This window comes from Lethenteron reissneri, chromosome 51 (genome assembly GCF_015708825.2).
Source record: "Lethenteron reissneri isolate LAM-NWPU_2019-01 chromosome 51, ASM1570882v1, whole genome shotgun sequence".
NCBI lineage: Eukaryota > Metazoa > Chordata > Hyperoartia > Petromyzontiformes > Petromyzontidae > Lethenteron > Lethenteron reissneri.
In genome coordinates, this window is record NC_083829.1 from 6,052,567 (window position 1) to 6,177,196 (window position 124,630).

Genomic DNA, 124,630 nt, shown 5'->3' on the forward strand with positions numbered 1-124,630 from the left:
GGCGCTAGCGACGTGTCCAATAACGTTCAACGTTGTCCAGTCGCCCGCGTGGCGCGAGTTGCCTCCACGCGTCGCGTGAGTGAGCGAGCGTCTTCGCTCGTTCAGCACGTGCGGCACGGGACACGGCTTCTGCAGCGACGGGGAAAAGCACAGCCTGGCACATCCTGAGCTGCGAGTTTGATACAAATCTCACATCGCTCCACTCGATACGTATTACAATATATATCGACTCCATAGTGTTGATCACTTTTGTAGGGGTTTTTTTCTCTTCAGGTAAACAACTTGTGTATGTTTTGGTTTTGTGTTAAAGTTAAACTCTTGTTTGCATGATGCTTGGGTTGGGGAGGGCCTTAAGTTGTGTTGCCCCCCCCCCCGCCGCTCACACCACCACCCCTTCCCCAGGATTCATTTGTTTGACCGTCGTCTGACTGACAGCTGATGTGTTTGGTGGTGTTGCTACGGTGAAGATGAACGCTGGGTCCGCGTTTTGAAACATTCTGCAACACGGCCCGGGCGAGCGGGGGTAACTTAAACACTCACTTAGGGGGGTGAACGTGAGAGTCGATAGACAAATTTTTTTTATATTCTAACAACTTTATCGCTCTTCCTTTGAACGAATAAATACATGTATGCACACCCCTATAGGTTTTGTTTGTCACATGTATGCAGCTTGTACACACGCGTATGCAACTCGTGTTTATACTTAAGCGGTTGTGCTTTGGCTACGTTGTCCCCACCTGAAGAAGGACGCTTGTGTTGCGCCTGAAACGTGATTTTATTTCGTTATTTAATTTTTTTACCTTCGTGACTTTACCGAAAAAAAACCCCAAAAAGTATGAATCCTTGCAGTCACGAAAACTTCAAATCTAGACCTTGTGTTTAGATTGTTGTCCCCCCCACCCACCCGATCTCGTCAAGGATCATAAACCATCATCACGTGATCTCCGGTCATCCTCCCAGCAGCAGCAGCAACAACAGCAGCAGCATCAACAGCAGCAGCAACAGCAGCAGCAGCAACAGCAGCAGCAGCAGCAACAGCAGCAGCAGCAGCAACAGCAGCAGCAACAGTAACAGCAGCGGATTTTCGCTCAGCCGTCGAACAAAGACGTCGGTCGCCGCCTCGCCCGGCGCTTTCAGAAACGCTTCTGCGGCCGTCTGGAACGCTTCTTCCCTTCCGACATTAGGAAGCCGCTTGCTTCACGGTGACCTGCACCCCAAACGGTATTAACCGGGGCGGACGCCGGGGCTCAACATGACGCGTCAACGGCATCTCGTGTCCCGTCCCCCCCCCCCCCGGTGTTGTGAGATCTACATCTCTATTTGTTGTTTATGTTAACCAGGTAAGGCGCCCGCTGAACTAAACACCGCTTTTTCAGAACGAGCCTAGCCGCAAATGAGAGCTCAACGAAGTGGCTTATCGCGCGGACATTGATCGCAGCCAATTACTCTAAACGCGTGACGTTCATGCTGAATTTCGGAAGGAAAAATCCCAGAGGAGGGCCCGGAGAAAAATCCACGCGGCCACGGGGAGAACGACGCGCAAACTCCGAACATACAGCAGCAGGCGTCGGGATCGGGATCGGATCCACGCCGTCTTGTATACCAGGCGAGGTAGTTAACATCTGGGAGCATGACTGGCTGCGAGCAGACTTGGCCTCCGCCATAGTAACGTGGGACGTCATTTATTTGGCTGGATGCCACCCACGTATCGGGACTGACTGCGCGGCCCGCCCAGGGCGTCGTGATGATGAGGGTTCTGCGTGGAGCCAGACGTGCGTCGCCTTGCCCGTTCACCACGATTGGCGTCCGTGAGCCGACACAACCGGCCAGTCAACATCGCTGTGGTTCGCTAACCCCGCTCCCACCACAGGCTGGTGAAGGCACTGGCTGGGACGGACAAAGGCGTATGATTGATTTGCAACGGGCTTCAGGAAAGTGCATTTCTCCTGTCTTGAGAGTTGGTGAATTGGCCAGCCACCCAGGAGGTCACACACCTACTTAGGCACCCAGACAGCCACCTAGCCACCCATTCACCCAGCCAGCCACCCACCCAGTCACCCAGTCAGCCACCCACCCAGTCACCCAGCCAGCCACCCATTCACCCAGCCAGCCACCCACCCAGTCACCCAGCCAGCCACCCACCCAGTCACCCAGCCAGCCACCCACCCATTCACCCAGCCAGCCACCCACCCGGTCACCCACTCAGCCACCCACCCAGCCACCCACCCAATCAGTCACCCACCCAGCCACCCAGCTGTAAAAGTGGTACAGCGAGTGTGGACTGCTGCTGCTGGGTGGAGTGGTGTGATGGTGCTGGTGGTTGGCTTCCAATCCAGAGGTGATGGTAATGATGGCGATGGTTGGTAGTGGTGAGGATGGTGCTGCTGATAATGATGACAGTGATGATGGTTAGGATGATGATGGCGATGTTGAGGGTGATGATGGTCATGATGATGATCATGATGTTGGTGGTGAGGATGGTGATGATGGAGGTGATAATCATAGCGATGTTGATGATAGTGGTGAGGATGGTGATGATAACCATTGAAACCACGATGTTGATCATCACCACCACCATCATCACCATCATCATCCACCATCATCATCACCACCATCATCATCATCACCACCATCATCATCGCCGAAGTATAATTTCTGTCGGTGATGCCACGTGACGTTCGCGTTGGACAGATTCATAGCCCACAACAAAGACAAAGATCCCCCCTATAGCCTGAACAGACTGTAGGGGCAAGTGCTGTTAGCAAGCACCTGTGAAGGCCGAAACAGTACACGAGGGGGTGGGTGGCCAGCACCACGCCCGACCGCCTTTGTCTCCCCAGTGCAGATGTTTACACACCGCACCAGGCACTCATTTGAGGCTGAGTCGACCTAGGGGAGGCCCAGGACCGGTTTAGATAATCGTCACCGGTGTTGGCCGTGAGCGGGAATCGAACTCGGGTCGCCGGGTTCATAGCGCAGCGTAGCGCTAACCGCTGCACCACCGCTCCCCACACACACACTACACACACACGTTCACACACGCACACTAAACGACTCACATGCACGCCCTGTATACTTGCCGATTTGTGTGATCAGGGGGCGAATGTAAACCTCGCCTTGCCGTGGAGCGCAGCTGTGGGATGATGGCCTCTCTAAGGAATTCCACCCACACTCAGCGTGATGGGTCTCTATGGGTCTCTATAGGTCTCTATGGGTCTCTATAGGTCTCTATGGGTCTCTATGTATCTCTATGGGTCTCTATGGGTCTCTACGTATCTCTACAGGTATCTGGGTCTCTCTGTATCTCTATGGGTCTCTATGGGTCTCTGTGTATCTCTATGGGTCTCTATGGGTCTCTCTGTATCTCTATGGGTCTCTGTATAACTCTATAGGTCTCAATGGGTCTCTGTATCTCTATAGGTCTCTATGGGTCTCTATAGGTCTCTATGGGTCTCTATGGGTCTCTCTGTATCTCTATGGGTCTCTATGGGTCTCTGTATAACTCTATAGGTCTCAATGGGTCTCTGTATCTCTATAGGTCTCTATGGGTCTCTATAGGTCTCTATGGGTCTCTATGGGTCTCTCTGTATCTCTATGGGTCTCAATGGGTCTCTGTGTTATCTTATAGGTCTCTATGGGTCTCTCTGTATCTCTATGGGTCTCTGTGTATCTCTATAGGTCTCTATGGGTCTCTATAGGTCTCTATGGGTCTCTGTGTATCTCTATAGGTCTCTATGGGTCTCTGTGTATCTCTATAGGTCTCTATGGGTCTCTATTGGTCTCTCTGTATCTATATGGGTCTCTGTGTATCTCTATAGGTCTCTGTGTGTCTCTTATAGGTCTCTATAGGTCTCTATGGGTCTCTGTGTATCTCTATAGGTCTCTATGGGTCTCTGTATAACTCTATGGGTCTCTATGAATCTCTATAGGTCTCTATGGGTCTCTGTATAACTCTACAGATCTCTCTGGGTCTCTATGTATCTCTATAGGTCTCTATGGATCTCTATGGATCTCTATGAATCTCTATGGGTCCCTATGGATCTCTATAGGTCTCTGTGTATCTCTACAGGTCTCTATGGGTCTCTATGTATCTCTATAGGTCTCTGTATATCTATAGGTCTCTATGGGTCTCTATCTATATAGGTCTATATAGGTCTCTATGGGTCTCTATGTATCTCTATAGGTCTCTATGGGTCTCTGTATCTATATAGGTCTCTATGGGTCTCTATGTATCTCTATGGGTCTCTGTATATCTATAGGTCTCTATGGGTCTCTATCTATATAGGTCTCTATGTATCTCTATGGGTCTCTGTATATTTACAGGTCTCTATGGGTCTCTGTATCTCTATAGTTCACCAATGAACACAAACATAATCGATCTGCTCGTTTAATCCCGACAGCCCGAAGCGATTTATTTGAGGCTGAGTCAACCTACGGGTGGGCCACGCCACGCACGGCACGGCGTGGGGTTACCCGCTGGTGTCTCACACACAAAGACAAAGATCCCCCGTATAGCCTCGACAGAGTGCTGGGGCAAGTGCTGTCAGCGAGCAGCTGATGGGAGCGCGACGTCCCCCCGCCCCCCCCCCCCGCGCTAGCGCCCTCTGAGGGCCACGGCTAAGGGGCCGTCCATAAATGACGTCACGCACCTAGGGGGGGGGGGTCAGACATTTGTGACGATGTGTGACGAGGGGGCGGGGGGGTTGAGAAATATGACGTCACATGAAAATGCGCAACTTTAAATAAATATCGACAACACGTTCTACTTAATTATATATACTTTTTAATAAAAGTTTTCTCCTACAACATCATAGTGCAGCAGCGCCACATTAAATACGCACTACAATGACAATAGTTTAAAGCGATTTGAAGCATGTTTTATATTTGGGGGGGGGGGGGCAGAGCTTTGTGACGTCATATTTGAGGGAGGGGGGGGGTCTGGCTTTTTGTGACGCCACGTGACGAAGGGGGGAGGGGTGGGGGGGTCAAAAATCGTACAAAATCGCGTGACGTCATTTATGGACGGCCCCAAAACTGCCGTCTCACCGCCGCACGGAGTTTGCCCGCAACTCTCAGCCCGTGTCCACCACGCAGAGACAACCCTCACGGAGGGCCACGGCCGGTGATCTCCCAGCACACGTGTGTGTGTGTGCACGTGTGTGTGTGCATGTGCACGTGTGTGTGTGCATGTGCACGTGTGTGTATGCATGTGCAATACGTGCGCACGTGTGTGTGTGTACGTGTGTGTGTGCACGCGTGTGTGTGTGTGCACGTGTGTGTGTGCATGTCCACGTGTGTGCACACGCGCGTGTGTGTGTGCACGTGTGTGTGTGCATGTGCACGTGTGTGCACGTGTGTGTATGTGTGTGTGTGCACACGCGTGTGTGTGTGCACATGTGTGTGTGTGTGTGCACGTGTGTGTGTGTATGTGTGTGTGTGCACACGCGTGTGTGTGTGCACATGTGTGTGTGTGTGTGCACGTGTGTGTGTGCATGTGCACGTGTGTGCACGTGTGTGCACGTGTGTGCACACGTGTGTATGTGCATGTGTGTGTGTGTGCACACGCGTGTGTGTGTGCACATGTGTGTGTGTGTGTGTGCACGTGTGTGTGTGCATGTGCACGTGTGTGCACGTGTGTGCACACGTGTGTATGTGTGTGTGTGTGCACACGCGTGTGTGTGTGCACATGTGTGTGTGTGTGCACATGTGTGTGTGTGTGTGCACGTGCACGTGTGTGCACGTGTGTGCACACGTGTGTATGTGCATGTGTGTGTGTGCACACGCGTGTGTGTGCATGTGTGTGTGCACACGCGTGTGTGTGCATGTGCACGTGTGTGCACGTGTGTGCACACGTGTGTATGTGTGTGTGTGTGCACACGCGTGTGTGTGTGCACATGTGTGTGTGTGTGTGTGCACGTGTGTGTGTGCATGTGCACGTGTGTGTGTGCATGTGCAACACACACGTACACACGCGTCTCTCCCCCCCACGCGTCCCGCTCCACACGCACGAATCGCAGCCGTCACACCGACGATGCTCCACGCTGACTTCTGCATGGCGCGCCGAGGCGCCAATGCACACACACACATCATCATCATCCGACTGCCGCCTCAGCGTGCCCAGTCAGCTCACACGTCCTGTGCCTCGTGCCTCCAAGCTGCACTCGGAGTCGGAGCGAGCACGACGAGAGGAAACTTCACTTGTCGCTGCCTCGTAGCGGCGCTCGGTGGCATCGCAGCGATGTTCACGACGCACGCCGCACCACAAGGTCACTCATTTTGAGGCTGAGTCGACCTAGGGGAGGCCCAGGACCGGTTCAGATATTCGCCACCTTTGTTGATCTGTGAGCGCGCACACACACACGCACACACACACACGCGCACACACACGCGCACACACGCACACACGCACACGCGCACACACACACGCGCACACACACACGCGCACACACACGCACACACACGCACCCATCCCGAGAGAATGAGTCTTGCCAATTGTTTATTAATTCAAGCGAAGCCTTTATTATTATTATATTATTTACTAGAAGATTATTTATTGTTTCAAGGTTCACGAGAAAGACTCCGCGGAGACGTAGGAAGCGCGGGCTGCCGAGAGAGATTACATCGTCACTGCGATCCCACTCCAGTCCTGATCCCACTCCAATCCCAATCCCACTCCAATCCCAATCCCACTCCAATCTCACTCCACTCCTGATCCCACTCCAATCCTGATCCCACTCCAGTCCCACTCCAATCCTGATCCCACTCCAATCCTGATCCCACTCCAATCTCACTCCACTCCTGATCCCACTCCAATCTCACTCCACTCCTGATCCCACTCCAGTCCCAATCCCACTCCAATCCTGATCCCACTCCAGTCCCAATCCCACTCCAATCCTGATCCCACTCCAATCTCACTCCACTCCTGATCCCACTCCAATCCTGATCCCACTCCAGTCCCAATCCCACTCCAATCCTGATCCCACTCCAATCTCACTCCACTCCTGATCCCACTCCAATCCTGATCCCACTCCAATCCTGATCCCACTCCAGTCCCACTCCAATCCTGATCCCACTCCAATCCCCACTCCAGTCCCAATCCCACTCCAGTCCCAATCCAACTCCAATCTCGATCCCACTCCATCCCCGATCCCACTAAAGTCCCGATCCCACTCCAGCCCCGACCCCACTCGAGTCTGAGTAAATCCCACTCCAGTCCCGATCCCACTCCAGTCCCGATCTCACCCCAGCCCCGATCCCACTAAAGTCCCGATCCCACTCGAGTCTGAGTCTGAATCCCATTCCAGCCCGTTGTGAACCCCACACATCGATGGACCCTCACGTTTGCGGGGTTCTAGAATTCTCTTTCTCAGATTTTATTTCTTGGTGAATTTTTTTGTAACTTCCTCCGATTTTTTTATTTTCTCTCTCTCCGCACGTCCACGGAGACAAAATCAAAACATTCCCACGGGGTGTGAAGAGAGAGTTGGAGAGAGAGTGGGGGGAGAGAGCGAGTGGGTGGGGTGAGTGGCTGAGTAGGTGGCGGAGCAAGCGAGTGGGGTGAGTGAGTGGGTGAGCGGGTCAGTGGGTGAGCGAGCGAGCGAGACAGAAGAATAAAGGGTGAGTGAGTGGGGGGGAGGATTGGGAGAGTGTAAGAGGGTGAATGAGAGGGTGAGTGGGCGAGCGAGTGGGTTTATGAATTGGGGGAGTGAATGGGTGGGTGGGCGAGCGAGTGAGTGAGCGAGACAGCGAGTGGGTAGGTGAGTGAGTGATTCAGAGGGCGAGTGAGCGTGCGAGTGCGTGAGTGAGTAAGACAGGGGGTGAGTGAGTGAGCGAATGAGTGAGAGAGTTGGTGGATGGGTGAGTGGATGGATGTGTGAGTGGATGGGTGAGTGGATGGGTGAGTGGGTGGATGGGTGATTGAACGAGCGAGTGAGTAGATGGGTGAGTGAGTGGATGAGCGAGTGAGCGAATGAGTGGATGGGTGAGTGAGTGGATGGGTGAGTGAGTGGATGGGTGAGTGAGTGGATGGGTGAGTGAGTGGATGAGTGAGTGGATGGGTGAGTGAGTGGATGGGTGAGTGGATGGGTGAGTGAGTGGATGGGTGAGTGAGTGGATGGGTGAGTAGATGGGTGAGTGAGTGAGTGAGTGGATGGGTGAGTGGATGGGTGAGTGAGTGGATGGGTGAGTGGATGGGTGAGTGAGTGGATGGGTGAGTGATCAAGTGAGTGGATGGGTGAGTCAGTGGATGGGTGAGTGAGCGAGCGAGTGGATGAGTGAGTGAGTGGATGGGTGAGTGATCAAGTGAGTGGATGGGTAAGTGGATGGGTGAGTGAGTGGATGGGTGAGTGAGTGGATGGGTGAGTGATCAAGTGAGTGGATGGGTGAGTCAGTGGATGGGTGAGTGAGCGAGCGAGTGAGTCATTGTCGATGAGTGGTGTATTTGTGTATCGCGGGCAGAGAGACGCGAGTCGCTCCGAGTCTCACGCACGGCCCGGGACTGGGGGGGGGGGGGGGGCTGCGGTGGGGGGGGGCGACACCGCGGGCTTGCCCGGCTTACCTGCTGGAAACTCTGAATCATTGCACACACGCACAGACACACACACACAGACACACACACACACAGGCACACACACAGACACACACAGACACACACACACAGACACACAGACACACACAGACACAAAGATAAAAAGATCCCCCGTATAGCCTGAACAGACTGTAGGGGCAAGTGCTGTCAGCGAGCACCTATGAAGGCCGGAACGGTACACGAGGGGGGTGGGTGGCCAGCACCACGCCCGACCGCCTTTGTCTCCCTAGCGGCGATGTTTACACACCGCACCAGGTACTCATTTAAGGCTGAGTCGACCTAGGGGAGGGCCCATGACCGGTTCAGATAATCGTCACTGGTGTTAGCCGTGAGCGGGAATCGAACCCGGGTCGCCAGGTTCATAGCGCAGCGCGCTAACCGCTACACCACCGCTCCCCATACAGACACACACACAGACACACACACACACTGCCACACACACAGACACACACACAGCCACACACACAGACACACACAGACACACAGGCACACAGACACACACACAGACACACACACAGGCACACAGACACACACACACAGGCATGCACACAGACACACACACAAGCTCACACGCACACAGACACACACACAGGCACACACAGACACACACACAGGCGCACACACAGACTCACACACAGACACACACACACACACAGCCACTCACAGACACACACACACAGGCACACAGACACACACACACAGGCATGCACACACACACAGACACACACACAAGCTCACACGCACACACAGCCGCACACACACAGACACACACACACAGGCATGCACACACACAGACACACACAGGCGCACACACAGACGCACACACAGACACACACACACAGGCACACAGACACACACACAGGCACACAGACACACACACAGGCGCGCACACACACAGACACACACACAGGCACACACACAGCCACACACACACAGACGCACACACACAGGCACAGACACACAACAACAACCGCCATTCGCCACTAAGTGTCGGTGACGTCACCACGACGCTTGTGCCAGGCCATGTGCACCTTGAGGCCACGTGAAGTGTCGAACGCCCGCTGGCAGGAGGTCACAGGGCAGACCCAGGTGCCACGGGTCGACTGACTGAGATGACCGAGATGACTGGCTGACAAACACACATAGTAGTACACACACACACACAGTAGTACACACAATCTGTTTTCATTTTGAGGGAGTTAGACATAGTTCAGCTCCTAGCCAACGGGTTCCAGGGATTGCATCACCACCACCATCAGCCCCAACGAGACAGATGGACAGGCGGGAAACGAGAGACAGACAGACAGAGAGACAGACAGATAGACAGGCAGACACAGGCGGACAGAGAGACATTGAGACAGCAGACTTATAGACAGACATACAAACATACAGACAGACAGAGAGACAGAGAGAGACAGACAGACACAGAGACACAGCCATCGACAGGCAGACACAGACAGCCGGACGGTCTGAGGACCGACAAAACAAAGATAAAGACACAGATTCCCCCTATAGCCTTGATAGGATGTTGGGGCAAGTGCTGTTAGCGAACGCCAGCACGGCGGACGAGGGGGTGGGTGGCCAGCACCACGCCCGACCGCCTTTGTCTCTCTAGTGGCGATGTTTACACACCGCACCGGGTACTCATTTGCGGCTGAGTCGACCTAGGGGAGGCCCAGGACCGGTTCAGACAAATCGTTACTGATGATGGCCGTGAACGGGAATTTAACCCGGCTCGCCGGGTTCATAGCGCAGCGCGCTAACCGCTGCACCACCGCTCCCCACACACACAGACACACACACACAGACACACACACAGACACACACAGACACACAAATCCCTCACCTCCCTCCTCCTCCCATCCTCCCCTCTCTCCTGTCCCCTCTGTCTCCCCTTCACAAACAAAGGCCGCTCTGTGCAGCCGCGGCTGTCTGGCCAGTGGGCGTGTGGGGGTCTGCACGACACACACACACACAAAGACAAAGATCCCCCGTGTAGCCTTCACACACTTTCGGGGCAAGTGCTGTTCGTGAGTAGCAGCACCTATGAAGGCGGTGGGCTTGCCGGCACCACGCCCGGCCGCCTTTGTCTCCCCAGCGTCGATGTTGTTTGCGCATCACACCAGCTACTCATTTGAGGCTGAGCCGACCTAGGGGAGGCGCAGGACCGGTTCAAATGATCGTCACCGGTGGTCGTGTTGGCCGTGAGCGGGAATCGAACTCCGTGCCACAGCCGGGTTGGTAGCGCAGCGTAGCGTTAACCGCTGCGCCACCGCTCCCCACGCAGACACCGAGACGGCACGCTGCATGGTGACTGCAGCGGCTCTGTGACCCCCCCCCCCCCACTTATCTCCCCGAGGCCGTGACACAACGCAGGTACCTGCCGCTCGCCACTGCAGCGCTTGTCTGCATCATCGCACACATCACGTCACTGTGTGTCTCTCTCTCTCTCTCTGTGTCTATCTGTCTGTGTCGCTGTGTCTCTCTGTGTGTGTGTCGCTGTGTCTCTCTGTGTGTGTGTCGCTGTGTCTCTCTCTCTGTGTCTGTGTCGCTGTGTCTCTGTGTGTGTTTGTGTCTCTCTCTGTGTGTCTGTGTCGCTGTGTCTCTCTCTGTGTGTCTGTGCCTCTCTCTGTGTGTCTGTTTCGCTGTCTCTCTCTGTGTCTGTGTCGATGTGTCTCTCTCTCTGTGTCTGTGTCGCTGTGTCTGTCTCTGTGTCTTTGCACGTGTTGTGGTGGTGGTGGTTTGGGAGTGATTGGAAGGCATGGGTCAGATCAGCTCAATAACAACGGCAGGAGGCTGCTAAAGTTTTGTGCAGCCCATCGGCTTGTAATGACCAACACGCTGTTCCGGCATCGGCGCTTCCACACAACATCATGGATGCATGCCGGGTACAAGCAAGAACATCTGCTGGACTACGTAGTGACGGACCTGCGGATGCGAGCCCATGTCCTTGACACCAGGACCTACCGTGGAGCTGATCTGCCCACTGACCATCGACTTGTCATCTGTAAGATGCGCCTGCCATTCTTCCACTCCGGTGGTGGGTGTACACCCAGGACCCCATTCAACCCCATAGTGGCCTGGTCTCAGTTAGCTGATGAAAGTTGCAAGCGAGAATTTAATCATCGCTTGCAGCTGGGTTGGCATCGTCCCCCACTCCTCCTGATGTCGAGGGTAAATGGGCGAGGTTTAAGACTGTGACTCATGCAGCTGCAATGGCTGTTTTGGGTACTCGGTCCAGACCTCCCCAGAGACCTTGGCTGACAGAGGAGGTGTTCAGGCTGGCTGAGAAAAAGCGACAGGCCCACTCTCATCGCCTACAGCATCCCACGTCAGAGAATGAGGAGGCTTACCGCAGCCTTCGCTCGGAGGTTCGGAGAACCGTGAGGCGCTGCAAGGATGGGTGGTGGTCGCGGGTTGCTGAGGAGATGGAGTATGCCTCAATGTCTCTTTAACTCCATCAAAAAAGTAACCTGCAGCGCCACACCTATTACCATCATTAGGGGAAAGAGCAGTGATTCAATCTCCGACCCCCAGGAACAAGTTTGCAGCTTTGCTGAGCATTTCTGTGAAGTCCTGGGGGAGGGGAAATCCTTCAGCCTGGAAAACACCGTGGGACAAAGTGGGGATGACCCTGCTGAGGCTGCGGTGCCTCAAATATCGGAAGAAGAACTCACCCCCTTTGAGTGGCTGTCTGAGGTGCCATCTGTTGAGGAAGTACTGAAGCGATCCGGAGTCTGAGACCAGGAAAGGCACCGGGCAGAGATGATCTCCCAAGCAAAATGCTGAGGGAGGGTGGCGTTTGTGCACAGACTACTCTACAAGACATAATTACAACAATCTGGACCACTGGACGGGTTCCGCAAGATTGGAAGGATGCCCTGGTGGTCCCCCTCTTTAAGAAAGGGGACCGCACAGATTGTAACAACTACAGGGGCATCTCACTCAGTGTGCCAGGAAAGGTCCTGGCAAGGATGCTGAGGAGAGGCTTGCGGAGCCCCAATGCGGTTTCAGGAAAGGGCGGTCATGCACAGATGCCATATTTTCTGTCCGTCTGCTACAGCATAGGTGTAGGGAATTCCAACAAGACCTACATCTCTGCTTTATTGACCTGGTCAATATGATACCATCAGTAGGCCTGGGCTCTGGGTTGTTTTTCGTGCTTTCAGAGTCCCTGACCCTCTGCTCAAGATCATTAAGGACCTTCATGATGGTGAGCGGGCCCGGGTAAAAATACGTGGCCGAGAGTAGGAGCCATTCCCTGTTCACCTTGGGGTGCGACAGGGATGTCCTCTGGCTCCCACATTATTAAACATCTATTTCGCTCACGTAGTTCGTGAAGCCTTCAGCATCTGTACCGAAGGAATGTCCATCTGGTATAGATACAATGAGAGGCTGATCGATGCCCGAGTGCGGTCAAGGGATGTCTCCCTATTGCTCAACCATGTTACGTATGCCGATGATCTAGTGATTGCTGCTCACTCAGAAGAGGAATTGGGGGCGCTGCTGCTGAACCTGGAGCTTGCCACTATACCATCAGCCCCACCAAAACTAAGCACCTGCCTGGGTATTTTGTACCATCGGACACTCCACCCCCACAACTCCCAATTGGTAATGGGGCAGTTGTGGAAAGAGTAGAGAGTTTCCCATACCTGGGCAGTGTGCTCATGACCAGCTCCGGTTTAACAGCAGATGTCTCACTCCGAATCAGTCGAGCGGCAATATCTTTTCATCGGTTGCGTAACGCTGTGTTGAAGCTACCTGGTCTGTCGCTCTGCACGAAGCTTCAGATCTTCTCGGTCACAGTCAATCCATCCCTGCTCTATGATTGCGAAACGTGGACCCCCCCTAATGGAACATCTTCGCCGGTGAGAAACATTTAGGCTGGCCTGCCTACGATCCATCCTGGTTTTAACGAGGCTGGATTGTGTGAGCTCACAAATCCTCGAAATATCTGGACAAAGTCCCATCGGTGAGCTCCTCCGGCAGGCAAGGCTGCGTTGGCTGGGTCATGTAGCCCGCATGCCCAGCCACCGCATGCCTAAACAGCTTTTGTTCGGCCGGATTAAGGGGGCAAAACGGGCGCGGCACGGGCTAGAGAAGAGATGGAGTGATGTTGTACAGGAGGACGTGGAGCTGAGTGGACTTGCCGATGACTGGTACCAGCGGTGTCAAGATCGGCCTCAGTGGAGGAGGTTCGTGAAGGACGCTACTGGGCAGTTGGTGGCAGTCGCCCTCCAACAACGGAGGGCGGAGGCGCGACGCTCACAACAACAATCGAAGTGCCGGGTGGTTAAAGCACAGCAAGTTGGCACAGTCAAAGGCACAGGTGGTGCATCAGCCAGTCGTCTCAGTCATCTCAGTCAGGCGGCCCGTGGCACCTGGGTCTGCCCCGTGACCTCCTGCCAGCGGGCGTTCGACACTTCACGTGGCCTCAAGGTGCACTTAGCCTGGCACAAGCGCCGTGGTGACGTCACCGCCCCCCACACACACACACAGACACCCCCCCCCCACACACACAGACAGACACCCCCCCCCACACACACAGACACCCCCCCACACACACAGACACCCCCCACACACACACACAGACACCCCACACAGACAGACACCCCCCACATACACACAGCCGCACACACACAGACACACACACACAGACACACACACAGGCGCACACACACACACAGACACCTCCACACACACACAGACACACACACAGACACCCCCCCCCACACACACACAGACATACACACAGACACCCCACACACACACAAGACACCCCCCCACACACACACACACAGACACCCCACACACACACACCCCCACACACACACAGACACCCCCCCACACACACACACACAGACACCCCCCACACACACACAGACACCCCCCCCACACACACACAGACACCCCCCCCACGCACACACACAGACACCCCACACACACAGACAGACACCCCCCCCCCACACACACACAGACGCACACACACACACAGACACCTCCACACACACAGACACCCCCCACACAGACACACCCCCCCCCCCCCCACACACAGACACCCCCCCCACACACACAGACACACACACAGATAAACGCACGCGAGTTGGTGATGTCTACTCCAGACATTTATCACCACCGAACTGACGGGGCGAGTTTGGCGCCGTGGATGGATGGATGGGGGGGTGGCGGGGGGGGTAACAGCTCAGACGTGTTCCCTCCCGAGAGCCGAATGGCCACTCCAAATAAATCAACAACAACAACAAACAAACAAACATCAATCAGCCACCTTCTTCTCGACCAGCAAACCCGTGACGTCGATCCGATACGAACGGAAACTTTCGCCCGTCGCGTTTGCCGCGGTTCCCAATCGTAAGAATATTCATCCTGGAGAAACCCGATGAGCCGTGAAGCACTTTGTCACAGATGTCCAGTATCGCAGATCGATTGGGACAGACATCGATCCCTCCAGGGGCTGATGTCCACACTCGTGCGAGGAGAGAACACCGCAATCAGAGCAATCACCTCGCCGCGATGTCTAGGAGATGTTAACTACCTCGCCTGGTATACAGGAGGTCGTGGGTTCGATCCCGACCCTGACGCCTGCTGCTGCTGTATATTTGGAGTTTGCGTGTCTCTCTCTCATCATAATCACGGTGGCTAGGAGATGTTAACTACCTCGCCTGGTGTACAGGAGGTCGTGGGTTCGATCCCGACACTGACGCCTGCTGCTGCTGTATATTTGGAGTTTGCGTGTCTCTCTCATCATCACCACGGTGGCTAGGAGATGTTAACTACCTCGCCTGGTATACAGGAGGTCGTGGGTTCGATCCCGACCCTGACGCCTGCTGCTGTATATTTGGAGTTTGCGTGTCTCTCTCATCATCACCACGGTGGCTAGGAGATGTTAACTACCTCGCCTGGTGAACAGGAGGTCGTGGGTTCGATCCCGACCCCTGACGCCTTCTGTATATTTGGAGTTTGCGTTGCCTTTCTCTCCCCGTGGTCGCGTGGATTTGCCTCTGGGTCCTTCGGTTTTTTTCTCCCTCCACATGTAGAATGAATGTCACGCGCGTTCAGCGTGTTTCGCTGTTACTATAAATTTCCACACGACGACAAGGATGATGAGCCACTTCGTTGAGCGATGATTCGTGGTGACCAGGTCGCTTCTGAATGAACAGCTACATAGCTCAGTGGGCCTTACCTCGTCAAACAAACACATTGTCCTGCGGAGGGAGCTGGTAGGAACGTTGGGTTGCTCGGTCGATGGTCAGGGTCAACGGCGGCGTGGTGTATTCCGCAAATATGCCCGACTGTGAGGGCGGGCACAAGCCGGCGTGAGTAGGTTAAACGTTGCGTTTTATAAGGGCACCACGGGGTGACCAGCCCCTCCCCACCCAGCCCCACCCCTCCCACCCCCCACCCAGCCCCACCCTCCCCACCCAGCCCCTCCCCACCAGCCCCTCCCCACCCAGCCCCTCCCCACCAGCCCCTCCCCACCCAGCCCCTCCCTCCCCACCCAGCCCCTCCCTGCACGACGGACACAATCCCCTGTGGGCTGGTGTAACCAGGAGGTTCCCACCAGTAAAACACCGATTTGTTTTAGTCGTAATAGTTGAACTTAATCTCGTCGCCGAGAACGTGCAACTCGCTGTCAGTAGTCCACACTTCCCAACTTTTTCTCTCCTAACCCTCCCGCGTCCAGTTTAATATTGTTTTCGTGTAACAACAACAACAATAACAACAACAACAACAGATGATAATGATGACGATGATGAAAAAACTTTGTTTAAAAAAACTACAAAGCGGAGAGAAAATGAGCGAGTGCCGAGATCAGATCTCAAGCGACCCGCGAGGGCTGCGCGGTGGCGACAACAACAACAACAGCGATGGTTGTTGTTGACGATGTTGTTGTTGTTGTTCAGGAGGGCTTCAGCACAGAGAGAGCCCGCGGCGTGACGCTCGCTGCTGCCCCTCCTGCTGCTGCTGCTGCGGTGAAGGAGTGTTTGCCATACGGCCTCTGTGGGTCTCTATGGGTCTCTATGTATCTTTATGGGTCTCTATGTATCTCTATGGGTTTCTACAGGTCTCTATGTATTTCTATGGGTCTGTGTATCTCTATGTATCTCTATGGGTCTCTATAGGTCTATGTGTGTCTCTATGGGTCTCTATGTATCTCTATGGGTCTCTATGGGTCTCTGTGTGTCTCTATGGGTCTCTATGTATCTCTATGGTTCTCTATGGGTCTCTGTGTGTCTATATGGGTCTCTATGTATCTCTATGTATCTTTATGGGTCTCTATGGGTCTCTATGTATCTCTATGGGTCTCTATGTATCTCTATGGGTATGTGTATCTCTATGTATCTCTATGGGTCTCTATAGGTCTATGTGTGTCTCTATGGGTCTCTATGTATCTCTATGGGTCTCTATGGGTCTCTATGTATCTCTATGTATCTCTATGGTTCTCTATGGGTCTCTGTGTGTCTCTATGGGTCTCTATGTATCTCTATGTATCTTTATGCGGCACTATGGGTCTCTATGTATCTCTATGGGTCTGTGTATCTCTATGTATCTCTATGGGTCTCTATAGGTCTATGTGTGTCTCTATGGGTCTCTATGTATCTCTATGGGTCTCTATAGGTCTCTGTGTGTCTCTATGGGTCTCTATGTATCTCTATGTATCTTTATGGGCCTCTATGGGTCTCTATGTATGTCTATGGGTCTCTGTGTATCTCTACGTATCTCTATGTGTATCTATGGGTTTACGACAGGGTGTATTTATCGTTGCATCGCCACGATCACACTCCTGTGGTTGTTGGTCTTTGATTGAAGTGGTGGTGACGCCAGCACAGCGCTTGTCGTGCCAGGCTAGGTGCACTTTGTGGGAGGCACGCGGCTGCTGGCAGGAGGTGACGAGACAGACCCAGGGCTTGACTCACTGAGGTGGCCGGCAGACGACAACTCATCCACACATAGCGCCACCACCAGCACCACCACCATCACCACCACCATAACCATAACCACATCCACCACCACCGCCACCACCACCGCCACCACCACCACCGCCACCACCACTATCACCACCACCATAACCATAACCACATCCACCACCACCGCCACCACCACCGCCACCACCACCACCACCACCATAACCATAACCACATCCACCGCCACCACCACAACCACAACCATAACCGCAACCACCACCGCCACGACCACATCCACCACCATAACCACCACCACCACCACCACCATAACCTCAACCATAACCACCACCACCGCTACCACCACCAGAACCACCGCCACCACCACCGCCACCACCACCGCCACCACCACCGCCACCACCACCACCACCGCCACCACCGCCACCACCACCGCCACCACCGCCACCACAACCACCACCGCCACCACCACCGCCACCACCACCGCCACCACCGCCACCACCACCACCGCCACCACCACCACTACAGCCACCACCACCGCCACCACCGCCACCACCGCCACCACCGCCACCATCGCCACCACCGCCACCACCACCACAACCGCCATCACCACCACAACCGCCACCACCGCCACCACCGCCACCACCACCACCACCACCGCCACCACCACCACCGCCACCACCACCACCGCCACCGCCACCACCACCGCCGCCACCACCACCACCGCCACCACAACCACCACCACCGCCACCACCACCACCACCGCCACCACCACCACCACCACCGCCACCACCGCCACCACAACCACCAGCACCGCCACCACCACCGCCACCACCACCACCACCACCGCCACCACCGCCACCACAACCACCAGCACCGCCACCACCACCGCCACCACCACCACCACCACCGCCACCACCGCCACCACAACCACCACCACCGCCACCACCGCCACCACCGCCACCACCGCCACCACAACCGCCACCACCGCCACCACCGCCACCACCGCCACCACAACCACCACCACCGCCACCACCGCCACCACAACCACCACCACCGCCACCACCACCACCGCCACCACCGCCACCACCGCCACCACAACCACCACCACCGCCACCACCACCACCGCCACCACCGCCACCACCGCCACCACAACCACCACCACCGCCACCACCGCCACCACCGCCACCACAACCACCACCACCGCCACCACCACCACCACCGCCACCACAACCACCACCACCACCACCGCCACCACCGCCACCACCGCCACCACAACCACCACCACCGCCACCACCACCACCACCGCCACCACGCCACCACAACCGCCACCACCGCCACCACCACCACCACCACCGCCACCACCGCCACCACAACCACCACCACCGCCACACCACCACCACCACCGCCACCACCACCACCACCGCCCACCACCACCACCACCCACCGCCACCACAAACCACCAGCACCGCCACCACCACCGCCACCACCACCACCACCACGCCACCACCGCCACCACAACACCACCACCGCCACCACCGCCACACCGCCACCACAACCACCACCACCGCCACCACCACACCACCGCCACCACCGCCACCACCGCCACACAACCACCACCACCGCCACCACCACCACCACCGCCACACCGCACCCCCGCCACCACAACCACACCACCACCGCCACCACCACCACCACCGCCACCACAACCACCACAACCACCACCACCGCCACCACCGCCACCACAACCACCACCACCGCCACCACCGCCACCACCGCCACCACAACCACCACCACCGCCACCACCACCACCACCGCCACCACCACCGCCACCACCGCCACCACCGCCACCACAACCACCACCACCGCCACCACCGCCACCACCGCCACCACAACCACCACCACCGCCACCACCACCACCACCGCCACCACCGCCACCACCACCACCACCACGGCCACCACCGCACAGCGTGTGTTGATCTCTCGCGGTTGCCCAGCCGCTGTGGCTCCCTCCCGCGCGTCTCTTCCTCGCCGGAGGGTTGTTGTCCGACGTTTCGCCCCACGCGCCGGGGAGCTTGTTCAGGAAGTGAATCGAGCGGCTAAACTCTCCTCGCCTAGAGGTTATCGAGAGCGGTGGCGCAGCGGTTAGCGCCACGCTGCGCTACGAACCCGGCGACCCGAGTTCGATTCCCACTCACGGCCACCAACACCCAGTGACGATTATCTGAACCGGTCCTGGGCCTCCTCCCCTAGGTCGACTCAGCCTCAAATGAGTTCCTGGCGCGATGTGTAAACGTCGCCACTGGGGGAGACAAAGGCGGCCGGGCGTGGTGCTGGCTACACCACCCCTTGGTGTGCCACAGTGCCAGCCTGCATAGGTACTACTCGCTAGAGCACAAACACAAAGACAGACACACAACTACAGACACACACAACGACAAACACACAACGGCAAACACTTGAAGCAAGGCACCGATGGGCAATGGAGCGTTGTCTAGGAGGACAGGCAGACACTGCGTCGCTATGGAGACAGCCAGATGTCTCCGTTGCTATGGAGACAGCCATATGTCCTCGTTGCTATGGAGACAGCCAGATGTCCTCGTCGCTATGGAGACAGCCAGATGTCCTCGTCGCTATAGGGACCAGCAGATATCCTCGTTGCTATGGAGACAGGCAGATGTCCTCGTTGCTATGGAGACAGGCAGATGTCCTCGTTGCTATGGAGACAGGCAGATGTCCTCGTTGCTATGGAGACAGCCAGATGTCCTCGTTGCTATGGAGACCGGCAGATGTCCTCGTCGCTATGGAGACAGCCAGATGTCCTCGTCGCTATGGAGACAGTCAGATGTCCTCGTTGCTATGGAGACAGCCAGGTGCCATTGTCGCTATGGAGACAGCCAGATGTCCTCGTTGCTATGTAGACAGCCAGATGTCCTCATCACTATGGAGACAGCCAGATGTCCTCGTTGCTATGGAGACAGCCAGATGTCCTCGTCGCTATGGAGACCGTCTAGGAGGCGAGGCAGATGCCGCAGCACTCGAAGCAGATCTCGAGGCAGTCGGACGAGTCGCAGCAGCCCTCGAGCAGCCCGCAGTCACAGTCGCACTCCTCCCCGCCACACTCCTCTCCTCCCCCCCCTCCCCCCACTCCCCCTCCTGCTGCTGCTGCTGCCCCCCCTGCTGCCGCTGCTGCAGCCGTGCAGCAGCAGCAGCAGCAGGCGGCACTGGCTCCACCACCACCGGCTCCGCCGCCACCACCACCACCACCGCCGCCGCCGCCACCGCCACCGCCACCACCGCCACCGCCGCCACCACCGCACTCGCAGACGAGTCGGCAGAGAGTGAGGAACTCGCAGAAGAGGCAGGCGAGGATGCAGCGAGCGCAGCAGTCTGTGTGCGCGGAGGGGGGAGGGGGGGAGAACGGCGGAGGGGTTAGCGGGGTCAGTGGGTCAACAGGCTGGGTCGGTGAGTGGGGCAGTGAGTGGTGGGTCGGTGAGTGGGGCAGTGAGTGGTGGGTCGGTGAGTGGGGCAGTGAGTGGTGGGTCGGTGAGTGGGGCAGTGAGTGGGTGGGGGTCAGTGTCTCTGGGTAAGTGGTGGGTCGGTGAGTGGAGCAGTGAGTGGGTGGGTCGGTGAGTGAGGCAGTGAGTGGTGGGTCAGTGAGCGAGGCAGTGAGTGGTGGGTCAGTGAGCGGGGCCAGCAGTTCAAGTCGGTGGAGCAGTCGGTCAGTGAGTGGATGAGTCGGTGGACGAGTCAGCCGGCGGGTCAGTGAATGGGTGAGTCAGTGAATGGGTGAGTCAGTGGATGGGTGAGGCAGTGGATGGGTGAGGCAGTGGATGGGTGAGGCAGTGGATGGGTGAGTCAGTGGATGGGTGAGGCAGTGGATGGGTGAGGCAGTGGATGGGTGAGGCAGTGGATGGGTGAGGCAGTGGATGGGTGAGGCAGTGAATGGGTGAGTCAGTGGATGGGTGAGTGAGAGGATGGGTGAGTGAGTGGATGGGTGAGTGAGTGGATGGGTGAGGCAGTGGATGGGTGAGCGAGTGGATGGGTGAGGCAGTGGATGGGTGAGGCAGTGGATGGGTGAGTGAGTGGATGGGCGAGTGAGTGGATGGGTGAGTGAGTGGATGGGTGAGGCAGTGGATGGGTGAGGCAGTGGATGGGTGAGCGAGTGGATGGGTGAGCGAGTGGATGGGTGAGTGAGTGGATGGGTGAGTGAGTGGATGGGTGAGTGAGTGGATGGGCGAGTGAGTGGATGGGTGAGGCAGTGGATGGGTGAGTGAGTGGATGGGTGAGGCAGTGGATGGGTGAGGCAGTGGATGGGTGAGCGAGTGGATGGGTGAGCGAGTGGATGGGTGAGTGAGTAGATGGGTGAGTGAGTGGATGGGTGAGTCAGTGGATGGGTGAGTCAGTGAATGGGTGAGCCAGTGGATGGGTGAGTCAGTGGATGGGTGAGGCAGTGGATGGGTGAGTCAGTGAATGGGTGAGTGAGTGGATGGGTGAGTCAGTGGATGGGTGAGCGAGTGGATGGGTGAGCGAGTGGATGGGTGAGTGAGTGGATGGGTGAGTGAGTGGATGGGTGAGTGAGTGGATGGGTGAGTGAGTGGATGGGTGAGTGAGTGGATGGGTGAGTCAGTGGATGGGTGAGGCAGTGGATGGGTGAGTCAGTGGATGAGTGAGTGAGTGGATGGGTGAGTCAGTGAATGGGTGAGGCAGTGGATGGGTGAGTCAGTGGATGGGTGAGTGAGTGGATGGGTGAGTCAGTGAATGGGTGAGGCAGTGGATTGGTGAGGCAGTGGATGGGTGAGGCAGTGGATTGGTGAGGCAGTGGATGGGTGAGTCAGTGGATGGGTGAGTGAGTGGATGAGTGAGTCAGTGGATGGGTGAGTCAGTGGATGGGTGAGGCAGTGGATGGGTGAGTGAGTGGATGGGTGAGGCAGTGGATGGGTGAGTGAGTGGATGGGTGAGCGAGTGGGCCACTGGGACCAACGGATTGTTCAGTGGCTGAGTGGCTGAGTGAGTGAATTGGTGGTGGGTCGCTGGGTGGTGAGTGGGTGGGTGGGTGGGTCAATGGGTCAGTGGGTGAGTGGGTGAGTGGCTGAGTGAGTGAATTGGTGGTGGGTCGCTTGGTGATGAGTGGGTGGGTGGATCAGTGGGTCAGTGGCTGAGTGGCTGAGTGAGTGAATTGGTGGTGGGTCGCTGGGTGGTGAGTGGGTGGGTGGGTCAGTGGGTGAGTGGGTGAGTGGCTGAGTGAGTGAATTGGTGGTGGGTCGCTGGGTGATGAGTGGGTGGGTGGATCAGTGGGTCAGTGGCTGAGTGGCTGAGTGAGTGAATTGGTGGTGGGTCGCTGGGTGGTGAGTGGGTGGGTGGGTCAGTGGGTGAGTGGCTGAGTGGCTGAGTGAGTGAATTGGTGGTGGGTCGCTGGGTGGTGAGTGGGTGGGTGGGTCAGTGGGTGAGTGGGTGAGTGGCTGAGTGAGTGAATTGGTGGTGGGGTCGCTGGGTGATGAGTGGGTGGGTGGATCAGTGGGTCAGTGGCTGAGTGGCTGAGTGAGTGAATTGGTGGTGGGTCGCTGGGTGGTGAGTGGGTGGGTGGGTCAGTGGGTGAGTGGCTGAGTGGCTGAGTGAGTGAATTGGTGGTGGGTCGCTGGGTGATGAGTGGGTGGGTGGATCAGTGGGTCAGTGGCTGAGTGGCTGAGTGAGTGAATTGGTGGTGGGTCGCTGGGTGGTGAGTGGGTGGGTGGGTCAGTGGGTGAGTGGCTGAGTGGCTGAGTGAGTGAATTGGTGGTGGGTCGCTGGGTGGTGAGTGGGTGGGTGGGTCAGTGGGTGAGTGGGTGAGTGGCTGAGTGAGTGAATTGGTGGTGGGTCGCTGGGTGATGAGTGGGTGGGTGGATCAGTGGGTCAGTGGCTGAGTGGCTGAGTGAGTGAATTGGTGGTGGGTCGCTGGGTGGTGAGTGGGTGGGTGGGTCAGTGGGTGAGTGGCTGAGTGGCTGAGTGAGTGAATTGGTGGTGGGTCGCTGGGTGATGAGTGGGTGGGTGGATCAGTGGGTCAGTGGCTGAGTGGCTGAGTGAGTGAATTGGTGGTGGGTCGCTGGGTGGTGAGTGGGTGGGTGGGTCAGTGGCTGAGTGGCTGAGTGAGTGAATTGGTGGTGGGTCGCTGGGTGGTGAGTGGGTGGGTGGGTCAGTGGGTGAGTGGGTGAGTGGCTGAGTGAGTGAATTGGTGGTGGGTCGCTGGGTGATGAGTGGGTGGGTGGATCAGTGGGTCAGTGGCTGAGTGGCTGAGTGAGTGAATTGGTGGTGGGTCGCTGGGTGGTGAGTGGGTGGGTGGGTCAGTGGGTGAGTGGCTGAGTGGCTGAGTGAGTGAATTGGTGGTGGGTCGCTGGGTGATGAGTGGGTGGGTGGATCAGTGGGTCAGTGGCTGAGTGGCTGAGTGAGTGAATTGGTGGTGGGTCGCTGGGTGGTGAGTGGGTGGGTGGGTCAGTGGGTGAGTGGCTGAGTGGCTGAGTGAGTGAATTGGTGGTGGGTCGCTGGGTGGTGAGTGGGTGGGTGGGTCAGTGGGTGAGTGGGTGAGTGGCTGAGTGAGTGAATTGGTGGTGGGTCGCTGGGTGATGAGTGGGTGGGTGGATCAGTGGGTCAGTGGCTGAGTGGCTGAGTGAGTGAATTGGTGGTGGGTCGCTGGGTGGTGAGTGGGTGGGTGGGTCAGTGGGTGAGTGGCTGAGTGGCTGAGTGAGTGAATTGGTGGTGGGTCGCTGGGTGATGAGTGGGTGGGTGGATCAGTGGGTCAGTGGCTGAGTGGCTGAGTGAGTGAATTGGTGGTGGGTCGCTGGGTGGTGAGTGGGTGGGTGGGTCAGTGGGTGAGTGGCTGAGTGGCTGAGTGAGTGAATTGGTGGTGGGTCGCTGGGTGATGAGTGGGTGGGTGGATCAGTGGGTCAGTGGCTGAGTGGCTGAGTGAGTGAATTGGTGGTGGGTCGCTGGGTGGTGAGTGGGTGGGTGGGTCAGTGGGTGAGTGGCTGAGTGGCTGAGTGAGTGAATTGGTGGTGGGTCGCTGGGTGGTGAGTGGGTGGGTGGGTCAGTGGGTGAGTGGGTGAGTGGCTGAGTGAGTGAATTGGTGGTGGGTCGCTGGGTGATGAGTGGGTGGGTGGATCAGTGGGTCAGTGGCTGAGTGGCTGAGTGAGTGAATTGGTGGTGGGTCGCTGGGTGGTGAGTGGGTGGGTGGGTCAGTGGGTGAGTGGCTGAGTGGCTGAGTGAGTGAATTGGTGGTGGGTCGCTGGGTGATGAGTGGGTGGGTGGATCAGTGGGTCAGTGGCTGAGTGGCTGAGTGAGTGAATTGGTGGTGGGTCGCTGGGTGGTGAGTGGGTGGGTGGGTCAGTGGGTGAGTGGCTGAGTGGCTGAGTGAGTGAATTGGTGGTGGGGTCGCTGGGTGATGAGTGGGTGGGTGGATCAGTGGGTCAGTGGCTGAGTGGCTGAGTGAGTGAATTGGTGGTGGGTCGCTGGGTGGTGAGTGGGTGGGTGGGGTCAGTGGTGAGTGGCTGAGTGGCTGAGTGAGTGAATTGGTGGTGGGGTCGCTGGTGGTGAGTGGGGTGGGTGGGTCAGTGGGTGAGTGGGGTGAGTGGCTGAGTGAGTGAATTGGTGGTGGTCGCTGGGTGATGAGTGGGTGGGTGGATCAGTGGGTCAGTGGCTGAGTGGCTGAGTGGAGTGAATTGGTGGTGGGTCGCTGGGTGGTGAGTGGGTGGGTGGCTCAGTGGGTGAGTGGCTGAGTGGCTGAGTGAGTGATTGGTGGTGGGTCGCTGGGTGGTGAGTGGGTGGGTGGCTCAGTGGGTGAGTGGCTGAGTGGCTGAGTGAGTGAATTGGTGTGGGTCGCTGGGGTGGTGAGTGGGTGGGTGGCTCAGTGGGTCAGTGGGGTGGGTGGCTGAGTGAGTGAATTGGTGGTGGGGGTCCGCTGGGTGGTGAGTGGGTGGGTGGATCAGTGGGTCAGTGGCTGAGTGGCTGAGTGAGTGAATTGGTGGTGGGTCGCTGGGTGGTGAGTGGGTGGGTGGTTCAGTGGGGTGAGTGGGCTGAGTGGCTGAGTGAGTGAATTGGTGGTGGGTCGCTGGGTGATGATGGGTGGGTGGATCAGTGGGTCAGTGGCTGAGTGGCTGATGAGTGATTGGTGGTGGGTCGCTGGGTGGTGAGTGGGTGGGTGGCTCAGTGGGTGAGTGGCTGAGTGGCTTAGTGAGTTGATTGGTGGGTGGGTCGCTGGGTGGTGAGTGGGTGGGGTGGCTCAGTGAGTGAGTGGCTGAGTGGCTGAGTGAGTGAATTGGTGGTGGGGTCGCTGGGTGGTGAGTGGGGGGGTGGTCTCAGTGGGTCAGTGGGTGAGGTGGCTGAGTTGAGTGGAATTGGTGGTGGGTCGCTGGGTGGTGAGTGGGGTGGGTGGGTCAGATGGTTCAGTGGGCTGAGTGTCTTGAGTGAGTGAAGTGGGTGGTGGGGTCGCTGGTGGTGAGTGGGGTGGGTGGGTCAGTGGGTGAGTGGCTGAGTGGCTGAGTGAGTGAAATTGGTGGTGGGTCGCTGGGTGGTGAGTGGGTGGGTGGCTCAGTGGGTCAGTGGCTGAGTGGGTGGGCTGTCATTTGGTGAGTCAGCTGATCATCTGACACATCACTTTGGCCGGTGGGTCACAGAGAGAGGGAGGGGGGGAGGGGGGGTGAAGGGAGCCGTGTTTGGTGTCGAGTCAGTGAAGCTCTCTTCACGAATGCTGGCCACAATCCCAGCTCCAACTCGCAGCAAAAACAAACACGGGCGCATGTGGCTACATGTGGTGGCGGCATGGGAACGCAGACACGCACACACAAAAGACAAAGATCCCCAGTATAGCCTTAACAGACTGTAGGGGCAAGTGCTGTTAGCAAACACCTATGAAGGCCGGAACGGTACACGAGAGGGAGGTGGTGTGGCCACTACCACCACCAACACCACCAACCCCACCACCACCACCAACCCCACCACCACCAACCCCACCACCACCACCAACCCCACCACCACCAACACCACCAACCCCACCACCACCACCACCAACCCCACCACCAACACCACCAACCCCACCACCACCACCACCAACCCCACCACCACCACCAACCCCACCACCACCACCACCACCAACACCACCAACACCACCACAACCACCAACACCACCACCACAACCACCAACACCACCACCAACACCACCACCACATCATCACCAACACCACACCACCACCACCAACACCACCAACACCACCACCACAACCACCAACACCACCACCACAACCACCAACACCACCAGCACAACCACCACCACCAACACCACCAACACCACTACCAACACCACACCCACCACCAACACCACCAACACCACCAACCCCACCAACCACCACCAACCCCACTACCACCAACACCAACCACCACCAACCCCACTACACTCACCACCAACTTCACCACCAACCCCACCAACCACCACCACACCCACCACCAACACCACCAACACCACCACCACAACCACCAACACCACCACCACTACCACCAACACCACCAACACCAACCCCCACTAACCCCACCACCAACCCCACCAACCCCACCACCACCACACTCACCACCAACTTCACTACCAACCCCACCAACCACCACCACCACATCCGCCCCCCCCCCCCCACGACCCCCCCCCCCCACCTTCTCCGTCTTTCTGTTGTTTGTTGGGGGGCGCCCCCCCAACTCGCCCATCGCCCCTCGACCTCCGCCTTCTCTGGTGCCGTCCGGCGGTGGTGGTGGCGGTGGTGGTGGCGGTGGTGGCGGCGGTGGCGGTGGCGGTGGTGGCGGTGGTGGCGGTGGTGGCGGTGGTGGTGGCGGCGGTGGTGGCGGTGGTGGCGGCGGTGGCGGCGGCGGTGGTGGCGGTGGTGGTGGTGGCGGTGGTGGCGGTGGTGGTGGTGGCGGCAGCGGTGGTGGCGGCGGTGGTGGCGGTGGTGGCGGCGGTGACCCCGCGTTGACCCACGCCGCCGCTCCCCGTGGCCGCAGGCGGCACCAGCACCACGGCCGTGGCGGTGACCGTCGCTGCGCTGGCGGCGGCGGCCGTGGCCGATGTTGTGGTGGTTGTTGTTGTCGGGGTGGTGGTGGTGTTTGAGCGGGAGCCCCGTTCGTGGTTGGCCCTGGCCACGTCCCCGTTGCTCTGCGGAGGGGTGCCGTCCGGAACGTCGTACCTCGTGGTGCCCCAGGAGGTTCCCAGATGCGGACAGGAGACGTGGCCTGCACGGAAGATGGCATCAGCATCGTCGTCATCATCATCAGCATCGTCGTCATCATCATCAGCATCGTCGTCATCATCATCAGCATCGTAGTCATCATCATCAGCATCGTCGTCATCATCATCAGCATCGTCGTCATCATCATCAGCATCGTGGTCATCATCATCAGCATCGTCGTCATCATCAGCATCAGCATCGTCGTCATCATCAACAGCATCGTCGTCATCATCATCAGCATCGTCGTCATCATCATCAGCATCGTCGTTATCATCAGCAGCATCGTCGTCATCATCAGCATCAGCATCGTCGTCATCATCATCAGCATCGTCGTCATCATCATCAGCATCGTCGTCATCATCAGCATCAGCATCGTCGTCATCATCATCAGCATCGTCGTCATCATCAGCATCAGCATCGTCGTCATCATCATCAGCATCGTCGTTATCATCATCAGCATCGTCGTCATCATCATCAGCATCGTCGTCATCATCATCAGCATCGTCGTCATCATCATCATCAGCATCGTCGTCATCATCAGCAGCGTCATCACTGTGATCAGCATCATCATTGTGATCATCAACATCATTATTAGCATCTTCATCATTGGCATCAGTGTCATCATCATCAGTGTCGTCATCATCATCATTGTCATTGCCATTGTCAACTTCATCATCATCAGTGTCATCATCAGAGTCGTCATCACCCTCAGTGTCATCATCACCATCATTAGTTCATCATCATCATCATCAGTGTCAAATCATCATCATTGTCATCATCACCATCAGTGTCATCATCACAATCAGTGTCGTCATCATCATCATTGTCATCATCATCAGTGTCATCATCACCATCAGTGTCATCATCAGCATCATTGTCATCATCATCAGTGTCATCATCACCATCAGTGTCATCATCAGTATCATCATCAGTGTCATCATCACCATCAGTGTCATCATCACCATCATTGTCGTCATCACCATCAGTGTCATCATCACCATCAGTGTCATCATCATCAGTATCATCATCAGTGTCATCATCACCATCAGTGTCGTCATCATCATCAGTGTCATCATCATCATCAGTGTCAAATCATCATCAGTGTGTGAAACTACACACACACGCCCATACACACACTCTCACACACACACTCTCCCACACACACTCACACACACACACTCTCACGCACTCGCACACACACTCTCACACACACACTCACACACACTCACTCACACACTCACACACACACTATCACACACACACTCACTCAACAACAACAACCGCCATTCGCCACTAAGTGGCGGTGACGTCACCACGACACTTGTGCCAGGCCATGTGCACCTTGAGGCCACGTGAAGTGTCGAACGCCCGCTGGCAGGAGGTCATGGGGCAGACCCAGGTGCAACGGGTCGACTGATTGAGATGACCGAGATGACTGGCTGATGCACCACCTGTGCCCCCTACTGTACCAACTTGCTGTGCTTTAGCCATCTGGCGCTCCGCTCGTTGTTGTGAGCGTCGCTCCTCCGCCCTCCGTTGTTGTTGGAGGGCGACTGCCTCCAACTGCCCAGTAGCGTCCTTCACGAGCCTCCTCCACAGAGGCCGATCTTGACACCGCTGGTACCAGTCATCGGCAAGTCCACTCAGCTCCACGTCCTCCTGTACCACATCACTCCATCTCTTCTCTAGCCCGTGCCGCGCCCGTTTAGCCCTCTCGATCCGGCCGAACAAAAGCTGTTTAGGCATGCGGTGGCTGGGCATGCGGGCTACATGACCCAGCCAACGCAGCCTTGCCTACCGGAGGAGCTCACCGATGGGACTTTGCCCAGATCTTTCAAGGATTTGTGAGCTCCTCACACAATCCAGCCTGGTTAAACCCAGGATGGATCGTAGGCAGGCCAGCCTCAATGTTTCCAATCTGCGAAGATGCTCCATTAGGGGGGTCCACGTTTCGCAAGCGTAGATAAGGGATGGAATGACCGTGGCCGAGAAGACTTGAAGCTTCATGTGGAGCGACAGACGAGGTAGCTTCCACACAGCATTACGCAACCGATAAAATATAATACCGCTCGACTGATTCTGAGTGAGACCTCTGCTGTCAAACCTGTAGCCGGTCATGAGCACACTGCCCAGGTATGGGAAACTTTCCACTCTCTCCACAACCGCCCCATCACTGATTGCGAGTTGTGGGGGTGGAGTGTCCGATGGTACAAAATACCCAGGCAGGTGCTTCGTTTTGGTGGGGCTGATGGTAAGGCCCCACCTCTTAGTGGCAAGCTCCAGGTTCAGCAACAGCGCCTCCAACTCCTCCTCTGAGTGAGCAGCAATTACCAGATCATCGGCATACATAACGTGGTTGAGCAATAGGTAGCCATCCCTTGACCGCACCCGGGCATCGATCAGCCTCCCATCGTATCTGTACCAGATGGAAATTCCTCCGGTGCAGCTATTGAAGGCTTCACAGTCCACACGCACGCACACATATAATTACGGTGTATCTTGCGTCACGTTCTCCGACCCGTGTGGTTACTGTCAGCTGGCTCCCGGTGGTGAAATCCGAAGAATGTGCGGCGAGTTTATTTAATAATTTCATTGCTTTCTCAATCCTCCCGCGGATGGAGCGAGCGACTTTAATTGGTGCTCGAGATGGGCGAGCGACGTTGTTACCGCGGGCAGAGAAGGCAGCAGGCTGCCGCCCGCGCGCGCCACGATTACCGCATTCACCCGATGACAAAGATACAGACAAAGGTCCCCCGTGTAGCCTGTAACAGACTGTTTGAGGGCAAGCGCTGTTAGGGAACGGCAGCACCGATGAAGGCCGGCACGGCGCACGAAGAGTGTGTCTGGCCAGCACCACGCCCGGCCGCCTTTGTCTCACCCAGTGGCACCGCTGCCAGGTACTCATTTGAGGCTGAGTCGACCTAGGGGAGGCCGTGAGCGGGAATCGAACTCGGCTGTACGCCCGGGTCGCAGCGTAGCAGGCTGACTGCTACAACGACCTCTAACCCCAACGCCCTCTGCTCTCTGTATTTAAAAAAGCCAAATTTGATGGGTTTGCATTTTATAATTCGGTGTGCGTGTGTGTGTGTGTACGTGGCCTTCATAGGTGCTCGCTAACAGCACTTGCCCCAACAGTCTGTGAGAGGCTATACGGGGGATCTTTGTCTTTGGACGTGGGGAGCGGTAGTGCAGCGGTTAGCGCTACGAACCCGGCAACCCGAGTTCGATTCCCGCTCGCGGCCACAAACACCCAGTGACGATTATCTGAACCGGTCCTGGGCCTCCCCTAGGTCGACTCGGCCTCAAATGAGTACCTGGTGCGGTGTGTACACATACAACAATGGGGGAGACAAAGGCGGTCGGGCGTGGTGCTGGCCACCCACCCCCTCGTGTACCGTTCCGGCCTTCATCGGTGCTGCTCGCTAACAGCACTTGCCCCTACAGTATGTTGAGGCTACACGGGGCACCTTTGTCTTTGTGTGCGAGCAGGTCTGTTTAACTTTATTGACATCGGGGCACAAGTTCTCGGTGTGCCTCTTACAATAAGAGACGTAAAAACTAAATTGAGTATCGGCCACGAATTTCCCTTCTTAGGAGCCGTCCATAATTTACGTCACGCGATTTTGGACGATTTTTGACCCTCCCCCCCTCGTCACACGGCGTCACAAAAAGTCTGACCCCCCCCCCTCAAATATGACGTCACAAAGCTCTGCCCCCCCCCCCCAAAATAAAACATGCTTCAAATCGCTTTAAACTATTGTCATTGTAGTGCGTATTTAATGTGGCGCTGCACTCTGATGTTGTAGGAGAAAACAATTATTAAAAAGTCTATTTAATTAAGTAGAACAGTATTATGACTGCAGGTATTGTGGTCTATGCAAACATGACTCCTCGTAAAAAAGGTGTCAGTTTTGTTGCCAGATAAAAGGGTAAAAAACAATTATCATAAGTAGAACGTGTTGTCTATATATATTTAAAGTTGCGCATTTTAAAGTATGACGTCACATTTCTCCCCCCCCTCTCTCGTCACACATCGTCACAACTGTCTGACCCCCCCCCCCCCCAGGTGCGTGACGTCATTTATGGACGGCCCCTTAGGTGAGGCCCTTCAATTTGCCTTGGTGTCGGAGGACGACCCACAACCCCGCGCGAGGTACAAACAACGCCCACCCCCCCACAGACGGCTTCAAGAATCCCCATCGCCACGTGCACTGAGAAGTCGCGTACCGTTGCCACGGCGATGCTCCGTCTCCATGGCAACGCCGGCGGTCCTCCTGTGGGGGGCGGGTCCCAGCAGGGGCCGCCGCTGCGTCACCGCGCGCGCGAGTTGCCACGCGCCATCCTCAGCGGCGCAGAGAGACGGGGGGCTCCGAGAAGCTACTGCGGGGGGGGGCGGGGGGGGGGTAACCGGTGGGGGGGGGGGGGGGGTAACCGTGGGGGGGGGGGGGGAAGGTGAGGTATGGGGACACGGGGACAGGGAGATACAGGGACACGTGGACACGGGGACATGGGGAATATGGGGACATGGGGGACGCGGGGAAGACGGGGAAAGGGAGATACATGGACACGTGGACACGGGCACACGGGGACACGGGGACATGGGGAAAGGGAGATACATGGACACGGGAACACGGGGACATGAGGACACGTGGACACGGGGACAGGGGGACACGGGGACAGGGGGACACGGGGACACGGGGACACGGGGACACGGGGACAGGGGGACAGGGGGACACGGGGACAGGGGGACATGAGGACACGTGGACACGGGGACACGGGGACAGGGGGACACGGGGACAGGGGGACACGGGGACACGGGGACAGGGGGACAGGGGGACACGGGGACAGGGGGACACGGGGACACGGGGACACGGGGACACGGGGACATGGGGGATATGGGGACATGGGGACAAGGGGAAGACGGGGAAAGGGATATACAGGGACACGTGGACATGGGGACACGTGGACACGGGGGATATGGGGACACGGGGAAGACGGGGAAAGGGGGACACGTGGACGCGGGGCCGCGCCAGCGTGTCAATGTGCAGTCACGGGGGACACGGAGACATCTGCGGAGCCTCTTAGGCGCATGGGAAAAAATCTTTGAAATGTCTGAAATTATCTCGCGGAACTTTGAATTTAATTTACGTCCCTTGGCAAAGTCGGGGCTACAAATACCCTTCTCATCACCCAGCCCGCAGCCCTTCCTCGTCAGAGGGTGGGGGCCGTGGTATCCAGACAGCGCCGCGCCTCGCTATCAGACCTTGTGTTTGTGCTGGAGAAATCCGAAGAGCTTTGAAGCTCCTCTTCGCGGATGTCCTGTAGTTCGCGTGTGGCGTCGCGATCCCCGTGTCCCTCGGTGCCCTTACCCCGCTGTGTGCCCCTCTCTCCCCCCCTATTCTCGTAACACCGTGGGCCCCCACGTGTCCCCCCTGTATCTCCCCCCCTGTGCCCCCCTGTGCTCCCCCCCCTGTGCCCCCCCCCTGTGCTCCCCCCCCCCTGTGCCCCCCCCTGTGTCCCCCCCCCTGTGCCCCCCCTGTGCTCCCCCCCCCTCTGCCCCCCCCTGTGTCCTCCCCTGTGCCCCCCACCTCGCGTGCCCTCCCCCCCTGTGCCCCCCCCTGTGCCCCCCGTGTCCCCCCCCCGCGTGCCCCCCCCCCTGTGCCCTCCCTGTGCTCCCCCCCCCTGTGCCCCCCTCCCTGTGCCCCCCCCGTGCCCTCCCCTGTGCCCCCCCTGTGCCCCTCCCTTGTGTCCCCCTCCCTGTGTCCCCCCCCTGTGCCCCCCCCCCTGTGCTCCCCCCCCCTGTGCCCCCCCTTGTGCTCCCCCCCCCTGTGCCCCCCCTGTGTCCCCCCCCTGTGCCCCCCCTCTGTGCTCCCCCCCCTGTGCTCCCCCCCCCTGTGCCCCCCCCTGTGTCCCCCCCCTGTGCCCCCCCCCTGTGTCCCCCCCCCTGTGCCCCCCCTGTGCCCCCCCCCCCTGTGCTCCCCCCTGTGTCCCCCCCCTGTGCCCCCCCCCCTGTGCTCCCCCCCCCTGTGCCCCCCTGTGCTCCCCCCCCTGTGCTCCCCCCCCCTGTGCCCCCCCCTGTGCTCCCCCCCCTGTGCCCCCCCCTGTGTCCCCCCCCCCTGTGCCCCCCCCCTGTGTCCCCTCCCCTGTGCCCCCCCCTGTGTCCCCTCCCCTGTGCCCCCCCCTGTGTCCCCCCCCTGTGCCCCCCCCCCTGTGCTCCCCCCCCCTGTGCCCCCCCCTGTGCTCCCCCCCCTGTGCTCCCCCCCCCTGTGCCCCCCCCTGTGCTCCCCCCCTGTGCCCCCCCCTGTGTCCCCCCCCCCTGTGCCCCCCCCCTGTGTCCCCTCCCCTGTGCCCCCCCCTGTGTCCCTTCCCCTGTGCCCCCCCCCTGTGTCCCCCCTCTGTGCCCCCCCCCCGTGCCCCCCACCTCGCGACTGTTGGAGGCTGCCAGGCTGCGCGCCGCTCTCTGCCGGGCTGCTCATGGAGTCCTCGCGACGGGCGGGGGGGGGGCGCCTCGGCAGGTAGAGAGGTCACGGGGGGGGTGGGAGGTGAAAGGTCACGGGGGGGGGAGGTCGCGGGGGGGTGGGCGAGAGGTCACAGGGGGGCCCCACTCCACCCGGCAACGGTCCCGGGGTAGAACCTCAACCCCCCCCCCCACCACCCCCAGCGGACGTGGGGTCACGACCTCGTGACCTCGCGACCTCGTGACCTCGTGACCTTGGGGCTGTCGGTGACCGCGCGCACGCAGGACCCTCCGACTCCCTGGAACAAAGACAAAGATCCCCCCTGTAGCCTCAACAGACTGTTGGGGCAAGTGCTGTTAGCGAGCACTTATGAAGGCCGGCACGGCACACGAGGGGGTGGGTGGCCAACACCACGCCCGGCCGCCTTTGTCTCCCCTGTGGCGATATTTACTACACACCGCACCGGGTACCAATTTGAGGCCGAGTCGACCTAGGGGAGGCACAGGAACGGTTAAAATGATCGTCACTGGGTGTTGGCCGTGAGCAGGAATCGAACCCGGGTCGCCAAGTTCGTAGCGCTGCGTAGCGCTAACCACTGCGCCACCGCTCCCTTGAACACACACACACACACGCGCAGACCCTTCGACTCACTTGAACACCTTCTCGGTTCTTTCGGTAAAGTCACGTAGAAGGGAAATAATAAAATAATAAAAATAAACATAACCAGGTCTGTCGGGGAGACAGACAGGTTCTCCACCTGAGGACGGCTGCTTGCGTTGTGGCCGAAACGTCGTGATAATTATTTTATTATGTTTTATTTTTATTATTTTATTATTTCCCTTCTACGTGACTTTACCGAAAGAACCAAGAAGATGAATCCCTGCAGTCACGAAAGAAGCTTTACATCGAAATCACTTGAACACACACGAACACAAGCTCAAGGTCAATAGGTCATCACGGCCAAATACTTTTCACACCTCCCCATCGCTCGCTTCCTTTCAGGCGGACAGAGCCGCTCGGCGCTTGTGACCCCCCGTGACCCCGTGTCCCGTACCCCCCAATCGGCCCCCTTGCGCCCACGTGGCCTCCTCGTGTTGCCCCTGATCCTGGTCAGCCCGGCTCTGTTATCCTTCTCGCCGCACCTTCGATTAGCACGGCTGGCTACGTGAGTCGCCTACAGCAGTTCGACAAACGCAGGTCGTGGCGTAAAGCGCTTGCGATCTTCGTCGGCAAAAGCAAAACAACAACAACAACAAACACCATTGGAACACGTCATTTGCCAGTAGCAAAATATGATAATTGGGTTTTTACCCTTTTATCTGGCAACAAAACTGACACCTTTTTTTTTACAAGGAGTCATGTTTGCATTGACCACAATACCTGCGGTCGGAATGAAAACAAAAAACACAACTCTGATAATGTATGCACTGTCCTTGAAGTTGATTGGTCCACACCCGAGACAGCTTTCCTTAGAGCCTAGTCTCACATGGTGTTGGACCAGATGACGCCAAAAGGCGCACAACTCAAAGACAATGCACCATTGCCAATTATGGACTCAGATTATTGTCCTATCATCTCATAGAGTCCCTGGCACGTAATAATATGCTACACAGTGGCAGTGGGGGTCGCAAAATACCGATGTATTACTAATAAACCACGTGTAGTAGCTACTACAGCTACTACACGTGTAGTAGTAGCTACTACACGTGTAGTAGTAGCTACATATGTAGTAGCTACGGGCCCCGCACTTTCAAGGGCCCCGCGCTTAATGCTTTCAAGCTATCAATTCCGGTTCAGTGATTCTGCACTTGCTCTATCACTATAGTACTATACCGCCTTCAACTTTTATGAACGACTGGGTGTTTAAGTTGAGCGATTTGTCGTAGTATCTGGCTGTGTAGCAAATACAAAAAATACAATTACTGTACTGTGCAAGTAAAAAATGTGTGTTTTAGTATGTATGTGTTTTAATATTTACCCGTTTAAAAAAATAAGATATGCTACAGGCCCCGCACTAGCTTAACCCGGCACTGTCTATTACTATAGTACTATACTGCCTTAAACTTTGTATTAACGACTGGGTGTTTAAGTTGAGCGAATTTGTGGTATTATCCGGCTGTGTAGCAAATAAAAAAAATACAATTACTTTACTTTGCAAGTTAAAAATGTCTTTAATATTAATTTTTTTTAAATTAGGACCCCTTTATAACAACATATCCTACGGGATATGTCAAATCCAGAATATCCTACGGGCCCCGCACTCAGTCCCTGCTGACACAGCGCAAACCTCTCCACCCATCCGCACCACCGTGCAGAATGTGAAGACGGAGTGATGCTGCTGATGATGATGTTGTTGCTGCTGCTGCTGCTGATGATGCTGTTGTTGCTGCTGTTGTTGTTGTGTTTGCCGTGAGCGCGTGACGGACTCTGCGTTTTGCGTCGACGCTGAGCGCGGTGGTTCGCGCGCTGTCCTGCGCCTCCCCTAGGTCGACTCAGCCGCAAATGAGTCACACGATGCGGTGTGTAAACGATCGCTACTGGGGGAGACAAAGGCGGCCGGGTGTGGTGCTGGCCACCCACCCCATCCGCGTGCCGTGCCCAGCCATCATAGGTGCTACTCGCTAACAGCACTTGCCCCGACTGTCCGTTCAGGCTACACGGGTGATCTTTATCTTTGTTTGTACGTGGGGAGCGGTGGCGCAGTGGTTTGCGCACTGCGTTCGGAATCCGCCGAACCAGAGTTCGATTCCAGCTCAGGACCAATAACAGTGGCGATCATTTGACGAAGTTGGTGCGTGTGTGTGTATCAGTTTAATCCGTATTCGCTAACAACACTTGCCCCAACAACCTACAGAGCCTACACGGGTGATCTTTGCCTGTGTGCTCTTCACGCGTGTCTAATCCGTGTTCGCTCACAGCACTTGCCCCAACAACCTACGGAGCCTACACGGGTGATCTTTGCCTGTGTGGTCTTCACGCGTGTCTAATCCGTGTTCGCTCACAGCACTTGCCCCAACCATTCTACGGAGGCTACACGGGTGATCTTTGCCTGTGTGGTCTTCACGCGTGTCTAATCCGTGTTCGCTCACAGCACTTGCCCCAACCATTCTACGGAGGCTACACGGGTGACCTTTGCCTGTGTGGTCTTCACGCGTGTCTAATCCGTGTTCGCTCACAGCACTTGCCCCAACAACCTACGGAGCCTACACGGGTGATCTTTGCCTGTGTGGTCTTCACGCGTGTCTAATCCGTGTTCGCTCACAGCACTTGCCCCAACCATTCTACGGAGGCTACACGGGTGATCTTTGCCTGTGTGGTCTTCACGCGTGTCTAATCCGTGTTCGCTCACAGCACTTGCCCCAACCATTCTACGGAGGCTACACGGGTGACCTTTGCCTGTGTGGTCTTCACGCGTGTCTAATCCGTGTTCGCTCACAGCACTTGCCCCAACAACCTACGGAGCCTACACGGGTGATCTTTGCCTGTGTGCTCTTCACGCGTGTCTAATCCGTGTTCGCTCACAGCACTTGCCCCAACAACCTACGGAGCCTACACGGGTGACCTTTGCCTGTGTGGTCTTCACGCGTGTCTAATCCGTGTTCGCTCACAGCACTTGCCCCAACAACCTACGGAGGCTACACGGGTGACCTTTGCCTCTGCAAGTGAGTCACCGTCACACGTGGTACGAGTTAACTCTTAAACACAGCTGACGCGCCTGATGCGTATCCGCCCGGCTAGCTCAGTCGGTAGAGCATGAGACTCTTAATCTCAGGGTCGTGGGTTCGAGCCCCACGTTGGGCGAGAGATTATTTTTATTTAGTGTTTATATATTTTTTTGTATCAACTCTTAATCTCAGGGTCGTAGGTTCGAGCCCCACGTTGGGCGAGAGATTATTTTTATTTAGTGTTTATATATTTTTTTGTATCAACTCTTAATCTCAGGGGTCGCGGGTTCGAACCCCACGTTAGGGCTGAGATATATTTTTTTAATTGTTATTTATTATTGATTATTTTTTTAAACTCTTAATCTCAGGGCCGTGGGTTCGAACCCTACGTTAGGGGAGATATATATATATATATTTTTTAATTGTTATTTATTATTGCTTATTTTTTAAACGCTTAATCTTAGGGCCGTGGGTTCGAACCCCACGTTAGGGCTGAGGTATATTTTTTTAATTGTTATTTATTATTGCTTATGTTTTAAACGCTTAATCTTAGTGCCGTGGGTTCGAGCTCCACGTTTGGCGAGAGATATAAATGTTTTAATTGTTATTTATTATAGCTTTTAGTTTTTTATTAATCAACTCTTAATCTGAGGGCCGTGGTTTCAAGCCCCACGTTGGAGATTGATTGTTTTTTATTTGTTATCTATTATTGATTTTATTTATCAACTCTTAATCTCAGGGGCCGTGGGTTCGAGTACCATATTGGGCGAGAGATAATTTGTTATTTACAACTAGCTGTACTACCCGGCTTTGCCCGAGACTTGGATTCACCACACCCGGCCGCCTTTGTCTCCCCAGTGGCGATGTTCACACACCACACCAGTTACTCGTTTGAGGCTGAGTCGACCTAGGGGAGGCCCAGGACCTGTTCAAATAATCGTCACCGGTGGTTTGTTAATATTGATTATTTTTGAATCCTTTATATTAAGTTCACTTGCTTGCTTGCACGCTTACAACCGTGCAAATCTTTCGGTCGTTTTTAAACCCACTTCCCGTGATCCAATCGAGCTGACATTTTGCACACAGACTCGTTGTGCGTGACAATTTATTTTCGTGAAAATTTTTTTCAAAAATTTGACACTTTTTAGGATTTTTTTTTATATTTAATTACCAATTGCTTAATGGTGGCAGGCAATCATGTGACCCATAGGTGGCAGCCATCTCAAGCCAGAGGACGAGAGGACTCTAGCCGCCACGCATATAAAGGATTTATAGTGAAAAACTTTTGTTTTTACGGGTTAATTTTTTATGAATCTCAATCTGGAACACTCTTCCTTCACATATTAGAAAGCCGCGGGCGCTCTGCACTTTTAAATCATCTAGATAGAAAACGAATTAGTTTAAAACTCCTTTTTGTGTTTAGTTCGTTGTCCTTCCAACCGGCACCTACGATTTGCACGGTTGGCTACGTACGGCGCGAAAGAAGTTCAACATACAGCACATGCGTACCCTTCCTGGCAATGAAAAAAGTTTCAAATCTAATGAAAACAACAAGTGTTCAGATTTAGATTTAAAGCTTTCGTGACTGCGGGGATTCATATTCTTGGTTCTTTCGGTAAAGTCACGTAGAAGGGAAACAATACAAAGTTGAACAATATTTATTTTATTATTTCCCTTCTACGTGACTTTACCGAAAGAACCAAGAATAAGTGTTCAGATGTTCAAACGCCAAATCGATGCCTTCTGCACGGCTTCGAGTCTGCATTAGCCGCACGATCTCTTTGATGTCTGGACATCTTGACGCGTGTTTTATATTGCCAGAAAGGCTAAAACCTCGTCTCGTTGTTTTAGTTTGTTTTTAATAAATTTTATACTGCCAACAAAAAGTTCCCATAGAATCTTCATCTGCAAATCATCTTCATAACAAGCAATGCAGTATGGGAGTGATAGTGATGATACTACCGCTTTGTCAATCCACTGCTGGATGAACGCATCCACCCCAAGTCGATGTCGTCTGTCGCGAACCATCCCCGCCAGGCAATCAATCCGCCCAGCACCCGTGCCCACACGGAGCCGATCGAACCATCGCTCCATCTCCCCTCCGTGGACGTTCCTCACTCGGGCGCGTTCCATCCCTCGGCTGCCAACTCCGTGATGAGTCTCGGCCACGGTCATCGGGCCCCTTCTAGCCGTGACGGGTCCCTGCCCAAACCCGACCCCTGACGCCTGCTGCTGCTGTATATTTGGAGTTTGCGTGTCTCTCTCTCATCATCATCACGGTGGCTAGGACATGTTAACTACCTCGCCTGGTATACAGGAGGTCGTGGGTTCGATCCCGATCCCGACCCCTGACGCCTGCTGCTGCTGTATATTTGGAATTTGCGTGTCTCTCTCTCATCATCATCACGGTGGCTAGGACATGTTAACTACCTCGCCTGGTATACAGGAGGTCGTGGGTTCGATCCCGATCCCGACCCCTGACGCCTGCTGCTGCTGTATATTTGGAGTTTGCGTGTCTCTCTCTCATCATCATCACGGTGGCTAGGACATGTTAACTACCTCGCCTGGTATACAGGAGGTCGTGGGTTCGATCCCGATCCCGACCCCTGACGCCTGCTGCTGCTGTATATTTGGAATTTGCGTGTCTCTCTCTCATCATCATCACGGTGGCTAGGACATGTTAACTACCTCGCCTGGTATACAGGAGGTCGTGGGTTCGATCCCGATCCCGACCCCTGACGCCTGCTGCTGCTGATATTTGGAGTTTGCGTGTCTCTCTCTCTCATCATCATCACGGTGGCTAGGAGATGTTAACTACCTCGCCTGCTATACAGGAGGTTGTGGGTTCGATCCCGACCCTGACGCCTGCTGCTGTATATTTGGAGTTTGCGTGTCTCTCTCATCATCATCATCACGGTGGCTAGGAGATGTTAACTACCACGCCTGGTATACAGGAGGTCGTGGGTTCGATCCCAACCCTGACGCCTGCTGCTGCTGTATATTTGGAGTTTGCGTGTCTCTCATCATCATCACGGTGGCTAGGAGATGTTAACTACCACGCCTGGTGTACAGGAGGTCGTGGGTTTGACCCCAACCCTGCCGCCTGTTGTATATTCGAAGTTTGCGTTTCTCTCTCCCCGTGGTCGCGTGGATTTTTCTCTTGGTCCTATTGTTCCCTCCACATTTAGAATCAACATGCATTAAGATTAGTTACATGATTTTGGTGCTATACATGTCAAAAAAATGGACCGCTTTGTTGAGCTATAATTTTTTCCCCAGGTCGCTTCTGAAAAATAATTTTATAACCTCAACGGGCTTTGCCTGGAATGGTGGGGATGGTTTAGTTTTATTTGTATGTATTATAATGAATACGCGTTTCACGTATTTGGCCGCAATGTATTTCCACATTCCACGTGATATGTCGATTCTTTGAGCTATCATTTGTGACTAGATAGCTTCTGAAGACAGTAGCTACATCGTTCAAGTGGACCTTATCTGATACGAAACAAACAGTTTAGTTCATCGTTTTATCATCAATGAGTCACGAGCGGGAGACGAACTTATACCAGCATTGGCAACTTGTACTACTTACGCAAGCACTGTATTAGACAAAGACAAAGATCCCTCCCCACCCCGTATAGCTTCAACGGACTTTCGGGGCAAGTGCTGTTCGCGAGCACCTATGAAGGCCGGCACGGCACACGCGGGAGTGGACTTGCCAGCACCACGCCCGGCCGCCTTTGTCTCTCTAACCGCTACGCTACCGCTCCCCCCACTTTATTAGATACACACACACACACATACCAGTGTGCGTGCGTGCATACCTGGAATACCCTAGGTATGTCGCAGCGGTTAAACGCGCGCGTGTGTGCGTGCGTGTGCGTGTGTGCGTGTGCGTGCGTGTGCGCGTGTGTGTGTACGTGTGTGTGTACGTGCGTGTGCGCGTGTGTGTGTGTGTACGTGTGTGTGCATGTGTGTGCGTGTGTGCGTGTGTACGTGTGTGTACGTGCGTGTGCGCGTGTGTGTGCGTGTGTGTGTGCGTGTGTGTGCGCGTGTGTGTGCGTGTGTGTGCGTGTGTATGTATGTACGTGTGTGTGTGCGTGTGTATGTGCGTGTGTGTGTGCGTGTGTGTATGTACATGTGTGTGTGCATGTGTGTGCGTGTGTGTGTGTGTACGCTTTCCGAACCTTCCAGTTTGGGGGTTGCGTTCACATTGTTGTCAACGACCGATGTTTCCGACACAAGATGTGATCACGGCAGAGGGTGACGGTGTCACTCTGAGCACAGAGGAGTGCGTGGAGTTCTAGCAGCACTCCCCAATCTTACTGGCACCAGGAACCGCTTTCGTGGAAGACAATTCTTTCACGGACCGGGGGTGGGGGGGGGGGGTCAGGGTCATCATTGGGTCTTTCCCTCTTTTCAAAGAAGCTCTCCAGCGAAGTTTGTTTGTTACTCATTTTGGCTACTCGGGGCTAGCAGCTCGTGGGCTTAACCAAAACCCCGTGACTGAGACCGGCACCGGTCTGCGGCCCGGGGGTTAATGGGGACCTCTGGGCAGAGGTCGCAAACGGGTTTTGATTCCTTACCCGTATCCGTACCCGGCCGCACCAGGGTCGCAAACGGGTACCCGATACCCGTACCCTACCCGATACCCGGCCGGGTACGGGTAGCCGGGTATCGGGTAGGGTACGGATATCGGGTACCCGATTGCGACCTCTGGGATGAAGCCACGTTGCAGGCGCGGGTGGGTTGATTTTAGGAACTCGAATTGTGAGAAGAGACAAGACGTTGGGAAATGAGTGACAAACGTTGACTCACCAGTGACTCACGGTCTACCCGTACCCGGCCGCACCAGGGTCGCAAACGGCTACCCGTAACCGTACCCGGCCGGGTACGGGTAGCCGTGTATCGGGTAGCGTACGGGTATCGGGTACCCGGTTGCGACATCTGCCCCTGGGTTAGAGGACACGCGCGCAAGTCTGAGACGTCCGTCACGATGAGATTCGTGCATCGGCAGAGGAGAGAGCGCGATGGAGATGATGCGAGATGCGTGCTTGGAGATGATGCTTTGAGAGACGGAGGAGGAGGGGGGGGACACGTGGACGAGAGAGCGAGAGAGAGAAGTTAAATTGTCAAGGTCGACGTAATTATCGGCTCGTTACAGGACGCGTCACAGCCAGACGAAGATGATTATGGTTCGCGGTCGAGGCGATTCAAGGAGCGAGCGGCAGCCGAGGGGGTGGGACGTCCACGGTGGAGATGGAGCGACGGAATCGACGGGCGCGTTGCGTACGGGGGGCGCGTTGCTGGGTCGCAGGATCGCGCGCGAATTTGCCGGTGGATTTCTGATGTTTTCATTCAGCAGTGGATCAACCATGGCTGCTACTGCTGATGATGATGTTGATGATGATGCTGATGTTGTTGTGTGCGCTTTGTCCGCTATCTGTTGGATTTATTGTCACACTCCGCTGGAGGCGAATTACTCGGTCCGCCGGTTTTTGCCTGGTCATGCATCATACACACATCACACACGCATGATGCACGCATGATGCACGCTTCGTACACGCACGGAGTCTTCAGCAACCCGCGTTGACCAGCGTGGTGAAGTATGGCCAATTAACCCTCAGCCTGCAGTGGATTCGCAAACGGGCCGCAAAACAAAGACAAAGATCCCCCGTGTAGCCTTCACAGACTGTAGGGGCAAGTGCTGTTAGCGAGCACCTATGAAGGCCGGCACGGTACACGAGGGGGTGGGTGGCCAGCACCACGCCCGACCGCCTTTGTCTCCCCAGTGGCGATGCTTACACACCGCACCAGGTACTCGTTTGAGGCTGAGTCGACCTAGGGGAGGCCCAGGACCGGTTTAGATAATCTTCACTGGTGTGTTGGCCGTGAGCGGGAATCGAACCCGGGTCGCCCGGGTTCATATCGCAGCGTAGCGCGCTAACCGCTGCACCACCGCTCCCCACGCCATAGCTAATGTCACGACGGCGCTTGTGCCAGGCTAGGTTCACGCAAAGACAAATATCGCCCGTGTCGCCTTTGACGGACTGCTGGGGAAATGCTGAGGCACAGGAGCAAGCGAGCGGGGTGGCCACCAGCGACCACGCCCGGACGTCTTTGTCTCTCTCCCCTCTCCCCCAGACCCGGTATTGATTTGAGGCTGAGTCGACCTCGGAGAGGACCGGCACGACTGGCTACGTACGATCAGGGCCGGATTAAGGCGTGGGGGGCTTTAGGGGGGCCTCGTCAGCTGGAGTGCCTCCACAGATGAAGTGAGAAGTTATTTTATTTGTGAATGCTAAACTTTTATTTTTCTTTAACTTTGTTCTTCTTTTGAAAGTATTACTGGGGGGTGGTGGGGTGGGGGGGCTCACATACCCTGTAGCCCCCAGGAGCCTACACAATCTTAATCCGACCCTGCGTACGGTGCGAAAGAAATTCAACGCTCACCGCTGCCCCCCCGCTACACACAAAGAACAAAGATCCCCCATATAGCCTTAACAGACTGTAGGGGCAAGTGCTGTTAGCGAGCACCTATGAAGGCCGGAACGGCACACGAGGAGGTGGGTGGCCAGCACCACGCCCGACCGCCTTTGTCTCCCTAGTGGCGATGTTTACACACCGCACCAGTTACTCATTTGAGGCTGAGTCGACCTAGGGGAGGCCCGGGGCCTGTTCAGATAAGCGTCACTGGTGTTTGCCGTGAGCGGGAATCGAACTCGTATCACTGGGTTCATAGCGCAGCGCGCTAACCACTACACTATCGCTCCCCCGCTACACACACACACAAAGACAAAGGTCTCCCGTATAGCCTTCAACAGACAGTTGGGGCAAGTGCTGTTTAGCGAGTAGCAGCACCTATGAAGGCCGGCACGGCACACGAGGGGGTGGGTGGCCAGCAACCCACGCCCGACCGCCTTTGTCTCCCCTGTGGCGATGCTTACACACCGCACCGGGTACTCATTTGAGGCCGAGTCAACCTAGGTGCGGCCCAGGACCGGTCCGGATAATCGTCACCGCGCGGTGGTGGCCGTGAGCGGCAATCGAACTCCGTGTCACAGCCGGGTTGGTAGCGCAGCGTAGCGCTAACCGCTGCGCCACCGCTCCCCACGCAGACACCGAGACGGCACGCTGCAGGGTAGACTGCAGCGGCTCTGTGACCCCCCCCGCCCCCCACTTATCTCCCCGAGGCCGTGACACAACGCCGGTCCCTGCCACTCGCCCCTGACCCCCGGACGCCTCGGGGCAGGCAGACAGCGATTGTCTGCATCATCGCAGACCTCACGTCGCTGTGTGTGTGTCTGTGTCTGTGTCGCTGTGTGTCTCTCTGTGTCTGTGTTGCTGTGTCTCTCTCTGTCTGTCTGTGTCGCCGTGTGTCTCTCTCTGTGTCGCTGTGTCTCTCTCTCTGTGTGTCTGTGTCGCTGTGTCTGTCTGTGTCGCTGTGTGTCTCTCTCTGTGTCTGTGTCGCTGTGTCTCTCTCTGTGTCTGTCTGTGTCGCTGTGTCTCTCTCTCTGTGTCTGTCTGTGTCGCTGTGTCTCTCTCTGTGTCTGTCTGTGTCGCTGTGTGTCTCTCTCTGTGTCTGTCTGTGTCGCTGTGTGTCTCTCTCTGTGTCTGTGTCGCTGTGTGTCTCTCTCTCTGTGTCTGTGTCGCTGTGTCTCTCTGTGTCTGTGTCGCTGTGTGTCTCTCTCTGTGTCTGTGTCGCTGTGTGTCTCTCTCTGTGTCTGTGTCGCTGTGTGTCTCTCTCTGTGTCTGTGTCGCTGTGTGTCTCTCTCTCTGTGTCTGTGTCGCTGTGTCTCTCTGTGTCTGTGTCGCTGTGTCTCTCTCTCTCTGTGTCTGTGTCGCTGTGTTTCTCTCTGTGTCTGTCTGTGTCGCTGTGTGTCTCTCTCTTTCTGTGTCTGTGTCGCTGTGTCACTCTCTCTGTGTCTGTGCGCGTGTTGTGGTAGTGGTTTGGGAGCGGTAGTGTAGCAGTTAGCGCTACGCTGCGCTAACCGCACAGACAGACAGACACACACACAACAACAACAACAACAACCGCCATTCGCCACTAAGTGGCGGTGACGTCACCACGATGCTTGTGCCAGGCCAAGTGCACCTTGAGGCCACGTGAAGTGTCGAAAGCCCGCTGGCAGGAGGTCACGGGGCAGACCCAGGTGCCACTGGTCGACTGACCGAGATGACCGAGATGACTGGCTGATGCACCACCTGTGCCCCCTACTGTGCCAACTTGCTGTGCTTTAGCCACCCGGCGCTCCGCTCGTTGTTGTGAGCGTCGCTCCTCCGCCCTCCGTTGTTGTTGGAGGGCGACTGCCTCCAACTGCCCAGTAGCGTCCTTCACGAGCCTCCTCCACTGAGGCCGATCTTGACACCGCTGGTACCAGTCATCGGCAAGTCCACTCAGCTCCACGTCCTCCTGTACCACATCACTCCATCTCTTCTCCAGCCCGTGCCGCGCCCGTCTAGCCCCCTCGATCCGGCCGAACAAAAGCTGTTTAGGCATGCGGTGGCTGGGCATGCGGGCTACATGACCCAGCCAACGCAGCCTTGCCTGCCGGAGGAGCTCACTGATGGGACTTTGCCCAGATCTTTCAAGGATTTGTGAGCTCCTCACACAATCCAGCCTGGTTAAACCCAGGATGGATCGTAGGCAGGCCAGCCTAAATGTTTCCAACCGGCGAAGATGCTCCACCAGGGGGGTCCACGTCTCGCAAGCGTAGAGAAGGGAGGGAATGACCGTGGCCGAGAAGACCTGAAGCTTCGTGCGGAGCGACAGACCAGGTAGCTTCCACACAGCGTTACGCAACCGATGAAAAGATATTGCCGCTCGACTGATTCGGAGTGAGACCTCTGCTGATAGACTGGAGCCGGTCATAAGCATACTGCCCAGGTATGGGAAACTCTTTCCACAACTGCCCCATCACCGATCGGGAGTTGTGTGGGTGGAGTGTCCGATGGTACAAAATACCCAGACAGGTGCTTAGTTTTGGTGGGGCTGATGGTAAGGCCCCACCTCTTAGTGGCACGCTCCAGTCTCAGCAGCAGCGTCTCCAAATCCTCCTCTGAATGAGCAGCTATTACCAAATCATCGGCATACTTAACGTGGCGCTGCTGCTGAGACACACACACACAGACACACACACAGACACACACACAGACACACACACACAGACACACACAGACACACACACACAGACACACACAGACACACAGACACACACACACACAGACACATACCTTCACTCTTCTCGTCACCGCTGCCGTCGTAGTTTCATCTCCTCTTCACCTCCCTGCCCTTCTCTCTGTCTCTCTCTCCCTGCCCTTCTCTCCCTGCCCTTCTCTCCCTGCCCTTCTCTCTACCCTCTCCCTACCAGTCCCCTCTCTACACCCAACTCTCCGTATTTGTTTTTGGGAGTTTTACTCCTTCACCCAGACTTTGAAACCTTCGGCGCGCGCGCACGCCACGAGTTTTGTTTGAGGTGTCGACTAAAAGTTCAGCGTCGAGGGCTTGAAGCTCACGGCAGCAGGAGCAGCAGCAGCAGGAGGAGCAGCAGCAGCAGCAGGAGGAGCAGCAGCAGCAGGAGGAGCAGCAGGAGGGGGGAGAGCCACGGCTGGGCGGAGTTGTGGCTGACATCACCCCTCGTCAGTCAACCTCCTCAAACTCTCTCTCTCTCTTGTTTTTTTACGATCACAGGAAACAAGAAGATGTTCGGTGTAGTCGGCACTTTGCTTCGTTCATCATTTCGGTTTTTTGTGTGTGTTTTTCCCCAATGCTTTGCTTTATGTGCCCCCCCCCCTCCCCTGTTTAAATGAAATATTTCACGAAAAATGTCACGCTCTGCTCTCCTCCTTCTTACCCCCCCCCCCTTGTCTTGTGGTTGTTGTTGTTGTTTGACTTGCATCCCACTGGGATTTTTGCACACAGCGTTGGTGTACGGTGCTTTTTTCTGCAACAGTTTGCTGTCTTTTCTTGGATTTTCTGTTTGCACCCAGTCACATATTCACTTTAAGATGTTTTTTTGTTAATGTTTTTTGTTTGTTGCGGTTGCACCCTATCAAGAGCCGAATGGCTCACAGGGCTCTATACCTAATACATGAACTTGAACTTGAACTCCCTCTTCCTTCGGATTTGTTCCTGAGACGCAGTTCGATTTGTCTCGTTCACGGCCGCGTGGTGTCGGCGATCGTGCCGTGCCCGTTCGTGCGTTTATTGTCGCGGTGAACAAACTCTCGAGGCACGAGGCACATGGCTGGAAACGTCGAGCGGTCAGCGACAAACCGAACTCGCATCCAGGTTCTTAAAAGGATAGAGAGAGAGGGAGAGATGAACCACGGGTACTCGCAGCCGAACGAGGATATTTGATGTGGCCGCTTGCGGGATGAGAAACGGCGATGATGAGGGAGGGAGGGACGGACGGACATTCCAAAGGGGAGCAGTTGGGAGGGATGCGGCAGAAAAGTGCCGTGACTTGCGGTTGTGGTGAGCGGGTGGGTGAGTGTGTGGGTGAGTATGTAGGTGGGTGTGTGGGTGTGTGGGTGTGTGTGTGGGTGTGTGTGGGTGAGTGTGTAGGTGAGTGTGTAGATGTGTGAACGTGCGTGTGGGTGTGGATGTGTGTGTGAGTGTGTGTGAGTGTGTGAGTGGGTGTGGATGTGTGGGTGTGTGGGTGTTGATGTGTGAGTGTGTGGGTGTGTGAGTGTGTGGGTGTGTGAACGTGCGTGTGGGTGTGTGAGTGAGTGTGTGAGTGGGTGTGTGGGTGTGGATGTGTGAATGTGTAGGTGTGTGGGTGTGTGAGTGAGTGTGTGGGTGTGTGAACGTGCGTGTGTGTGAGTGAGTGTATGAGTGGGTGTGTGGGTGTGTGGATGTGTGTGAGTGTGTAGGTGTGTGGGTGTGTGAGTGGGTGTGTGGGGGTGGATGTGTGGGTGTGTGGGTGTGTGCGTGTGGGGAGCGGTGGCGCAGTGGTTAGCGCTACGCTGCGATATGAACCCGGCGATCCGGGTTCGATTCCCGCTCAGGGCCAACACCCAGTGACGATTATCTGAACCGGTCCTGGGCCTCCCCTAGGTCGACTCGGCCTCAAATGAGTACCCGGTGCGGTGTGTAAACATCGCCACTGGGGAGACAAAGGCGGCCGGGCGTGGTGCTGGCCACCCACCCCCTCGTGTGCCGTTCCGGCCTTCATACGTGCTCGCTAACAGCACTTGCCCCTACAGTCTGTTAAGGCTACACGGGGGATCTTTGTCTTTGTGTGTGTGTGTGAGAGTGAGTCAGTAAGTTGTTGTGACCTGTAGTGGTGGTGGTTGAGCACAATGTGGTGGTGGTTGAACAGAGTTTGGTGGTGGTGGTAGTGGTGGTGGTTGAACACATTGTGATGGTGGTGGTGGTGGTTGAACACAGTGTGGTGGTGGTGGTGGTTGAACACAGTGTGGTGGTGGTGGTAGTGGTGGTGGTGGTTGAACACATTGTGGTGGTGGTGGTGGTTGAACACAGTGTGGTGGTGGTGGTAGTGGTGGTGGTTGAACACATTGTGGTGGTGGTGGTAGTGGTGGTGGTTGAACACATTGTGGTGGTGGTGGTTGAACACAGTGTGGTGGTGGTGGTAGTGGTGGTGGTTGAACACATTGTGGTGGTGGTGGTTGAACACAGTGTGGTGGTCGTGGTAGTGGTGGTGGTTGAACACATTGTGGTGGTGGTGGTTGAACACATTGTGGTGGTGGTGGTTGAACACATTGTGGTGGTGGTGGTAGTGGTGGTGGTTGAACACATTGTGGTGGTGGTGGTAGTGGTGGTGGTTGAACACATTGTGGTGGTGGTGGTGGTTGAACACAGTGTGGTGGTGGTGGTAGTGGTGGTGGTTGAACACAGTGTGGTGGTGGTGGTAGTGGTGGTGGTTGAACACATTGTGGTGGTGGTGATGGTAGTCGTAGTGGCTGAGTGAGTGGTCGTGTAGTGGGTAGCGCACTGCGCTACGAACCCAGCGGGTGTCCAAGTCTCGATTTCTTCTCACGGCCACCAACCTCAAGTGACGATTATCAGAACAGGTCCTGGGCCTCCCCTAGGTCGACTCAGCCTCAAATTAGCACCTGGTGCCGGTGCTGTTCGCGAGGAACAGCACTTGCCCCTACAGTCCGGTAAGGCTACACGGGGGATCTTTGCCTTTTGTTGTTGTGTGTGTGTGTGTGGTAGTCGAACACGAGTGGGCGCGCGGACGAGAGAACCGAGTCCTCTCTGAATGGGGGAGGGGGGGGGGCAAAATGAAGCACCACCACCATCATCACCACCATCGCCATCATCATCACCACCACCACCACCATCATCACCACCATCATCACCACCACCACCATCATCACCACCACCATCACCATCATCACCACCATCGTCATCATCACCACCACCATCATCACCACCACCACCATCATCACCACCACCATCATCATCATCACCACCACCACCATCATCATCACCACCACCACCACCATCATCACCACCATTATCACCACCATCGTCATCATCACCACCACCACGATCATCACCACCACCACGATCATCACCACCATCATCATCACCACCACCATCATCACCACCACCACCATCACCACCATCATCACCACCACCATCACCACCATCACTACCATCATCATCACCACCACCATCATCACCACCACCACCATCATCACCATCACCACCACCATCATCATCACCACCACCACCATCACCACCACCATCACCACCATCACTACCATCACCACCACCACCATCACTACCATCATCACCACCACCACCATCACCACCATCACTACCACAAGGCCCGGGCAGCTCACTCCGTCACCCGTAATCCCGAGCGCACCGGTTCGATTCCATGTCCCGGATTCGATCATTCCCCCCTCGCCCACTCTCCTCCACGCAAGTGAAGTCGATCTGCAGGTCGATATAAGGTGGGGTGAAGTGTGGGCAACTCCCACCTCTTATCGATTCATGTCAAAGCCAGCGTGGAAGACCCATGTGTAGGGGTTCTCTCCCTCTCTCCGGAGCTCCCTCTAGCGGAGACCCTTCCGCCAGCAGTGTGTGGTGAGCGAGCAGTTGCGAGGCTGCGCCTTTATCTGTCTATGACTGCCGTATTATGATTATGATGACGGTATTAGAGTCGCAACAAGACACGGCTTGAAAAGGGGGTGCGGGGGGACGACGCGTGGATTAGAGAAAAATGACCGCAGATGACGATGAGATTCATTTAAACTGTTCAGCTTCGAAGTGAAGTTGGGGGCTGGGAGGGGTTGATGGGCATCATGGGCAGTGCCGGGCGAAGCGAAGTCCGAGGCCTGTAGTATATGTTGTGATAAAGAAGCGCTAAATTAAAAAAGTAAAACACGTCAATGTTAAAATACATTTAGTTTTACTTGCATAGTAAAGTTATTGTATTTTTTTGTATTTGCTACACAGCCAGATAATACGAAAAATCGCTAACCTTAAACACCCAGTCGTTCATAAAAGTTGAAGGCGGTATAGTACTATAGTAATAGAGCAAGTGCAGAATCACCGACGCGGAATTGATAGCTTGAAAGCATTTAGCGCGTGGCCCCTTGAAAGTTCGGGGCCTGTAGCTACTACACATGTAGTAGCTACTACATGTGTAGCTACTACTACATATGCAGTAGCTACACGTGTAGTACATATGTAGTAGTAGTAGCTACTACTACTACTACACATGTAGTAGTAGCTACTACATATGTAGCTACTACTACATATGTAGTAGTAGCTACTACATGTGTAGCTACTACTACATATGCAGTAGCTACACGTGTAGTACATATGTAGTAGTAGTAGCTACTACTACTACTACATATGTACTACACCTCTATTTAACCAGGCATAAAAAACATATGTAGCTACTACTACACATGTGTAGTAGCTACTAGTAGTAGCACTACTACACGTGTAGTACAACTACATATGTAGTGCCTACGGGCTCCGCACTTTCAAGCGCCCCGCGCTAAACGCTTTCAAGCTATCAATCTTTATTCAGTTATTCTGCACTTGCTCTATTACTTTAGTACTATACCGCCTTCGACTTTTAGGAACGACTGGGTGTTTAAGGTTAGCGATTTTTCGTATTATCTGGCTGTGTAGCAAATGAAAAAATACAATTACTTTACTATGCAAGTAAAACATTTATTTTTGTTTTAATTACTTAGGGACCCTATACAGCAGCGGTCGGGAACCTATGGCTCGCGAGCCATATATGGCTCTTCCGGTGACGGCATATGGCTCCCAGACAATTTTGAGTTGAAAAAAAAAATCGGTTTGGAACTGATTTTAAAATACTTGTGATATTGCTTAATAATACTGTGTCATTTTAAAGTAAACAGAAATTAGTTTTGAAGATAAATTTAACGGGTCACGGGTCCCGTGACCAGAAGTCGCATTAAAAGTAAGACATTTAATTTATTATACGTTAAAAATACTATATGGCTCTCAATGAAATATATTTAGAAATATTTGGCTTTTATGGCTCTCCCAGTCAAAAAGGTTCCCGACGCCTGCTTTATAACAATATATGCTACAGGTCCCGCACTAGCTTAATCCGGCACTGCTGCCAGCGTGGGTAGGAAGCCTACATTTAGCCGTGGATTGAAACAGTTACATTGTATTGTATAGCACTGACTACTTTCAAAAGCTCTGACAGAGGGAAAATGTCATTACCCATTGTAATTCTTTATTCATGTTTTGTATTGTACTATTTCCTAGTGTGTGTGTGTGGTGATTTATTTTGCTGACTTGTTGTCAGGCCCCCCCCCCTCCACCCTCGCAAAAGAGGTTTTTAACCCCAATGTTTTTTTTATGCCTGGTTAAATAGAGGTGAAATAAATCAAATCTCGATTTAAACCTTTCGTGACTGCACGGATTAATCTTCTTGGTTCTTTCGGTAAAGTCACGTAGAATGGAAATAATAAAATAATAAAAATAAAACATAATAAAATAATTATCACGACGTTTCGGCCACAACGCAAGCAGCCGTGACTCTAAGACCTGTTCTTCACCTGAGGACGGCTGCTTGCGTTGTGGCCGAAACGTCGTGAGAATTATTTTATTATGTTTTATTTTTTATAATTTTATTATTTCCATTCTACGTGACTTTACCGAAAGAACCAAGAAGATAAATCAAATCAATTAAAAAAAATGTGCACGGTACTGCGTTCGTTTTAAACAGTCACGTGGTGGTGGGGTAAAGTGTGGGTAGCTGCCTCCTATTTTACCCGAGACGTCTCTGATCAAACAAACAATTGCCTTGTTTGTTTGACCAGCTCCCTCTAACGGAGGCCTCCTTCCTCCAGCAGGCGGCTTTAGCGAGACATTGCCCGGACTGCACCTTTGCCTCCACGCCATTGTGATAATGCAGGTAGGAACAACAGTTCCACACTGCCCGCCAGGGATTATTTGTCTGTCGTGCATAGCCCCGCCCCACCAGAGCCCTCCCATTGGCTCGAGGGCGCCGACCAATGGGAGCGGTGGGTTGGGGTTGGTAAAGGGGGGGGGGGGTAAGTGGTGGGGGGGGGGGCACCGCCGCGATTCGGGCCAATGAGGAGACGGGCGAGGTTTCATTCACAAAATGGAACTGGGGGAGGGTGGCTCCATTCATAAAATGGAAGCCTTGAAAAGAAAAAAGCAGATCTTTTTGCCTCGTGTTTCTTTCGACATTCCCAGCCTTAAGGTGATTCAGTTGGTGGGAGGGGTGGGGCTGGGTGGAGAGGGGAGGGGCTGGGTGGGGAGGGGAGGGTGGGGCTGGGTCGGGAGGGGAGGATGGGGAGGGTGGGGAGGGGCTGGGTTGGGAGGGGCTGGTCACCCCGTGGTGCCCTTATAAAACTCAACGTTTAACCTACACACTACACTATACTGTACACGACACGATACACTACACTTATACAGGTAGGAACAACAGATTCCACACTGCCCACCAGGGATTATTTGTCTGTCTGTCGTGCACGAATGCGCTGTCCAACCAAGTTCCTACTTGCCCACTCCGAAGAAACGTGTTTCTACTTACAACCAAAAGTATAAGGGAACAGCCGATTTCTGAATAATTAAAACTTAAATATTATTTTCCTTTTCAACTAATAAAATCCACGGTATCACAAAGCCTCGCGTAAATGATCGCACTCTTAACTTTATTTGCACTTTAACAGGACACCACTTCGAAGTCACGTGTTGTATACCGATGACGTCCCCAAGCAACAGCCATCACCTCCCGTCCAGCGGCACACGCGGGAAGAGGCACGGACAATGTTAACATATCTCCTCATCCAATTAATAGAATAATTGACTATCGGTTTGATTAAAATATTAAAATATTTAAATATTTTAGTACAATTTTTATTGTATTATATAAGCAAATGTAATGTTTTTTAGCGGATGTGTTGATTTTAGAATTTGAATGACCCCATGGCGTTGAGGTAGGGCCGCGTGACTTAAGAGGGAACGGGCCGGCCTCAACAAAACAGCTTTGCGCAGTGGCAGTATCGTAGCCAATGAGGTTTATCCGAGGCGCGATTATTGCTAATTGAAAACTTTTCCCAATACCCCGCCACGCTGACTTGAAACACAGTCGGCGTCGGCAATTTTTGCAAGCTCTTTCGAGAGCTTTGGCTTGTTTAATGAAGTGTAGAATTTGCTTGAGATATTAAGGTAGCAGAGCCAAAACCTGCCATGGTTGTAATAATGTTGAAAGCCAGAGGTCGCAGTCCCAATTTCTCAAACTGCTTTGCACCCAAACACGTTCCGTCGGAGTGGGCAGGTAGGAACATGGTTGGACAGCGCATCCGTGCGATCCGTGTCACGTGGCGCAAGCTGCGTGGTGCGGCGCGTCACGTGGTGCTGAGCCCGCCCGAAGCGCTCTATGACATACAAATCTAGGGCGTGGCTATGCAGGACAGACAGACAAATAATCCCTGGTGGGCAGTGTGGAACTGTTGTTCCTTCCTGTATAACAGATTTATTATATGGTAGGAACCTCCTGGTTACACCAGCCCACAGGGGATTATTGTGTCCGTCGTGCAGGGAGGGGCTGGGTGGGGAGGGAGGGGCTGGGTGGGGAGGGTGGGGAGGGGCTGAATGGGGAGGGGCTGGGTGGGGAGGGGCTGGTCACCCCGTGGTGCCCTTATACAACTTAACGTTTAACCTACTCACGCCGGCTTGTGCCCGCCCTCACAGTCGGGCATATTTGCGGAATACACCACGCCGCTGTTGACCCTGGCCATTGACCGAGCAACCCAACGTTCCTACCAGCTCCCTCCGCAGGACAATGTGTTCCCGTTGTCAACCAGTAAGGTGACAGTATTTTTAATTATTGAAAAACTTACCATTAGCTTTAAAGCAATATAAACAGTGTCACTGACTTCTTGCATTTGTTATTCCACTTACAACCAAAAGTATAAGGGTACAGCCGATTTATGAATAATTAAAACGTAAAGATTATTTAGCTTTTAAACAAATAAAGTCCACGGCATCACAAAGCCTCGCATAAATGATCGCACTCTTAACTTTATTTGCACTTTAACAGGACACCACTTCGAAGTCACGTGTTGTATACCGATGACGTCCCCAAGCAACAGCCATCACCTCCCGTCCAGCGGCACACTCGGGAAGAGGCACGGACAATGTTAACATATCTCCTCATCCAATTAATAGAGTAATTGACTATCGGTTTGATTAAAATATTTAAATATTTTAGTACAATTCTTATTGTATTTTATAAGCAAATGTAATGTTTTTTAGCGGATGTGTTGATTTTAGAATTTGAATGACCCCATGGCGTTGAGGTAGGGCCGCGTGACTTAAGAGGGAACGGGCCGGCCTCAACAAAACAGCTTTGCGCAGTGGCAGTATCGTAGCCAATGAGGTTTATCCGAGGCGCGATTATTGCTAATTGAAAACTTTTCCCAATACCCCGCCACGCTGACTTGAAACACAGTCGGCGTCGGCAATTTTTGCAAGCTCTTTCGGGAGCTTTGGTTTTTATATTAAAGAAAAGAACGCGCGTGAGAATTTTAAGGTGGTAGAAGCAGATGTACCTGCCGTGATTGTAACAAGTTGGACCTGGAATGGCCCTCCAGCGGTTTACCGACCCTTTCTCTCACAGTGCAAAGACAACTTTTAACATCTATGGATGCATACATGCCACTAAAGTCATGTTGTATTTAATGTGGCGCTGCACTCTGATGTTGTAAGAGAAAACACGTATTAACAAGGAGGCGTTGGGAAATTTCGCAAACAATTCACTTGAAAATATTGAACGTCGATCTAAAACTGCAGATGTTCAGAATATTACATTTTAATTCTCTCATAATTATAATATATTAAAAGTAATTATAACTATAAAAAAATACTTGAAACTTTGTAGTAGAACGAAGCAAAATGGAGAGTACAATTATAAAAAAAACATATTCATTCCACAGAATGAAAAGCCCTGGTAGAATCATTAAAATAAATATGTTTAATAGCAATCATTTAAACATTTTCAAAATTTATGCTTCTCAATTCTCTCACGGAGAAGCAATAAATAAAAGGTGACCTTAGTACATTTAAATAATCAAATAGTTAATAATGAAAATCAATAAAAATTGTGTTGTTATTACAATTATATTGTTTATATATATTTAAAGTTGCGCATTTTGATGTGACGTCAAATTTCTCAAACCCCCCCTCGTCACACACTCCGAAGGAACACGTGTTTGGGTGCAAAGCAGTTTGAGAAATTGTGTCTGCGACCTCTGGCTTGCCAGTGCAACATTATTACAACCATTGGCTCTGCTACCTTAAAACCTCAAGCAAATTCTACACTTTATTAAACAACCCAAAGCTCCCGAAAGAGCTTGCAAAAATTGCCGACGCCGACTGTGTTTCAAGTCAGCGTGGCGGGTATTGGGAAAAGTTTTCAATTAGCAATAATCGCGCCTCGGATAAACCTCATTGGCTACGATACTGCCACTGCGCAAAGCTGGTTTGTTGAGGCCGGCCCGTTCCCTCTTAAGTCACGCGGCCCTACCTCAACGCCATGGGACCATTCAAATACAAAAATCAACACATCCACTAACAAAACATTTCATTTGCTTTTTAATATATTAAGAATTGTACGAAACATATTAAAATATTTTAAAGAAACCGATAGTCAATTACTCGATTAGCCCCTCCCAAACATGTAGCACGCTCCCAGTTTGGTTGAAGTGCGTCACGTGACCGCGAGCTTTCTGTCGTGCACAAATGCGCAGTTGAGGGGAGGGGGTGGGCGGAGTCAGTGACGTCACAGGTATAGGAGGTGACACGTGACTCGGGCACGTGGAACTTTAATAATTTGTTAATTATATCTTCTTGGTTCTGTCGGTAAAGTCACGTAGAATGGAAATAACAAAATAATAAAAACTAAACATAATAAAAGAATTCTCACGACGTTTCGGCCACAACGCAAGCAGCCGTCCCCCGACAGACCTGCTCTTCACCTGAGGACGGCTGCTTGCGTTGTGGCCGAAACGTCGTGAGAATTATTTTATGATGTTTTATTTTTATTATTTTATTATTTCCATTCTACGTGACTTTACCGAAAGAACCAAGAAGATGAATCCCTGCAGTCACGAAAGCTTTAAATCGAAATTTGCTAATTATATATTAACCTCGGGTGAGTTTAACCTTCATGTAAAACACAACGATTTGAAATGCTTCATTTGGTACACGCGCATCAATGGTTACCGTTTCGAAACTAAATCCGGTAATAGGTTTAAATAGTTCCGATTCTATTCGCATGGAGAATTGTGTTGTAAAAACTGTATACCTTTATAGTAGACTTATAAGCAAATGTTCAATGTGAAGAGTTATACAATCGATATAAACATAACTCCGTCTTTATTTATATTAAGTGGTATTTTCAGAATATTAATATAGAATACGTAATGTTGAGCTACAGTGTTGCTGTGATGTTGTCGTGAAGCTTCACTACGTACCAATATCACGCCATCGGGCTCGACAACTCAAGTTACCCTTGGGGGCAGAGGTCGCAAACGGGTTTTGATTCCTTACCCGTACCCGGCCGCACTAGGGTCGCAAACGGGTACCCGTACCCGTACCCGGCCGTACCCGTACCCTACCCGTGGTATCGGGTACCCGGTTGCGACCTCTGGGATGAAGCCATGTTGCAGGCGCGGGTGGGTTAATTCTAGGAACTTGAATTGTGAGAAGAGACAAGACGTTGGGAAATGAGTGACAAACGGTGACTCACCAGTGACTCACGGCTTACCCGTACCCGGCCGCACCAGGGTCGCAAACGGGTACCCGTACCCGGCCGGGTAGCCGGGTATCGGGTAGGGTACGGGTATCGGGTACCTGGTTGCGACCTCTGCTTGGGGGCATGAACAGAAGCGAATCCTTGCGGTTGCCTCGCCCCCTGCTGGAGGTAGAATGCTGTGCAGTCAACCAACTCCTGGGATAATTGTGTCATGTGGGTAAGCAGTAAAGTTCATCTTTGTCTCGCGAGGCGAGGAATCCGAAATTTTTAAACGAATTTCCAGCCATTTCCTGCCTAAAATATTAAACAAAATTCACTAACATGTCGGATGGACTTTTTATTTTATCGTTTACAATAATTTCTAATAGTGTATTGTATTACATTGCTGTGTTTTTACTTTTTAACCTTTTCTATTTTATAGCAATATATTGGGGGGGGGGGACATTTTGAGAATATCTGAATATTGGGGGGGGGGGGGGATGTGCCCCCCCCCCAAATATATATTATAATTACGGCCTTGATACACAATATGGATTTCGTGAACTTGTTTTGAACACGTTTTGCGTAATGGAACGTTGAATGTCCACATTGGGACGCTACACCAGGAATGTATACAAGGTAGCGTATATAATTATGCAACCCACAATAATCACTAGCATCATTGTGAAGAGCAAAACACAATCATACGATCATGCCCCACACACAGCATACAACAAAAACTGCATTCGGGATGTCTCGCTCTTGCAAGAATACTTAGGAAAAGTCCAGTTTTTATTTTTTATGTTCAATACCAGTACAATAATGTAACTTGTGTTCAAGCAGCAGTAATTTACATTGCCATTGCAAAGCAGTGTCTCCAAACGTAATCTAAAATCCAACACTAAACCAAAAGACGCATTTTTGTAAAAAAAAAAAAAACCCCAGTAAAATCAATACTATTTTTAGGTTTTTTCGGTAAAGTCACGTGGGTAATTTTTTTTAAAATTAATAAAATAAGAATAAAAAGCTCTTACTTGATACAGCTATCGTGCTGTGACGGTTCCGCCTGAAGACGGAAGCTTGTGTTGCATCCGAAACGTCGTGATTTTTATTTTATTTTTATTAATTTTAATTTTTTTACCTACGTGACTTTACCGAAAAAACCCTGAGAATATGAATCCTTGCAGTCACGAAAGCTTCAAATCTAAAATCAATACTCCTTGGTTCTTTCGGCAAAGTGACGTAGGTTATAAAAAATCAAATCAAATAAATCACGACGTTTCGAGCGCAACACAAGCGTTCGTCATCAAGGAGGCAAAGCTTGGCCTGCTGTTGATGCAGACTGTTTTAAAAAGGTTTGAGATTCATCTTCTTGGTTCTTTCTGTAAAGTCACGTAGAATGGAAATAATAAAAAAAAAACATAATAAAATAATTCTCACGACGTTTCGGCCACAACGCAAGCAGCCGTCCTCAGGTAAAGAACAGGGCTGTCGGAAAGACAGCGTCTGAATGAACGAATGTCTTTCCGACAGACCTGTTCTTCACCTGAGGACGGCTGCTTGCGTTGTGGCCGAAACGTCGTGAGAATTGTATTTCATTGTTTGATTTTTATTATTTTCATTCTACGTGACTTTACCGAAAGAACCAAGAAGATGAATCCCTGCAGTCACGAAAGCTTTAAATCGAAATTTAAGGCTTGAGATGTGAGTGTAAATGCAATCGGTATTAACTTGTTATCGCGGCATCTCTCGAGAAAGATTAGAGACTCGATCAGGTTCGCTTTCTCGTCTCGCAGTCTGTTAAACGTTCTGACAGAAGTGTGAAATCCCTCCCCGCGATAACAAGGTAATACCGATCACATTTACACTCGCATCTCAGACCTTGAAATCAGTGTGCAGCATCAGCAGCAGGCCAAGGTTTTCCCACCTTGATGACGGACGCTGGTGTTGCGCCCGAAACGTCGTGATTTATTTTACTTTATTTATTTCTACCCACGAGACTTTACCGAAAGAACAAAAGAGTATGGATTTCCTGCAGTCAAGAAAGCTTCTAATCAAGACGGTAAAATCAACTTCAAGTGCAATTCGTCACATTCATCAACATCACTGAAATCCGGTAAATCTGAAGGCAACGATGGTTTGTAAAACGTGTAAACCCCGCCGGGTTCCGAGGTGATCATGAGATGATAGTCACAGCAATTGGGCTCGTGAACCTGTCCCACGTGAACCTGTCCCGCGTGAACGCTGTTGGGAGTTTCTCTCCAAACTTGGATGTGTGGTGACTTTCCTCTGGCTGCTCCAGGTCAGAGGTCGTAACCGGGTAACCGATACTCGTACCCTACCCGATACCCGGCTACCCGTACCCGGCCGGGTACGGGTACGGGTAGCCGTTTGCGACCCTGGTGCGGCCGGGTACGGGTAGGCCGTGAGTCACTGGTGAGTCACCGTTTGTCACTCATTTCCCAACGTCTTGTCTCTTCTCACAATTCAAGTTCCTAGAATCAACCCACCCGCGCCTGCAACATGGCTTCATCCCAGAGGTCGCAATCAGGTACCCGATACCTGTACCCTACCCGTACCCGGGTACGGGTAGGGTACGGGTACGGCCAGGTACGGGTACCCGTTTGCGACACTGGTGCGGCCGGGTACGGGTAAGAAATCAAAACCCGTTTGCGACCTCTGCTCCAGGTTCCTCCCCACGTGCAAAGGATTTTGGGCCAGACAGCACGGAAAACGTGGCCCTCGTTAAACAACGGGCATGTCAGCCTCGGCGAGACTTTCATAGAAAAGTAAATGGCGTTGAAATAGGTCGCGTAAAAATACAAGGGACCGTGTTATTGGCAGTGCTGCACAGACACAAAGGATTCGCAAGAGATGTTTTTGGGGGGCGTTTAGATCGCGTAAATATAAACGCGATATAAACCCGCGAGTTTAACGACACCTTTATATCGACGCGATTTAAACCCAAATGAAACCCTCCACGATAGATAACATTGGTCGCAAAAGCCTACGCGTTAAACAAAGTACTCGCCACCTTTGCCATTAAACACTGCGCCATCAGAGAAATATACGGAGGTGGAAAAGTGGCTCAGAGGTCGGAGCGAGAGCTGAACTGGCTCCGCTGTGAACCTGCGTTTCAGCCACCCCGGAGGAGTTCGACCCGGGTTCTGCAGTGCGCAGGAGTCAAATGGTCCCACAGTTGATCTTCTTGGTTCTTTCGGTAAAGTCAACTTTACCGAAAAAACCAAGAAGATGAATCCCTGCAGTCACGAAAGCTTTAAATCGAAATTTAAAATAAAAATGTATTATGGTTCATTTTCATTATTTTATTATTTCCCTTCTACGTGACTTTACCGAAAGAACCAAGAAGATGAATCCCTGCAGTCACGAAAGTTTTAAATCGAAATTTAAAATAAAAATGTATTATGGTTCATTTTCATTATTTTATTATTTCCCTTCTACGTGACTTTACCGAAAGAACCAAGAAGATGAATCCCTGCAGTCACGAAAGCTTTAAATCGAAATTTAAAATAAAAATGTATTATGGTCCATTTTCATTATTTTATTATTTCCCTTCTACGTGACTTTACCGAAAGAACCAAGAAGATGAATCCCTGCAGTCACGAAAGCTTTAAATCGAAATTTAAAATAAAAATGTATTATGGTTCATTTTCATTATTTTATTATTTCCCTTCTACGTGACTTTACCGAAAGAACCAAGAAGATGAATCCCTGCAGTCGCGAAAGCTTTAAATCGAAATTTTAAATAAAAATGTATTATGGTTCATTTTCATTATTTTATTACTTCCCTTCTACGTGACTTTACCGAAAGAACCAAGAAGATGAATCCCTGCTGCAGTCACGAAAGCTTTAAATCGAAAGGCCCCAGTTGAGTCACCAATAACTGCACCAAAAGATAGTAGCACCTCAAATTTGGTATTTCGCTTCATTTGAAAAAAACATTTTCGCTCGGTGCCGGAATGCAGAGCCACCTGTCCAGCTCAAGACTGAGCGACGGAATCGGTGATCGAACTTTTACGCCGCGGTGGTTAAGAGGAAATTGAGAAATATATGCTCTTTGGTTCTTTCGGATAAAGTCACGTAGGTAGAAAAATAAAATAAATGACGACGTTTCGGGCGCAACACAAGCGTCCATCATCAGGTGGGAAAGCATCAGCAGCAGGCCAAACGTCTTGATTTATTTTATTTTTCTACCTACGCGACTTTACCGAAAGAACCAAAGAGTATGGATTCTTGCAGTCACGAAAGCTTTGAATCAAGATTGAGAAATGTATATTCTTGGTTCTTTCAGTAAAGTCACGTAGATAGAAAATTAAAATAAATTAAAAATAAATTAAAAATAAAAGCCAAAAACCCACGACGTTTCGATCGCAACATCGTTGGTTTTTTGCTTTTTTTTTTTGTATTTTATATCTACTTGACTTTACCGAAAGAACCAAGAATATGAATTCCTGCAGTCACGAAATTTAAGTCAAAATGTAGAAATGTTAAAGGTCATTGACGCAGGCAGGATTTATTATTTTTTGGGGTTTCACAAAGGGTGGCGATTGTTTTAACGCGTGCCGTGTGACAGCAATTTACACGATGTAATCTCTTGTTATTTTTTAAGCGTCGACAGTTAAATCCCGATTATCTGTCGGATGATTGTACACGGGGGGGGGGGGGGGGGGTTTGGGGAAAAACATATCTTTGCACCCACGCTCGTTTAATAACTATTTGGTGCTCGCTCACTCACTAAATAAACCGATTAACAAACCATAAAAACACGCCACATTCCACGTGTTAAGCCTCGTCTGTTTTTTGTTTCATCCAGGCCTCCCCTCGCCTCCTTAACCCCAACATCACCGACAGCCGACTGCACTTGTTCGTCTGATGTTCCTTGAAAGGAAATGAATCACACCTCGGCCTTCTTACCCTCTGCAGTTCACCGGCATCTCACCACCACGACGAGTGAGTGTCCACGTTTGTCTAATACGCAACATTCAAACACTTCAAGAGAATCCGTGCAAAAGGAGTAATGTCTTTTCTTCAACAATATTGAACAAACATCGTCCAGTCACCTGAAATTGTTTTTGCATAAGCGAGTTACAAGTCTTCTTGGTTCTTTCGGTAAAGTCACGTAGAAGGGAAATAATAAAATAATAAAAATAACAAACTAATTCTCACGACGTTTCGGCCACAACGCAAACAGCCGTCCTCAGGTGAAGAACAGGTCAACCTGAGGACGGCTGCTTCGTCACCTGAAGACGGCTGCTTGCGTTGTGGCCGAAACGTCATGAGAATTATTTTATTATGTTTTATTTTTATTCTTTTATCATTTCCCTTCTACGTGGCTTTACCGAAAGAACCAAGAAGATGAATCCCTGCAGTCACGAAAGCTTTAAATCGAGTTACAAGTGCGAACAAAAATTAAGGCATTTGTGCGAACAAGGTCGCAGCACATGGAGTGAAACGTCTGACATCGTGCCGAACAACCCAAGAAAAGACGCGCAAAAGCCACAGGTGGTTTGCATTTTGTAAAATCACAACTCGTGTTGAGTGCCAGTGTTCTTCACCAACTTCCAGAGAGGGGCCCACTTCCACCGATACGACATCATCGGTGTGAGGTGCGGGGGGGGGGTGTGTCACGTGTTGTGTTGTTGTTGGGTGTCACACATCGATGTTCGCATTAAAGGCCAACAGGGTCCGCCAGTCGCCCCTGTGGGCCTTGCAATGAAGAGCAGTGGATTAACTGGTATACCCATTTACACGGTGGTGGTGGGGGGGGGGGTTAAACTTGCCTTTTAACTGTGGGAGACTGAACCAGAAACATCTGGATTGCAAGGACGAGTGTGCTCACCCATTACGCCATGGCTACGTTCTACAGATATTTCATGGACCGATACAAACTTGTAAATATTCATTCGTGGGAACGTCAGGATATCTTTGACCGATTTTCAACAGTCTCCATCCCCGTCTGTACACAATGTACGAAGCGGAGCCAATATATCCCGGTGAAAGTATTAGTCACCATCATTTCATCATTTGCGAACAACATTCCGTGCAGCAGACTTGGGTTCAAGCGCAACTGCATTTCGATTCATGACAAATTATTTCACTGCACTTGATGCCAGGTTTGATGTACAGTAACGTTACAAGCCACCACTCCCTTTTGTTTGGAGCAAGAGAGAAAACTAAGACACAATTGGAAAGCTTTCCAACAACCATTTACAAACTTGTAACCACGTAGAATATTCATTAACTTTTTATGGAAATATTTTCTGCGCTTTTTTGTTTTACACGGTTGGAAAAGGGCTTTGCATAGGAGAACGATGGCTTGTAACTTTGAACTTGACCCCTCGGAAACCCGAAAAAGGTCAAACCTTCAAGGATCCATAACGCTTAAGCCGTTTGACCAACTGGCTTCCAATTTGGAATTTTACCACGTCTCTTTTCGTACCTAAAACTGTGTCACATTTCCTCGAGATTGGAAGTTTGTCGAACAGATTCAGATTTTTTTGTTTACTGATCTGAAATTGCCCGTTTAGAATCGGTGTTGATGCGGCGTTCACATCCATACAAAAATATAAAGGCATCAAATATAACAGTGTCATTACTAACACATAAGGCATGTTGTATTATCGTGTGCTGTGCAGCTTATCTGTGCTATTCATCTCAGTTATGTGAGTAATTGATTACATAAACCTGGAAAAGTAATATCAATACATTACAACGGTCTGGGCAATTCTAATCCATGATAAACACAATGCATAGCTTATTACAGGTAGTTTCTAAGTTTTACTCTGATCACAATTTCTCGTGAGAAAATGGATTGTACAAACACATAGGAGTAAGCTCAACATCGTAATCTTCTATATATATAAAATCGCGAATCTGTCTGTCTATCTGTCTGTCTGTGTGTCTGTGTGTCTCCGGACCATACGCACTTTCATTGGACGCCGGTTGCCCCTGCCAACGGCTAGCGACGCCTTCGCCGCTTTCATTGGACCTGGCAACGGCTAGCGACGCCTTCGCCAAGGGCTGCACTTTCATTGGACGGCAGTTGCCCCTGCCAACGGCTAGCCACGCCTTCGCCACTTTCATAGGCTCCGTAATTAATTAAATAATAGCCATTACTCAGTATTGTTCGAGCGCTAGGGGGGGGGGGGGACCGGCACCCGTACCCAGCGTCAGCCGGGTGGGAAAATCAGGCGAGGCGGGAGGCTCTGCACGGTGCTAGGCCTCGACACCCACCACGCGAATCTAAGGTAAATTCATAAAAGTTTCACGTCCTCTACAGAGTCGTGAGGGAGGCAGAGTGGCGAGGGAGGGAGAGTGGCGAGGGAGGGACTCAGCCTCAAAACGAGTAACTGGTGTGGCGTTTTCACATCGGCACTGGGGAGACAAAGGCGGCCGGGCGTGGTGGATCCAAGTCCCGGGCGAAGCCGGGTCATGTCTATGTGTGTATGTGTTTATGTGTATGTCTGTGTGTCTCTATGTATGTGTGTATGTATGTGTGTGTATGTGTTTGTGTGTTTATGTGTGTGTATGTATGTCGGTTTTTTTATGTGTTTATGTGTATGTCTGCGTGTCTGTATGTATGTGTGTATGTATGTACGTGTGTGTATGTGTTTGTGTGTATGTATGTGTGTTTGTATCTATGTGTGTGTATGTTTTTCTGTGTATGTATGTGTGTGTATGTATGTGTGTTATGTGTCTGTCTGTGTGTCTGCATGTATGTGTGTGTGTATTGTGTATGTGTTTGTGTGTATGTATGTGTGTGTTTGTGTTTATGTGTATGTCTCTGTGTATGTATGTGTGTGTATGTGTATGTGTTTGTGTGTATGTGTGTGCATGTATGTGTGTGTATGTCTTTGTATGTGTTTGTGTGTTTACGCTCGCATTACACAAATGTGTTGCAGCTCTAAGGCGTTCCTCGCGCAGCATTTCCGCTTTATTATTTCAGTCGTTTACTGGCGTACGCACCCTCACAGTCGTGTGTCTGCAGCAAGCGCGTGTATGTGTGCCTATGGACGCGCGCGCGTGTGTTGTGTAGGGGGAACGGTAGTGTAGTGGTTAGCGTGCTGTCTGTGTCTGTGTGTGTGTGTCTGTCTGTGTGTCTGTGTGTGTGTCTGTGTGTGTGTGTCTGTGTGTGTGTGTCTGTGTGTGTGTGTCTGTGTGTGTGTGTCTGTGTGTGTGCGTGTGTGGTGTGTGGGGAGCGGTAGTGTAGTGGTTAGCGTGCTGTCTGTGTGTCTGTGTGTGTGTGTGTCTGTCTGTGTGTGTCTGCGTGTGTCTGCGTGTGTGTCTGTGCGTGTGTGGTGTGTGAGGAGCGGTGGGTGTAGTGGTTAACGCTACGCTGCGCTACCAACCCGGCGAACCGAGTTCCATTCCCGCTCACGGCCACCACCGGTGACGATTATTTGAACCTCCCCTAGGTCGACTCAGCCTCAAACGAGTAACTGGTGTGGCGTATTAACATCGCCACTGGGGAGACAAAGGCGGCCGGTCGTGGTGGATACAAGTCCCGGGCGAAGCCGGGTAGTACAGCTAGTCCATTATAATCAGTGAAGTGCTTCACAATTTTTCCAGATTTCGATTTAAAGCTTTCATGACTGCAGGGATTCATCTTCTTGGTTCTTTCGGTAAAGTCACGTAGAAGGGGAGTAATACAATAATAAAACATAATAAAATACAATTCTCACGACGTTTCGGCCACAACGCAAGCAGCCGTCCTCAGGTGAAGAACAGGTCTGTTCTGCTTGCGTTGTGGCCGAAACGTTGTGAGAATTGTATTTTATTATGTTTTATTTTTATTATTTTATTATTTCCCTTCTACGTGACTTTACCGAAAGAACCAAAAAGATGTTTTCCAGGTCATATCACAACTCCTTGCGAGTATTGAATGACATGTAAGTTTTAATCAAATTAATGTAAAGAGAAATAGAAATCAGAATCCGTTATATTCACAATCTGTTTAAGCTCGATTACTAATTTGCCAAATCCTTGAGAAACATCTTTCTTGGTTATTTTTCAAGTATCCCATTTAAGTTACAGAACATATACAAGTAATAAGGCAACACAAACAATTAACGAGGACATTTCGAAATGCTTGTCGATTGTCAAGCCACTCAAATAACTTGCTAAATTCCAGTCGTAAATTCAGAAACCAAACGACAGATCGTAACGCGATGATCATCTCCAGCCCCTTGCCAAGCCCTTTGCTGGATGACGGCCTGCCCGCTCCTTGCGGGTCAAAGTAGCTGTCTGACCATATTACACCACGCCTAGCAGTGCGGGTCCGTGAGAGTGGCGGATGATTCGTTCAGATATCGCTCAACCACTGACGTTACTTGTGGCTGCCAATGGAACTCAGGGAGGCCTAAGCACATCAAAGTACGTAACATCCCAAACGGCGTACGTAAAAACGTGTTCTTTGCACGTCCCAGCGGGATTGCAACACTGCAGCAGTGGTTGAGAGGGATGACGTCATCCCACAGCATCAGCCAATCGGCTGCGAGCGTGACAGCAGTTTGCCGTGTTGCCGTCTGCAGTTCCAAGGGAGAGAGCGAGGCTTTGCGGGCGAGGAGGTGGGACATCCCTGTTTGCCACGCAACTTGTAAAATTGCATTAGTCGTCATGCGCCCAGACTGCAGGTCGCCAACTTCACAGTGCAGTGCGATGACCATGCCAACCGACACTCGAGTTCATTTCCCATTCGTTGAAATAAAAATAAAATAAAAATTTCTGAAACAAACTCCGACAAAACCTTCCGTGGGCTCTACGACTTCCTGACAAAGTAGGCCACCTCATCCAGCGCCACCTCGAAATTGCGGAGCCACTTCTGTCCGGGATGGCACCTCCCGCCGCCGCTCGCGACGCCGCCTCCGCCCATGCGGGCGCACCAGGTCCCGGCGGGGAGGTAGACGTCCCTGGCGCGGGCGCCGGCTTCCAGCACGGGCGCCACCAGCATCGCGTCGCCCAGCAGGAACTCCGAGTCGAGACGGAGGGCCGTGCGGTCACGCGGCGCCGCCCACCACACGGGGCGGACGATCATCGGCGTCGGCGGGGAAAACGACGTTGGCGACGATTTAGACGACGAGGTGGTACCCCTGCCACCGACGTCATTGCTGTTATTGGAGGAAGAGGCGGCGGCGGCGGCGGTACCTCCGGCTTGCACTGCCGCCCGTGCCACCGCCATCACGACGGGCGCCACCACCTGCTCCCGCAGCGCCGTGAACTTGCGCGCGATCGCGACCACCTCCTCGTCGTAGAGCCACGGGGGCACCGAGAACTGCATTGCCGGCATGAAGGCGCTGAGCTCCAGCCAGCGGATGTACAGCTCCCGGTCCGGCTTCACGATGCCTCCGTCCGCCTCCTCTCCCGGCTCCGCCGCTCCCGCCTCTTTCACGCCGGCGCGGAAAGAGGGCGCCGCGCCGCCGGCTCCGTAGGCGTTGCCCCCGATCATGTCCGGCAGCACGTAGGGATACCCCAGCAGCCCGAACGTGAGCGCCGTCGGGATGAGCGAGCGCAGCCCCAGCTCGTGCCCCCACACCGAGTCCCGGTCGGCCATGCGCACGAACGCGGCGAGGCCGTGCGTGCGGAACGCCACGCGCACCTCGGCCAGCGGGCCGAAGTGGCGCGCCAGCGTGGCGTAGCGTGCCGAGAACCACGCCGGGTTGGCGAGCGCGGCGTGCGTGCGGGCGCAGCCGCGCGGGAGGTAACTCGCCTCGCCGCCGTCAAACTTGAAGGAGTTGAAGCCCAGGGCGTCGGCGAGGCGCGAGCGCAGCGTGCGGTTCACGAATGCGTCGACCGCCGCCGGGTTGGTGACGTCGAGGACGGCGGCGACGCCGCGCCACCACCGCACCAGCGCCGGCGTCAGGCTGCCGGCGTCGACGGCGTTGGACGCCGTCGTCCGAACGAACAGCCCCTTCGCGACGCCGGCGCGGAAGGCTTCGGCGTCGTAGCTGACGAACGGGTGCACCCAGAGCGTGACGCGGAAGCCGAGACGCGAGCGGAGGTCCCGCACCATCGCGGCCGGGTCCGGGAACGAGCGGCCGTCGAAGCCGTAGTCGCCGTAGCGCTCCGCCGCCTCGTAGCCGTCGTCCACCTGCAGGTGGCTGTGGTTGAATCCGTGTCGGACCACCGCCTCGGCGAGCGCCACCACCTTGGCCTGGCTGAGCCGGCGCTTGTGCAGCGCCCAGGTGGACCACACGGGGCAGCGCACCATCCGCTCGTCCGGCGGCGCCGACGGAGACCCCAGGTGGCGCGACGACGCCAGCGCGTGGGCCGCCCGCGCGTCGCCGGCCACGCACACCTCGTAGGAGAGGAACGCGCGCGAGGCGTTGCTCGGCGCGCAGTACGGACCGTCGGGGCCGTACCGCGCCCGCAGGCACAGCGCCTTCTCTTCGCCGCCGCTAGCGCCGCCGCCGACCGTGGACCAGCTCACGTAGAGGGGGACGTCGTCCGCCACGAAGATGTAGGTGCCGCGAGACGAGAGCCAGTAGCGCTCCATGACGGCCCCGAAGCGATCGCGGAAGGAGTAGATGTCCTCGGGCACGTAGGCCACCGGCTCGCGCCCGGCGTTGCCGAACTCCAGCGGCCAGCGCTGCACCCTCATCTGGGCGCCGCCGTACCAGAGCGCGTCGCCCAGCACCACGCAGTCCTCCAGAGCCACGCCGGGACGCGAGGCCGTCCACGTCACGCTGTAGCACTCCGCCGGCGGCCTGGGGGCCTCGCCGGCGTTGCCGGGGGCGGCGGCGGCGGCGGCGGAGGCCGCGGCGGCGGCGGCGCCGACGTCGATCTTCTTCACCAGGACCTTGGCGTCGGCGCTCTCGCCGTGGACGCACTCGCCGTCGTCCACCGGCCAGTTGTCGTCGTAGCTGTAACTGCCGTCGTCGCCTTTGACCTCGCCGCCACCGTCGGCGTCGTCGGCGGCGGCGTCGTCGTCGAGGGAGTGGCGCTTGCTGCCGTGCACGCAGCCCGAGCCCAGCGTGCCCAGCGTCACCCGCGCCCGCTGCCTCCCGAAGGCGACCCTCAACACCGGCTTCGAGTCGCCGGTACCGGTGCCGGCGCCGGCGCCGCGCAGCGCCAGGCCCCCCGTGGACAGCACGAGCCGCCCCACGGCGCGCTCCCCGGCGGCACGCACCGACGCCGCGTACATCACCCACGTCGCCACCGCCACCGCCACCAGCGCCACCGCCCCTACCGCCAGCGCCACGCACACGCGAGGCTGCCGGGACGGCGGGCGTCGCTTGCCGAGGGCGGGAACGGTTGTGGGCCCGGCGCCGCCAGGAACGACGTGATACATCGCTCCGCTGGAGCTTAAGGCGGCCGTGCCGCCGCCCTGGGACATGGCGGCTTCCGCTGCCGGATTGTCAGATCGTGGTGCCAGGCTCGCACCGTGCGTGTGGCGGTGACGGGTATTGGGCGGCGAGGGGCAGGTCACCGGCGCCGACATGGGGCGGGCATGACTGGAGTGGACGAGCAGCCAGGGAGCCTGGGAGGAGGAGAGCGAGGTTTGGTCAGGTGGTGGTGGGTGGACATGATAAAATATATATATACACAGTAATCCCTCGCCCCTTCGCGGTTCAAGTTTCGCGGCCTCAGTGCATCGCGGATTTTTCGAACTGATTTAAAGGCCTCATTATACCTGTGCAGTAACACCATCATCATCATCATCATTCATCATCACGTTCATCGAACTGCACAGGTCTGTCATCGTCGTCATTGTCATCGTCATTGTCATCGTCGTCATTGGTAACAGGAGCCATGGTAACAGGAGCCATACAAGATGGTAACAGGAGCCATACAAGATGGTAACAGGAGCCATACAAGATGGTAACAGAAGCCATACAAGATGGTAACAGGAGCCATACAAGATGGTAACAGAAGCCATACAAGATGGTAACGGTAGCCATACAAGATGGTAACGGTAGCCATACAAGATGGTAACAGGAGCCATACAAGATGGTAACAGGAGCCATACAAGATGGTAACAGGAGCCATACACAAAAAGTGCCGGCGATTGTGAATTGTACAAATAAGCCCCATCTTACCTGTGCGTGTCTGCGCGTGATGGACACACGTTGAAGTGAATGGATGGCCAGGAGAGGTGGGTGGTAGTCAGAGCGGCGTTACGATCAGAATTCTCTTTTTCCGAAGGAAAAATCTGAAACGCAAGGGGGGGGGGGGGTCACAACACGTGTGTGAGAACAGGTCACACATGTTCTTGGTTCTGTCGGTAAAGTCACCGAAAGAACCAAGAAGATTAACCAAGAAGACTACACGTGTAGTAGTAGCTACTACTACAGGTGTAGTAGTAGCTACTACTACACGTGTAGTAGTGGTGGTTGTTGTGGTGTTGGTGGTTGTTGTGGTTGTTGTTGTGGTGGTTGTGATGGTGGTAGTTGTTGTGGTGGTGGTTGTTGTGGTAGTTGTGGTTGTTGTGGTGGTTGTTGTGATGGTTGTGGTGGTTGTTGTTGTGGTGGTTGTTGTTGTGGTTGTTGTTGTGGTAGTTGTGGTGGTAGTTGTGGTGGTTGTTGTGGTGGTAGTTGTGGTTGTTGCTGTTGTTGTGGTGGTTGTTGTTGTGGTTGTTGTTGTTGTGGTAGTTGTGGTTGTTGTGGTTGTTGTAGTAGTGGTGGTTGTGGTAGTTGTGGTTGTTGTTGTGGTGGTTGTTGTTGTGGTAGTTGTGGTTGTTGTTGTGGTAGTTGTGGTTGTTGTGGTAGTTGTGGTGGTTGTTGTTGTGGTGGTTGTAGTAGTTGTGGTAGTTGTGGTTGTTGTTGTTGTGGTGGTTGTTGTTGTGGTAGCTGTGGTTGTTGTTGTGGTTGTTGTGATGGTTGTTGTTGTGGTTGTTGTTGTAATTGTGGTAGTTGTTGTGGTTGTGCTTGTGCTTGAGAGGGCGGCAATGGGGGATGAAGGTCAAGGCCGCGTCTGGGTGCGATCCCACTGGAGTGGACGCGACCTCGTGGCGCGCGGGTTTCACTCTTCACATGGAAATCGTCAAAGATAATCGTCATACATCAGCCTTGATCGATCTACTGCTGGACGAAGGCCTCCATCACGACCCTGCGATGTTCAACTCAACCCCTACAAACACAAAGATCACCCCCCCCCCCCCGTGTAGCATCAACATGTGTGGCCAAGCGCTGTTTGCGAGCACCTATTAAGGCCGGAACGGCACACGAAGGGGGGTTTGGGTGGACAGCACCACGCCCGACCGCCTTTGTCTCCCCACCGGGTTACTCATTTGAGGCCGAGTCGACCTAGGCGAGGTGGCCCAGGACCGGTTCAGATAATCGTCACCGGGTTCACAGCGCTAACCACTGCACCACCGCTCCCCACACACGCACACATTACTTAATAAACGTGGTTCTACGAAACACAAAGTGTAAACTTCTTCATAGTTTAAAACTAAATAACACAATTAAACTACAGACTGCACCGTCCGCATCTCTCACCTCTCAGCGCCAACGCACTCTCTCCTTGCGTGGTCCGCTAACCCCCGTGTCCACCGCCTGATTGGGGGGGTTGACGCTACCAACAGGAAGAAACACACTCACCCCTCTCTCCTGTGAGCGGAATGGACTCGTCCGCTATAATTTATGTTAATGAGTAAACAACCAAACACGTGTTCCAAAACATACCCACCCCTATTTTGTAATGGACTCACCCGCTATAATTTATGTTAATGAGTTAAACAGCCAATCACGTGTTCCAAAACATACCCACCCCTATTTTGTAATGGACTCGTCCACTATAATGTATGTTTATGTTAAATTTCGATGTAAAACTTTCGTGAGTGCAGGGATTCATCTTCTTGATTCAGACGCTGTCTTTCCGACAGACCTGTTCTTCACCTGAGGACGGCTGCTTGCGTTGTGGCCGAAACGTCGTGAGAATTGTATTTTATTATGTTTTATTTTTATTATTTTATGTTAATGAGTAAAAACCCACTCACGTGTCTAAACTTACCCATCCCTATTTTGAAATGGACTCGTCCACTATGATGTAGGTGTATGTTAATGAGTAAACAACCACTCACGTGTCTAAAACTTATCCACACCTATTTTTGCTGGAACGAAATCGCCCGTCCCTTGCGTAACGTCTGCTATCAAACCCCCCCCCCTACGATTGTAACCGGAATGGACTCGCCCGGCACGTATTGGTTGAACCACGCAGTCAAAACACCCCCGCGAATCTAAGCACAATGGACTCGCCCGTGGCCGTTTTCGCAAAGTGTGCTGTGAAACGTTGCCTATGATATTTTTAGTTTTATTTTTAAAGCCACAGCGTTATTGACGCGGAACGTGTCGAGTTTTTGTTGTTGTTGTTGTTGTCAGCGATTAGAAGCGAGCACGTGACCTGCGGTGGGCGGGGCTTCACACCGGAAGTGCTCGTGACGCGCTCAGTGTGCAATGCGAGCGGCCATCTTACCTAGGGGCTGAAACACGTTTAAAGATTTCGATTTAAAGCTTCTTTCGTGACTGCAGGGATTCATCTTCTTGGTTCTTTCGGTAAAGTCATGTAGAATGGAAATAATAAAATAATAAAAATGAAACATAATAGAATTTTACAATGTTAAATTTTTATTATTTTATTATTAATGAAAATAATAAAATTGTAACCTTTTATTGCTTTATTTTATTTATTTTATTATTTCCATTCTACGTGACTTTACCGAAAGAACCAAGAAGAAGTTTAAAGATTTAATTTTAAAATAAACTGGTCCGTAAAACCCACCACAACTGATATGTTTTTTTTTACAATTTTTATCTACGATCAGACGCGAATTATTACGAAATTTTGTATTTTCCCTCCCACAAAAATCGATGACGACTTCTTATATTTAAAGACGTACCTATTGGAAACCGCTCAGTTGAACGATTTCATTGTTTTTCGTATTAAAAAGAACACACATTTATGAACTTAATACTCTACGAGGGGGAGCTCCTATCTTTTCCGTTTTAGTTTATTCAGATTTGAACATAAAATGCGTATTTTTTTTCGTTCAAACCCACTTGAATCCGAAATATCACCAATGGTTCTAGCTTTAACTTTATTTGCTGTGTAACGCTCTATCAAACGAAAAAACCCGCAATTTTATATTTTGAAAGGTTTCTGAATTACACCATGCACAAACATTTTTTCGAGACTTAAAAATTGTGATGCCTTAAAATGAAAAATCTCGGATTTCCTGATTTTTCCTATGATTTGTGTCCTAAAAGCTACCAATGTACCCAATATCAGCTTACTACCCTGTCCGGAAGTACCCTAGAGGGCTTTGAGACAGTTTAAGAAGGCATTTATTTATATAGGTGTTAGGATATAGATCCACAGAATACATAATGTGATATAGACTTCTATTTACAAGTTCATACATTAAATATATAAACTTAGAATGCATAATGTAGAGTTTTTTTTTTGCAACAACCTTGTTTCCTCCCTTAGGGCCGTCCATAAATGACGTCACGCGATTTTGGACGATTTTTGACCCCCCCCCCCCTCGTCACACGGCGTCACAAAAAGTCAGACCCCCCCCCCCTCAAATATGACGTCACAAAGCTCTGCCCCCCCAAATAAAAAATGCTTCAAATCGCTTAAAACTATTGTCATTGTAGTGCGTGTTTAATGTGGCGCTGCACTCTGATGTTGTAGGAGGAAACATTTATTACAAAGTCTATTTAACTAAGTAGAACGCGTTGTCTATATTTATTTAAAGTTGCGCATTTTGATGTGACGTCACATTTCTAACCCCCCCCCCTCGTCACACATCGTCACAAATGTCTGACCCCCCCCCAAGCTGCGTGACGTCATTTATGGACGGTCCCCTAACATCATACATCTGAATACAGCCACATTTGCCATTGAATCCTCAACAATGGATTGAGAATTCAATTTTCATGTACAATTCTTATTGAGGGACTGCGTGTTGTCTTGCTGTGGTCTGGGACTGTTTGTGCTGTTTAACTGCCTTTCCGATGATTGGGAAATGATGCAATTAGAACTAAGATAATGTATTTATTAAAGGGTCGCCTCAGTGGTGAGATGTTAACTACCTCGCCTGGTATACAGAAGGTCGTGGGTTCGATCCCGATTACGACCCTGACGCCTGCTGCTGTATATTTGGAGTTTGCGTGTCTCTCATCATCATCACGGTGGCTAGGAGATGTTAACTACCTCGCCTGGTATACAGGAGGCCGTGGGTTCGATCCCGACCCTGACGCCTGCTGCTGTATATTTGGAGTTTGCGTGTCTCTCTCATTATCATCATCACGGTGGCTAGGAAATGTTAACTACCTCGCCTGGTATACAGGCGGTCGTGGGTTCGATCCCGATCCCGACCCTGACGCCTGCTGCTGCTGTATATTTGGAGTGTGCGTGTCTCAATCCCTTTGGTCGTGTGAATTTTTTTTCTCCGGGTCCTCCGGTTTTTCCCTCCATGCATTAACATTATTTTGGTGCTATAAATGTCCAAATGATGGGCCACTTTGTTGAGCTATCATTTGTGGCCAGGTGTCTTCTGAAAAATAAGCCAATACATGAGTGGGCTTTGCCCGGTAGAATCAGGATGGTTTAGTTGTATTTGTATGTGTTTGGGTGATTAGTTTACCTTTCTTATACTTGGCACTACGGTCATGTTTTTTGTGTTGTTTGTTGTTGTACCGTCCTTACCCCGTGTCCCTACTGGACATCTGTTAAAAAGAGCTTCATAGCTCATCGGATTCCTCCAGCCTAAATATTCAGATTTGCATTTTCAAATGTTACTAAATTGCCATGTGGCCGTACACCTGCGGCATTAAACATCTGCTGCCTGCGGCTCTCACTTCCACGATTTCAATGCGTAAACCAACAGGCAAGTTGACGGATGAAGCACAGCATGCAGAACTTGGCTCAGTTTTTGTTCTACAACGTCGCTGTCGATGTTTTGAAGCCCTCTTTTAAACAGAGATCGCTTATTTGGAAATTGGCTCTGAAGCTCAGTGACCCGGGTCCGAATTCGAAGTGTAATAATGTAATTAAACAATAACTCATTTTACCACTGGTAGTGATTAATTGGCTCAACAATTTGCTGCCCGCATTTTGATGTTGCTGTTCATTTTAAGGACCGTGAGAGGTGGCGACAGCTCTCACGTGTATAAATAAATCATCCATCAGTGGATTGACCTTGGCCGGTGATTATTGTGATCCTGTTGATTCGACCTTGCCGAGGAATGCGGAGGCTCGCTGCTGTGCAGTCGTTAAATGAGAAGTGCGGGGGTTCAACATCAACTTTTACTTTATTTACTTTTTTACTTAAACATTGTTAAACAGGTGGAAACATAGTAGCATGTTTTCTTAATTCGTAAACACGCGAAAAATGCACGTGAATAACCTCAAAGTTTGATTACAGTGACCTACTCACCCACTCACTCACCTACTCTCCCACTCACCTAGTCATCTACTCACAGAGCCACCCACTCCACCACTCACACATCCACTCACCCAACCACTCACTCCACCACTCACCCACTCACTCACTCACCCACTCACTCACCTATTCACCTGTTCATTTACTCACAGACCCACCCACTCCACCACTCACTCAGCCACTCACTAACCCACCCACCCAACCACTCACCTACTCACCCACTCACCTATTCATATACTCACAGAGCCACCCACTCCACCACTCACACATCCACTCACCCAACCACTCACTCCACCACTCACTCCACCACTCACTCCACCACTCACACACCCACTCACCCACCCACCCACTCACCCAACCACTCACTCAGCCACTCACCCAACCACTCACTCACCTACTCACCTGTTCCTTTACTCACGGAGCCACCCACTCCACCACTCACACATCCACTCACTCCACCACTCACACCCACTCACCCACCCACTCATCCAACCACTCACTCAGCCACTCACCCAACCACTCACCCACCCAACCACTCACCCACTCCCCCACCCACTCACCCACTCACCCACTCACCCAACCACTCGATCAGAACCATTGCAGTGACGTGGCCACCTACGGCGCTGGCTCAGCGAGCTGAGACCGCGGCCTCGGAGTCCGGACCGCCTGGGTTCAAATCCGATAGAGGAGCGCGACCAACCCAACCCGATAGAGACAAAGATCCCACGGATAGCCTCAACAGACTGTTGGGGAAAGTGCTGTTAGCGAGGACCTATGAAGGCCGGCACGGCACATGACGGGGTGGGTGGCCCAGCCACCACGCCCGGCCGCCTTTGTCTCTCCAGTGCCGATGTGTTTTTTTTACGCACCTCACCAGGTACTCATTTGAGGCTGAGTCGACCTAGGGGAGGCCCAGGACCGATTCAGATAATCGCCACTGGGTGTTGGTGGCCGAATACGAACTCGTTTCGCCGGGTTCGCAGCGCAGCGTTGCGCTAACCACTATGCCACCGCTCCCCAACCCAACCCACACACACAGCTGTGTGCCAATATACAAAGGAGCTGTCGTATGTAAATGTGTGGACGTTGTCGCGTGTTCCAACGTGCGTCACCTGACGTCTCTCTGCAGGTGGGGAGGGGTTGGAGGTGGGCGAGAGGACACGGGAGGGTCTTGCGAAACAAACACACACGCGGTGGCATTTAGCAACAACAAAAAGTGAAATATAAAAATGCGTTGCTAGTGACAGTGCATGCATTATCAGAGTTGTCTTTCTGTTTGAATTTTGACCGCAAGTGTTGTGGTTAATGCAAACTTGATCCCGTGTTGAAGCTTTCGTGACTGCAGTGATTCATCTTTTTGGTTCTTTCGGTAAAGTCACGTAGAATGGAAGTAATAAAATAATAAAGTAAAACATAATAAAATAATTCTCACGACGTTTCGGCCACAACGCAAGCAGCCGTCCTCCCCGACAGACCTGGTCTTCACCTGAGGACTGGCTGCTTGCGTTGAGGCCGAAACGTCGTGAGAATTATTTTATTATGTTTTATTTTTATTATTTTATTACTTCCCTTCTACGTGACTTTACCGAAAGAACCAAGAAGATGATCCCGTGTATAAAGGTGTCAGTTTTGGTGCCAGATAAAAGGGTAAAAAAACCGTATTACTATATCTTGCTACTGGCAAAGGAGGTCTCATAATGCGTTGCTACTGTTTGGCCGCCAGACGGCGCTGTTTGCATTTCTAACGCACCGAAACCCACAGCCTAAACTCGGTTTTAAGTCACTAAACCCGGGTTGAGTTGATTTAGTAACCGGTTTTAAGTCATTTTAAATAACTAAACCGGGTTTTAGTTGCTTTAGTAACCGGTTTTAAGTCATTAAACCCGGTTCAAGTTGTTTTAGTAACCGGGCTTAAGTAATACATAAGTATAACCCGTAAAAACAAAGTTTTTCACTCTAAATCCTTTATATGCGTGGCGGCTAGAGTCCTCTCGTCCTCTGGCTTGAGATGGCTGCCACCTATGGGTCAGATGATTGTCTGCAGTATTAAACAATTGGTAATTAAATATTTATTTGTTTTCCCTAAACAGTGTAAAATTTTGGAAAAAAAATTTCACGAACATTAATTGTCTCGCACAACGAGTCTGTGTGCAAAATGTCAGCTCGATTGGATCACGGGAAGTGGGTTAAAAAACGACCGAAAGGTTTGCACGGTCGTAAGCAAGCAAGCAAGTACGCAAGCAAGCAAACTTAATATAAAGGATTTAAAAATGGGTATTCGTTGCGTCACTATTGGGTCAACAGGGGGCGGAAGAGTTGCTACGCCAATGTTCAGGGGCTACGGCAAAAGGGGGCCAACGGTGGGGGGATTGGGGGATGACGTCACCCTTCCAGGACCTCGTGGAAGGTTCTGGAAGGGAGGCGGGGCCAGGGCGGAGCAAGCCCCGGAACCTGTATAGAAGTCGGACCTCTGAACGATAGAGGGTCAGTCTGCTCCACTCCGAACACCTGGGCTGATGCTAGGACCCTGGACCCCAAGCTCCACCATCCTTCTAAGGGCCGGAGCTCAGTGAGGCCATTGGTCAGGGCCCGACGACCCGGGCACGGTCGGGTCAGCGTAGCCTCCCCTCGGGCCCCAGCCGGAGGTCGGGGAATTAGCGTGGTACCAGTGTTAGGGCAGTGTAGCCTGCAGGCCGTACCTACCCAGTGTTAGGGCGGTGTAGCCTGCAGGCCGTACCTACCCAGTGTCAGGGCAGTGTAGCCTGCAGGCCGTACCTACCCAGTGTTAGGGCGGTGTAGCCTGCAGGCCGTACCTACCCAGTGTCAGGGCAGTGTAGCCTGCAGGCCGTACCTACCCAGTGTTAGGGCAGTGTAGCCTGCAGGCCGTACCTACCCAGTGTTAGGGCAGTGTAGCCTGCAGACCGTACCTACCCAGTGTTAGGGCAGTGTAGCCTGCAGGCCGTACCTACCCAGTGTTAGGGCAGTGTAGCCTGCAGGCCGTACCTACCCAGTGTTAGGGCAGTGTAGCCTGCAGGCCGTACCTACCCAGTGTTAGGGCAGTGTAGCCTGCAGGCCGTACCTACCCAGTGATAGGGCAGTGTAGCCTGCAGGCCGTACCTACCCAGTGTTAGGGCAGTGTAGCCTGCAGGCCGTACCTACCCAGTGTTAGGGCAGTGTAGCCTGCAGGCCGTACCTACCCAGTGTCAGGGCAGTGTAGCCTGCAGGCCGTACCTACCCAGTGTTAGGGCAGTGTAGCCTGCAGGCCGTACCTACCCAGTGTTAGGGCAATGTAGCCTGCAGGCCGTACCTACCCAGTGTCAGGGCAGTGTAGCCTGCAGGCCGTACCTACCCAGTGTTAGGGCAGTGTAGCCTGCAGGCCGTACCTACCCAGTGTTAGGGCAGTGTAGCCTGCAGACCGTACCTACCCAGTGTTAGGGCAGTGTAGCCTGCAGACCGTACCTACCCAGTGTTAGGGCAGTGTAGCCTGCAGACCGTACCTACCCAGTGTTAGGGCAATGTAGCCTGCAGGCCGTACCTACCCAGTGTTAGGGCAGTGTAGCTTGCAGACCGTACCTACCCAGTGTTAGGGCAGTGTAGCCTGCAGGCCGTACCTACCCAGTGATAGGGCAGTGTAGCCTGCAGGCCGTACCTACCCAGTGTTAGGGCAGTGTAGCCTGCAGGCCGTACCTACTCAATGTTAGGGCAGTGTAGCCTGCAGGCCGTACCTACCCAGTGTTAGGGCGGTGTAGCCTGCAGGCCGTACCTACCCAGTGATAGGGCAGTGTAGCCTGCAGGCCGTACCTACCCAGTGTTAGGGCGGTGTAGCCTGCAGACCGTACCTACCCAGTGTTAGGGCAGTGTAGCCCGCAGACCGTACCTACCTAGTGTTAGGGCAGGCCATTAGCTCCCCAGGTATCTGGTGAAGGGGTCACTACCCCTTTGTGTTAGGGACCCTGTAGAAAAAGCGTAATAAATATCGTGTTGCCTCAACTCGTGTCTCCCCTGGTTTCTGACCCACGACATCTGTACCAGATGGAAATTCCTCTGGTACAGCCATCGAAGGCTTCACGAACACACACACCCCTGGACACACACACACACCTGGACATACACACACCTGGACACACACACACACCCCTGGACACACACACACACACACACCTGGACACACCTAGACATACACACACCTGGACACACACACACACCTGGACATACACACACACACCTGGACACACACACACATACACCTGGACACACACACACCCCTGGACACACACACACACACACCTGTGCATTCACCTGTGCACCCATTACAACCACAAAATAAAAGCCGGACAAGCCAGGTTTAATTCCTGGCCACGATTGGTAGAGCAATCGTTCACTTGGCGTGGGCATCCCCTAGGTCGACTCAGCCTTAAAACATACGTGTGTCATCTGGTGTCGCGGTTTGTGTGTGTGTGCTGTGTGTGTGGTGGTGTGTGTGGTGTGTGATGTGTGTGGTGTGTGTGTGTGGTGAGTGTGGTGTGTGTGGTGTGTGTGGTGTGTTTGTGGTGTGTGTGGTGTGTTTGTGGTGTGTGTGTGGTGTGTGTGGTGTGTGTGTGGTGTGTGTGGTGTGTGTGTGGTGTGTGTGGTGTGGTGTGTGGTGTGTGTGGTGTGTGTGTGGTGTGTGTGTGTGTGTGGTGTGTGTGGTGTGTGTGGCTTGTGTGTGTGTGTGGTGTATGGTGTGTGTGTGGTGTGTGTGGTGTGTGTGTGGTGTGTGTGTATGGTGTATGGTGTGTGTGTGGTGTGTGTGTGGTGTAGTGTGTGTGGTGTGTGTGTGGTGTCTGTGTGTGGTGTGTGTGTGTGGTGTGTGTGGTGTGTGTGTGGTGTGTGGTGTGTGTGTGGTGCGTGTGTGTGTGTGGTGTGTGTGTGTGTGGTGTATGGTGTGTGTGTGGTGTGTGTGTGGTGTGTGTGGTGTGTGTGTGGTGTGTGGTGTATGTGGTGTGTGCTGTGTGTGGTGTGTGTGTAGTGTGTGTGTGGTGTGTGTGTGGTGTATGTGTGTGGTGTGTGGTGTGAGTGGTGGTGTGTGTGGTTTGTGTGTGTGGTGTGTGTGTAGTTTGTGTGGTGTGTGTGGTATGTGTGTGGTGTATGTGGTGTGTGTGTGGTGTGTGTGGTGTGTGTGGTGTGGTGTGTGGTGTGTGTGTGGTGTGTGTGGTTTGTGTGTGTGGTGTGTGTGTGTGGTGTGTGTGTGTGTGGTGTGTGTGTGGTGTGTGTGTAGTTTGTGTGGTGTGTGTGGTATGTGTGTGGTGTATGTGGTGTGTGTGTGGTGTGTGTGTGTGGTGTGTGGTGTGTGTGTGTGTGGTGTGTGTGTGGTGTGTGTGTGTGGTTTGTGTGTGTGGTGTGTGTGTGTGTGGTGTGTGTGTGGTGTGTGTGTGTGTGGTGTGTGTGTGGTGTGTGTGTGGTGTGTGTGTGGTGTGTGTGGTGTGTGTGGTGTGTGTGGTGTGTGTGTGTGTGGTGTGTGTGTGGTGTGTGTGTGTGTGGTGTGTGTGTGGTTTGTGGTGTGTGGTCTGTGTGGTGACGTGCTTGGACTGTGGTGTGTGTGTGTGTGGTGTGTGCGGTGTGTGTGGTGTGTGTGGTGTGTGTGTGTGGTGTGTGCGGTGTGAGTGTGTGTGTGGTGACGTGCTTGGGCTGTGGTGTGTGTGTGTGGTGTGTGTGTGGTGTGTGTGTGCGGTGTGTGTGTGTGTGGCTTGTGTGTGTGGTGTATGGTGTGGTGTGTGGTGTGTGTGGTGACGTGGTTGGGCTGTGGTGTGTGGTTACGCGTTACTCTCGTCCCGGGTGAGACGCGTCTGCGCCTGAGAATAGACAACGCTAAATGTGGTAGTGGCGTGTGCTGGACAAGAGTGGGTGGCTGACGGATACACACGGACATAGATACACAGAGGAGACGACATGGATACACAACGTGGATACACACAGACGACATGGATACACACGTAGATACACAGAGACATGTACACACGCGGTAGACAATGATACGCAAAGACACGTGTGTGTGTGTGTATATACACACACTGTATAGAGACACGTGCTCCTGCTAACTTTACCCTGGGCGCCAAACATCAGAGGCTCGCCTCTATAAAGAGAAGGAAGAAGAAGTCTCCTGAGGGGGGGTCAGGGGTAGGGGCTGAAGTGGGGGGCTGGGGCTGTGACTTTATCATCCCTCGTCATGGTGACACCCCCCCCCCCTATCCTCCTCTCGTTTTTAGGTAAGGGCCATGATGAGCTTTCTTAAAATACCGCTCACGAAGTGGGGGGAGAAGGCGGTTTCATAATGACCGTGTCACGAGACGCCGGGCCCCGCGGCCAGATTTGTACCCACGGAAACCCACGGAAACCCACGAATTCTCACGGAAACCCCTACTTATTCTCACGGAAACCCACGGATTCTCATGGAAACCCACGAATTCTCACGGAAACCCCTACTTATTCTCACGGAAACCCACGGATTCTCATGGAAACTCATGGAAACCCATGGAAACCCACGAATTCTCACGGAAACCCCTACTTATTCTCACGGAAACCCACGGATTCTCACGGAAAACCACGGAAACCCACGGATTCTCACGGAAACCCACTGATTCTCACGGAAACCCACGGATTCTCACGGAAACCCATGGATTCTCACGGAAACTCACGGATTCTCACGGAAACCCACGGATTCTCACGGGAACCCACGAATTCTCACGGAAACCCACGGATTATCACGGAAACCCACGAATTCTCATGGATTCTCACGGAAACCCCTTATTCTCACGGAAACCCACGGATTCTCACGGAAACCCACGGATTCTCACAAAACCCACGGATTATCACGGAAACCCACGGATTCTCACGGAAACCCACGGATTCTCACGGAAACCCACGGATTCTCACAAAACCCACGGATTATCACGGAAACCCACGGATTCTCACGGAAACCCACGGATTCTCACGGAAACCCACGGATTCTCACGGAAACCCACGGATTCTCACGGAAACTCACAGATTCTCACGGAAACCCTCGGATTTTCACGGGAACTCACAGAAACCCACGGATTCTCACGGAAACTCACGGACAATCACGGACCTTCACCGAAACCCACGGACTCCCGCGGACGCTCACGGAAACCCGCGCACCACACGGAAGCAAAACAGCCACTCACGTCGACAGGGCCCAGAACCGGTTCCAGATGTCACGTGACCACTGATGTTCGCCGTGGCCAGGACTCCCGACCCGGGGTGGCACGGTGCGCTAACCGCTGCCTCACCGCTCCCTCGCAGACAATCACTGATCGCAAGCCCGAAACCAACTCTAATTAGAGGACTACCCCTGACCCTAACATTGTCAATGATTACAAACTGAATGCTTTCGATTGAAAGCTTTCGTGACTGCAGGGATTCATCTTCTTGGTTCTATCGGTAAAGTCACGTAGAAGGAAAATAATAATAATAAAACATAATAAAATGTTACGTTTTATTTTAATAAAATATTATGTTTAAAAATAATAGAATAATTCTCACGACGTTTCGGCCACAACGCAAGCAGCCGTCTTCAGGTGGAGAACAGGTCTGTCGACAGACCTGTTCTCGACAGACCTGTTCTTCACCTGAAGACGGCTGCTTGCGTTGTGGCCGAAACGTCGTGAGAATTATTTTATTATTTTAAAACATAATATTTTATCAAAATAAAACAACATTGTATTGTTTTATTTTTATTATTTTATTATTTTCCTTCTACGTGACTTTACCGAAAGAACCAAGAAGATGAAACTAAATGATGTTTTTTTTATTTTACGAGGTCAGGACCGCTGAGCTGGAGAGCTCTTTCGAAGACGCCACCTGGCCATCACGGGGGGATTCATAGCAGCGGGAGAGAACACAAACTCGCACACTCGCACACAGGTAGACAGACGCCCGAGGCGGGAATGGAACCCAGCGCTTCTCGCGATGTGAGACGCGAGCGTCACCAAGCACACACCACGAACCACCCACCAGCAACCACAACCACCCACACCACTAGCAACCACCCACACCACTAATCATCACCACCACCACCAGCAACCACCCACACCACCAATCATCACCACCACCAGCAACCACCCACACCACTAATCATCACCACCACCACCAGCAACCACCCACACCACCAAGCATCACCACCACCACCACCACCACCAATAATTACCACCACTACCAATCATCACCACCACCACCAGCAGCAACCACCCACCCCACCAATCATCACCACCACTACCAAGCATCACCACCACTACCAACCACCACCACCACTACCAACCACCACCACCAGCAACCACCCACACCACCAATCATCACCACCACCACCAAGCGTCACCACCAATCATCACCACCACCACCAAGCATCACCACCACCAACCACCACCCATCACCAATCATCACCATTACCACCACCACCAACCAGCAACCACCACCAACCATCACCCACCATAAATACACGAACAGTCCCACCTGTACGTGAACCACGTGACACCTTGCATTTTTATTTATTTGGCAAAAACAAATTTTGATTCTTTTGTGTCGTCGTTTTCCTCCTCTCCCCATCATCCTTTGAGTTCCGACAGAACCCCAAGAGGTAACGAGAAGACGATCGGGACGGACAGCGCGCAGCGTATAAACGAGCGGAGTACCCTGTGTGTGCCTGGTCGTCAGTGGCTCTGTGGCCCAGAGGCGTGAGAGGCCTGCGATGTCACCAATCAGAGGTCGCAAACGGGTTTTGATTCCTTACCCTTACCCGTACCCGGCCGCACCAGGGTCGCAAATGGGTACCCGTACCCTTACCCGGCCGGGTACGGGAACCCGTTCCCTACCCGTACCCTACCCGAAATGAGTGACAAACGGTGACTCACCAGTGACTCACGGCTTACCCGTACCCGTACCCGGTCGCACCAGGGTCGCAAACGGCTACCCGTACCTGGCCGGATACGGGTAGCCGGGTATCGGGTAGGGTACGGGTATCGGGTACCCGGTTGCGACCTCTGCCACCAATGCACCTCGACTCGCAACGTTTCTGCTGCTCGGTCTCCAGAGGTCACCGTGTGGCTGTTGTGATGGCGATTTGTGTTTGTGTGGTTTTTTATTTTATATAAACCCCTCCGCCACCCGGCCAGGGGAGAGCCAAATCACGTGCTGTCACGGACCAATGTGCCCCCGGGTGACTCGGATGAGCGGGAGGAGTAGAGGGAGGGGATAGAGGGGGTGGAGGATGGGGTGGAGGATGGGGTGGAGGATGGGGTGGAGGATGGGGTGGAGGATGGGGTGGAGGATGGGGTGGAGGATGGGGTGGAGGATGGGGTGGAGGATGGGGTGGAGGATGGGGTAGAGGATGGGGTGGAGGATGGGGTAGAGGATGGGGTAGAGGATGGGGTAGAGGATGGGGTAGAGGATGGGGTAGTGGATGGGGTGGAGGATGGGGTGGAGGATGGGGTGGAGGAGGGGGTAGAGGATGGGGTGGAGGATGGGGTGGAGGATGGATGGGGTAGAGGATGGGGTAGAGGATGGGGTAGAGGATGGGGTAGAGGATGGGGTAGAGGATGGGGTAGAGGATGGGGTAGAGGATGGGGTAGAGGATGGGGTAGAGGATGGGGTAGAGGATGGGGTAGAGGATGGGGTAGAGGATGGGGTAGAGGATGGGGTAGAGGATGGGGTAGAGGATGGGGTAGAGGATGGGGTAGTGGATGGGGTAGAGGAGGAGTGGAGAGAGGGGGTAGAGGAGGAGCAGCAGGCTCGTTCTTGAGGAGCGTGCCACCCGGCACGGCCAGCTGACGGCAAGAGCTCCTCCACTCTTGCCGCTCTCACCGCTCTCGCCGCTCTCGCCGCGGTCGCTTAGCTCCTCCGACGTCCCTCCTCCTCGCCCTCCAAATCTCACGGCCGCGAAAACCCGACGTTGGACCGGCGCTGCCGCTGGGTGGTGGAGGGCAACGGAGGAACAAACCCGACGTTTTAACCGGCGCGGTGATCACGCGGTGCGCTGCGAGAAGCGGTAAAAACAAAAAACTAATTTTTGTTTACTTATCTTAAAACGTAATTGCTTACTCTGTAAGCAGCTTAAGACCACGGTTGTGCAGGCGATAACGAACCCCGCTAAGGCTCCCTCCCCCCCCAGCCACCCTGAAATCACATCGCATATCCGCCCCCCACACCACCCTCCACACACACCAAGTTCAGTGGTTTGCTGAGTGCCACGTGTAGCTCCACTCCACGCGGATTGTAAGTCACGCTTCTCGTCCCCCCCCACCCCACCCCGCTGGAGTTTAATGGGAAACGTCGGTGGGAGGTAGCGTCTTACAATCCGGAGGATGCATCCTCCGTGTCCTCGAGAGCACGAGTTTAAATCCGGGCTGCTTTAGGGTCATCATCGTCATCATGGTCATCGTCGTCATCATCATCATCGTCATCATCATTATCGTCGTCATCATCATCTGGAAGATGCTTCTCCATCGCAGTTATATGAGCGCCCACCAAAGATATACAGCCCGAACAGTTGGGGCAAGTGCTGCTAGCGAGCACCTATGAAGGCCGGTACGGCACACGAGGGGGTGGGTGGTCAGCACCACGCCCGGCCGCCTTTGTCTCCCCAGTGGCGATGCTCACACATCACATCAGGTACTCATTTGAGGCCGAGTCTACCTAGGGGACGGCCCAGGACAAGTTCAGATAATCGCCACTGGGTGTTGGTGGCCGTGAGCGGGAATCGAACTCGGGTCGCCAGGTTCGTAGCGCAGCGTAGCGCTAACCGCTGCACCACCACTCCCCACCACCATCAGCACCAACAACCGCCATTCGCCACTAAGTGGCGGTGACGTCACCACGGCGCTTGTGCCAGGCTATGTGCACTTTAAGGCCACTGAAGTGTCGAACGCCCGCTGGCAGGAGGTCACGGGGCAGACCCAGCAGGTGCCACGGGTCAACTGACTGAGACGAGTGGCTGATTCGCCACCTGTGCCCCCTACTGTGCCAACTTGCTGTGCTTTAGCCACCCGGCGCTCCGCTCGTTGTTGTGAGCGTCGCTCCTCCGCCCTCCCTTGTTGTTGGAGGGCGACTGCCTCCAACTGCCCAGTAGCGTCCTTCACGAGCCTCCTCCACAGAGGCCGATCTTGACACCGCTGGTACCGGTCATCGGCAAGTCCACTCAGCTCCACATCCTCCCGTACCACATCACTCCATCTCTTCTCTAGCCCGTGCCGTGCCCGTTAAGCCCCCTCAATCCGGCCAAACAGAAGCTGCACCACCACCACCACCAGCAGCAGCCACCGTTCAGAATGGTCCTTCCATCACATCGACATCGTCTCTCCGCCGTCGCACAGCGGCGCGCGGCTCGCGACATCGTGTGGACCGACGTCCGTCCGTAGCCACCGCCACGCTCGCTCTGCCGATCAGAAGACGCCCGAATCACGCAGAGCCGGCGGCCGGCTCTTCACGTATCCATCCGTACCTCACCCCCCCCGCCCCCCCGTGTCCCCCATCCCGCCGACCTTCGAAGGTCGGATATGCGACGTTGTGCATCGTACCGAACGATTTTACAAAAAAGAACACATTTGCAATTTGTCGAGCCGCAGTTTGTGACGAAGCCCTGTGCGGTATTCACGTATTCACATCGAATAGCTACGGGGGTGGGAAGGGGGGGGGGGGGGTTCAAGTTTGCCGGCCGCATGCATCAATTAAAAACAAGTTCGCGATGGAGTTAAAAAAACAACAACAACAACCGTTAAGTTAACGAGGTCGCTTAAATACGGCATCGTGAGTGGTGGCTCAGAAGGCGGCGCACGCAACCGCATGCAACCGCACGCAATCGTACGCAACCGCACGCAACCGCACGCAACTACCCAACCGCTCACTCCCACACGCAACCACACGCAACCACACGCAACCACACGCAACTACCCAACCGCTCACTCCCGCACACAACCACACGCAACCACAAGCAACTACCCAACCACTCACTCCCGCACGCAACCACACGCAACCACAAGCAACTACGCAACCACTCACTCCCGCACGCAACCACACGCAACTACCCAACCGCTCACTCCCGCACGCAACTACACAACCACTCACTCCCACACGCAACCACACGTAACCACACGCAACCACACGCAACTGCACGCAACTACCCAACCGCTCACTCCCGCACACAACCGCTCGTAATCATTACCAATCGCCAACAACCATTAATATCACTGGTCTACAATGTTTTGGACGTCGTCTGCTTCGGAGGTGAAATGCGCCATTCATTAGGGATTTTTACGTGCCGAATTCAGAGACGGCAATTGAAAAACCGATTGGCTACCGCTCCCAAAATATTTAAGTTTTCACATTTTGCGTCTATGTATGTTCAATTTCGATTTAAAGCTTTCATGACTGCAGGGATTCATCTTCTTGGTTCTTTCGGTAAAGTCACGTAGAAGGGAAATAGTAAAATAATGAAAATAAAACATAATAAAACTATTCTCACGACGTTTCGGCCACAACGCAAGCAGCCGTCCTCAGGTGAAGAACAGGTCTGTCGGGAAGACAGCGTCTATGTATGTTGCGTAGATTGTAGAGTTTTTACTCGTAAATTGTAAACCTGGGTCTTTTCGCGTGTTTATGATTGCTTTACATGATCGCATGTCACCTGTCCTGTTCATGTAACACTTTAAAAATCAGCAAAAGGGGTTACATAAATAAAATGTATCATGAAACAAAAGGCAAACAACTACGGTGTGTATCTAAGTGCATAGTTTAGTCCTTATTCAGGGTCTACTCGGCGCTTCTTGGCTTGACTCTCGCATTCATTAAATGAATCATCTCTTGTCACTGTCCAGCAATAGTCTGCAAGCACCAGAGGTCGCAACCGGGTACCCGATACCCGTACCCTACCAGATACACGGCTATCCGTACCCGGCCGGGTACGGGTACGGGTACCCGTTTGTGACCCTGGTGCGGCCGGGTACGGGTAGGCCGTGAGTCACTGGTGAGTAACTGTGTGTCACTCATTTCCCAACGTCTTGTCTCTTCTCACAATTCAAGTTCCTAGAATCAACCCACCCGCACCTGCAACGTGGCTTCATCCCAGAGGTCACAATCAGGTACCCGATACCCGTACCCGGCCGTACCCGTACCCAGCCGGGTACGGGTACGGCCGGGTATGGGTACGGGTACCCATTTGCGACCCTGGTGCGGCCGGGTACGGGTAAGGAATCAAAACCTGTTTGCGACCTCTGGCAAGCATTGATGAGCTCCGTTTGCTCATCCGCAGTTCTAGATGAGAGGACATGACCAACTGCAATCGATGGCAAAAAAACAATGCCATTAAGCAGCTGTAAGACGCATCTTCGATGAATCAATCAACAGTCTCCACTCATCTGGATCATGAACGATGTTGAGGGCTGCCCATCACACCATCGATGTTGTTGCAGGCTACAAGATCACCTTCCATGAAGAAGAATGGGACAAGATGCTTTTGACAGTCACGGAACATGGAAACCCCAACATCACCTGGCAGGAGATTCCACTGATGCAGCCTGGAGCCCAACAGCTCTGCCTTACTCTTGGGTAGTTCCAAATCCCTGACCAAGGTCTGTCAGTTCACCTTGTGTTAGGAGGTGTGGTTCAGAGGAGGAGGATGGGAGAAAATCTGGGTCACGTGACCTTGATGGTTCAGGACCAGAAAGTTTCATCCTCATCCTCGTCTGACTCAAGCGAGAATGATTCTGGTGCATCAGGAACCGGCAGTCATTCTCCGTAGGCTACTGGGCGTATCACCGATGGAATGTTTGGACAATGCCCTGTCCACTTTTTCTTCTTTGACACATCTTTCCCAAGAAGTAACAATCGCCGATGTGATCTGTTGGCTCTCTCCAAATCATTGGCACTGCAAAAGGCATCGATTTCATTTTCCTGTTCAACCACTGGTGAAGATTTGTTGCGCAAGTGTTGCAGCCTGTGTGTGAGGCCCACATCTTGCCCCGATCTCCAATTTTGCAGTCAAAATAAATGTGATAGGCTTGTTTAACCATAGTGGTTATACCGCGCTTTTGTGATGCAAAAGTCACCACAAACATAGCAGAAGTCATCTGCACCATTGGAACCTTATTTGCCTGTAAAAAAATGTTAATTGTTTTTTTACCCTTTTATCTGGCAACAAAACTGACACCTTTTTTACAAGGAGTCAATTATCAAATTTTTTACTGGCAAATGAGGTCCCAATGGTGTAAATGCTTACCCCGAGCTCTCATACTCTGATGGTGCATTGTCTTTGAATTGTGCGCCTTTTGGCATCATCTGGTCCAACACCATGTGAGACTAGGCTCTAAGGAAAGCTGTCTCGGGTGTGGACCAATCAACTTCAAGGACAGTGCATACATTATCAGAGTTGTGTTTTTTGTTTGCATTATGACTGCAGGTATTGTGGTCTATGCAAACATGACTCCTTGTAAAAAAAGGTGTCAGTTTAGTTGCCAGATAAAAGGGTAAAAAAACAATTATCAGAAGTCATCTGCTTTGTTCACACAAGTACGAGGCATCTCTGCTCACTTTAGCTCAACAGAAATGTGTCCCTTTGCAAAATCAAACACTGACAAATAAGAGAGCATGACACTGCATGATTTCTAGAGCTGATGTAGAGCAATTTGTTCAGCAGATGATGTAAGCCTCGTTATGATTGCATCATCCATGACTTCTAGGAATAACATGATGCATTTCATATCGTGTATGATGCAATACCGGGTCCAGATTGCATCATTCATTGTTTTGCTCAAAAGCAAGTCCTGTCCAAACCCAGTCAAAGATGTATTCATAGATCCAACCAAATACGTATTTTAGTCATTTGTGGTTTAAATTGCGATCCCTCCCCTTTATAATTCGCTAATCCTCCACCATTCCCAAGTCAAGGGCCGTACATACCGACCCAGTAGCATATCTCGAAAACTAGAGCAACAATCAACAATTTGAAGCATCATTTTCATTCTCAGTGGCCCAGAATGAGTCAAGTTTGACGACGGTTACTTCGGAAGCACTTTGGCTGTAGACCAGTGTAATGAACCACTCGCAGCGACTCGCCACCACACACATTCGCTCGCGGCCGCTCGCAGCCGCCCACTCTCATCCTGGACTAAGGCATCGGCGTGGGATTAAGGCCGGAGGTGCAACCCGAGAAGGCGACATCACAGAGCCAGCGACGGGCCCGAGGCAGTGAGGGGGTCAAAGGTGAGGATTCGGGGCAGGCTCGGGATTGAGGCTCAAGAGTTGGGGTCAGCTTCCTCACCCAAACCACGGTGCATCGTGGGGGGCTGGTGCCAGGGTCAAGGCATCTCAGGCTCACAGCTAGGGTCAGGGGTCGCGTCAGGGTCAGGGGTCGCGTCAGGGTCAGGGCTCGCGTCAGGGTCAGGGGTCACACCAGGGTCAGGGGTCGCGCCAGGGTCAGGGGTCGCGCCAGGGTCAGGGGTCATGTCAGGATCAGGGGTCGTGTCAGGGTCAGGGCTCGTGTCAGGGTCAGGGGTCGCGTCAGGGTCAGGGCTCGGGTCAACGAGCCTCAGCCTTCACCCGATTCGTCCTGCACCCAACACAATGCAGGAACAAGCTCATCGATGACCAGCAGTGATCATCACTGATCCTCAATGATCTCCGTTGATCTCCGACTTCCAATTAAACTTCTGATCGACACGAAGTCACCGTCAGTTCCCTACCCCAGCACCACTCCTTCACAAACAATGCGACCCATACAACAACAACAGCAACCAGCAACAACACCACCACCACCACCACAAGCACCACCTCGGCTCCTCTCCTGCAGCGCCACTCTCGCTTCCCGAGTCTCGGGCAGTCCCCACGTGCGCGTGAAGTTTCCTCGATCACAAAGTCAAGGCCAGGGGCGCGGTGCTGCGTGGGACTCGGCACCGCGAGGATTCGGCACCTCTCACCGGGACGCGGGAGGAGGGTCGTACCGCTGCGCCGCTCACCGCACGCTCGCCACGCACGCTCGCCGCCCAACATCCATCCGATCCTTCCGTTAAAATCAAAACCCAGTCTCCCCTTCTCCGATCCGGCGCTCGCCACGCTCAGCCCGACACCTTGGGCAGCAGCGCGGTTCGCACGCCGGCACCGGTGGCGCCGCCGTCGCCAGAGCGGCCCAAAGCGACCTTCGCCTTCCCGGCCGGCGCGGGGGCCGCCGCCTCCGCCGCCGCCGCCGTCCGCACCGGCGGCCCCCCGGGCGACGAGGACGACGACGACGAGGAGGCCGCCGCCGCCGTGCCGGCCGGCCTCTCGGCCGCCCCGTCCGGCGTCTTGGGCAGCCGCCGCCTGAGCCACGGGTGCCTGAGCGCCTGCCTGGGCGTGGGCCGGGCCTCGGGGTCCCACTCGACGCAGCGGCGCAGGAAGTCGACCAGCCTGGCGTCGGCGCGCCCGCCCAGCGCGTCGGCCAGGGACCGCGACCCCGGCGGGCCCCGGGCCCGTCCCCGGCGCGACCTGCCGCCGCCGAGCGCCACCGAGCCGTCGGCGCGGCGCGACGCGGTGCAGTAGCGGGGGTGTCCGCGCGAGTCGACGAAGCTGCGCGCGCGCTTGCAGCGCTCGAGCAGCGCCGGCGCGGGCATGCCGAGCACCTCCATGATGCAGGCCAGCTGGTCGCCCTCGTCCTCGCCGGCGAACAGCGGCCGCCCCGTCACCAGCTCGGCGACGATGCAGCCGAGGCTCCACACGTCGATGGGCGGGCCGTAGCGCGCGCCCATGATCACCTCGGGCGCGCGGTAGAAGCGCGACTGGATGTAGGTGTAGACGCGCTGGTGCTCGAAGCAGCTCGAGCCGAAGTCGATGACCTTGATGGCGGCGCCGCGGTGGCCGGCGGCGGTGGCGCTCCCGGCGGGGGCGGCGGACGAGGTGGACGTGTGCCTCAGCAGCACGTTCTCGGGCTTGAGGTCGCAGTGGATGATGCGGTTGCGATGCAGCCCGTCCAGGCACTGCAGCATGCCGTGCGCCAGCCGGCGCACCAGCGGGGGCTCGAAGCCGCGGAAGCCGCCGCGCTTGATGAGCTCGTAGAGGTTGGCGCCCAGCAGCTCGAAGGTCATGCAGACGTGTCCGCGGAAGACGAAGTGCTCCAGCAGGTGCACCACGTTCATGGCGTCGTCGCGGTCCTGCGAGCGGAGGTGCTCTAGGATGCGCACCTCCTCCTCCGCCTGCCGGTGGAAGCGCTTCTCGTTGCGGACCATCTTGAGCGCCACGTAGCGCCGCGTCTTGTGGTCCAGCGACTTGACCACCTGGCCGAAGCTGCCCTTGCCGATCACCTGCGGGGGGCGACCGGGTCAGAGCGGAGGAAAAATGAACGACAATTTGTGTGTCTCTCTCTCATCATCATCATCACGGTGGCTAGGAGATGTTAACTACCTCGCCTGGTATACAGGAGGTCGTGGGTTCGATCCCGACCCTGGCGCCTGCTGCTGAATATTTGGAGTTTGCGTGTCTCTCTCTCATCATCATCACGGTGGCTAGGAGATGTTAACTACCTCGCCTGGTGTACAGGAGGTCGTGGGTTCGGATCCCAACCCTGACGCCTGCTGCTGTATATTTGGAGTTTGCGTGTCTCTCTCATCATCATCATCACGGTGGCTAGGAGATGTTAACTACCTCGCCTGGTGTACAGGAGGTCGTGGGTTCAATGCCAACCCTGACGCCTGCTGCTGCTGTATATTTGGAGTTTGCGTGTCTCTCTCTAACCGTGGTCGCGTGGATTTTTCTCCGGGTCCTCCGCTTTTAACCCCTCCACATTTCGGACCAACATCACCACGCGCTTCAGAGTTATTTGCCCGCTGTACAATTCCACAGGGCAAGCCACTTGGTCGTGCCGTCACTTGCGATCCGCCAGGTCGCTTGTGAAGAAGAGCTCCTATCGGTCAGTGCGCCTTTGCCCGGTCAAATAAAACAAAACTGTTTACTTCTAACGAGTCTGGTTCGTGGCAAGGGCCTTGCCATTCAAGTTCCAACACGACGGGCCCCTCCCCCGCAAGCACGTGGCGGCGGCCCCCGATCGACGCTCGCTCGTCTCAGCGGCACAGACGGCAACCCGGCACGCGGCGCCTGTCGGAGCTGCTGCCGGCACAGCTGTCCGCACACACAGAAGGCAAAGATTCCCCGTGTAGCCTAAGCAGACTTTCGGGGCAAGTGCATCGAGGGGGTGGGTGGCCGCCTTTGTCTCCCCCGGTGGCGATGTTTACACACCGCACCGGGTACACATTTGAGGCTGAGTCGAATTAGGGGAGGCCCAAGACCGGTTCAGATAATCGTCACTGGTGTTGGAACTCAGGTCGCTGGGTTTGTGGCGCAGCGTGCTGACCGCTGCACTACCGCACGCACGCACGCACACACAGTGACACGCAACACACAGTGACAAGCACACACAGTGACACGCACACAGAAAGACGCACAAAGAGACACACACACAGACGCGCACACAGACGCGCACACACAGAGACGCACAGAGACGCACAGAGACGCACACACACAGACACGCACACACACAGACACGCACACACACGCACACAGAGAGACACGCACACACACACAGACATACAGACACGCACACAGAGACATGCACAGACACGCACACAGAGAGACACAAACACACACACACACAGAGACGCACACACACACACAGAGACGCACAGACACGCACACACACACACAGACACGCACACACGCACACAGACACACACACGTGCGCGCACACACACGCACCTTGATGACCTCGTAGCGGTAGGCCACGTGGTCGTGCGGCACGTGGATGTACGAGCCGCGCTCGTCGTCGAAACCGCCGTTGCCGACGCCGTTGGTGGCGGCGTTGGCGCCAGCGCCGCCACCAACGCCGCCGACGGTAGCGGTGGCGACGCGCCGGCGCGACTCCCCCGACACGAAGTAGACCTCGTTGTACGACAGGATCTCCTGCCGCTCGTACGCCGACAGCTTGCTGCCGTAGCGCTTGAGCGCTCGCTCGGGCGTCAGCGGCGAGGGCGCCGTCGTGCCGCCGCCCGCGGAGTTGGCGTTGTTGGCGGCGCCGGCTCCGGGCAGCGCCGCCCGCGCGTACCGCGTTTTGCCGGCATCGGCATCGCCGCCGCCGCCGCCGTCGCCGCTTCGCGCTTGCGCCGACGCCGATTTGGACGCCGCCGAAGGCGGTTTAGCGGAAGCGTCCGCGCGCCGTCTGGGGGTCCCGGCGTGGCCCGGCAGCGCCTCGGTCGCGGCGCCGGTTCCGGCACAGGCGCCGGTTCCGGCACCGGCACCGCCGGCGCCGCCGTCCCTGCGCGTCCTCGCCGGCGCCGAGCCGTGCAGCAGCACCGCACGGAGGCCGTTGGGCTGGGAGGGCGGGTGCTGGCGCTTGGCGCTGGCGGCTGCCGCCGATACCCCCGGCTGGTGCTGCTGCTGCGGCTGCTGGTGGCGGTGAAACTCGGTGGGGGCGGCGGAGCCGGCGGGAGGCGGCGCGGGGCGGGGGCGTGCGGGGCAGGAGACCCGCGTCACCGTGGGGTGCGGCGCAGCGGCCGGGTGCTCCGACAGGCGCACGCGGGACACCCCCCCGGCCTGCGCGGGGACACGCGGACGTGAGGTCACGGAGACACGGGGACATGGAGACACGGGGACATGAGGTCACAGAGACACGGAGACAGGAGGTCACGGAGACACGGGGACACGCGGACGTGAGGTCACGGAGACACGGGGACACGGGGACATGAGGTCACGGAGACACGAGGACATGGAGACACGGGGACATGAGGTCACGGAGACACGGGGACATGAGGTCACGGAGACACGGGGGCACGCGGACGTGAGGTCACGGAGACACGAGGTCACGGAGACACGAGGTCACGGAGACACGGGGACATGAGGTCACGGAGACACGGGGACACGCGGACGTGAGGTCACGGAGACACGAGGTCACGGAGACACGAGGTCACGGAGACACGAGGTCACGGAGACACGGGGTCACGGAGACACGAGGACACTGGGACACTGAGACACGCGGACGCAGGGACACGGAGACACGGGGACATGAGGTCACGGAGACACGGGGACACAGAGACACGCGAATACGGGGACGTGAAGGTACAGAGGCAGAAGGACACGGGGGATGTCAGGACAGAGACATGGGGGGGGGGGGGGAGACACTCCCAATACACGCATCCCATCCGTGCCACCGTTGATTACAACTATTATTATTATTCGACCAAGTGTCGAATAATTACTTGAACTATTCGAGTAACTGTCGGACACTCGAGACGCCGCGCCGAGTCACGGGCCTACGAGGCGGCGGGCGGACGTAGAGCGCGACGTCACCACGAGGACTGGGGGGGGGGGGGGGGGGACGCTGGCGTGAGCCGCCCCCCCTGTGTCGTGGCCACCACCCCGACAAGATCAGGGCAGATGGCGGCGGGTACCGCCAGGGCAGAGGTCGGAGGTCGTGCAATTCCCGCGGCGGCAGCTGCCGGATCGGGCGGAGGGTTTGGAACGCGTTGGCAGCGCCACGCTGGGCACACGCACGAGCGTGTGCGCGTGTGTGTGTACGCGCGTGTTTGTGTGTGCGTGTGTGCGTGCGTGTGCGTGCGCGTGTAGTCTCGTGGTAATTCATTGAAGGTGGAGGGGTTACCAGCCCATCGCACCCGTCCAGAGCCCCCGTTTAGCCACTGTGGTGGTCACAGACGCCATGAGGGGAGAGGCCAATGGGCATTGATCCTCCCCCCACAGCAATGTCCACGACAGTGTTGCCCGTCTGGCACCGCAAGGAGGTAGGAGGTTGTTTTGCCGGCACAAGCGTCGTGGTGACGTCACCGCCACTTAGTGGCGAATGGCGGTTGTTGTTGTGCGCGTGTGTGTGTGTTCGCATCTGCGTGTGTGTGCGTGTGCGTGTTTCGCGCGTCGGGAGGACGCCGGCTCCATTCTATCTCCCGGCGCGGCGGTCGAAGCAGCTGGGGGGGGGGGGGGGGGGCGACGGATTCTCAAATCCCGCTCCTGCACCACCTCCTCTGTGCGGCGATCACGTGGAGTGGGGTGCAGCGAGGCTACCGCCACCCTCCCCCGAGACGTCCCGGACAGCGCCGACCACAAAGCGACGCACTTCCGGCCGCGGTGGTGCACGAGCGAGCAGTTGCGGGGCCGCGCCTTTACACACCACCCCCGCCCCCCCGCCCCCCCGCCCGCCCGCCCGCCCCCCCCCCCCGGCTGTGAATCATGCGCCTGCGGGGACGGGGGTCTCAAGCGGCGGTCTCAGGGCGCCGTCCGCGGCGTTCCCGGGACGGACTCGGCAGGTGCCGGCTTGCGTGGCAGTGGCGGCGGGGGGTGTGGGGGGTGTGGGCGGCATGTGTGTGGTGTGTGGGGGGGTCTGTGGTGTGTGGGGGGTGTGTGGTGTGTGGGGTGTGGGAGGTGTGGGGGTGGGGGGGTGTGGGGGGTGTGGGGGGGGTGTGGGGGGTGTGGGGGGGATGCCGTGGATTCCTGCACGGCAGTGGCTGTCCCCGGCGGGCGTCATTCACGCTGCCGGGACGGATTTAAACACGCGCGGTGGGGGAGGAGCACGGAGGAGGAGGAGGTGGAGCAGTGGGAAGGAGGAGCATGGAGGAATAGGACCCAGGTGCTCAGACCCAGATGCTCAGACCCAGGTACTCAGACCCAGGTACTCAGACCCAGGTACTCAGACCCAGGTACTCAGTCCCAGGTACTCAGACCCAGGTACTCCGACCCAGGTACTCAGACCCAGATGCTCAGACCCAGGTACTCAGACCCAGGTACTCAGACCCAGGTACTCAGTCCCAGGTACTCAGTCCCAGGTACTCAGACCCAGGTACTCAGACCCAGGTACTCAGACCCAGGTACTCAGACCCAGGTACACAGACAGTCCCAGGAACTCAGACCCAGGTACACAGACAAACCCAGGTACTCAGACCCAGGTACACAGTCCCAGGTACTCAGTACCAGATACTCAGACCCAGGTACTCAGTACCAGATACTCAGTCCCAGGTACTCAGTCCCAGGTACTGAGTCCCAGGTGCTGAGACCCAGGTACTCAGACCCAGGTACTCAGTACCAGATACTCAGTCCCAGGTACTCAGTACCCAGGTACTGAGTCCCAGGTGCTGAGACCCAGGTACTCAGACCCAGGTACACAGACCCAGGTACACAGACCCAGGTACTCAGACCCAGGTACTCAGACCCAGGTACTCAGACCCAGGTACTCAGACCCAGGTACACAGACCCAGGTACTCAGACCCAGGTACTCAGACCCAGGTACTCAGACCCAGGTACTCAGACCCAGGTACTCAGACCCAGGTACTCAGACCCAGGTACTCAGACCCAGGTACTCAGACAGTCCCAGGAACTCAGACCCAGGTACACAGACAAACCCAGGTACTCAGACCCAGGTACTCAGACCCAGGTACTCAGTCCCAGGTACTCAGACCCAGGTACTCAGACCCAGGTACTCAGACCCAGGTACTCAGACCCAGGTACTCAGACCCAGGTACTCAGACCCAGGTACTCAGACCCAGGTACTCAGTCCCAGGTACTCAGACCCAGGTACTCAGACCCAGGTACTCAGACCCAGGTACTCAGACCCAGGTACTCAGACCCAGGTACTCAGACCCAGGTACTCCGACCCAGGTACTCAGACCCAGGTACACAGACCCAGGTACACAGACAGTCCCAGGAACTCAGACCCAGGTACACAGACAAACCCAGGTACTCAGACCCAGGTACACAGACAGACCCAGGTACTCAGACCCAGGTACACAGTCCCAGGTACTCAGTACCAGATACTCAGTCCCAGGTACTCAGTCTCAGGTACTCAGACCCAGGTACTCAGACCCAGGCACTCAGTCCCAGGTACTCAGTCCCAGATACTCAGTCCCAGGTACTCAGTCCCAGGTACTCAGACCCAGGTACACAGACCCAGGTACACAGACAGTCCCAGGAACTCAGACCCAGGTACACAGACAGACCCAGGTACTCAGACCCAGGTACACAGACAGACCCAGGTACTCAGACCCAGGTACACAGACAGACCCAGGTACACAGTCCCAGGTACTCAGTACCAGGTACTCAGACCCAGGTACTCAGTACCAGGTACTCAGACCCAGGTACTCAGACCCAGGTACTCAGACCCAGGTACTCAGACCCAGGTACTCAGACCCAGGTACTCAGTCCCAGGTACTCAGCGTTGCCGACTCGGCGACCGTGACCCGGCCATCGTGAACTTCCCAATCCAGGTTCAATAACAAATCTCTTCCGTCAGGCAGAGAGGGTTTTGTGAGCGCAGCGTTTTGAGAGAGAGGCGGGTTGGGGGTTGGGGATGGTTGGGGCGGGGGGGGGTCCATACCAGGTGCGACTTTAAGGGGGGCAGTCCCGAGGGCCCCCCGTTCGGGGGGTCACCGTGATCCCGTGCCGCGACGTGCCGAGTCACCGCTTCCGAGCGACCGCCTGCGGACACCGACACGGGCAGAGGGTCAACAGGGGTCAACGACACGGGCAGAGGGTCACCGCAGGTCAACGACACGGGCAGAGGGTCAACAGGGGTCAACAACACGGGCAGAGGGTCACCGCAGGTCAACGACATGGGCAGAGGGTCAACAGGGGTCAACGACACGGGCAGAGGGTCACCGGAGGTCAACGACACGGGCAGAGGGTCAACAGGGGTCAACAACACGGGCAGAGGGTCACCGGCGGTCAACGACACGGGCAGAGGGTCAACAGGGGTCAACGACACGGGCAGAGGGTCAACAGGGGTCAATGACACGGGCAGAGGGTCAACAGGGGTCAACGACACGGGCAGAGGGTCACCGGCGGTCAACGACACGGGCAGAGGGTCAACAGGGGTCAACAACACGGGCAGAGGGTCAACGGGGGTCAACGACACGGGCAGAGGGTCAACAGGGGTCAACGACACGAGCAGAGGGTCAACAGGGGTCAACGACACGAGCAGAGGGTCAACAGGGGTCAACGACACGGGTAGAGGGTCAACAGGGGTCAACGACACGGTCAGAGGGTCAACAGGGGTCAACGACACGGGCAGAGGGTCAACAGGGGTCAACGACACGGGCAGAGGGTCAACGGCGGTCAACGACACGGGCAGTTGTGGAGGGGGGCAGACTCGAGCTCAAGCGGATTGTGCTTCACAGCGGGGCGAGACCTCCAGGGACCAGAATATGGTCGCATTCGCACAGGAGGCAGGGGGGCGCCCCCCAAATTGACCACAAGCCAAGCAGCAACACAAACAAGAACCGTGGAATGACGCGGCGGCAGCAGAGAGAAATGGGAGCACGAGCGGCCGCGTCGCGCCGGAAGTCGTCATTGGCGAGCGGCGAGTGTTGAAGACTCGCGCGGACGAGCCCAGAACGCCAAGCGGCCAGGAACAAACAGCGCCATCAATGTGATAGGAGACGAGAGAGCAGCACGCTTCACGAAGCGAGCGAGGTGAACGTGACGAGGTGAACGTGACGGGGTGAACGTGACGGGGTGAACGTGACGAGGTGAACGTGACGAGGTGAACGTGACGAGGTGAACGTGACGGGGTGAACGCGACGGGGTGAACGCGACGGGGTGAACGCGACGAGGTGAACGCGACGAGGTGAACGTGACGGGGTGAACGTGACGAGGTGAACGTGACGAGGTGAACGTGACGAGGTGAACGTGACGGGGTGAACGCGACGGGGTGAACGCGACGGGGTGAACGTGACGAGGTGAACGTGACGAGGTGAACTTGACGAGGCGGCGATGGCGGCGGGAGGAGGAGGGAATCCCGAAGGGAAACGTCGCGAGGGAAGCAGCAGAGAGAGAGGGAGAAGCGAGGTGACCGGCCGCGCTGGCTCACAGCGGAGTGTGCCGGCGTCGCGGTCGAAATTGCCCCCCCCCAACCCCCCAACGCAAAAAATCTCTCAAGCGGAACACGCACGGCAATCGTCGTCACTCCCCTACCACGACAACTGGCGGACACGGTCCCCCTGACGCAAGAGCCGCGAGTCTCCGTGCTCCAAGTCGTAACAACAACAACACTCGATTTAAAGCTTCTTTCGTGACTGCAGGGATTCATCTTCTTGGTTCTTTCGGTAAAGTCACGTAGTAGGGAAATAATAAAATATTTAAATAAAACATTATTAAATCATCTAATAAAATAATAATATAATATTAATATAAGAATTTTATTTAATCACGTTGTATTTTTATTATTTTATTATTTCCTTTCTACGTGACTTTACCGACAAAACCAACAGCAACAACAACAACACTCTGTCATGCCAAAACCAGGCACCAGGCACCAGGCACGCCCGTGGGTTCTCTCCACCCCCGTCCAACACGCCGCCGCCAGCGGAAGCGCCGGCTCGTCGGTGCGGAACCGGCAAACCGCCAGGGACGCGTCACGACGCGTCACGACGCGTCACGACGCCGCAAACTCCATCGGCCTCGTCTCTCCGAGAGCCTTGCGCAAGCATGAGCCCCTTCGCGTGAAAAGGCGCCCCGCTTTTTGGCAGCCGGAGTTGCGCGAAAGTTCCGCGCGGATCGGCTCCTGTCTACGAGAGTTCTAGCGCAGACCCCAACCTCCCAACCCACTTCCCTGCTCGAGAGACAGACGGAAGGGCGGACGGAGCCGGTGCATGAAAGTCGTGGGTGAAGAGAAACCCAAATCCCCCCCCCACCCCAGACTTCCCGTCGCGTGCGGCGTCACCGCTGGGCCACCACGGCAGAGGTCGCAAACGGGTTGTGATTCCTTACCCCCCGTACCCGTACCCGGCCGCACCAGGGTCACAATCGGGTACCCGTACCCTACCCGTACCCGGCCGGGTATCGGGTAGGGTACGGGTATCGAGTACCCGATTGCGACCTCTGGGATGAAGCCATGTTGCAGGCGCGGGTGGGTTGATTCTAGGAACTCGAATTGTGAGAAGAGACAAGACGTTGTGAAATGAGTGACAAACACTTACTCACCAGGGTCGCAAACGGGTGCCCGTACCCGGCCAGGTACGGGTAGCCGGGTATCGGGTAGGGTACGGGTATCGGGGGGGTGGCGGTGGCGGTGGCAGCGGCGTCACCGCCACGGTCCCTGCACCGGCCACGACCGCCGAGACTCCCCGCGACCAGGCCGCCGCTCGCGACACAACGGCTCAAAGCGCCTCGGTGATTCGGCATGTCAAGCGGCAGCACCGCTCCTCCACCGTTGTTATGAACGACGATGATGATAATTTTACAGCCCTTCGTCTAACCACCGCCGAGTGGAATGCCTCCCATCGTGCCATGTCGGTCGTCTGGGATTGGGATTGTTTGGGATTGTATGGCCATACTGCACCACCATTGGAACCTCCTTTTGCGCCTTTTAGCGTCATCTGGTCCAACACCATGTGAGACTAGGCTCTAAGAAAAGCTGTCTCGGGTGTGGACCAATCAATTTCAAGGACAGTGCATACATTATCAGAGTTGTGTTTTTTGTTTGCATTCCGACCGCAGGTATTGTGGTCAATGCAAACATGACTCCTTGTAAAAAAAAAGGTGTCGGTTTTGTTGCCAGATAAAAGGGTAAAAAAACAATTATCATACTTCACCGGTTTGTGAACCGGTGCCGTGGGTGATCGGTCGGTCACAGGACCAGTTCTGACATCGATGTCAGTCGTGGCTGGGAATCAAACGCGGGTTGTCAGCAGCTTCGGATGTGCTCACCCAACACAAATCAATACGCGAAGGGGATGGGCGCAAGCCCTGCAATTGATGAGGATGGTTTAGTTTCATTTGAATGTTTTTTGGCCGACGCGTTTACATTTCTTGTGCATTCCTGCCGTGTTTTTGGAGTTTGTGGGTGTCTCTCTCCCTTTGGTCGTGTGAATTGTTTTTTCTCCAAGGTCCTCCGGTTTTTCCCTCCACATTTAGAAACTTGTATTAACATTATTTTGGTGCTATAAATGTCCAAATGATGGGCCACTTTGTTGAGCCATCATTTGTGGCCAGGTCGCTTCTGAAAAATAAGTCAATACATGAGTGGGCTTTGCCTGGTAGAATGAGTATGCTTTAGTTTAATTTGTATGTGTTTGGGTGATTGGTTTACCTTTATTATACTTGGCACTACGGTCATGTTTTTTTGTGTTGTTTGTTGTTGTAACGTTCTTACCCCGTGTGCCCCTACTGGACATCGGTGACAAAGAGCTTCATAGCTCATCGGATTCCTCCTCCTGCAGTACAAATACATATTCTGATCGTGAATTACTCTGCTCAGACCACTGCTGGCGTGAGGGCCCTGCACTTCGGGGAGTTCAGGAGAACCCCCTCTCGATGACATTGGTCCTATTCAGTTGCGAGTCGCCACACTTTACCCCACCGCACACGCGAGCGGCCGATCGACTGAACTGCGGCATAACACATGGGGGGGGGGGGGAGCGGTGGGTGAGGACATTCACACAAAGGACCTCGCTCCGTCGTTTCAAACACGGCCGCGCCGGGAGCCGGAGTCGAACCCGACGGGTTCGACGCGCTGCGCTGCGCTACCAAGCCGGCAAACCCCGAGTTCGATTCCCGCTCGCGGCTCAACACCGGTGACGATTATCCGCCGGGGGTGGCCTCGCGCGACGCTCGCCGAGCCGATGTTTCCCCGAGAAAAGCTCGCCCCCCGTTACTTCGGCCGACCATGGAAACGGTGACGGCGACGAGAACGAGGAGGAGGAGGAGGGAGCGGGGAGCGGGGGTCAGGCGCGCGCTGTAACTTATAAGGCCATTAGCGACGGCACATAATCAATGGGTGCCGGCTGCCGCCGCACGGAGCGGCTGCGTCTGTCTGTCGCTCGTCCGCCTAAAAGCCAACAGATGGCTCCGACATGCGCCCCACCCCCCCCACACTCCATCAAATAAATAAATAAATAAATGTGCGAATTCCGCAAAGTCTGCCAGAATTACAATTAGTTTTTTTTCTACTTTCGGGATCTCCCGTCACCCGAGCCGATTATGAATCCGTGGCCCGCGCCGCTGAACGGCACAAAATCGAGAGGCGCGACGGCACGCGGGAAGCAAAATATAAACGTGAGAATGAACATTTTGTTTTGTTTAAAACGAGGAAGAAAAACCAGTCACGCGCACGGATTGCGCAACGCTCACAGATTGCGCAACGCTCTGCAACGCGCGGATTTGTCCTCGGGAGTCCTGTGGTTGGGGGGGGGGGCGGTTGGGGGGGGATTGGGGGGGGGGCGGTGAAATTGTTATCTCGAGATCGAGCGCAGCAGATCACCGAGGTCACTTGGGAGCGTGGGGAGCGCCGGCCAGGAGGCGTCAGGGTCGGGATCGAACCCACGCCCTCCTGTACACCAGGCGAGGTAGTTAACATCTCCTAGCCACCGTGATGATGAGAGAGACACGCAAACTCCAAATACACAGCAGCAGCAGCAGGCGTCAGGGTCGGGATCGAACCCACGACCTCCTGTACACCAGGCGAGGTAGTTAACATTCCTAGCCACTGTGATGATTATGACAGAGGCACAAACTCCAAATATACAACAGCAGCAGGCGTCAGAACGGTGATCGAACCCACAACCTCCTGCATACCAGGCGAGGGAGTTAACATCTCGTTTACGAATTTTAACCGCGACGGCCTCCTCCTTCCCAATGACCTCGGGGGGGTTCGTCCACCGTGGGCGAAGCAAGACACCGCGTGGTACGTCAGTCAAAACACGGCGCCGCACCATTAACCGGGGCGGCCAGCCAGGTTTGAGCCGCGAAACCTCTTGCAACGAGCGGCCAACGAGCGGGCCGAACGCCGAGAGAGCCGTGGTCTACACCAACCGGCGGAGTGGCAGCCAATGGACGGAACGCGACCCAAAAGAGAGGACCTCAAACGCGGAGACGGAGCCATGGAGTGGCCATGGCTGATGATGGTAATGATGTCACGGGGAGGGTCTCATCCAACAGTGGAGTGACCATGGCTGATGATGGTAATGATGTCACGGGGAGGGTCTCATCCAACAGTGGAGTGGCCATGGCTGATGGTGGTAATGATGGCTTTGGGGAGACCCTCATCCAGCAGTGCAGTGTCCATGGCTGATGATGGTAATGATGGCTTTGGGAAGGCCCTCATCCAACAGTGGAATGGCCATGGCTGATGATGGTAATGATGGCTTTGGGGAGACCCTCATCCAACAGTGGAGTGACCATGGCTGATGGTGGTAATGATGGCTTTGGGGAGACCCTCATCCAACAGTGGAGTGACCATGGCTGCTGATGACGATATATTTCATTGTTATTGACATCACCCGCAAAACGAGTGACGTTTAAGTGTTTACTCTAAGGGCTGTGCGAGGCTTTCACATCTGCATTGAGGCACATTTCCTATGTAAAGTACACGCGCACGTACACACAGCTGAAAAACCCTGCGACTAATGTCTATAGCAACACACGCTCACAAGATGTAAACACAACAGACTGTTGGGGCAAGTGCTGTTAGCGAGTAGCAGCACCTATGAAGGCCGGCACGGCAGCACACGAGGGGGTGGGTGGCCAGCACCACGCCCGGCCGCCTTTGTCTCCCTCGAGACGATGTTTAGCTACACCACCGCACCGCGGTAGCCAACACACAGTGACAACACACAGTGACACACACAGTGACACACACAGAGTGACACACACAGAGTGACACACACACACCCAGAGAGTGACACACACACAGTGACACACACAGTGACACACACACAGTGACACACACAGTGACACACACACAGTGACACACAGAGTGACCACACACAGTGACACACACAGTGACACACACACAGTGACAACACACACACACAGTGACACACACACAGTGACACACACACAGGACACATACAGACAGGGTGACACACAGTGACAACACACACACACACACAGTGACAACACACACACAGTGACACACACAGTGACACACACACAGGACACACACACAGGACACATACAGACACGGTGACACACACAGTGACAACACACACACACAGTGACACACACACAGTGACACACACACAGGACACATACAGACACGGTGACACACACAGTGACAACACACACACACACAGTGACAACACACACACACAGTGACACACACACAGTGACAACACACACACACAGTGACACACACACAGGACACATACAGACACGGTGACACAGTCACGCAAGATAAAGTCGCCACGGTAGATTACCAATGTTGTTATCTCCACTGAACACACAGCACGAAGATTTTAAAAGAGAAATCACTCTTAATGTGCTTAACGCAACCGGGCACTGATATGGAGTGAGCGTGCCAACACCAAGTTACACAGCACACTGTAGTACAGTTACACAGCGCACTGTAGTACAGTTACACAGCGCACTGTAGTACAGTTACACAGCACACTGTAGTACCGACACACAGCACACTGTAGTACAGTTACACAGCACACTGTAGTACAGTTACACAGCACACTGTAGTACAGTTACACATCACACTGTAGTAGTTACACAGCACACTGTAGTACAGTTACACAGCGCACTGTAGTACAGTTACACAGTGCACTGTAGTACAGTTACACAGCGCACTGTAGTACAGTTACACAGCGCACTGTAGTACAGTTACACAGCGCACTGTAGTACAGTTACACAGTGCACTGTAGTACAGTTACACAGTGCACTGTAGTACAGTAACACAGCGCACTGTAGTACAGTTACACAGCGCACTGTAGTACAGTTACACAGCGCACTGTAGTACAGTTACACAGTGCACTGTAGTACAGTTACACAGCGCACTGTAGTACAGTTACACAGCACACTGTAGTACAGTTACACAGCGCACTGTAGTACAGTTACACAGCGCACTGTAGTACAGTTACACAGCGCACTGTAGTACAGTTACACAGCGCACTGTAGTACAGTTACACAGTGCACTGTAGTACAGTTACACAGCACACTGTAGTACAGTTACACAGCACACTGTAGTACAGTTACACAGCACACTGTAGTACAGTTACACAGCACACTGTAGTACAGTTACACAGCACACTGTAGTACAGTCACACAGCACACTGTAGTACAGTTACACAGCACACTGTAGTACAGTTACACAGCGTACTGTAGTACAGTCACACAGCGCACTGTAGTACAGTTACACAGTGCACTGTAGTACAGTTACACAGCGCACTGTAGTACAGTTACATAGCGCACTGTAGTACAGTTACACAGCACACTGTAGTACAGTTACACAGCACACTGTAGTACAGTTGCATAGCACACTGTAGTACAGTAACACAGCGCACTGTAGTACAGTTACACAGCGCACTGTAGTACAGTTACACAGCACACTGTAGTACAGTTACACCGCACACTGTAGTACAGTTACACCGCACACTGTAGTACAGTTACACAGCACACTGTAGTACAGTTACACAGCGTACTGTAGTACAGTTACACAGCGCACTGCAGTACAGTTACACAGCGCACTGTAGTACAGTTACACAGCGCACTGTAGTACAGTTACACAGCGCACTGTAGTACAGTTACACAGCGCACTGTAGTACAGTCACACAGCACACTGTAGTACAGTCACACAGCGCACTGTAGTACAGTCACACAGCACACTGTAGTACAGTTACACCGCACACTGTAGTACAGTCACAGAGCGCACTGTAGTACAGTTACACAGCAGACTGTAGTACAGTTACATAGCACACTGTAGTACAGTTACACCGCACACTGTAGTACAGTCACAGAGTGCACTGTAGTACAGTTACACGGCACACTGTAGTACAGTTGTACAGTGCACTGTGGTACAGTTACACAGCGCACTGTAGTACACAGACACACACACACACACAGACACACAGAGACACACACAGACACACACACAGACACACACAGACACACACACACAGAGACACACACACAGACACACAGACACACACACAGACACACACACAGACACACACACAGACACACACAGACACACATACATACACACACAGACACACACACAGACACACAGACACACTCTCACACAGACACACACACACAGAGACACACAGACACACTCACACACACACAGAGACACACACACACAGACACACACAGACACACACACACACACAGACACACACACAGGTACACACACAGGTACACATACACAGGTACACACACAGAGAGACACACACAGACACACACACAGAGACACACACACACAGACACACACAGACACACACACACACACAGACACACACACAGAGACACAGAGAGACGCACACAGAGACACACACAGAGACACACAGAGACACGCACACACACAGACACACACACACAGACACACACACACAGACACACACACACACAGGTAGAGGCATCACCTGTGTAGTGCTTGCGTGTGATCATGGTTGGAGCGGACGCAGTGGAGGTGGATCAGCGGCACGTGGAGTCGATTCCCCTTCAGCAGCATTCGGGATCCGATCGCAATCCCCAAATAATCCCTCTACACACGCACACATACATTACACATACACACACATACACACATATACATACACAGTTACACACACACATATATACACACACACATACACATATATACATACATACACATACACAGTTACACACACACATAAACACACACACACATACAGTTACACACACACATACAAAGACACAAACACACACATACACACACATAAACAGACATATACACACGTAAACACACACATACATACACACAGTTACACACACACATACAAAGACACAAACACACACATACACACACAAACACACACATACATACATACACACAGTTACACACACACATACATACACACACACACTCCTTAATACCACCAAAACCTGCTGGGCAGTACAGAAAATCAGCCATACGCCCAAGTCACTCCCAGCTCGCTATGGCTGACGTTGGACGCGAGACCTCTTTAAGGACACAACACTTGATCTCGCTACACACACGGACACACACACAGCCACACACACAGACACACACACAGACACACACACAGACACTGGGACACAGACACACACTGGGACACACACAGACACACTCAGACACACTGGGACACACACACAGACACTGGGACACACTCAGACACACACACACACACAGACACACACACTGGGACACTCACACAGACACACAGACTCAGACATACACATACAGACACACACACAGACACACAGACACACACAGATACACTCAGACACACACAGACACACACACAGACACACACAGACACACTGGGACACACTGGGACACACACACAGACACACTGGGACACAGACACACACAGACACACTGGGGCACACTGGGACACACAGACACACAGATACACACAGACACACTGGGACACGCACACAGACACACACAGACACACTCAGACACACACAGACACACACACAGACACACACAGACACACACTCAGACACACTGGGACACACACTGGGACACACACACAGACACACACAGACACACACTCAGACACACACACAGACACACAGATACAGACACACTGGGACACGCACACAGACACACACAGACACACACACAGACACACTCAGACACACACTGGGACACACTCACAGACACACTCACAGACACACACACTCTCACAGACACACTCAGACACACACAGACACACACTGACACACACACATACACACACAGACACACAAACACACAGACACTCACACAGACACTCACACAGACACACACAGACACACACACAGACACACACACACAGACACACACAGACACACACAGACACACACACACAGACACACTCAGACACTGGGACCCACTCTCGGCACCCACACGGGAGCAAGTGGCGCGTCTCGTTCATGGACTCGAGGCCAAACGCCGGTCTGGAGCAGGGCGCTGACGAATCAACACAAAGACAAAGACTCCCACCACCACCCGTGTAGCCTTAACAGACTGTAGGGGCAAGTGCTGTTAGCGAGCACACACACACAGACACACACACACACAGACACACACAGATACACAGACACACACACACACAGACACCCACACACAGACACACACACAGACACACAGACACCCCACCGGATTTACACCCTCGCTGGCAATCACACATGGCGACTACTGTGACACACACAAAGTGATACGCACAAAGTGATACACACACATACACACACTAAGTGATACACACACACACACACAGGCACACACACACTAAGTGATACACACACACACAGGCACACACACACTAAATGATACACACACACACAGAGACACACACAGACAGAGACACACACAGACAGAGACACACACACAGAGACACACAGAGACACACACACACAGAGACACACACACACAGAGGACACACACACAGACACACACAGAGACACACACGAGACACACACACACACGAGACACACACACACGAGACACACACACACACACGAGACACACACACACACGAGACACACACACACACGAGACACACACACACAGCGACACACACACACAGAGACACACACACACACAGAGACACACACACAGACACACACAGAGACACACACAGAGACACACACACAGACTCACACACACACGACACACAGGAGACACACAGGAGACACACACACAGAGACACACACACACACGAGACACACACACACACGAGACACACACACACACGAGACACACACACACAGACACACACACAGAGACACACACACACACAGAGACACACACACAGACACACACAGAGACACACACAGAGACACACACACAGACTCACACACACACGACACACAGGAGACACACAGGAGACACACACACAGAGACACACACACACACGAGACACACACACACACGAGACACACACACACACGAGACACACACACACAGAGACACACACACAGAGACACACACACAGACACACACACAGACACACACAGAGACACACACAGAGACACACACACAGACTCACACACACACGACACACAGGAGACACACAGGAGACACACACACAGAGACACACACACAGACACACACACAGACACACACAGAGACACACACAGAGACACACACACAGACTCACACACACACGACACACAGGAGACACACAGGAGACACACACACAGAGACACACACACAGAGACACACACAGACACACACAGAGACACACACAGAGACACACACACAGACTCACACACACACGACACACAGGAGACACACAGGAGACACACACACACACAGACTCACACGAGACACGAGAAACGCGACAAAAGGCGGGCTAACAAAGCCAAGTCTGCCGCTCGCCGCGTCGAACACAAACCAAGCGCCCAACACGAAATCTCTCACCACGAGTCTCTCTCTCTCATCACGAGTCTCTCTCTCTCACCACGAATATCTCACCACGATCCCCTCTCTCTCACCACGAGTCTCTCTCTCACCACGAATCTCTCACCACGAGTCTCTCTCTCTCACCACGAGTCTCTCTCTCACCACGAATCTCTCACCACGAGTCTCTCTCTCTCACCACGACAGCGGCAGTCAGCAGACGCGAATCCACACGACGACGATCATCGCCTCCCTTCCGTGTCCCTCGTGCCCGACACACACAGACACACACACTCACACACAGACACATACACACTCACACACACAGACACACTCACACACACACACATATACACACACTCACACACACAGAGACACACACTCACACACACAGACACACACACTCACACACAGACACACACACTCACACACACACACACTCACACACAGACACACACACACACAGACACACACACACACAGACACACACACACACAGACACACACAGACACACACACTCACACACACACAGACACACACACACACACAGACACACAGACACACACAGACACACACACAGACACACTCACTCACACACACAGATACACACACTCACACACACAGAGACACACACTCACACACACAGAGAGACACACACACACACACAGACACACACAGACACTCACACTCACACACAACACTTTGTGTCACCACCTCCACCACCACGTGGCTGGCTCGCCACTCTGCCGCTCTCACGTCGGGGAGGGAGGAGAGGGAGGGGGGGTCCCGCTAGACCCCCCCCAGCTGCTGCTCACACCCCCCCCACCCCCCCAGCTTCACCCCTTCTCTACCCCCCCACCACCTTCACCACCACCTTCTCTACCACCACCACCTTCACCACCACCACCTTCTCTACCACCCCCACCACCACCACCACCTTCTCTACCCCCACCACCCACCACCACCACCTCTACCACCACCACCCCCCCCTTTTCTACCCCACCACCACCACCTTCTCTACCCCCACCACCACCACCCCCACCACCACCTCTACCACCACCACCTTCTCTACCACCACCACCACCACCTTCTCTACCACCACCACCACCTTCACCACCACCACCTTCTCTTCCCACCACCACCACCACCTTCTGTACCACCACCACCACCACCTTCTCTACCACCACCACCACCACCACCTTCTCTACCACCACCACCACCTTCACCACCACCACCTTCTCTTCCCACCACCACCACCCCGACACGAGTAGTAATCATTACCCCTGGCGGCTGCTGCTGCTGCTGCCTCCATTGGCAGGTGGACATCAGGTCGACATCAGGTCGACGTCAGTCCGACATCACCGGAGCGGAGCGCGGAGACTGCCCCGCAGAGCGGCACCTCGTCGCCATCCCCTCCATCCCCGGCGCACACAAACACAACCCCTCCTCCTACTACAACCCCTCCTACTCCTCCTCCTCCTACAACTCCTCCTACTACTACAACTCCTCCTACTACTACAACTCCTCCTACTACTCCTCCTCCTACTCCTCCTCCTACTACTACAACTACAACTCCTACTACTACAACTCCTCCTACTCCTCCTACAACCCCTCCTACTACTCCTCCTCCTCCTCCTCCTACTCCTCCTACTCCTCCTACTACTACTACTCCTCCTCCTCCTACTCCTCCTACTCCTCCTACTCCTCCTCCTACTCCTCCTACTCCTCCTCCTACTACTCCTCCTCCTCCTCCTACTCCTCCTACTACTACTACTCCTACTACTACTCCTCCTACTCCTCCTACTACTACTACTCCTCCTCCTACTCCCTCCCTCCCTCCCCCTGTACGGGCAGCAGGGCGGTGGGGGTGGTGGGGTGGTGGTTGTTGCTAATGGTGGTGGTGATGGTTGTTGCTACTGGTGGTGGTTGTTGCTACTGGTGGTGGAGGTGGTGGTTGCTGCTACTGGTTGTGGTGGTTGCTGCTACTGGTGGTGGTGGGGTGGTGGTGGTTGTTGCTGCTGGTGGTGGTGTGGTGGTTGCTGCTGCTGGGGGTGGTGGTGGTGGTGGTGTGGTGGTTGCTGCTACTGGTTGTGGTGGTTGTTGCTGCTGGTGGTGGGGGTGGTGGTTGTGGTTGCTGCTGCTACTGGTGGTGGTGGTTGTGGTGGTTGTTGCTGCTGCTGATGGTGGTGGTTGTGGTGGTTGCTGCTACTGGGGGTGGTGGTGGTGGTGGTTGCTGCTGCTGCTGGTGATGGTTGTGGTTGCTGCTGCTGGGGGTGGTATCTGACTTGTGTTTTTTAGTCACCCCCCCCCACTCATCAAATTTCCCAGCGCGCTTAAGCGAGCACCGCCGTCTCGCCGCGCGCGATTGGCCGCGGCCGGGCGCGCGCCGCCGCTCGCGGCCAATGGGGTGGCGCGACGCGGCGGGGCGCGCCTGAGCGCGCTGGGAAATTTGAAAGGGGGGCGGGGCGTGTGGGGGCGGGGCGTGTGGGGGGCGGGGCGTGTAGGGGGGCGGGGCGTGTAGGGGGCGGGGCGTGGGGGGGCGGGGCGTGTGGGGGTGGGGGGGTTTAAAGGGACCGCGTCACGCTGCCGCTGCCGCCTGCTGAGGCAGCGGAATTCGCGTGCGCCGTGGGGGGGGGGGGGGTCAGACCCGGAGCGGTGCCGGATGAAGCGAAGTGCGGAGCCGGTGGGGGGTAGGGGGGGTGGTAGGGTGGGGGGTAGGGGGGCGGTGGGTGGCGGTGGGGGGTAGAGGGTGGTAGGGGGGTGGGGGGTAGAGGGTGGTAGGGGGGTGGGGTGTAGGGGAGGGGGTAGGGGGGTGTTGGGGAGGGGGTAGGGGGGTAGGGGGGTGTTGGGGAGGGGGTAGGGGGGTGTAGGGGAGGGGGTAGGGGGGTGTAGGGGAGGGGGTAGGGGGGTGTTGGGGAGGGGGTAGGGGGGTAGGGGGGTGTTGGGGAGGGGGTAGGGGGGTGTTGGGGAGGGGGTAGGGGGGTAGGGGGGTGTAGGGGAGGGGGTAGGGGGGTGTAGGGGAGGGGGTATAGGGGGGTGTTGGGGAGGGGGTAGGGGGGTAGGGGGGTGTTGGGGAGGGGGTAGGGGGGTGTTGGGGAGGGGGTAGGGGGGTAGGGGGGTGTAGGGGAGGGGGTAGGGGGGTGTAGGGGAGGGGGTAGGGGGGTGTTGGGGAGGGGGTAGGGGGGTAGGGGGGTGTTGGGGAGGGGGTGGGGGGGCCTGTAGCGTAATGTTATAAAAGGGGCCCTAAATTTTAAATAAAAAAAGACGTAAATGTTAAAAGACATTTTTTAACGTAACTTTCGTGACTGCAGGAAGTCATATTCTTGGTTCTTTCGGTAAAGTCACGTAGATAGAAAACAAAAAATACATTTATATAAAATATTGTATCATAGTACTCTAGTAATAGAGCAAGTGCAGAATCGCTGAACCGAAATTGATAGCTTGAAAGCATTTAGCGCGGGGCCCTTGAAAGTGCGGGGCCCGTAGCTTCTACATATGTAGTAGCTACTACTACACGTGTGTAGTAGTAGCTACTATACGTGTATGTAGTAGTAGCTACTATACGTGTAGTAGTAGTAGCTACTACACGTGTATGTAGTAGTAGCTACTATACGTGTAGTAGTAGTAGCTACTACACGTGTAGTAGTAGTAGTAGCTACTACACGTGTAGTAGTAGTAGCTACTACAAGTACTACACGTGTAGTAGCTACTACACGTGTAGTAGCTACTACACGTGTAGTAGTATCTACTACACGTGTAGTAGCTACTACAAGTACTACACGTATAGTAGCTACTACTACATACACGTGTAGTAGCTACTACACGTACTACACGTGTAGTAGCTACTACTACAAGTACTACACGTGTAGTAGTAGCTACTACTACACGTGTAGTAGCTACTACTACACGTGTAGTAGCTACTACTACTACACGTGTAGCTGCATTTGCTACGAGGATCATCTGACACTGGCCGAGAACGGAAGGACTCACGGATCCGGCCCAGTCAGCCCACCACCAGAGCCACGCCAACCCACCGCTTGTTGTTGTTACCTTTCATCCGTTGACCAACGCACACGATCTGGTGGTGAAATCACCATCGCTGACGACCCCATAAACCCCGTGTTCTTGTAGATGGGGAATTGAGTGTTTTAGGGTTCACACGGCGAACAGCCGGTTCAATAGGGGCTACAAAAATCAAAAATAACCCGTAAAAACAAAGTTTTTCACTATAAATCCTTTATATGCGTGACGGCTAGAGTCCTCTCGTCCTCTGGCTTGAGATGGCTGCCACCTATGGGTCAGATGATTGCCTGCCACCATGAAGCAATTGGTAATTAAATATAATTTATTTTTTCCTAAAAAGTGTAAAGTTATGGAAAAAAATTTTCACGAAAATAAATTGTCACGCACAACGAGTCTGTGTGCAAAATGTCAGCTCGATTGGATCACGGGAAGTGGGTTAAAAAACGACCTAAAGATTTGCACGGTCGTAAGCGCGCAAGCAAGCAAGTGAACTTAATATAAAGGATTTAAAATGTCGATGTGTTTGTGTGTCTCCCTTGTGATGATGGGACTTTGTCGGATGAACGTTGAGATTTAAAACAACAACAACCGCCATTCGCCACTAAGTGGCGGTGACGTCACCGCGACGCTTGTGCCAGGCCAAGTGCACCTTGAGGCTACCACGTGAAGTGTCAAACGCCCGCTGGCAGGAGGTCACGGGGCAGACCCAGGTGCCACGGGGTGACCAACATGGTCTGAATTGGTCTGTAATAAGGCAAGGGCACTGATAAGGGGTTGACACGTACGTAGTGGTGAGTGTACCAGAGGTCGCAACCGGGTACCCGATACCCGTACCCTACCCGATACCCGGCTACCCGTACCAGGCCGGGTACGGGTACGGACAGCCGTTTGCGACCCTGGTGCGGCCGGGTACAGGTACGGGTAAGGAATCAAAACCCGTTTGCGACCTCTGGAGTGTACTAGTGGTGAGTGTAGTGGTGAGTGTACTAGTGGTGAGTGTACTACTGGTGAGTGTAGTGGTGAGTGTACTAGTGGTGAGTGTAGTGGTGAGTGTACTAGTGGTGAGTGTACTACTGGTGAGTGTAGTGGTGAGTGTAGTAGTGGTGAGTGTAGTGGTGAGTGTACTAGTGGTGAGTGTAGTGGTGAGTGTACTAGTGGTGAGTGTATTACTGGTGAGTGTACTAGTGGTGAGTGTAGTGGTGAGTGTACTAGTGGTGAGTGTAGTGGTGAGTGTAGTGGTGAGTGTACTAGTGGTGAGTGTACTACTGGTGAGTGTAGTGGTGAGTGTAGTAGTGGTGAGTGTAGTGGTGAGTGTACTAGTGGTGAGTGTAGTGGTGAGTGTACTAGTGGTGAGTGTATTACTGGTGAGTGTACTAGTGGTGAGTGTAGTGGTGAGTGTACTAGTGGTGAGTGTAGTGGTGAGTGTAGTGGTGAGTGTACTAGTGGTGAGTACTAGTGGTGAGTGTAGTGGTGAGTGTACTAGTGGTGAGTGTAGCAATGGTGATTGTCTATTCGTTTGTGTTTCTCCCTTGTGATGATGGGACTTTGTAGGATAAACGTTGATATTTATTAGGGGCACGGGGTGACCAACATGGTCTGAATTGGTCTGTAATAAGGCAGGCGCACTGATAAGGGGTTGACAGGTATGCAATTGTGGTTTTGACAGGAGGTTGGGGAAGGTGGTGGTGGGACCAGGGGGAGGTTGACTCAGCCCATCATCTCGCCTCGCTATCCGGTGGTCGATAAAACAGGTACTACTTAATCGCGGGGGAAGCCAACCCAGTGGTTCTGCTACGTAGAGACTGGTCACCTACCGCCCGCGTCCGCGCCATGGGAATGTGGAATTTCCACCACCGGTTCAGGGCTGTTAGTAGGAGACAACACACACACATGCCTCGTTGCTTATTGAGCAGGACATCGCTTTAACTTTACACTTCATGTTAACCGTGACTAGAACTGTGCCTGTCGCTAGCAGCATTTGCCCCAACAGTCTGTGGATGATTCTCACGACGTTTCGGCCACAACGCAAGCAGCCGTCCTCAGGTGAAGACCTGGTCTTCACCTGAGGACGGCTGCTTGCGTCGTGAGAATTATTTTATTGGTTTATTTTTATTATTTTATTATTTCCCTTCTACGTGACTTTACCGAAAGAACCAAGAATATGAATCCCTGCAGTCACGAAAGCTTTAAATCGAAAAGTCTGTGGATGCTATACGAGGGGGTGGGGGGTTCTGTGTCGTTTTGGTTGTCAAGTTCACGACTCAACTCGCTAACCACTGCGCCTCTGCTCGACTTGCACTGTATTTGCATTCCCTTGTTGATGGTTAAATAAAGGGACATCGCTAGACTCGCTTAACCTGATCTGAGAAAGGGAAAAACAAAAATGATATTGCACTCTGTGTGTGTGTGTGATGTGTGCGCGTTGTGCCTTTGGCAAATCGTCGAGGCCATTAGGTGTCTGTCACGCGGTTAAGAGTCGAGCGTGCGCATTTATTAATCATGACGCAAACTTGCTTGGGATATGTCCAAATCGCTTGGAATGCACCAGGACCTCGCGAGCTGAGCAGGTGTGAGCCTGGTGATATTTCCTTGATGGGTGAACAGCATAGACCAAGATTGGTTCAGCAAATTTTTTTTTTTAATGCCACTGTTTTAGTGTACAGAACTGTACTCCTGATACTCACCGATTTTACCAACCCGCATGGCCAGCGTGGTGAACGTTGGCCGAATGTCTGTGTCTGTCTGTGTGTGTTGCCGGTTGGAAACATTTAGGCTGGCCTGCCTACGATCAATCCTGGGTTTAACCTGCAGGCTGGATTGTGTGAGGAGCTCACAAATCCTTGAAAGATCTGGGCAAAGTCCCATCAGTGAGCTCCTCCGGCAGGCAAGGCTGCGTTGGCTGGGTCATGTAGCCCGCATGGCCAGCCACCGCATGCCTAAACAGCCTTTGTTCGGCCGGATCGAGGGGGCTAAACGGGCGCGGCACGGGCTAGAGAAGAGATGGAGTGATGTGGTACAGGAGGACGTGGAGCTGAATGGACTTGCCGATGACTGGTACAAGCGGTGTCAAGATCGGCCTCAGTGGAGGAGGCTCGTGAAGGACGCTACTGGGCAGTTGGAGGCAGTCGCCCTCCAACAACAACGGAGGGCGGAGGAGCGACGCTCACAACAACGAGCGGAGCGCCGGGTGGCTAAAGCACAGCAAGTTGGTACAGTAGGGGGCACAGGTGGTGCATCAGCCAGTCATCTCGGTCATCTCAATCAGTCGACCCGTTGCACCTGGGTCTGCCCCATGACCTCCTGCCAGCGGGCGTTCGGCACTTCACGTGGCCTCAAGGTGCACGTGGCCTCAAGGTGCACATGGCCTGGCACAAGCGTCGTGGTGACGTCACCGCCACTTAGTGGCGAATGGCGGTTGTTGTGTGTCTGTGTTGCTCTTGTGTGTTAGGGAGCGGTGTCGTCTCGATGAACAACACACCGCGCTAATACGCACACAGGTGAGTTATCAGCCCAGCCACGGGGTAACAACATCTGTGGTGAGTGATATCAGAACCGGTCTTGGGCCTCACTCCCAGATCCACTCAGGCATAAAAAAATAAATAAACCTGAACGTGATTAAAATAACAACGGCAATCATCATGAGGCCTCCTTCGCCAGTAGCAAAATATAATAATACGTTTTTTTACCCTTTTTTCAGGCAACAAAACGGAAACCTTTTTTTTGGTGTGGACCAATCAGTTTCAAGGACAATGCCAATATATTATCAGAGTGTGTTTTTGTTTGCATTCTGACTGCAGGTATTGTGGTTAATGCAAACATGACTCCTTGTAAAAAAAAAAGTTTCAGTTTTGTTGCCAGAAAATGGATTAAAAAACCCTATCATTATTATAACAACGGCAAGTTTTTTTTTTTAGATACATGATATACTGTATTGGTTAAAAGCAAAATGCGCAGCCCTGCAACGACCTGCGCACAACACTGCTGGCGGAAGGGCGCTCTACGGTACCCGACCCAGAGTGGTGTTTCAAAGCTACGGAACTCTTCCTGCACGCTGGTACAGACGCCTTGGCAGAGGCTGGAAGTTCGCCAGCCCTGAGCTCAACCAGACGCCGACAGAATCTGCCGAAGGCTTCGCTGGAGAGTTGCCCACGTAGACACCTGGACGGGAGAGGCAGGCCGTGGTTTGGGATGCAGTAGGGCCGTGGTTCATCTTCTTGGTTCTTTCGGTAAAGTCACGTCGAATGGAAATAATAAAATAATAAAAATAAAACAATTCTCACGACGTTTCGGCCACAACGCATGCAGCCGTCCGCAGGTGAAGAACAGGTCTGTCGAGAAGACAAGAGTCTGAATGAAACACCCCAGACTTTCAGACTCTGTCTTCTCGACAGACCTGTTCTTCACCTGAGGACGGCTGCTTGCGTTGTGGCCGAAACGTCGTGAGAATTATTTTTATTATGTTTTATTTTTATTATTTTATTATTTCCATTCTACGTGACTTTACCGAAAGAACCAAGAAGATGAAGTCCCATATATAAACGCATCACGCGTTATTAATCGTATCACTGTCTTACCAAACTGGCGTTGTTTGGACGGTGTTTATATTCGCGAGGTGGTGGTGGGGGGGGGTACAGTATTGCACGCACTTATCCTTTCTAAATGTGGCAAAGCCCATCCAGCCACCGGCTACTCTCTGGTGACCCTCCCGGAGTGAAAAGTCACGTCGGAAAATGCGGTCTCCGTCAGGTTTTACTCGTCTGTCGAGTGGCGGATTGTGTCTCTGTGTGTTTGTGCTCGAGAACACTTTTGGAATGTAATGATTATCGGCAGTGGTGGCGCTCTCCGTAACCAAACTAAAGGCAAAAACGCTTAGGACCCTCACTTAGTAGCGCCAGGGGTTACAGATTGTTAAAAAATATGTTTATAAAAGAAAGTGTGTTCTCATGTGGAGGGACAGATTTTAAAAAACATGTTTATTAAAAAAAGTGTATGTTCTCATATGGATGGACAAATTTTAAAAATATGTTTATAAAAAAAGTGTTTGTTCTCATGTGGAGGGACAGATTTAAAAAAAATATGTTTATAAAAAAAAGTGTTTGTTCTCATGTGGAGGGTCAGTTTAATATTCTCGACAACGACGCTCATGAACATTTTGTTCAAGTCTTTATTATGCAAGTTAAGGGGTAGGGGGGATGACGACTTTCTGCGAGTCTTCAAAAGCCAGCATTCTTTTCGGTGTAGTGACATAAACTCGTTCAGATCTCCTGCGTGGTGTCACCGGAGTTTACACTATGAGACATCTCCTTTACCAGTGGCAAAATATAGTGATAGGTGTTTACCCTTTCAACTGGTACAAAACTGACACCTTTATACAAGGCATCATGTTTGCAATAACCACAACACAAGCAGTCAAAATGCAAACAAAAATAAACCACTCTGATGATGATAATGATATGCACTGTCCTTGAAGTTGATTGGTCCACACCCGAGACAGCTTTTCTTAGAGCCTAGTCTCCATTGGTGTTGGACCAGATGACGCCAAAAGGCGTACAACTCAAAGACAGGCACTATCAGAATATTGAGAGCTCGGGGTAAGCATTTACACTATGAGACATCTCCTTTACCAGTGGCAAAACATAGAAACAGGTTTTTACCCTTTCAACTGGTTGAAAAACTGACACCTTTATACAAGGCATCATGTTTGCAATAACCACAACACAAGCAGTCAAAATGCAAACAAAAAGAAAGTACGCCTTTTGGCGTCATCTGGTCCAACACCAATGGAGACTAGGCTCTAAGAAAAGCTGTCTCGGGTGTGGACCAATCAACTTCAAGGACAGTGCATATCATTATCATCATCAGAGTTATCACTATCATCAGAGTTGTTTCTTTTTGTTTGGATTTTGACTGCTTGTGTTGTGGTTATTGCAAACATGATGCCTTGTATAAAGGTGTCAGTTTTTGTACCAGTTGAAAGGGTAAAAACCTATTACTATATTTTGCCACTGGTGAAGGAGATGTCTCATAGTGTAAATGCTTACCCCAAGCTCTCAATACTCTGATAGTGCGCTGTCTTTGAGTTGTACGCCTTTTGGTCTTCACCTGAGGACGACTGCTTGCGTTGTGGCCGAAACGTCGTGAGAATTATTTTATTATGTTTATTTTTTATTATTTTATTACTTCTCTTCTACGTGACTTTACCGAAAGAACCAAGAAGATGAATCCCTGCAGTCACGAAAGCTTTAAATCGAAATGATGCCTTGTATAAAGGTGTCAGTTGTTGTACCAGTTGAAAGGGTATATAAACCTATTACTACGTCACCGGAGTTCTCACGAAGTGCCCGCCGAGAAAAAAACGCCCACGTGTCCCGCGGCGCGACGTTATTAGGCGTTGACTCGCACACAACATGCGTGGCACCTCGAGTGACGCTTCAAACTCCCAGCCAAAAATCCTTCCGTACGCGTCCACGCCCAAGTTCATCATCGGCAGTCACTTCACGTACGAGGATTTGATTGACGGCAAAACTCACCCCCCCCCAAAAAAACCCACCTCCTTCAACGCGAATTCATTGGGCATGCGACCGATGACGTGGCCCCAGTCTCGTTATAAATGTCTAAAAATGATGGGTTATTTCTTGACTTGAAGCTTTCGTGACTGCAGGAATTCATGTTCATTTGTCTTTCAGTAACGTCACGGAGAGAGCTTTTTATTTGAACCCATCTACGTGACTTTACCGAGAGACCCAAGAACATGATGGGCCACTTTGCTGAGCTTTCATTTGTGGCCTGGTCGCTTCTGGAAAATGAGTTAATGCCTCAATGGCAGAGGTCGCAAACGGGTTTTGATTCCCTACCCGTACCCGGCCGCACCAGGGTCGCAAACGGGTACCCGTACCCGGCCGTACCCGTACCCTACCCGTACCCGGCTGGGTACGGGTAGGGTACGGGTATCGGGTACCTGATTGCGACCTCTGGGATGAAGCCATGTTGCAGGCGCGGGTGGGTTGATTCTAGGAACTTGAATTGTGAGAAGAGACAAGACGTTGGGAAATGAGTGACAAACGGTTACTCACCAGTGACTCACGGTCTACCCGTACCCGTACCCGGCCGCACCAGGGTCGCAAACGGGTACCCGGGTATCGGGTAGGGTAAAAAACCAAGAAGATGCTGAAGTGATATTTGCCCGCTTCACTCGCAGGGCACGTTGGAGAGATCTACTGGCGTAATTGGCCAAATTGTGTGCCGGCATCAGGGTTACATTTGTGTGAGCCAAATGCGAAAATGACCCATAATTTACGCACCAATCATCGTCCCCTACTGTGCGAGTGAGACTACTGTACTGTATTCTGGTGAAACTAAAACACGAATTGTTGTTGATTTTTAAATCCTTTAATAAATCCTTTATATTAAGTTCACTTGCGTGCTTACTTGCTTGCTTAGGACCGTGCAAATCTTTCGGTCGTTTTTTAACCCACTTGCTGTGATCCAATCGAGCTGCCATTTTGCACACAGCCTCGTGGTGCGTGACAATTAATGTTCGTGAAAAAAATTCAAAAATTTTACACTTTTTAGGACAAAAATATTATATTTAATTACCAATTGCTTAATGGTGCAATGCAATCATCTGACCCATATGTGGCAGCCATCTCAAGCCAGAGGACAAGAGGACTCTAGCCGCCACGCATATAAAGGATTTATAGTGAAAAACTTTGTTTTTACGGGTTATACTTATTTACCAAGTAAAGCCAATTGAGCTATAACAGCTCTTTTTTCAGAAGCGACCTGGTCACGTGTGATAGCTCGACTGAGTGGTGTATCACGTGGACATGTAGAGCAGGCAAATAACTCTAAACGCGTGATGTTTATTCTAAATGTGGAGGGAAAAAATCGGAGGGCCCGGAGAAAAATCCACGCGTCGACGGGGAGAGAGACACGCAAACTCCAAATATGCAGCAGCAGGCATGAGGGTCGGGATCGAACCCACGACCTCCTGTATACCAGGCGAGGTAGTTAACATCTCCTAGCAACCGTGATGATGATGATGAGAGACACGCAAACTCAAAATATACAGCAGCAGCAGGCGTCAGGGTCGGGATCGAACCCACGACCTCCTGTACACCAGGCGAGGTAGTTAACATCTCCTAGCAACCGTGATGATGATGATGAGAGACACGCAAACTCAAAATATACAGCAGCAGCAGGCGTCAGGGTCGGGATCGAACCCACGACCTCCTGTACACCAGGCGAGGTAGTTAACATCTCCGAGCCACCGTGATGATGATGATGATGAGAGAGACGCAAACTCAAAATATACAGCAGCAGGCGTCAGGGTCGGGATCGAACCCACGACCTCCTGTATACCAGGCGAGGTAGTTAACATCTCCTAGCAACCGTGATGATGATGATGAGAGACACGCAAACTCAAAATATACAGCAGCAGCAGGCGTCAGGGTCGGGATCGAACCCACGACCTCCTGTACACCAGGCGAGGTAGTTAACATCTCCGAGCCACCGTGATGATGATGATGAGAGAGACGCAAACTCAAAATATACAGCAGCAGGCGTCAGGGTCGGGATCGAACCCACGACCTCCTGTATACCAGGCGAGGTAGTTAACATCTCCTAGCAACCGTGATGATGATGATGAGAGACACGCAAACTCAAAATATACAGCAGCAGCAGGCGTCAGGGTCGGGATCGAACCCACGACCTCCTGTACACCAGGCGAGGTAGTTAACATCTCCGAGCCACCGTGATGATGAT

The 124,630-nt window shown here is 53.5% G+C and overlaps 3 protein-coding genes, 1 long non-coding RNA gene and 4 other non-coding genes across 14 annotated transcripts; 4 read left to right on the forward strand and 4 right to left on the reverse strand.

Annotated features, from left to right (window-relative positions):
• Window positions 1–17,886: 17,886 nt before the first annotated feature.
• Window positions 17,887–18,774, forward strand: LOC133355503 (basic proline-rich protein-like; the record flags this gene model as incomplete). Its single annotated transcript, XM_061572828.1, has 1 exon — window positions 17,887–18,774. A coding segment is annotated over one exon (888 nt), but the record flags the coding sequence as incomplete, so codon positions are not given.
• An 8,834-nt stretch (window positions 18,775–27,608) lies between these two features.
• Window positions 27,609–47,410, reverse strand: LOC133355508 (uncharacterized). Its single transcript, XR_009756696.1, has 4 exons — window positions 47,119–47,410; window positions 34,183–34,517; window positions 31,989–32,141; window positions 27,609–27,765 (listed from the first exon to the last, which is right to left on the reverse strand). It is a non-coding gene; the product is annotated as an uncharacterized LOC133355508 (long non-coding RNA).
• Window positions 37,948–38,020, forward strand: TRNAK-CUU (transfer RNA lysine (anticodon CUU)). Its single transcript has one exon. It is a non-coding gene; the product is annotated as a tRNA-Lys (tRNA).
• A 6,963-nt stretch (window positions 47,411–54,373) lies between the features above and the next one.
• LOC133355694 (U4 spliceosomal RNA) lies at window positions 54,374–54,514 on the forward strand. Its single transcript, XR_009756751.1, has one exon. It is a non-coding gene; the product is annotated as a U4 spliceosomal RNA (small nuclear RNA).
• Window positions 54,515–55,738: 1,224 nt separating this feature from the next.
• Window positions 55,739–55,879, forward strand: LOC133355730 (U4 spliceosomal RNA). Its single transcript, XR_009756785.1, has one exon. It is a non-coding gene; the product is annotated as a U4 spliceosomal RNA (small nuclear RNA).
• An 853-nt stretch (window positions 55,880–56,732) lies between these two features.
• Window positions 56,733–56,872, reverse strand: LOC133355693 (U4 spliceosomal RNA). Its single transcript, XR_009756750.1, has one exon. It is a non-coding gene; the product is annotated as a U4 spliceosomal RNA (small nuclear RNA).
• Window positions 56,873–66,958: 10,086 nt separating this feature from the next.
• Window positions 66,959–72,695, reverse strand: LOC133355425 (myogenesis-regulating glycosidase-like). The gene is made up of 3 exons (XM_061572722.1): window positions 72,584–72,695; window positions 71,183–71,295; window positions 66,959–70,623 (listed from the first exon to the last, which is right to left on the reverse strand). The coding sequence occupies exon 3, from the start codon at window positions 70,582–70,584 to the stop codon at window positions 67,906–67,908; it is 2,679 nt and encodes an 892-aa protein (XP_061428706.1). The 5' UTR covers window positions 70,585–70,623; window positions 71,183–71,295; window positions 72,584–72,695; the 3' UTR covers window positions 66,959–67,905.
• A 19,803-nt stretch (window positions 72,696–92,498) lies between these two features.
• Window positions 92,499–116,702, reverse strand: LOC133355430 (dual specificity tyrosine-phosphorylation-regulated kinase 2-like). Of its 7 annotated transcripts, none has more exons than XM_061572729.1 (5): window positions 115,895–116,702; window positions 108,894–109,015; window positions 99,908–100,008; window positions 95,293–96,126; window positions 92,499–93,845 (listed from the first exon to the last, which is right to left on the reverse strand). In XM_061572729.1, the coding sequence occupies exons 2-5, from the start codon at window positions 108,916–108,918 to the stop codon at window positions 92,628–92,630; spliced, it is 2,178 nt and encodes a 725-aa protein (XP_061428713.1). In that variant the 5' UTR covers window positions 108,919–109,015; window positions 115,895–116,702; the 3' UTR covers window positions 92,499–92,627. The 7 variants fall into 7 exon arrangements, with proteins under 7 accessions (XP_061428713.1, XP_061428712.1, XP_061428717.1 ...); XM_061572728.1 differs by lacking the exon at window positions 115,895–116,702 and adding an exon at window positions 113,126–113,654; XM_061572733.1 differs by lacking the exon at window positions 115,895–116,702 and adding an exon at window positions 112,537–112,678.
• Window positions 116,703–124,630: the final 7,928 nt, after the last annotated feature.

Excerpts from the sequence above, each read along its gene's own strand:
- LOC133355425 (XM_061572722.1), bottom strand. The coding sequence starts at position 70,584 with ATGTCGGCGCCGGTGACCTGCCCCTCGCCGCCCAATACCCGTCACCGC.
- LOC133355430 (XM_061572729.1), bottom strand. The coding sequence starts at position 108,918 with ATGATCACACGCAAGCACTACACAG. Across the intron at positions 100,009-108,893 it reads CACACGCAAGCACTACACAG|GCGGTCGCTCGGAAGCGGTG; the intron begins GTGATGCCTCTA and ends CGGTGTCCGCAG. Across the intron at positions 93,846-95,292 it reads ACCGCTACGAGGTCATCAAG|GTGATCGGCAAGGGCAGCTT; the intron begins GTGCGTGTGTGT and ends CGCCCCCCGCAG.